The sequence below is a fragment of the Anolis sagrei genome, chromosome 1, assembly GCF_037176765.1.
Source record: "Anolis sagrei isolate rAnoSag1 chromosome 1, rAnoSag1.mat, whole genome shotgun sequence".
Taxonomy (NCBI): domain Eukaryota; kingdom Metazoa; phylum Chordata; class Lepidosauria; order Squamata; family Dactyloidae; genus Anolis; species Anolis sagrei.
In genome coordinates this window covers 20475571-20597466 of record NC_090021.1, presented here as the reverse complement: position 1 = coordinate 20597466, position 121896 = coordinate 20475571, and the positions used below count along the sequence as shown (strand labels likewise).

General features: G+C 42.2%; 1 protein-coding gene across 1 annotated transcript; it reads left to right on the top strand.

Moving 5' to 3' along the window:
• The first annotated feature begins 18739 nt into the window (after nt 1–18739).
• GTF2A1L (general transcription factor IIA subunit 1 like) lies at nt 18740–53411 on the top strand. The gene is made up of 9 exons (XM_067463237.1): nt 18740–18799; nt 23684–23785; nt 27638–27755; nt 30397–30488; nt 32529–32625; nt 43351–43892; nt 47275–47556; nt 49913–50002; nt 53111–53411. Exons 1-9 carry the CDS (start codon nt 18740–18742, stop codon nt 53216–53218), a joined length of 1491 nt encoding a protein of 496 aa, XP_067319338.1. The 3' UTR covers nt 53219–53411.
• The last annotated feature ends 68485 nt before the right edge of the window (nt 53412–121896 follow it).

Here is a 121896-nt window from a genome sequence, read left to right as displayed (position 1 = left end):
GTTGTAGGCCAAAACACCTGGGGACCCACAGGTTGAGAACCACTGCTCTAGCAGAAAATTAAAAGGACCTCACCAAATTATAGATCTCATGATGTAGGATGGAGCCATAACAGCTAGAATGGTAACAGCATTATAACTATTCTGTAGATATATGCTAAGAGAGAGGGGACGGTCCAAGCGGGATTATACACTGACCATCCTCCTGTATCATCACTTTTGGATCAAGCCAGAAATGTGGAACTTTCTTCATCTTTCATCTGAAATGTATAGACTTGTGTTTCCCGAAGTTGGCTTTCCTTCAGTCTGAGTTTATCAAAACCTCATCCACCATTATTTGTTGACGCAGTGATTGCTCACCACTTACTGTCTGCTGATTGACAAAGCTGGCACAACGAATGCCTGTCATTGACATCTGTGATTGCATGATTGCATGTTTTCATTCAGACTTATTTAAAGACTATAATCTTTCTGTTCCGGTTTATTGTTGCACAGTATGCTGTATGATACTGACAGGCGTCAGTATTTAAATTCAGGATTATGAGTAGACAATATACTGTAGATACAGATAAATAGCCTGAGTGATTGATACACACAACATGATTTTAAAAAAACAAAACAAAACAGCTCCATGAACCTTCCAAGAGAAACATGCAGATGTGGGATTGAGGCACTTAACACTGGATTAATGGCAATCCTTGCGATTATTCCAGGTGGTCCGAAGAAGCAGCAGAGATCGATGTGTGCATCAGCAGTGCATATCATATGAGAGGAAAATGACCTAAGGTCTAGTCACTGTCATTCATGCTCAACTAGTATCTAGACAGGATTACTGTAATGTACTGTATACAGATAAATCATGCAGGCAGTGATTCCCAACTTGTGACTTCCAGGCTTTCAGAATCCTATCTTGAGAATCTCTTCTGCCCAACATGCCGAATATTATTGGCCAGCTGACTGACTCGTGGGAGTTGAAAATCCAACATTTGAGAACCCAAGTTTGGGAAGTAGTGTATTTATGTATATTTCCGGATTTTTTCCCCATCTCCTAGTTTTCAATAATAGTACTGTATCTACATAGGGGCTACGGTGATGCAGCGAGTTAAATTGCTGAGCTGTGGAACTTGCTAGCCAAAAGGCTGGCAGTTCAAATTTGTGGAGCAGGGTGAGCTTCCACTGTTAGCCTTAGCTTCTGCCAACCTAGCAGTTTGAAAACATGAAAATGTGAGTAAATCAATAGGTACCACTCTGGCAGGAAGGTATCAGCACTCCATGTAATCAAGCTGCCACATGACGTTGGAGGTGTCTATGAACAACGCCGGCTCTTCAGCTTAGAAATGGAGATGAGCACCACCTCCCAGAGTCAGACTTGACTAGACTTCATAGAATCATAGAATCAATCAAAGAGTTGGAAGAGACCTTAATGTCAAGGGAAACCTTTACCTTTACTGTATGTACTTATGTATAAGTTGACCCCATGTGTACGTCAAAGGCAGGTTTTAAGGCCAAAATTATGAATTTTGATATGATCCATAATTCCACCGAGAGTTTTCCTACCCAGGCATTCAAAAAAGACTATTTACACTCTACTCAAGAGATAGGGATGGTACCTTTTTTGATAAAAGGTAAGCAACAATATTTATATTGATCCATGGATAAGGTGGATAAGGTGACCCAGATTTTTAGGTTAATATTTTGCAGTAGAGCCCTTATTTAATTTTTGTGTACCCTGCCTTTCTCCCAGAATTGAATTCAAGGCAGCTAATCATGTTCCCATATTCATCCTCTGTACCACTCTTTTGCTCCTCTACATTGGTTTTTCTGGAGTCATTCTAGGATCTAAATGTGATCAATTTTATAAAATATCCAGACATTTTGATGTATGTTCTTCAACTGGACTAACTTGGCTGGGACTGTCCTTATTAATCATTGGTCTTCTAGTTGTTTCTGCTATTTTTAAGTTTTTCTCTGCTCCTCCCATTCTCAATGCACCACTACATTGATTCCTAGATTTCTTGCTTAACAAAAATGCAGATCTCTTATTAAAATATATACATTGATCTGTCTACAAGGTTTACAATGCTATATTGGATTAAATTAGCTTTTCCCACTCTTCCATTTTTCCTAAAGCAATACTTGCTTAAAACAGAAGAGGGCATTAGTTATCTATAATGAACAGTTTTTGAAAAGGGATTGTAACTATCACCAAAAAAAGTCAAGTTTATGTTATTTTGGTGAAACCCAACATGAAATATAAATCATAATTAACTATCAGGCACAGTGAAGATTATTAATATGGTTCAAAAATAGCAACACGGCACTGTTATAGTTTGTCTAAATTATCACCATTATTTAAAACACTAGTGGGAATCATGACACTTCTAGCTATTGGTGGACACCAAGTCCCATCAGTCCTAACCAGGGTGAAGAATGCTGGGAATCGCAGTCCAATAATATTCAGACAGATATATGATACTGGATCTCAATCTCTGGTTTTCTAGGGAAATCTCCAGGCATTCTGACATTTGAGTGCCTTCAGCTCTGGGCAAGATGAAAGGGCTGTTTATAAATCTCCAATTCATTTAGTTGAATAGGTAAAGCCTACAATCTTCAAGGCAGTAGTAGTTTGATGCTGCAACTTGAAAAGACTTCACAGGGAGTCTATATATTTTCTCTTTCCCTCCCAGTCACTGTGGTGCCTGGACTTACTCTCCACTCTGCTCTGCATCTGTCTTCTGGTTAGATCAAATGTTCCTTAATCTGTCTCCCCAAGTATGTAAGAAGAAACAATCCCCATATCTAATCTTGAGGTTATTTTTTTTTGTCATGTCAGGAGCAACTTGAGAAACTGCAAGTCGCTTCTGGTGTGAGAGAATTGGCCGTCTGCAAGGATGTTGCCCAGGGGACGCCCGGATGATTTGATATTTTATCATCCTTGTGGGAGGCTTCTCTCATGTCCCCGGATGAGGAGCTGGAGCTGATAGAGGGAGCTCATCTTGAGGTGAGATGCGCCCTTCTGGCTGAGGTTTCTCCCTTAATTTTGAAACAGGAAAAAATATGGCATTTTTCTTCCCATTTATATCTCTCTTTGTTTGTTTGAATGATAGGTTGTGAACAATTGTGTTTGGTATGAAGTCCATAACTTCTGATGACATCACTGATGTTGTGGAAGGCGAAATCCTTCTACTTGTCAAATAGGCAGATTGAGAGCCTGGTACCCAGCACACCCTGCTACTTTGAACTAGAGATGGGAAAGCCTGAAAAAAACACAGAAAATTTGGGGAAAACATAGTTTTTTGTCCATTTTGTTTCCAAAGCCATTTTTTTCCTGGAAAAATGGAAAGTGTGTAGAATATGTTCTTTTCCAATAGTAAATTATGTGTGTGTGTGTGTGAATGACATGGTATTCAAACTATATAACACGAAGACCTTAATTAAAGATTTCAGAGAATTTTTGTCTATATAGTTTTCCATTTTTTTTCTTGGAAGAAAATGGCTTTGGAAAAAACGAAGAAAAAACTTGTTTTGAACCAGATCAACATGCTCTCACATTTTTGCCTGGAACGTTTAGAAACCAACCACATTTTGTTCACATTTTGTTCAATTGGTTGCATCTTTGGCCAAGACTTCTAGATTTCAGAGTCTGGACCCTCTTTGATGGACCTCAGGAAAAAGGATCAGAATCTCAGGTCAAGAGTATGTGTACTCCTTTTTTAGACTCTTGCCATAGTCTATTCAACTGTGGTTGGTGCTTAAGGACTTATGCTTGATGGCATCACAAAGGAGTCATCCCTAGCTCTGACTTTGGTTCCCATTATATATAAGGGAAACCATTCTACAATTGACCCTCCATATTTGCAAGTTTGACATTTGCAAATCTGATTATTGATGGAGTTGATTAAAATGTTTTCTGTATGATCTCTAGTTCATTCAGTAAGAATCTATAATCAATTTATGTTCGAAGTTGACCATGGAGTAATGCTAGAAGATCTAGAGATTTCTAGAGAGAATGAATCTCTAGGTCCTCCAGTGTGTTTCTACCAGATGTTGACAATGGAGCTATGCTGGAGGACCTAGAGCAGGCATGGGCAAACTTGGGCCCTCGAGGTGTTTTGGACTTCAACTTCTATAATTACTAATAACTAAAACACACGGAGGGCTGAAGTCTTCCCATGACTAACCTAGAAATTTCTAGAAAGATTAAAAAAGCAGGTTTTTCACTTGTGTTTCATGAAAGTCCTGTTCCCCTACTAATCCAGCGTTTCTCAACTTGAGGGTCAAGAGCCTGGGGGGGGGGGAGGGTTGCGAGGAGGTGTCAGAGGGATTGCCAATGGCCATTGGAAAACACAGTATTTTCACCAGAAAATGGAAAATGCAAGAAACAAGAACAATAGAGGAGTGGCTAAACAAAATCTGGAACTTGAAAGATATGGATAAATTAACTTACTATTTGAGAGACTACACAGGAATACCTTTAAGAAGAACGGATTGGAAACAGTATGAAGACTTTATGAGGACTTTCAGAAAACACTGATGAAACAATGTCCTACTGAAATATTAAAAAGGGACAAAATTAAAAAAAAATACTCTAACAAACAGAGTGGAAGAAAAAGTTATTAGGTAGGTGAGCTGCAAGTAGAACAATTAGATAAACAAAAAGAAGGAAAAGATTAGAACGTCGAGAAGAAGACTGGGAAGCCAACCTACCCCTGCCCCATCCTACCCTTATCTTCCCCAACGCCGGACCCTGATCCCTTCCCGGTTCCCAATTTTTGCTATCCTTTCTTTTTCTTTCTCTCTCTCCCCCCCCCCCCCATTTTTAATGTATACCATGAAAAACCTTAATAAAAATTTAATTAAAAAAGAAAGAAAAGAAAACACAGTATTTTCTGTTGGTCATGGGGGGTTCTGTGTGGGAAGTTTGGCCCAATTGTATCATTGGTGGAGTTCAAAATGCTCTTTGACTGCAGATGACCTATACATCCCACCAACTACAACTCCCAAATGTCAAGGTCTATTTCCCCCCAAATCCACCAAAGTTCACATTTGGGCATACTGAGTATTCATGCCAGATCCATCATTGTTTGAGTCTACAGCGCTCTCTGGATGTACTACAACTCCAAAACTCAAAGTCAATGCCCACCAAACCCTTCCAGTATTTTCTGTTGGTCATGGGAGTTCTGTGTGCCAAGTTTGGTTCAATTCCATTGTTGGTGGAATTCAGAATGCTCTGATTGTAGGCTAACTATAAATCTCAGCAACTACAACTCCCAAATGACAAAATCAATCCCTCCCAATCTCACCAGTATTCAAATTTGGGCATATCGGGTATTTGTGCCAAATTTGGTCCAGTGAATGAAAATACATCCTGCATATCAGATATTTACATTACGGTTCTTAACAGTGGCAAAAGTACAGGTATGAAGTAATACCAAAAATAATTTTATGGTTGGGGGTCACAACATGAGGAATTGTATTAAGAAGGTTGAGAACAACTGCCCTAATTCCAGCAAACATGAGGAACTCATTCTTCTTTGCCATTGTATATAATTTTGGTATCCACAGCGGGTTCAAGAACCAAACCCCAGCAGATGCCAATGGCCCACTGTTTTACATTTTCAGAATGCAGAGTTTAGAAGGAAATGTGGGCATCTTTCTTGCTCACCCCAATTGGCACCCATAGAATGAATCCTAGGGATCTGCAAGCGTTTCAGAGGAGATTCATCTATTGATATAAAGTGTGCATAAGATGAATAAGCCAGTGCTATGGAATTCGGCTTGTTGACAGTGTCATTAAGCAAATGTGGTTGAAACGCAGAAATGCTTTAGAAGAAAATTACCTTTCCTCTTTGTCTCATTTGTGAGATTTCGGCTCCCTATGTGATTATGGATGCCGTTGCCTTGCAGTACGAGAAGGTGTTAGCCTGAGTGACTATAAAATTATAGGACTGTCAGGAGGGTTGTTGTTTTTTTTTTGGACCCCCATTAAATTTTCTTCTTTTTAAAGGCTGTGTGATTCAGTTTACGTCAACAACTGAATGCAAGCTTTAGATGGGAGATGTGTGTTTCCTATTGCAACGGGCAGATGGTGCTATTGCACCGACAGTTGCCGCAATGACTTTAGCAGCTTCACACAGCCCCAGCATGGGGGAAATGCTATGGTGAGGTGCCAGATGAAGTAATGGCAATATTCTTTTTTTAAAAAAAGCAAAAAACAAAACAAAAATAATGGCTGATTGCTTCTTGCTAATGAGCCCCGGTAGTGCAGGAGTTTAGTGCAAACATTTCCATTCCTACTCAGACTGTAACAACAGCCCTGCTGCTACAGATCAAAATGCTGTTCCGTTCCCCAGAATAAGGGAATTGCAGAATTAGAACGGATAGATGGGTCCTAGAGCAGTGTTTCTCAACCTTCCTAATACCGCGACACCTTAATACAGTTCCTCACATTGTGGTGACCCCCAACCATAACATTACTTTCGTTGCTACTTCATAAATTCAATTTTGCTACTGTTATGAATCGTAATAATATCTGATATGCAGGATGTATTTTCATTCCCTGGACCAAATTTGGCACAAATATCCAATATGCCCAAATCTGAATACTGGTGGGGTTTGGAGGGGATTGATTTTGTCATTTGGGAGTTGTAGTTGCTGGGATTTATAGTTCATCTACAATCAAAGAGCATTCTGAACTCAACCAACAATGGAATTGAAACAAACTTGGCACACAGAACTCCCATGGCCAACAGAAAATACTGTAAGGGCTTGGTGGGCATTGACCTTGAGTTTTGGAGTTGTAGTTCACCTAAATCCAGAGAGCACTGAAGACTCAAACAATGATGGATCGGGGCCAAACTTGGCATGGATACTCAATACGCCCAATTGTGAACAGTGATAGAGTTTGGGGAAATTAGACTTTGACATTGGGGAGTTGTAGTTGCTGGGATTTATAGTTCACCTACAAAGAGCATTCTGAACCCCACCAATGATAGAATTGGGCCAAACTTCCCAAACAGAACCCACATGTCCAACAGAAAATACTGTGCTTTTTTATGGTTTTTGGTGACCCCTCTGACACCCCTTCACGACCCCCAGGGGTCCCAACCCCCAGGTTGAGAAACACTGTCCTAGAGCAAGTCAAGCCTGAATTCTCCCTAGAAATCAAGTAACTAACTCACTGAGACTCCTGTATTTTGGACATACCACCAAAAGACAGGACTCATCAGAAAATACTGTAATGCTTAGCAAGAAAGAAGTCAATAGGGGAAAAAAACACATTCCAGATGGATAGACTCAACCAACGGAAGCACAACTCCACACTCAGAAGCAGCCTATTCCACTGTTGAAGTGCACTAGCAGCCAAGAATTTCTCCCGAATGTTTAGATGAAATCTCTTTTCCTGCAGTTTGAATGCATTGCTCCGTTTGCGATCTCTTAGGTAGGTAGTAGTAAAGGTTTTCCCCTGACATTAAGTCCACTCGTGTCCGACTCTGTGGGTTGGTGCTCATCTCCATTTCTAAGACGAAGAGCCGGTGTTGTCCATAGACGCCTCCAAGGTCATGTGGTCAGCATGACTGCATGGAGCACCATTACCTTCCCGCCAGAGCGGTACCTATTGATCTAGTCACATTTGCATGTTTTTGATCTGCTAGGTTGGCAGAAGCTGGGCCTAACAGAGGGAGCTCACGCTGCTCCCTGGATTCGAACCTGCAACTTTTTGATCAGCAAGTTCAGCAGCTCCGCGGTTTAACCCACTGCGCCACCGGGGGCTCCTTTGTGATCTCTTGTTGTTGTTCATTCGTTCAGTCGTCTCCGACTCTTCGTGACCTCATGGACCAGCCTACGCCAGAGTTCCCTGTCGGCCGTTACCACCCCCAGCTCCCTCAAGGTCAGTCCAGTCACTTCAAGGATGCCATCCATCCATCTTGCCCTTGGTCGGCCCCTCTTCCTTTTGCCTTCCACTTTCCCCAGCATAATTGTCTTCTCTAGGCTTTCCTGTCTCCTCATGATGTGGCCAAAGTACTTCAACTTTGTCTCTAGTATCTTTCCCTCCAGTGAACAGCCGGGCTTTATTTCCTGGAGGATGGACTGGTTGGATCTTCTCGCAGTCCAAGGCACTCTCAGCACTTTCCTCCAACACCACAGCTCAAAAGCATCGATCTTCCTTCGCTCAGCCTTCCCTAAGGTCCAGCTCTCACATCCGTAGGTTACTACAGGGAATACCATGGCTTTGACTAGGCGGATCTTTGTTGCCAGTCTGATGTCTCTACTCTTCACTATTTTATCGAGACTGGACATTGCTCTCCTCCCAAGAAGTAAGCGTCTTCTGATTTCCTGGCCACAGTCTGCATCTGCAGTAATCTTTGCACCTAGAAATACAAAGTCTGTCACGGCCTCCACGGTTTCTCCCTCTATTTTCCAGTTGTCAATCATTCTTGTTGCCATAATCTTGGTTTTTTTGACGTTTAGCTGCAACCCGGCTTTTGCGCTTTCTTCTTTCACCTTGATTAGAAGGCTCCTCAGCTCCTCCTCGCTTTCGGCCATCAGAGTGGTGTCATCTGCATATCTGAGGTTGTTAATGTTTCTTCCAGCAATTTTCACCCCAGCTTTGCATTCATCCAGCCCCACACATCACATGATGTGTTCTGCATACAAGTTAAAAAGGTTGGGTGAGAGTATGCAGCCTTGCCGTACGCCTTTCCCAATCTTGAACCAGTCTGTTGTTCCGTGGTCAGTTCTGACTGTTGCTACTTGGTCCTTGTACAGATTCCTCAGGAGAGAGACAAGGTGGCTTGGTATGCCCATCCCACCAAGAACTTGCCACAATTTATTATGATCCACACAGTCAAAGGCTTTAGAATAGTCAATGAAGCAGAAGTAGATGTTTTTCTGAAACTCCCTGCCTTTCTCCATTATCCGGCGGATATTGGCAATCTGGTCTCTCGTTCCTCTGCCTTTTCTAAACCCAGCTTGAACATCTGGCAACTCTCGCTCCATGTATTGCTGGAGTCTTCCTTGCAGGATCTTGAGCATTACCTTACTGGCATGAGAAATAAGGGCCACTGTACGGAAGTTGGAGCAGTCTTTCACATTTCCCTTTTTTGGTATGGGGATATAAGTTGATTTTTTCCAGTCTGATGGCCATTCTTGTGTTTTCCATATTTGCTGGCATATGGCATGCATCACCTTGACAGCATCCTCTTTTAAGATTTTAAACAGTTCAGCTGGGATCCCATCATCTCCTGCTGCCTTGTTGTTAGCAATGCTTCTTAAGGCCCATTCAACCTCACTCCTCAGGATGTCTGATCTCTTAGGTCAGGAAAAACAAGCCTGTTCCACCTTCAATGATATCCCTTCTAAACTTAAACATGTCTGTCATGTCTATTGATGATTGGCGAGGCAATAAAACTGTCCCAGCACATAGCCATAAAGTAATCAAACAATTAGTTTTATTTACAGCTATATACAGCAGAGTTGCATAGCAGAGTCTGTCTCTGGCAAAAGAGGAATCACTAATGGCTACGCCGAGCCTTCTTCACAAGCAATAGATACGCCTCCTTCACATTCCACTGAAAACATCTGACCTCAACACGCAGACACAGGCAAACATTCAATGTGTTGATACAAATGACATACAATGAGACAAATATACAGACAAAGGCAAAGACTTCTCCTTTCATTTCCGGCTCGGGGCAGTGCTCATCTCTGGCGGAGGTGTTCTTTCTCCATTTCCAAGCTGAGGAGCCTGCATTCATAAACACCTTCTGGTTTTGTGGCCGGCATGACTGCTTGGAATGAATTTTTGCCTTTACCCACCGAAATGGTACCTATTGATCTACTCACATTTACACGTTTTTGAACTGCTAAGTTGGCAGGAGCTAGGGCTAACAGTTGGATCTCATCCCATCCTGCAGATTTGAACTGCCAACCTTCAGGTCAGCAGTTCAGCAGCACAAGGGTTTAACCCATTGCACCACAGCAGGCCAACTCTCTAAGCCACTTCTCATATGGTATAGATTCCTCGTTGCGGGACATCTTATTTATTTATTTATTTATTTTGGGCACTTCTACCCCGCCCTTCTCAACCCCCAAGGGGGGACTCAGGGAGGCTTACAACCGGCACAATTCGATGCCAACAATTCAACAGATAAAATACATAACAGCAAATAGCCACAATAGTTAAAAACAATCAATTAATACAATAACAACTAAAAAGCCAATCTAGTGGCCAACGTTCGCCGAGTTCTAAAATCCGTAAGTCCATTCAGCATTACCATAGTCCTTTCCAAATTCTGGTCGTCATTACCTTATCAGTCTGCCAGATTACCCAAAGGCCTGGTCCCATATCCATGTTTTCAGCTTCCTTCTGAAGGAGAGGAGGGATGTTGATGACCTAATTTCCCCTGTGAATTCCACAGGCGAGCGGCCACCACTGAGAAGGCCCTGTCTCTCGTCCCCACCAGCCTCACTTGTGATAGAGGCGGGGCCAAGAGCAGGGCTTCCCCAGATCTTAAACTCCAAGGTGGGACATCATCTCCCATTAGTCCTCTAGTGAACAAGCTGAACAGGAATTGTATTTCAGCAAATCTGGAAGGAAACTTCAGCTCTTTTGTATCAGCTCTGCAGAAGAATTTCCAGATGTTGTTGGATTGCAAATCCCAGAAGATCTATACAACATAGCTATTAGCATGAAATGCTGGCATCTGCAATTCAACAGTATCTGGAGAATGACATGATTCATATCCTTGAACCATACAGATCCCATTCCTGCTAGCATTATTATTGTGGGCTGGCCAACTATGCGAGGAGCTCCTATCTCCAGGTAATTCAGCCCTGTAAAGTTTCTTCATTGGCGTCTTCAAGAGCCTGGATTCACATCACTGCCACCCACTAAAGCCAATTTATGAAACAGTTCCAAATTGCGGTCTGCAGCAATTAATGTGTTTTCTTTGGAACCAGATGAAGACTTTAAAAACTGTCCCCAGACATTTAACTTTCTCTCTCTTTTTTAGATTTCTGCAATATTCTGACCTTTTAAGCTACTGTTTTAACTCTCCTTTATTTATTTAGTATTGATTGACTGGGCTTTATCAGTCCTGTGTTTATTGTTTTCCCCCTCAAACGGATTAATGCTATCAATGTTTCATGTCTTGCTGGCTGCATCAGGGAGATTCCATGCCAAAGGTGCAAAATAGGCATTTTGAGAAGGCCTGCATGTCTTTGGAGGGACCCAGGCCCTGATTAAAATGCTGGCAAGTTGCTACCACTCAGTGTAAGTAAACCTGGACGGAGCAATGTTCTAACTTGATTTTAAGCTGTTTCAAAATAAAATGGAAGAAATTGATATCAAACAGACCCCAAGTTACGAACAAGATAGGCTCTGTAGGTTTGTTCTTAAGTTGAATTTGTTTGTAAGTCAGCACATGAACATTTTTTAAAGTGTAACTACACACATACACACACTAGCCGTCCCCTGCCACACGTTGCTGTGGCCCAGTCTGTGTAGATGTTTTTAGTGTGTGTGCATATATTTGTGTATATGTGTACATATGTGTGTTTGCGTATATATACCCGTACAGGCCCGTAGCCAGGATTTCGTTTCGGGGGGGGGCTAAAAAATTTTCAGGGGGGGTTTCGCGGGAGGGGGGCTGAATTTCGGGGGGGGGGGCTGAGTCTGAGTGAAAGAGGGTCTAGCCTAGCAAACCTTTTGTATCATTACCCCAATACCCCCATACATATGGGATATATTGAGAATGGTGATCAAATCATGATATTAATAAACATAACAGTTTAAATAATGCACCAGTAAGGCCTTTTCGCGAACCACCATGAGAATTTCGGGGGGGGGGGGCTGAAGCCCCCCGAGCCCCCCCCCTGGCTACATGCCTGTACCCGTATATACTCGAGTATAAGCCGACCCAAATATAAGCCGAGGCACCCAATTTTACCACAAAAAACTGGGAAAACATATTTATTTTTTATTTATTTTGGGTACTTTTACCCCGCCCTTCTCAACCCCTGAGGGGGGACTCAGGGCGGCTTACAAAAGGCACAATTTGATGCCTATACAAATTTACACATAATGTACAAAACCATAGTTAAAAACAATTATCACAGTTAAAACAATCAATATACTTCACATCATATAAAAACTATTCACATGCTCAGCGTTCGTCTATCAGAGTTCCAAATTCCATTCCATTAGTCATTTCCTGGCCATTCTCAAGGTCCTTTCTTTATCTGCCCGATTGTCCGAATGCCTGGTCCCAAATCCATGTTTTCATTTTTTTTTCTGAAGGAAAGGAGTGATGTCGCTGATCTAATTTCCCCGGGGAGAGAATTCCACAGGCAGGGGGCCACCACCGAGAAGGCCCTGCTCCTCGTCCCCGCCAACCTCACTTGTGATAGAGGCGGGGTCGAGAGCAGGGCCTCCCCAGAAGATCTTAGACTCCGGGGTGGGACGTAAAGGGAGATCCATTCGGACAGAGTATATTGATTTGAGTATAAGCCGAGAGTGGGAAATGCTTACACTGCTACAGGTACGCATCTCCTCCTATGAACCAACTAGGACATTAAGATCATCTGGGAGGTCCTGCTCTCAGTCCTGCCTGCATCACAGGCACGCCTGGTGGGAACAGGAAAGAGGGCCTTCTCAGTGGTGGCCCCTCGGCTGTGGAACGCCCTTCCTATAGATATCAGATTGGCCCCATCCCTATTGGAGTTTCGGAGGAAAGTGAAGACCTGGCTGTTCGATTAAGCAGTGTAATGAATATAGGAACACGGATTAATGGATGATGAGATTGGATTCTGATTTTACTGATGAGACGCTAATGATTGTTATATTGATGTTTAATTGTTGATGATGCTATTGTTTTAACTGTCCCATAATCGTTTTATGATATTTTGCACTGAATGTTGCTGTTGTTAACTGCTTTGAGCCGCCTGAGGGCTGAGAAAAGCGGTATATAAATGAAGTAAGTAAATAAATAATACAGGTAAATTTCAAAATAAAAATAGATACCAATAAAATTACATTAATTGAGGCACCAGGAGGTGAAATGTTTTTGAATATTTACATAAAACTGTAATTTGAGATAAGACTGCCCAACTCTGATTATATCATTATTCTAACCTTCTTTGATGTAAATATACTTACACATCCTTCCAACAATAATAAAGAGAATAAAATAATAAATGTAATAATAATAATAACAATAAAGTAAAATAATGGAAATGCAATAATAACAGTAATAATAGAGCAAAATAATAATTGCAATAATAATTAAGTATATAACAAATGTAATAATAATAATAATAATAATAATAATAGGGTAAAATACTGTAAATGTAATAATAATAAAGAAAGTAAAGTAATACATGAAATAAAAATAACACTAATAGCAGAATAAAATGATAAATAACCTTGACTTGCGTATAAGCTGAAGGGAGCTTTTTCAGCCTAAAAAGGGGGCTGAAAAACTAGTCTTATACTCGAGTATATACAGTATGTGGTTTTGTATATGCATTGTGATGTATTTTTTTGTTTTCTGGTTTTTTAAGTCTCTTCCGCTGTGTTTTTCAGTGCTTTTATGAGTGATGGTTACTCATTGGCCTGATAGGTGTATTGCATCCAAATTTGGTGTCAGTTCGCCCAGGGGTTTTTGGGTTATGTGCATCCCACAAACAAACATTACATTTTTATTTATATAGACTAGCTGTTCCCAGCCACGCTTTGCTGTGGCCTCAGTCTGGTTCTTTCCTTCTCTACCTCTTTCCTTCCTCTCCCCTTTTTCTGTTCCTTCTTCCTTCTCTACCTCTTACTTTCCTTCCTTCCTTCTGTCCCTCCTTCCTTCCCTATTTCCCTCCTTCTACCCTTCTCTCCAGCCTTCCCTATGTCTGTCTTTCCTTCCTTCCTTCCATGGCAGTCACTTTTGTGCATGTGCTATAACATCTTTTTGCTTTTTTGTGTTTTGAAGTCCTTACCACTTCATTTTTTGGTGTGTGTGTGTGTTTTTTTTTTGAGTGATGGTCATTTGTTGGCCTGATAGGTGTACTGTGTCCAAATTTGGTGTCAATTCGTCCAGTGGTCTTTGAGTTCTGTTAATCCCACAAACAAACATGACATTTTTATTTATATAGATTACTAGCCGTCTCCTGCCACGCGTTGCTGTGGCCCACTCTGGTGGTCATGGGGGATTCTGTGTGGGAGGTTTCGCCCAATTCTATCATTGAAGGGGTTCAGAATGCTCGGTGATAATAGGTGAACTACAAATCCCAGGAACTACAACTCCCAAATGTCAAGATTCTATTTTCCCCAAACTCCACCAGTGTTCACATTTGGGCATATGGAATATTCATGCCAAGTTTGGTCCAGATCTATCATGCTGTGCTCTCTGGATGTAGGTGAACTACAACTCCAAAACCAAAGGACACTGCCCACCAAACCCTTTCAGTATTTTCTGTTGGTCATGGGAGGTCTGTGTGCCAAGTTTGGTTCAATTCCATCGTTGCTGGAGTTCAGAATGCTCTTTGATTGTAGGTGATCTATAAATCCCAGCAACTACAACTCCCAAATGACAAAATCAATTTTTTGAGTGAAGAACATACATGGGGTTGTTAGCTGTCTTGTGTCCAAATTTGGTGTCAATTTTTGAGTTCTGTTAATCCCACAAACGAACATTACATTTTTATTTATATAGATTTCATTTGTACTCCTTTGGGTGCCCTGTGTCTTTCTTTAGGTCCCTTCCACACACCTGTATATGATCCACATTGAACTAGGTTGTATGACAGTCTGGACTCAGATAACCCAGTTCAAAGCAGACATTTGATCCAGATCCATCATTGTTTGAGTCCACAGAGCTCTCTAGATGTAGGCGAACTACAACTCCCAAACCCAAGGTCAATGCCCACCAAACCCTTCCAGTATTTTCTGTTGGTCATGGGAAAACTGTGTGCCAAGTTTGGTTCAATTCCATCATTGGTGGGTCTCAGAATGCTCTTTGATTGTAGGTGAACTATAAATCCCAGCAACTACAACTCTCAAATGACAAAATCGATTTTTTGGAGTGAAGGACATACATTGGGTTGTTAGGTGCCATGTATCCAAATTTGGTATCAATTCGTCCAGTGGTCTTTGCGTTCTGTTAATCCCACAAACGAACATTACATTTTTATTTATATAGATTTGGCCATGCAGACTCATATAATCCACTTTAAAGCAGAAAATCTGGGATCAGATCCTGGGATATAGGGCCTGTCTGGAAGGGCCGACAGACGAAATAACATGCCATGTGATGAAATAACATTACCCTTCCAAGGGCAGAGGTTCACTTTCTTTGACAACAGGTCACAACCTTGCCATGAGTACTTTTTTAAAATCCCCCATTCTTTTAATTTAATCCCCAATTTAAAATGTCATGCTCACTGGAGGTGAGAGATAAGGGTTTGGCTGGATTTGTTCATAGGGTAATTGTGGACTCTTTAGTGATGCTCCTACTGTGCCTTTAATATTAAGAAGACGCGCGAGGAGCTTAGCAGGTGAGGCTTGGGTTGATAGGATCGAAAGAAGTCAACGACACACAGCTTCACCTGCATAACTCCTGGGTGAGGAGTTTTAAAAGGTGTACAAGAACTAGCACCAGAGACAGGTTAAAGAAAGCAAGAAAGTTGGCGATCTTAGGCAGGGCTGGCCCTATTTCAAGTATAAGCAAACAGTATTTTGGTGCCCCCCTACCCAAACCAATTATTGAAAAATAAAAGGTAGAAGGTAGAGGTGAATAAAAGAATTCCCTTACAAACCAGAAGTTTACATACAACATTATGTTCATATAGTTACATTACATAGAATTCACACAAATGAGAATCCTGGGGGAGTTTTGGGAGGGTTGACCCAAGATTTTTGGGAATTGTAGTTATCCGGCATCTATCAATCCCAATGGGTGTTAGGTAACTGGCAGCCTACGGTAACAACAACAACAACAACAACTTCTTTAAGTATTGTCAGCCACTTTGAGTTTTTTCTAAAGAGAATTGGGATATGAATACTACTACTACTAATAATTTATATTTATATTTTATATAAATTTAATAATATTGATAATTATTTATAAATATATATAATTATAAGTATTGTTTATTTTTTTGATTGTTATATAAATATATTAATAATTATTTCTATCTCGTTTTCCTCTCTTAAGAGACTCAAATTGGCTTGCGATTCTAAAAATAATGTACAATTTCAAACCTATAATTGTAATTATCTATATAAATAAAATTGTAATGTTCGTTTGTGGGATTAACAAAATTCAAAAAACACTGGGGGAATTGACACCAAATTTGGACACAACACACCTAACAGGCCAATTTTTGTCCTTCACTCATAAATACACTGAAAAACACAGCAGAAGGGACTTAAAAAGCCCTCAAAAGCTAAATGACAAAAAGCTAAATGACAATACTGAAAAAAGGGAAGAAAGAGGGAGGGAAGGGGAGAAAAGAAATAAAAGAAAGAGAGAGGGAAAGAAAGAAGAAAAGGAAGAAGGAAGCATGGAAGCAAAGAGAGAAGGAAGGAAGGAAAGAGGTAGAGAAGGAAGGAAGGAGAGAAAGAGGGAGGGAAAGAAAAAGGGGGAAGGAAGGAAAGTTAGAGAAGGAAGGAAGGAGGAAAAGAGGGAGGGAAAGAAAAAGGGGGAAGGAAGGAAAGTTAGAGAAGGAAGGAGAGAAGGAAAGAAAAAAGGGAAAGAAGGAAGGAAAGAGAGAGAGAAGGAAGGGGGGAAGATGTAGAGAAAGAGGGAGGGAAGGAAAGAAGGAAAGAGAGAAGGAAGAAAAGAGAGACAGCAGAAGAGCAGAAGAGAAAGAAAAAGGGGAAAGGAAGGAAAAAGGAAGAAGAGAAGAAAAAACAGATGTACTCTGTGCCTTTCCAGCAGTTGATAACAATGCTACAAACACAATGTGCAATTTTCAAGCCTACACTTTGTAAAAATTGAATTCAGCATGAAACTATTAAAAGAAGGCAGTTAAAAACACACAATAACAACAACAACAACAAAGTGGTGCACAACCTGCATAAAAGTCTACAGTGTAGATGCACCCTGTCCCTTTCCAGCAGTGGTTAACAATGATTTATTTAGGTTCTTGTGGGTTTTTTCGGGCTATAGAGCCATGTTCTAGAGGCATTTCTCCTGACGTTTCGCCTGCATCTATGGCAAGCATCCTCAGAGGTAGTGAGGTCAGACCTCATTACCTCTGAGGATGCTTGCCATAGATGCAGGCGAAACGTCAGGAGAAATGCCTCTAGAACATGGCTCTATAGCCCGAAAAAACCCACAAGAACCTAGTGATTCCAGCCATGAAAGCCTTCGACAATACAATGATTTATTTATTTATTGTGTCAGGAGCAAACCAAGCAGTAGTATTGCAATTTTAACAAACAAACAAACATAGAAAACACAAAGTTTGCAAGCTTGGTAGTTGATTAAATGTCCTTTGACCAGTATCTGGCCACTTGGAGTGCCTCTGGTGTTGCTGTGAGAAGGTCCTCCATTGTGCATGCGGCAGGGCTCAGGTTGCATTGCAATGCTAACAATGATACAAACAACACAATGTGCAATTTCAAGCCTACACTTTGTTAAAAAAAATGGAATTCAGCATGAAACTATTAAAATCAAGCAGTTAAAAACACGTCATAACAATAATAATTATTATTATAAGGTGGTGCTCAACCTGCATTAAAGCCTACAGTGTGGATGCACCTGTGCCTTTCCAGCAGTGCCTAACAATGATACAAACAACACAATGTGCAATTTCAAGCCTACACTTTGTAAAAAATGGAATTCAACATGAAACTATTAAAAGCATGCAAATTAAAACAGTAATAATAATAATAATAATAATAAAGTGGTGCCCAACCTGTATTAAAGCCTACAGTGTAGATGCACCCTGTCCCTTTCCAGCAGTGGCGAACAATGATTTATTTATTTATCGTGTCAGGAGCAAACCAAGCAGTTGTATTGCATTTTTTAACAACCAAACAAACATACAAAACAAAAAGTTTGCAAGCTTGGTAGTTGATTAAATGTCCTTAGTAGCTGGCCACTTGGAGTGCTTCTGGTGTTGCTGTGAGAAGGTCCTCCATTGTGCATGTAGCAGGGCTCAGGTTGCATTGCAATGCTAACAATGATACAAACAACACAATGTACAATTTCAAGCCTACACTTTGTAAAAAAATGGAATTCAGCATGAAACTATTAAAAACAAGCAATTAAAAACACATCATAACAATAATAATGATAATAATAATTATTATAATAAAATGGTGCTCAACCTGTATTAAAGCCTACAGTGTGGATGCACCTGTGCCTTTCCAGCAGTGCCTAACAATGATACAAACAACACAATGTGCAATTTCAGGCCTACACTTTGTAAAAAATGGATTTCAGCATGAAACTATTAAAAACAAGCAGTTAAAAACACATCATAACAATAATAATGATAATAATAATAATAATAATAAAGTGGTGCTCAACCTGCATTAAATGTGGATGCACACTCTGCTTTTCTAACAGCTGCAACTGAGCAGCAACTGGGAGTATTTTCTACCTACTCTGCCTAGTAGTCTGCCTGCATTATCCTCTTCCTTTGGGGATTGGAATGAAGGGGTTGGAAGCAGTTGCGGCGCCGGCCTGCAGGGGGCGCGCGAGAACAGGCGGGCGTTAGGCAGCCGCGGAGGCGCAAGCCCTCGATGGAGCCAGAAGCGGACAAGCGGGGCAGAGAAGAAGCCATGGCTCATGTCAACCCCATGGTAAGGCTGGGAAACCAAGGGGACCAAGCCATGGGGAGGAAGGGCAGGGGGTGTCTCAGCCTATTTGAGGTCACCTAGGGGCCCCAGCAGCCCTCCCTGGAGGAGTAAACTCATTTAAGGGTGCATCTACACTGTAGAGTTAGTGCAGTTTGATACCACTTGAACTGCCATGGCTCAAGGCTATGGAAGGGTAGGGTTTGGAGAGGCCCCAGCACTCTTTGGCAGAGAGGGATATAGTATATACCAGCCCTGGGCAAACTTTGGCCCTCCAGGTGTTTTGGACTCCAACTCCCATCATTCCTAACAGCCGGTAGGCTGTTAGGAATGATGGGAGTTGGAGTCCAAAACACCTGGAGGGCCAAAGTTTGCCCATGCTTGGTATAGAATATCCCCTCTAGGTGTTTTGGACTCCAATTCCCACCATTCCTAACAGCCTACCGCCAAACTTTGGCCCTCCAGGTGTTTTGGACTCCAACTCCCACCGTTCTTAACAGCCTACAGGCAAACTTTGGCCCTCCAGGTGTTTTGGACTCCCAACTCCCACCATTCCTAACAGTCTACCGCCAAACTTTGGCCCTCCAGGTGTTTTGGACTCCAACTCACCATTCCTAACAGCCTACTAGCAAACTTCGGCCCTCTAGGTGTCTGGACTCCAATTCCCACAATTCCTAACAGCCTAGTAGCAAACTTTGGCCCTCCAGGTGTTTTGGACTCCAACTACCACAATTCCTAACAGCCTACCGCCAAACTTTGGCCCTCTAAGTGTTTTGGACTCCAACTCCCACCATTCCTAACAGCCTACTAGCAAAGTTCGGCCCTCCAGGTGTCTGGACTCCAACTCCCACCAGTCTTAACAGCTTATCGGCAAACTTTGGCCCTCCAGGTGTTTTGGACTCCAACTCCCACCATTCCTAACAGTCTACTGCCAAACTTTGGCCCTCCAGGTGTTTTGGACTCCAACTCCCACAATTCCTAACAGCCGGTAGGGCTTTCCATAGATGCAGGCGAAACGTCAGGAGAGAATGCCTCTAGAACATGGCCATATAGCCCGAAAAAACCTGCAACAACCCAGTCTTTTGCCTTCTCTGCCAAAGAGTGCAAACTACAGCTCCCAGATTATCATAGCGACAAACCATTGAAGTTAATGTGTTGTCAATCTGCAATAATTCTGCAGTGTAGATGCATCCCAGGAGGGATCTGGTGATTTTAGGGTATTTAACGTTTATGGAGTAACCTAGAGATAAATAATTAAAAATCATTTCCTCTAGTATTTTCTCTTATGGGATTTACCCTAAACGCAATCACACACTTACAATTTGTTGGACTGCCTTGGCAGATGGAGCGGTGGTGGAATTTGATAGGCTTTTAATTTGCGTTGCATTGATACAGATGGGAGAGGTCTCCGCTGATTGTCTTTAATTAACGAAACAACCTTTGATTAAGGCATGGTGTGGCGAGGAGGAACTAACTAGCTCTCGCTTTCTCTGAATGACGAGGTTTTGTGGCCAATTTTATTCCTTTACTAATTTAATCTGTGAAGTTGCTTTGGCACATTTTTAACTCATCCAAACACGTAAACAAACTAAGTACTTAGAGCAGTATTTCTCAACTTTCCCAATGCTGCGACCCCTTAATACAGTTCCTCATGTTGTGGTGACCCCCAACCATAAAATTATTTTCTTTGCTACTTCATATTGTAATTTTGCTCCTGTTATGAATCATAATATAAATATCTGATATACAGGGTGTATTGTCATATACTGGACCAAATTTGGCACAGATACCTGATACAACCAAATATGAGTACTGGTGGGATTGGGGGGGATTGATTTTGTCATTTGGGAGTTGTAGTTGTTGGGATTTATAGTTCACCTACAATCAAAGAGCATTCTGAACTCCACCAGCGATGGAACTGAACCCAACTTCGCACACAGAACTCCCACGACCAACAGAAAATACTGGAAGGGTTTGGTGGGCATTGACCTTGAGTTTTGGAGTTGTAGTTCACCTACATCCAGAGAGCACTATGGATTTAAACTAATGATGGATCTGGACCAAACTTGGCACAAATACTCAATATGCCGAAATGTGAACACTGGTGGAATTTTGGGAAAATAGATCATGACATGTGGGAGTTGTAGTTGCTGGAATTTATAGTTCACCTACAAATCACAGAACATTCTTAACCCCACCAACGATAGAATTGGGCCAACACAGAACCCCCATGTGGGCCACAGCAACGCGTGGCAGGGGACGGCTAGTCTATATAAATAAAAATGTAATGTTCGTTTGTGGGATTAACATATCTCAAAAACCACTGGATGAATTGCCACCAATTTTGGACACAATACACCTAGTACCCCAAGGAGTGACCATCACTCAAAACATATGGATTTCATCATTTGGGAGTTGTAGTTGCTGGGTTTTACTCAATATGCCGAAATGTGAACACTAATGATGTTTGAGGAAAGTAGACCTTGAATTTGGGAGCTGTAGTTGCTTGGATTTATAGTTCACCTACAACCAAAGAGCGTTCTGAAACCCACCAATGATAGAATTGGGCCAACAGAAAATACTGGAAGGGTTTGGTGGCATTGACCTTGAGTTCTGGAGTTGTAGTTCACCTACATCCAGAGAGCACTGTGAACTCAAACAATGATGGATCTGGACCAAACTTGGCACAAATACTCAATATGCCGAAATGTGAACACTAATGATGTTTCAGGAAAATAGACCTTGAATTTGGGAGTTGTAGTTGCTGGGATTTATAGTTCACGTACAACCAAAGAGAATTCTGAAACCCACCAATGATAGAATTGAGCCATACTTCCCACACAGAACCGCCAGAATCAACAGAAAATACTGTGTTTTCTGATGGTCTTTGGTGACCTCTTCATGACCCCCCAGGGGCCCCAACCCCCAGGTTGAGAAACACTTTGATAGATAATAGTTTGTATAAGCACAGCTATTGGAAATAGGGTTCAGATGTTGTATTCTGTGTGTATGTGTGTGTGGACTATACTGCCTATGATCTTTCCGCTGACTTGGAGTTCTGGGAGTTGTAGTCAAAAAAGTCACATTTCCTAGCATGGCAAGAATTTGGGGTGGTCCAAATGCAGCTTTCTTAAATGCATGCTCTCCAAATTTTGCAGGGACAGTCCTGATTAATCCTCCGTTATCCAACTTTTCTCAGCATTCCTCCCAGTTGCTGATGATGGGAGTTGCAAACTGACCATATTCCATTTGAAAACAACCTGAAAAGAAAATGCATAAGGCTTTTTGTTCCAGAGGTTCCCTGTTTCAGCCTGCTAGCTTGGTGTATTTGTGTTGTTTAATTTAGTGCATCCTTTTAATTAGTTGGTGTTATCAAATATGCAAATAGGCTTTGCTTAACACCCAGACCTGGGGATTTGTTGGAATGTTTCCATTATTTATATGGAACTAGTCGTCCCCTGACATGTGTTGCTGTGGCCCAGTCTGGTGATCTGGAAAATAAAGTAATGAGAGAGTGTTGGTTAATAATATCTGTTATTTCTTTATGCTTTGTGGGTAAACAGTATTTCTTTCTGTTTCTTTCTCAGTGTTGGTGTGGAGGTTGTCTGGTTTGCCTGCTCTGGAACAGGGAACATATAATTGTCCTTTAGGTATACCTTTCAAATCTATGATACTATACCTTTTATATACATATATATGTATATGTGAATCATATCTATCTATCTATATCTATGGCTGGATGGATCTTTGTCAGGGGGGCTTTGATTATGTTTTCTTGTCCTGTTAATCATGGGGTTCTGTGTGGGAAGTTTGGTCCAATTCTATTGTTGGTGGGGTTGAGAATGCACTTTGATTGTTGGTGAACTATAAACTCCCAAATGTCAAGATCTATTTCCCCTAAACTCCATCTGTGTTCATATTTGGGCATATGGGGTATTTGTGCCAAGTTTGGTCTAGATCTTTCATTGTTTGAGTCCACAGAGCTCTCTGTATGTAGGAGAACTATAACTCCCAAACTCAAAGTCAATGCCCACCAAACCCTTCTAGTGTTTTCTTTTGGTCATGGGAGTCCAGTGTGCCAAGTTTGGCTCAATTCCATCATTGGTGGAGTTCAGAATGCTCTTTGATTGTAGGTGAACTATAAATCCCAGTAACTACAACTCCCAAATGTCAAGGTCTATTTCCCCTAAACTCCATCTGTGTTCATATTTGGGCATATTGGGTATTTGTGCCAAGTTTGGTCTAGATCCTTCATTGTCTGAGTCCACAGTGCACTCTGGATGTAGGTGAACTATAACTCCCAAACTCAAAATCAATTCCCACCAAACCCTTCTAGTGTTTTCTTTTGGTCATGGGAGTCCTGTGTGCCACCAATTCCACCATTGGTGGGGTTCAGAATGTTCTTTGATTGTAGGTGAACTATGAATCCCAGCAACTACAACTCCCAAATGACAAAATCAATTTTTTGAGTGATTGTCACTCCTTGGGTTAGTAGGTGTTTTGTGGACAAATTTGGTGGCAATCCGTCCAGCAGATTTTGAGTTGTGATGTCACTCAAAATGAACAGAGCATTTATATATATATATATATATATATATATATATAGATAGATAGATAGATAGATAGATGTTTTGTGGGTCACTTGTCTTAAATAGTGTCAATTTGGCCCCATGGTGGAATTAATTTTCCTGTACCAGATGTTGCAAATGCACAATGATCTTAACCAGGCCTGAGCAAACTTGAGCCCTCCAGGTGTTTTGGACTTCAACTCCCACAATTCCTAACAGCCGGTAGGCTGTTAGGAATTGTGGGAGTTGAAGTCCAAAACACCTGGAGGGCCCAAGTTTGCCAAGGTCTGGTCTTAACCTTTTCTCTTCAATTGATATGTAGCCTAAATTCTACAAATCGGTTATGGATGACGTGATCGAAGGAGTCCGGGATGTCTTCATGGAAGAAGGGGTCGACGAACAGGTCCTGAAAGAGCTGCAGCGGGTTTGTTGACTGGTTCTTACTTTGTAGGGGTCCTTTTTTGCTTCTTCTCTCTTTCTCTTGGTCTCTCTCGTTGTGTTTCCTTGTTCCTATTCTGGAATTTAATATAGATCGTCATAAGATGGGTCTATGTCAGGCATGGGCAAACTTCGTCCCTCCAAATGTTTTGGATTTCAACTCCTACAATTCCTAACAGCTACTGGCTGCTAGGAATTGTGGGAGTTGAAGTCCAACACACCTGGTGGGCCCAAGTTTGCCCATGCCTGACATAGACCCATCTTATGACGATCTCCGACTAGGCCAGTGGATTGACTCAACCTTCCTAATACTGTGACCTCTTAATACTTGTATGTTGTGGTGACCCCCCAACCATAACATTATTTTTATTGCTACTTCACAACTGCAAGTTTGCTACTATTATGAATTGTAATGTAAATATCTGATATGCAGGATGTATTTTCATTCACTGGACCAAATTTGGCACAAATACCCGATACGTCCAAATTTGAATACTGGTGGGGTTTGGGGAGTGGGAATTGATTTTGTTGAACTTGCTGGGATTTATAGTTAATCTACAATCAAAGAGCATTCTGAACTCCACTAATGATGGAATTGAACCAAACTCCCATTACCATCAGAAAATTCTGGAAGAGTTTGGTAGACATTGACCTTGATGGATCTGCACCAAACTTGGCATGAATACTCAATATGCCCAAATATGAACACTGGTGGAGCTTGGGGGAAAATAGATCTTGACATTTGGTAGTTGTAGCTGTTGGGATTTATAGTTCACCTATAATCAAAGAGTATTCTGAACCCCACCAACGATGGAATTGAACCAAACTTGGCACACAGAACTTCCATGACCAACGGAAAATACTGGAAGGGTTTGGTAGACGTTGACCTTGAGTTGTAGTTCACCTACATCCAGAGAGCACTGTGGACTCAAACAATGATGGATCTGGACCAAACTTGGCACAAATACTCAATATGCCCAAATGTGAACACTGGTGGAGTTTGGGGGAAAATAGACCATGACATTTGGTAGTTGCAGCTGCTGGGATTTATAGTTCACTTGCAATCAAAGAGTATTTTGAACCTCACCAATGATAGAATTGGGCCAAACCTCCCACACAGAACTCCCATGACCAACAGAAAGTACTGTGTTTTCTGATGGTCTTTGGTGACCCCTCTGACACCCCCTTGCGACCCCCCCTGGGGTCCTGACCCCAGGTTGGAAAACACTTCACTAGGCTTACTCTTCCATCGTTGATTAAGAGTGAAGTCCTAGCTAAGCTACTACTCTGTGTCACTGGGTGAGTTTTGAATTGGGAACCATCCAGAAATCACTCCGTCAAAAGAATCCATTGCAAAATATCCCTGATATTATTTTATCTATAGTAGATGAGAAATATCCCCCACCCCCCAAAATGCAAATTTGGGTTCCCTTATTTTGCATAATCATTTCAGTCTGCATTGTGTATAACATTCCTGTGCTATTGCCCTGCCAAAACTAACCTACATACAGTTCATCCATCCACCCACTCATATCTAAAATGACATCTCAAAGTAGTGTTTATGACCTTTTTAAAAAAATCAAATTTCCTTCCAGAAGTATATGGTTATTACAGGTTGAGCATCCCTTATCTGGAATACTCTGAAATTCAGAATTGTCCATGCGAGTGGCTAAGATAGTGACACCTGTTTTTATTTTCATGTATTTTTATTTATTTATCATGTCAGAAGCAAATTGCAGGTACAGTTATAATGTATTTTTTTACACTTCAGCAGGAGTTCACCTTGCTCACAGCACTCACCAAGAAACCAGATAAAACACATATCAATCGACACCTTAAGCAAATAGGATAAAAATCCAAGAGTTAATAAAGGAAGCAAGTCCCAAAGACAATAGGTAAATCCAGAAAACAATGGTTAAAACATGAACATTGATCCAGGAAACAAGGAGCACAACATGGGCATGAATCCAAAGGTAAATCCATAAAACAAGGAGCAAAACTTGATCATAAATCTTGTGTTTTGAACAAAGGCATGAACCAGGAACGAGGCAGGAGTTCCTCACTCCAGTAGCGACGTTGCTTGATCTAAAATCCTAACAGTTCTCTCCCTAATTTAAGGACTGCAAAACATGAACACATTCCTTTGACCTTGAGAGGTCTGTTTCTGCCTCTCTTTCTCATGGGCTTTCCTGCACCAGAATCTCTGCCCACTCAGAAGCAGCCTGGTATCTCTGTCTAAGCCAGCTGCTTCCTCGGATGAGCTAATATTATCCTCCCTTCCCTGCCTGTTGGCTCCCAAAACAGTTTCACCTTCACACTTTGTCTCAGCAAGAGCATCTTGCTCCAAAACCCCCTCCATTCATTCCCTCATCTACAGAAACATCTTGCTCTAAAACCCCCTCTGTTTTCTCACCTACAGAACCATCAGGCCCTGAACCCCCAAACTCCTCATTTTCATCTGGCTGAACCACAACACTTTGTTAGTTTTGCCTTCAGCTGCAGAACCATCTTGCTCTAAAACTCCCTCTGCTTGCTCACCTACAGAACCATCAGACCCTGAACCCCCAAACCCCTCAGGTTCATCTGGGTGAACCACAACAAAAACACAGAGTTAAAAACTTGGAGTTATACTAGATTTCCTTTGACCAGAAGCTGGCCACTTAGAGTGCCTCTGGTGTTGCTGTGAGATCCTCCATTGTGCTTTTTTCATATAAATAATTATTAAATACTAGCCGTACCCTGCCACGCATTGCTGTGGCCCAGTCTGGTGATCTAGAAAATAAAGTAATGAGAAAGTGTTGGTTTCTAATATATGTATTTTTTCTATGCTTGTGGGTAAACAGTTCAGAATGCTCTCTGTTTGTAGGTGAACTGTAAATCCCTGTAACTACAATGCCCGAATGTCAAGGTTTATTTCTCCTAAACTCTATCTGTGTTCATATTTGGGTATATTGAGTATTCCTGCCAAGTTTGGTCCAGATCCAACATGGTTTGAATCCACAGTGCTCTCTGGATATAGCTGAACTACAACTCCCAAAGTCAAGGTCAATGCCCACCAAACCCTTCTAGTGTTTTCTTTTGGTCATGGGAGTCCTGTGTGCCACGTTTAGTTCAATTCCATCATTGGTGGAGTTCAGAATGCTCTTTGATTGTAGGTGAACTATGAATCCCAACAACTACAACTCCCAAATGACAAAATCATTTTTTTAATTGATGGTCACTCCTTAGGTTAGTAGGTGTCTTCTTATAGATCAGAGGATGGTCCAGAGTGACTCCCAGGTATTTGGGTGTGCTGCAATGCTCCAGTGGGATTCCTTCCCAGGTAATCCTCAGAGCTCAGGATGCTTGTCTGTTCTTAAGGTGAAAGGCACATGTCTGTGTTTTAGATGGATTAGGGATTAGTTACTGCCTATTTCCCTGTAAGGCATTTCACCCACAGATGCGGGCGAAATGTCAAGAGAGAATGCTTCTGGAGCATGGCCGTACAGCCCAGAAAACTTGCAGTAACCCATGCAGAGAATGTATTGTCAAAGCCTTTCATGGCCGGAATCACTGGGTTGTTGTGAGTTTTTTGGGCTGTATGGCCACGTTCCAGAAGCATTATCTCCTGACATTTCGCCCACATCTTTGACAGGCATCCTCAGAGGTTGTGAGGTCAGAGAATGTTTTGTAGGTATCTGTAATGAATGGTTTGTAAATAAATTTAGCTACAGCTTCCCATTTCCCCTGTGTATGGCAACTTTTGGGATGCCCTGTATCATTGGAGAGAAGGATATTCATCTTGTTTACAGCAGATTCTCATGTTTTTATTTAATGTACTTTGTCCTTTTTCTTGCAGCGCTGGGAAAGTAAACTGATGCAGTCGAAAGCGATGGAAGGCTTCTTCCGGCATAGCAGGCACGTTGTGCCCCAGTTCACCTTGCACCTGCCCCACAATTTCCACCAGACGCCAACAGGTTGGTGATTGGTTCCTATCTTGGGATGTTGTACTAAGGGGAGGGACTACAGCTCAGACACAGAGCTTACATTTGCTGTCCCCATTTCATACAAAATTTTGACCAATCAACTATTACCATATATACTCGAGTATAAGCCGACCTGAATATAAGCCAAAGCACAATTTTACCACAAAAACTGGCTCGAGTATAAGCCAAGGGTGGGAAATGCAGCAGCTATTGGTAAATTTCAAAATAAAAAGATACCAATAAAATTACAGTAATTGAAGCGTCAGTAGATTAAATGTTTTTGAATAGTTACATAAAACTGTAATTTAAGATAAGACTGCCCAACTCTGATTAAACCCATTAGTCTAATCTTCTTCAATGTAAATGTGCTTACCTATCCCTCGAATAATAATAAATACAGCAAAATAATAAATGTAATAAAAAGAATAATAAATAGAGTAAAATAATGGAACTGTAATAATAACAGTAATAATATAGTAAAATAATTAAGGTAATATTAATAATAATGGAGCAAAAATAAATGTAATAAAAAGAATAATAGAGTAAAATAATGTAAATGTAATAATAATAATAATTCTGTAAAATAATAAATGTAATAATAATAATAATAATAATAATAACAACAACAACAGAGTAAAATAATAAATAACCTTGACTCGAGTATAAGCCGAGGGGGTCTTTTTAAGCCTCCCTTCTCCCTTTCCCCTTTCTCCTTTCCCATTCCTCTTTCCCCCTTTCCTTTCTGTTTCCCCTTCCTTTCCCCTCCACTTTCCCTTCTCTTCCCCTCTACATCCTGGTGCAGTACGGAAGAATTTGGAGATGGATGATGGGACTTGCAGTAACTTCACTCGCTTCCTGAGATCACTGAGACCCTCGCCAATGACTGATCAAGACCAAACTTGGCACACAGGGCCCCCATGAGCTACTCTACATCCTGGTGCACTTTCGAGGAGAACAGACCATGGATGATGGGACTTCAAGTACCTCCATTCACTTCCCAAGACTGCTGCAATCCTCATCTAATGACCGATCAAGACCAAACTTGGCACACAGATCTCCCATGAGCCACTCTACATCCCGTTGCTGTTTGGAGGAGGACAGACGATGGATGATGGCACTTGCAGTACCTTCACTCACTTTCTGAGACCACTACGACCCTCATCCAATGACTGATCAAGACCAAACTTGGCACACAGAGCCCCCATGACCCACTCTACATCCAGGTGCTGTTTGGAGGAGGATGGACCATTCACAATGGGATTCGCAGTACCTTCGCTAACTGATAATTGATAAAGAATACCTTTACCACACAATGCCTTTCTCTAATAACCTGGGCAGCACCGGGGCCCCAAGCTAGTAACAACAACAAGAACAAGAACAACAACAACAGAGTAAAATAATAAATAACCTTGACTCGAGTATAAGCTGAGGGGGACTTTTCCAGCCTCCCTTCTCCCTTTCCCCTTTCTCCTTTCCCATTCCTCTTTCCCCCTTTCCTTTCCGTTTTCCTTTCCTCTTCCTTTTCCCTCCACTTTCCCTTCTCTTCCCCTTCACTTTCTCTTCCCCTTTCCCTTCCCTTTTCTCATCCTTTTCCTTTTTCCTCTCCCTTTTTTTCTTACTTCCTCCCTCCTTTCTTTTCCTTTCCTCCTTTTTTCCTTTCTTCCCTCCCTCCCTCTGATACACGTCACCTTCCTTTCCCAGTAATATCACAGAGGGCCACTTCATCTAGTAACAACCATTGTGGTGCACACAGACAAACATAAATACATAATACTTTGACTTTTCTATATGAGTAAAGTTAAAGGTTTCCCCTTGACATTAAGTCTTGTCATGGCCGCCTCTGGCGGGTGGTGCTCATCTCCATTTCCAAGCTGCAAAGCCGGTGTTGTCCGTAGATGCCTCCAAGGTCATGTGGCCAGCATGACTGCATGGAGTGCCGTTACCTTCCCACAGAAGCGGTACCTATTGATCTGCTCACGTTTACATGTTTTCAAATTGCTAGGTTGGCAGAATCTGGGCCTAACAGCGGGAGCTCACCGCGCTCTCCAAATTCGAACCACCGACTTTTTGGTCAGCAAGTTCAGCAGCTCAGCGGTTTGACCCGCTGTGCCATCGGGGCTCCTAATCTATTCATTCTATATATGAATGAATAAATTATGATCTTAAGTAACTGAAAAGGAAGGATATTCCCCTTTACCCTGTCCGAGAACACGCTCTTAAGCTGAGATTTCTGCCTTCATTTGCAAGCAGGAAAATATATTTTGCATTTGTGTGTTTGAATGAGAAAGCTGTAAGCAATTGTTGTTGTCACTTCATGAAAGATGTTTAACGACAAAACCTGGGGCCGTCCCTAGGTTTCAGGTTTTGGTCTGAAAAGCTCAGGGCCCGAGGCAGTCCTGAATTGGCAACCCCAGCCTTTCTAGCTCGATGAATATTAAATAATGTTGGAAATTTTCCTTGGGTCGCCCTTATTTAATGCAAAGCACATGCCTATGGCACAAGCCCATCTTGCTTATTGATGTTTGTGCCAAGCATTCATGCATTTGTATAATAGCAGAACCTGCGCCTAAGAAAATCTAAAAATTCTCAAAAGTTTTCCCCTTGACCTTCTCTTTCGATGCCATCCCTTCAGGTGTTGCGGCTGTTCGAGGGATTCGGCAGTTTGCTACTTCAGCGGCAGCGACAACAGGGGCAGGAGCAGCTGTGGAGCCTGCAGCAGAGCGAGTGGGTAGCTTTGATCTCATTGTGCCGTTTTGCGTCTTTTATGCACGGCAAAAATCTAAAACCTCCCTTAATATGAAATGTCATTTGCTCAATAGTCGTCAACAATTAAAAAAATACCTTGGCAAAACACCAATTACAATTGAAAAGCCAATATTCGTGATAGTAAACCCAAAAATTATAGCAACGGGTCGTCAGTTGGGAACAGTTATGTGTTAATTTGGAGTTGGGAGAGCCATTGCTTTCCCAGGGTTGCAATCTTAAATAGAATGACTGAGATCCTACATTGTGCTGCTGGCATAGTGTTGCACTGACACAACGACAACACCCTTTTTGCTGAATACCATCATTGTGTATCTGACTGCATATATCTCTCAATATGCCTGTTCATTGTCAAGTTATGCAACAGTGAGATTGTTTCTGCAATCTCAATGAATCGAGCCGCGGTAGAACAGCGGGTTAAACCACTAGCTGTAGGGAATCTGCCAACCAGAAGCCGCGAGTCGGAGTGAGCTCCCGACTGTCAGCTCTAGCTTCTGCCAGCCTAGCAGTTCGAAAGCATGCAATGTTAGTAGATCAATAGGTACCACCTCGGCGGGAAGGCGCCCCAAGCAGATATGCAGACATGCCGGCAACACAGTCGGAGATGGTCTATGGATAACAGGCTCCTCGGCATGGAAAAATGGAGCAAGAGAACCACCCCATGGCCGGAGTTGAGCATCACCTCCAGATGCCAGAGTTGGAAAAAGGGAAAGGCCTTTACCTTTGTCTGTGTTGCATGTCTGTGTATAAAAGGCATTGAATGTTTGCCTCAAATGTGTATTGTAATCTCCTCTGAATCCCTCTAGCAAGATAAAGTGGAATATAAATAAAGTATATTGTTATTATTGAACCATTAATAATAATAATAATAATACTTAATTTATATTCTGCCCTATCTCCCCAAGGGGACTCAGGGTGGATCACAGTACACGTACACGGCAAACATTCAATGCTGTTTTGCGTAGACGGGACAGAACAGAAAGGAGGTATGTTGTGTCAACGTCCAGGGTTTTTTTTTTTTTGATGCCTTGGAGGTTGTGCTGAAATCCAGCCATGGGGGGAACTTTCGCTCCATCCTCCATGACGAAGATCCATCAGGAGTTCTTCAATTTGGTCACTGGGTATTTTCTGATCGTTTTCATTATGGTGTCATAAATTACCTCCCCTGCTTGTTTAGGGATACCTAATTTCTCTGCTTACAGCTCAAGCTGTTTTCAAACTGTTTAGGTAAACAGTAAGCTGGGCTGACAGTTAGGAGCTCATGCCGACCCGGTGATTCAAACTGGCTACCTTTCGGTTGGTAGATCTTATTGCTGTTGATTTACAAGCTGTTTTAAAGCCTGGCCCGGCATTGGTCAATAGTTTTGTATCATCCAAAATATGTGCCATATTTCCATGCCATATGGTTATGGAATTCAACTTAAATCTTCATGAAGTGAATGCATCCATTGGGTAGTGGCCAAAAACAGTAGCATTGAGTTTGTAAGGGACTGGGAAGCGAAATTAATCGAACTCAGTTGAATTGGTTCTTGTGAAAACATTTCTGAAAGTGAAAATGCTTAAATCTCAGAGTATTGTAAAACTATGTCTGCAAAAGCTTATGCTACCATCTTTGTCCTCTTGGGGTGCATCTCTACGTAATGTGGTTTGATACCTTTTTAACTGCCATGGTTCAGTACTATGGGGTTCTGGGAGTTATAGTTTTACAAGGTCTTTCGCCTCCTCTGCCAAAGATTGTTGGGGCCTGAGGCTGTTACGAATGGTGGGAGTTGAAGTCCAAACCACCTGGAGGGACAAAGTTTGTCCATGCCTGCTGTAGATTCATCCTCAGTTAGTTGCTAATGTGCTACAAAATCTCTTTGCATGTTATTATCACTTTATATGTGTGTGTTCTGCAGAATCCCAGTTTTAATGTTGCAGGACTTGGACTGCTTTATGAAAACTAAAAATAATTATGTGCATGCAAGTGGAGTTATTTTTCCCCCTCCTTTTTTTTTCTAGGGCTCTTCCAGGACCAGCAGTGCATTTCTTACTTTGCCTTCAGGCCTTGCCTATCCTATTCAGATACCTGCTGGGGTGACTCTTCAAACTGCTTCTGGTAAGAGTTTTACAGATAGATAAACCGACTTCGTTAAAAGTAACATATCTGGTTTACTCACAACCTTTATGTAATCAGCATACAGGTACATAATTTGTCAATCGAGTTACAGATGGATTTGAAGTGGTTTCTCTGTGCAGGTAACACAGGGCACCTTCCTTACAATCAACAGCAACGTGAGTTTGCTCTTAACAGTCCAAAGTCTAATGGCGACTGTCCTCTAGAATTATATTATAATTGTGCTATGCTACTAATTATAATATATTGTATACACATATAATATTGGTCATAATATTGTGAAACAATATAATACTAATAACAATACAATATAATAATGAAATGATTATATATTTTACATTACATGTAATATTATTAGTAATATTGCAATATAGTGGTATAGTACAATATAGCAATATATAATACTAATATTGTGCTATGCTAATAATATACTATATTGTATGTACATATAACTTTTAGGCCGCTTTGAGTCCTCTTTGGAGTGAGAAGGGCGGGATATAAATGTTGTAAATAAATAAATAAATAAAATGTAAGCTCTGAGCAGTCCCAGATATGATCATGTGGTCTGCAGCGCCTCCCACAACCTCAAGAAACATAGAGTAAAGGGACAGCTGCATATCAAAACATACATATACAATACAGTAAGCAAACAGTATCATATACAAAACAAATAACTATTGGAGGCTTGAAGAAGGTTGCTATTTCCAACAGTATATAGTCAAAAGACTGTTTGAGAAATTACTGTGAAACCTTGTCATACAAAGGGAGTCTGTTTGAGGGTAATCCATACCAGTTTTGAAGCAGATAGAGTTTGACAGGTAATTTCCAGCAGTTTAACAAGTGTCATTTTTCTTACACCCACAACTCACAGACTTTGTTGGGCTGGAGGTTTATCAGGTATTCTCTCCATTTGTATTGTGTTGTTTGAAGAAAAAAATTGTATTAGGCCATTGGAAAGCTCTAGTACAAAGGATTTTTCAGCTCAGCAGCCATATTCATTCAAAGAATATCCTGTGGGTTATGTCAAGTGCTCGGAAGTGCTGAAGGCCAAAGAATGGTATGAAGAGATACATGAATATGTGTAGCTAAAAGCTCCCACTGCCTGGACTTAAACTTCAGGACAATCTTTCCAACTTTTTTGAAATGTATTTATTTATTTATTGTGTCAAGCGAATTGGGTACAGTTATAATGTATTTATTTATTTATTTATAACATTTATATGTCGCCCTTCTCGCCCCGAAGGGGACTCAGAGCAGCTTACAAGATATATATGCATACAATATATTAAATTAAATTATTAGCATAGTACAATATCAGTATTATATATTACTATATTGTACTACATCATTATGTTGTAATATTATTAGTAATATTACAGGTAATATAAAATAATATATAATTATAATATTGTATTATTATTAGTTTTATTTTCTATTGTATTATGATTTTATAAATATGATATGTATATACAACTAGCTGTCCCCTGCCACGTGTTGCTGTCACCCAGTCTTTTGATCTGGAAAATAAAATAATGAGAAAGTGTTGGTTTCTAATATATGTAATTTGCATGCGGGTAAACAGTATTTCTTGCTGTTTCTTTGTCAGTGTTGATGTGAAGAGTGTCTGGTTTGCCTACTCTGGAACCATGTAACATATCATTGTCCTTTTTTAAGGGTCCCTTTCAAATCTATGATACTATTTCTCACCGTGTGTGAATCATATCTATCTATCTGTCTATATCTATGGCTGGATGGCTCTTTGTCAGGAGGGCTTTGATTGGGTTTTCTTGCCCTGATGAAGGGAGTTGGACTGGATGGCCTTAAGTATTTTCTGTTGGTCATGGGGGTTCTGTGTGGGGAGTTTACCCCGATTCTGTTGTTCGTGGGGTTCAGAATGCTCTTTTATTGTAGGTGAACTATGAATCCCAGTGACTACAACTCCCAAATGTCAAGGTCTATTTCCCCCAAATTCCATCTGTGTTCATATTTGGGCGTATTGACTGCTTGTGCCTAGTTTGGTGCAGACCCATCATTGTTTGAGTCCACAGTGCTCTCTGGATGTAGGTGAACTACAGCTCCCAAACTCAAGATCAATGCCCACTAAACCCTTCCAATATTTTCTGTTGCTCATGGGGGTTCTGTGTGCCAACTTTGGTTCAATTCCATCGTTGATGGAGTTCAGAATTCTCTTTGATTGTAGGTGAACTATAAATCCCAGCAACTACAACTCCCAAATGACAAAATCATAATTTTTTGAATGATGGCCACTCTTTGTGTTGTGAGATGTTTTGTTGCCAAATTTGGTGTGATTTTGTTCATTGATTCTTTTGTTTTTAAGGTACTCATCATGTACTCATCATGTATTTATATATATATATATATATAGATGTTGTCAGCATCTTCTGATGCTTATGTGAGGCTGCTCTGCGTCTCCCTTGTGGGGAGAAGGGCAGGATAGAAATATACGAAATAAATAAATGAGTAACCTAAGGACTCCAGATCCTGTCTAATTATATAAACAGACTCAATTCTTGGATGGGAGATCAACAGGAAATGCCAGGTTCTATAGAAAACAACAGCAATAGAAAACACCTCTGGGTAATTCCTTGCCTGAGAAAACTGAAATTAATTAGACCACCGTAAGTCAACAGGCAACTTGCAGGCACATGATGGAATACTTTTAATGATGGGTATCATTAGCAAGAGGTGGACATGGCTCTTGTCTAATATACGTTTCATTCTTCTGATAGCATAAGTTATATTTGTACTTTGATCAATGAATTGATTTGTCAGCCCATTTTATCTGATGGGATTTTATTAGGCAGTAGGAATTTAGGTTGCTTATATATTGATGCTTATATGGGAGTGGACAGGTTAGGAGAGGTTGAATGGGACTTTGTCTGGCTAGCACTGCCGAGGCTGGAGCTCTCCCCAACATCCTTTCAGTCTGTTTTTGTCTGTGTATGTGTGTGTGTTATGTCTTCTGGTGTGAGAGAATTGGCCGCCTGCAAGGACATTGCCCAAGGAATGCCTGGATGTTTACCATCCTGTGGGAGGCTTCTCTCATGTCCCTGCATGAGAAGCTGCAGCTGACAGACAGGAGCTCACCCCGCTCCCCAGATTCGAACTGCTGATTTTTCAGTCATCAGTTCTGCCGGCACAAGGTTTTAACTCATTGCGCCACTGGGAGCTCCTTTCAGTCTATTTAGAGAGCTGAGTTATCAGCCTCTTGGTTCATGAATTTGGATGGGAGAGGCCTAGGGCCCATTCCAGAGTGTAATTGCCACAACTTGGCTTTAGATGTGGACACAGCCAGTTGACTCAAAATGTATAGTTATCACTCTACCAGTTCTTCTTAACTTTTGGAAGCCAAGCAGAGTTGACTTGATATTTTAATGAGAGGCCATTAGGTAATATCTGGAATTGCCATATAGCTATGAAAGAATTTATCCTGAAACTCTGAAAAGTTATTGCTGGCAACCAGAGCACAGAGTGAAAAACTAGATGGGGCCAATAGACTTAGTCAACATGAGATAGCTTTGTATTTATGGTATCTTTCAAGGTTTCTTCCCAATTTATCTTTCTATGTCAGTGGTTCCCAACCTTTTTTTGACCAGGGACCACTCTCCAACATTAGGACCAAAAGGGTTACAAATCAGTTTTTGTTCAACTTTCAATTCTGTTTGATTATTTGGGGTGTTGATTCAGAACTAGTTATATTTTACCTTGTTCACATCACCATATTTTCAATTTTAATCTATTACATTTGGCCCTGCCATTTTAAAAATTGTTTATGTCACTATTGATTGTTTTTTGTTTATGTGATTTATATGATTTGTATTTTATTGATTGTTTATTGATGTTGTGTTTGATGTACTTTGGACTTGGCCTCATGTTAGCCACACCAAGTCCCTTGGGGAGAAGGTAGCGGGGTACAAATAAAGTTATTATTATTATTATTATTATTATTATTATTAAACTTGCATTGGATAGACCACATCAGCTCTACTTTCTGATACAGAACATATGTCACCCAGTAGTCGCCAACTTCTTGCCCACAGAAAACCATATTTAATAAGTCTCGGCACTATAAGAGGATTACATGAGACCAGTCACTCTTGTTGCAATGGTGAGGCCATGGACCATAATTTTAGTTCTTGTGGACCACAGGTGGTTCACGGAACCCCAGGTTGGGAACTGTTCTATTTTAAGAGTATGGATTGCCCATTGGGTTCTGTCAAGGTATCTTCAACTTCATGTTGTCTCAATTCCATATGAACAGAGAATTTTGGAACATAGGTGTCCCATTTTGCAACTGAGTTTGACTCCATGTCCAAGGCAGTTTAGATGCTGAGACTAACCACAGTATAGGATGACATATCCATATTACCAAAGTAACATACCTAAGAAGCAAGGCCCTCATGAAATGCAATGTCCAGATGTCCAATGACCCTTGTATCCACAAGGGATATGTCCCCAGGCCTTGCATGGATATGCAGAACCGTGGATAATTGCGAACCCTATTGAAATGAAGAACTGACCCAAGAATGCCATAGCAATAGATTGAATGACCTAGAAAATGCTTAGAGAAGACATTACTTGTCAGATGTGTATATATGAAACTACAGATATCAGTTTATTGAATATGGGTGTCATAGGTAAAGGTAAAGGTTTCCCCCTGACATTAAGTCCAGTTGTGTCCGACTCTGGGGTGTGGTGCTCATCTCCATTTCTTGCCTCCAGTGTCATCAGTTGGGAGCCCCCCCCCCCCCCCAGCACCAATCAGAGTGAAGAGAGGGGCCAGGAAGGCAGTTCCATCTTGTCTCCTGCACTGTGCTTATAATATAATATATATAATATAATATAATATAATGTATATACATATAATATTGATAATATTATGATGTAATACAATATACTACTACTACTAATAAAATGATATTATAATTGTATATTTTATATTAAATGTAATATTACTGATAATATTACAATATAATGTTATAGTACAATCTATATAAATAAAAATGTAATGTTTGTTTGTGGGATTAACAGAACTCAAAAACCACTGGACGAATTGACACCAAATTTGGACACAAGACACCGAACAACCCAATGTATGTCCTTCACTCAAAAAAACCCCTGATTTTGTCATTTGGGAGTTGTAATTGCTGGGATTTATAGTTCACCTACAATCAAAGAGCATTCTGAACCCCACCAACGATGGAATTGAACCAAACTTGGCACACAGTTCTTCCATGACCAACAGAAAATACTGGAAGGGTTTGGTGGGCAGTGTTCTTTGGTTTTGGAGTTGTAGTTCACCTACATCCAGAGATCACTGTAGACTCAAACAATGATGGATCTGGACCAAACTCTACATGAATACTCAATATGCCCAAAGGTGAACACTTGTGGAGTTAGGGGAAAATAGAATCTTGACATTTGGGAGTTGTAGTTGCTGGGATTTATAGTTCACCTACAATCACAGAGCATTCTGAACCCCACCAATGATAGAATTGGGCCAAACCTCCCACACAGAACCCCCACAGCAACGCGTGGCAGGGGACGGCTAGTGTAATATATAATATTAATATTGTGCTATGATAATAATAATAATATATTGTATTTACTTTTTACTTGTAAGCCGCTCTGAGTCCCCTTCGGGGTGAGAAGGGCAGCATATAAATGTCGCAAATAAATAAATAAATAAATAAATAAATAAGTAAATAAGTCGAAGAGCCAGCGTTGTCCATAGACACCTCCAAGGCCATGTGGCTGGCATGACTGCATGGAGTGCCGTTACCTTTCCACCGGGGCGGTACCTTTTGATCTACTCACATTTCCATGTTTTCAAACTGCTAGATTGGCAGAAGCTGGGGCTGACAGTGGAAGCTCACGCCGTTCCCCAGATTCAAACCTGTGACCTTTCGATCAACAATCTCAGCAGCACAGTGCTTTAACCCACTGCACCAATGGGGACTCCCTGGGTGTCATACTATATATTAATGCACGAGTAAACAAAACCCCTTAGCATGTTTAATAGAATAATGGGATTTTGATGACGACGACCAAAAGGCAGATCTGCACAACTAATTTGTATCAGCGTTTATACACAATTCGTTGTCACAGCTTCCACTTGAAACGGTTTTGGCAACTGCAATTGGTTGAGTACCTTCTTGCAGATCTTCCCTCCTGCATCTTGGGAACTGTGGTTCCCATGGCCCCGGTGAATGGTTCTGGAACGACAATTCAAGCTGTATTTTTGTTGCGCAGAGAGGTGCTGCAAGGGGAGAGAAGGAATTGGAAGCGGGGAAATTAATAATGATGGCAATGTAGCATTATGAGGCTCCTGGGATTTTAATTAAAGAAGCATGCATGCTGGAAGACAACTCTGACCTCATCAAGTTGAATGGCTTCAAACTGTCAGCTTCCAAATCCTCCTGCGGCCGCAGATCCAGCCGCGGAACACAAGGTAATAGATGAGAGACGACATCCAGGGAAGGGAAAGCATCCGCTCTGCAGCTGTCGGTGCCCTTCAAGGGCCTTTAAGAACACACCGAAATCATGTAAAATATAAAGAAGCCTAAACTGTGTTTAAGGGAGGAAACGTTCGATGGAGTGACAGGTGACTCGCACAGGCGTGCAGCAGGTTTGGGGAGTCTCTTGCTGCTTTAACAAGGCTCGAGCTACCTGAGGCGGCCACTAATAGTTATAAAAGAGCAGCAAATGAGTAGTTATTGGTCAATTGGTTAATATATTTTTACTGCCAAAGGTGAGAAGAGGTGCTTGAAGGATTTTCGGTCGTCCACACTGGTTACATCCTGAATAGATTACTGCAATGCACTCTACGTGGGGCTGCCTTTGAAGACGGTATGGAAACTCCAGCTAGTCCAACGGGCGGCAGCTAGATTACTAACTGGAGCGAAATACAGGGAACATACCACCCCTCTGTTATGTCAGCTCCACTGGCTACCGGTCCATCTCCGAGCTCAATTCAGAGTGCTGGTTTTGACCTCTAAAGCTCTATGTCGCACCTCAGAGTAGAGTCACCTTGCTTCAGACACCAAACAGCACACAAGCAATAGTCTTTATGGTTTATTAAAGTAAAAGATAAAAAGTTCAAAAAGGCAAAAGTATAGTTCCAAAGATCAATGTAAGGTAACACTGGAAAACAGGATCCACGAAGATATAAGCAAGGCAAAGTCCCATGAGAACGTGACAAAGTCCTGAAACCATGAACATGAAAACTGCAAGATAAATCCTATGTCAAGGTCAAGGTGTCCCAGCTGTATATTGTTGCAGCTCCTCATCTGAACTGGAGTCACCCCTAGTTTGGCCCAACCCATTCCCAGCTGTGCCTCTTCCACCACTCCTCCAAGTAGTCCATCTCTGGCCTAATCCTGAAGGTCCCCAAGTCCCATCCAAGTCTTCTCTATTCCAACCCTCAAATGTGTCACTGCTTGTGGGTTCAGCACAAATATCTTGAATCTCTCGCACCCTTGTCCAATCCATCCCATCAGACCCAGAATCCGATATCCCATCACCCAGTTCATTTGCCTCAAAACCCTTGAAAGAATCCTCATCTGTTGGCTCACTAAGTATCTCCCGGATTCTTTTCCTTTGTTGCTCTTCATCATAGTCTTGCTCGCGAGTAGTTTTCCTGCCTCTCCTACTACAACTAGTGTTACTATCACTGCCAGCAGACTCTATCACAACATCCTAAGTGTCTTGGCTGAGGCGAGAAGTTGCTCTGACACTGGGGTATTTTCAAACAGCCTGTTTAATACCCTTTGGAAAACATGGAAGTTGTTCCTCTGGCCCTTGGCCTCCCTCTCTCTCGTTAGCGATTCTCACACTTCTTCGAACCTTAAATTCCAAGCGATCAGCTTGATCTAAAGCTCTGGCCTCATCAAGGTCAATCTGTTCGTTAGTGCTTTCTTGCTCATTATCTGGCTGAGAACAACTGTCCTCCCTTCCTGAATCAAAATGCACCTGGCTTTCAGTAATTTCATTGTCAACAGCGTCATCCCTTGCCATGGGAAACAACTGAACTTCTGTACCCTGTTCTTCCTCGTCTATCACATCGTTTTGCACCTGACTGTAAATCTGAATCCCATCATCCTCATCAGACTCATTGACACACACTATCACTCTGTGACTCCAGCTGAGTCACAAGACTCTATATGGTTCTGGCCCTGCTTACTTGTCCGAACGCATCTGCCTGTACGTCCCACCTCGTAATCTAAGATCATCCGGGGAGGCCCTGCTCTCGCTCCCGTCAACATCGCAAATACGTTTGGCGGGGACGAGAGACAGGGCCTTCTTGGCTGTGGCTCCCCGCCAGTGGAACGAGCTCTCAAATGAAATATGATTGACTCCATCCCTCCTGACCTTCAGGAAGAAATTAAAATCGTGGTTTTGGGACCAGGCTTTTGGTCAGCAGACATAATTAGCAGTTGGACATTGACTGGAATGGCAACACTGCTGATGATACTGTTTTACTGTTTTTCATTAATGTTGTATGTACTGTTTTAATGATTGCTTTGTATTTCATGGTGGTTATATTATATTATTGTAATTGTTACGTAGCAGCACTGTACCGTTACTAAATGTAAGACGTCCTGAGTCCCCCTTCGCGGGTAGAGAAGTGATGGGGTCAAAATACCAGAAATAAATAAATAAAAATAATAAATTTTCTGTATTGTCGAAGGCTTTTATGGCCGGAATCACTGGGTTGTTGTAGGTTTTTTCAGGCTATATGGCCATGTTCTAGAGGCATTCTCTCTTGACGTTTCTCCTGCATCTATGGCAAGCATCCTCAGAGGTAGTGAGGTCTGTTGGAACTTAAAAAAAGGGTTTATATATCTGTGGTATGACTAGGGTGGGACAAAGGACTCTTGTCTGTTGGAGCTAGGTGTGAATGTTTCAACTGACCACCTTGATTAGCGTTTGATGGCCTGGCTGTTGTTTGGTGTGGCTTGTTAGTGCCTGGAGCAATCTTTTGTTGTGAGGTGATTAGATGTCCCAGATTGTTTCCCTTCTGTTGTTTTGCTGTTGTAATTTTAGAGTTTTTTAAATACTGGTAGCCAGATTTAGTTCATTTTCATGGTTTCCTCCTTTCTATTGAAATTGTCCACATTCTTGTGTATTTCAATGGCTTCTCTGTGTAGTCTGACATGGTGGTTGTGAGAGTGGTCCAGCATTTCTGGGTTCTCAGATAATATGTTGTGTCCAGGTTGGTTCATCAGGTGCTCTGCTTGGCTGACTTCTCTGGTTGAAGTAGTCTGCAGTGCCTTTCATGTTCCTTGATTCGTGTTTGGGCAATGCTGCGTTTGGTGGTCCCTATGTAGACTTGTCCACAGCTGCATGGTATAACATGGCCATATAGCCCGAAAAAACCTACAACAACCCAATACATTTTCTATCCCATGGGGCAAAATGACTAGCCTAGATCTAATGCACCTTAGTTACGGTGAGGGTTTGGAGAGAGTGCCTTAGCAAAATGCTTTGAGAATTTCCATTTCCTTGAAAGAATTGTGATATTCTCTTTATCTAAAAATAGGCCTCTACTGTCTTCTGTCAGTAAAGAAAATATATGTACAGCACAACCCCCATATCCACAGGAATAATACCAGAAGTTCCATTTACCCATGCCCGACAAAATATGTCATCCCTGGGCCTTTTCCAGGTCCTTCAGGTGATTCTATGGTGACAAATGCAAGATACTCCACTTTGGCAGGAAAAACAAAATGCAAAGATACAGAATGGGGGACGCCTGGCTCGAGAGCAGTACATGTGAAAAAGATCTTGGAGTCCTCGTGGACAACAAGTTAAACATGAGCCAACAATGTCATGTGGCGGCAAAAAAAAGCCAATGGGATTTTGGCCTGCATCAATAGGAGCATAGTGTCTAGATCTAGGGAAGTAATGCTACCCCTCTATCCTGCTTTGGTTAGACCACACCTGGAATATTGTGTCCAATTCTGGGCACCACAATTGAAGAGAGATATTGACAAGCTGGAATATGTCCAGAGGAAGGTGACTAAAATGATCAAGGGCCTGGAGAACAAGCCCTATGAAGAGTGGCTTAAAGAGCTGGGCATGTTTAGCTTGAAGAGAAGGCTGAGAGGAGACATGATAGCCATGTATAAATATGTGAGAGGAAGCCACAGGGAGGAGGGAGCAAGCTTGTTTTCTGCTGCTCTGGAGACTAGGACATGGAACAACAGCTTCAAACTACAAGAGGAGATTCCATCTGAACATTAGGAAGAACTTTCTGACTGTGAGAGCCGTTCAGCAGTGGAACTCTCTGCCCTGGAGTGTAGTGGAGGCTCCTTCTTTGGAAGCTTTGAAACAGAGGCTGGAGGGCCATCTGTCAAGGGTGCTTTGAATGCAATATTCCTGTTTCTTGGCAGGGGGTTGGACTGGATGGCCCATGAGGTCTCTTCCAACTCTATGATTCTATGATTCTATGGCATGCTTCCTCCAGAAGTTGACCATTGAATCACGATGGAATCACAATGGACCATTGAATTACATTTCCAATGATTTTTTTTCTTGATCAGCTTCCTTCACCATCCAGCTTTCATAAACAAGTATAGAAATTGGAAACACAATGGCATGGACAACACAGGCTTTGGTTTCAATGCTGTATCTTTATAGAAATGTAGGAATACTCATAATTTTGTTTTATTTGCTTTCTATTAGGGCACTTCTATAAAGTCAGCATGCCTGTGGTGGTGACCCAGGCCACCGGGAATGGCAGTGCTGCCCAGAGTCCGGCTCCACAGACATTCCATCAGCCTGGGAAGGATCCATTGGCATCTCAGTCTATCGCTGAGTCTCCAGTTGAAGGAAACACAGCCAGCAAAGAAGACTCACAAGCCATGAAGTCTACTGGAGCCAAGGAAACAGGAATGGAAGAGGAGAAAACCTTGGAGGAGGCTCTTGAGAGTCAGGAAGAAAGGCCAGTGGGGGCACCAGTAAGCCCACAGCCATGTAGCTCCCTCGAGACTCCCCTCAAAAACGAGATGCCCAGAGCTGCTCCCACCTTGAAGCTGCTGGAATCGGATGGTGCCACAACGTCCAAGGAAGTGATGGGAGGCAACCCTTCTGTCAAGAGAGAATTGCCTACGAATCTTGAGCAGGCTCTGGGTCCTGACGACATCATTGAGCTAATAATCATGGGTAATGAGCTAGATGGCAGTGCCCTCCTGGCCAATGAAGCTAACCTGGCTTTGGCCGAAGAGGTAACTATATTTTTTATAACATCTTTATTGAAAGATTTTTGGTTACATGTGGGCTTTAGGAGTGTTCTGGGATTTTTTTTCTGTGTCAGGAGCCACTTGAGAAACTGCAAGTCGCTTCTGGTGTGAGGGATTTGGCCATCTGCAAAAATGTTGCCCAGGGGATGCCCAGATGTTTGGATGTTTTACCATCCTTGTGGGAGGCTTCTGTCATGTCTCTGCATGGGGAGCTGGAGCTGACAGAGGGAGCTCATCCGCGCTATTACCGGATTCGAACCTCCGACCTGTTGGTTTTCAGTCCTGCTGGCACAAGATTTGGAAACCGATTTTTACGAGTGACTATCACTCATAAAAATACTGAAAAACACAGCAGAAGGGACTTAAAAAGCTAAAAAAAAAAAAAACCCACATGCGCAAAACTACATATAGAAATGCAAACTCATATATATACACATATACACAAATATATAAACATACAAAGCACATATACACATACTGGGCCACAGCAACATGTGGCAGGGGACGGCTAGTATAATATAATATATTGTATATACATATAATATTTATAATATTATAATGTAATACAATATAATACTACTACTAATAATAATATGCTATTATAATTATATATTTTATATTACATGTAATATTATACATAATATTACAATATAATTGTATACTACAATATAGTGATGTATAGCACAGATATTGTACTGTGCTCATGGTATAATATGTAATATATATATATGTATATATCTTGTAAGCCTCTTTGAGTCCCCTTCGGGGTGAGAAGGGCAGCATATTAATGTCGCAAATAAATAAATAAATAAATAAATAAATTGTGTTTTGAAAAATGCAATGAAATGTATGACATATTTAGAATTACGGAAATAAGCATAGCCTTGGGGATTAAAATCAATAATAGGCCACGTGTTTGTTTTAATTAGGTTAGACTGCAATTGTGATTTTTGTAAGAATTTCTTGATATCTCTCGATCTAAGCAGCTGAGAAATACTTCTAAGGAAATAAGTGAGAAATGTCTCCTGGCAAGTTCATGCTTCTTCTATAATGCTCGCAGTCCCGTTTATTTTATCTTTGTAAACTCTTCATGATTGCAATCTGGGAGCGGGATCTTGAATTCCTGTTAGGCACTGCCGCTTGGGTTGGCTCTGGCAAGTTTTCTTGAAGAAGAATTGTAATCTATTTTCCTTGCATGTGAACCTAATACATGATTTTCTCAGTAGCTGCCAGGTAAGACTAGTCTGTCTGCCCTCTTTCCATTTTAATATTTAGCTTTTGTATGGTTGTATGGAGATTGCACCTGAACATGAGGAAGAACTTCCTAACTGTGAGAGCTGTTCAACAGTGGAACTCTCTGCCCCAAAGTGTGGTGGAGGCTCTTTTCTTTGGAGGCTTTTAAACAGAGGCTGGATGGCCATCTATCAAGGGTGCTTTGAAAGCGATTTTCCTGCTTCTTGGCAGGGGGTTGGACTGGATAGCACATGAGGTCTCTTCCAACTCTAGGATTCTATTATTCTAAGGTCCTCTGGTGGCACAGCAGGTTAAATTGCTGAGCTGCTGAACTTGCGGACCAAGGTATATATGCAAGATATATCTATTACAAGATATGTCTATTACAAGATATATACATATATTACAAGATATATGTGTGTGTGTGTGTGTGTGTGTGTGTACACACACACACACACACACACACACTTACTTAGGCGATCCCTTGTAGTCTGAGGATGATGGTTCTCCAAGTTCAGTGTCCTGGCGGTGGGTTCGAAGGTGACTGTGGAGCCCTATTCTTGATCTGTGTCTTCTTCCGCAGTGAGGGCATTCGTTTCCAGGTGGAAGGCAGTCTCGGACGGGGTTGGCTTGACGCACCTTCCTCTTGGCACATTTCTCTCTTTCACCCTCCATTTGTGCCTCTCCAAATTCTACAGCACTGCTGGTCACAGCTGACCTCCAGCTGGAGCGCTCAAGGGCCAGGGCATCCCAGTTCTCAGTGTCTATGCCGGAGTTTTTAAATTTGGCTTTGAGCCCATCTTTAAATCTCTTTTCCTGTCCACCAACATTGCGTTTTCCATTCTTGAGTTTGGAGTAGAGCAACTGCTTTGGGAGACGGTGGTTGGGCATCCGGACAACATGGCCTGTCCAGCGTAGTTGATGGCGGAGGACCATCGCTTCAATGCTGGTGGTCTTTGCTTCTTCCAGCACGCTGACGTTTGTCTGCCTGTCTTCCCAAGAGATTTGCAGGATTTTCCAGAGGCAATGCTGATGGAATCGTTCCAGGAGTTGCATGTGACGTCTGTAGACAGTCCACACTTCGCAGGCGTAGAGCAGGGTTGGGAGGACAATAGCTTTATAGACAAGCACCTTGGTCTCCCTACGGGTGTCCCGGTCCTCAAACACTCTCTGCTTCATTTGAAAAAATGCTGCACTCGCAGAGCTCAGGCGGTGTTGTATTTCGGTGTTGATGTTGACTTTGGTGGAGAGGTGGCTGCCAAGGTAGCGGAAATGATCAACATTTTCTAATGTTACACCATTAACCTGTATCGCTGGCATTGGAGAGAGGTTGGCTGGTGACTGCTGGAACAGCACTTTGGTTTTCTTGATGTTCAATGACAGGCTGAGCTTCTCGTATGCTTCTGCGAAGGTGTTTAGAGTGGCTTGTAGATCTTCTTCTGAATGCGCACAGGCGATGTTGTCATCAGCATACTGGAGTTCTATAACAGATGTTGTAACCTTGGTTTTGGCTTTCAGTCTGCTGAGGTTATACAGGGTTAGTCAAAATGCATAGGCCAATAAGCCATTCAATTGAATGGCTTATTGGCCTATGCATTTTGACTAACCCTGTATATAGTTAGCATAGTACAATACCAGTATTATATATTACTATATTGTACTATACCATTATATTGTAATATTATTAGTAATATTACATGTAATATAAAATATATAATGATAATATCATTATTATTAGTATTATATTGTATTACATTATAATATTATAAATATTATATGTATATACAATATACTATATTACATTATATTATACTATTAGAATAGCACAGGAAACAAGGTGGAACTGTCCCATGCCCGCCCCCCCCCCCCCCTTCACTCTGGTCCAGAGCAGCAGTTGGTGCTGGGAGGAGGGGTCCCCAACTGATGACTTTTGAGTCCTTTCTGACTTAGGGTGACCCTAAGGCAGACCCTATCATGAGTTTTTCTGGGGCGGAGAGTGTGTGATTTGTCCAAGGTGGGTTTTTGTGGCTGAGCAGGGAATCGAACCCTACTTTCCACAGTCATAGTCCAGTGCTCAAACCACTGCATCGTGTTGACTGTCTCATATTTACCCACATTTATTCCTTCCTTCCAGCTAAATCCGAGTGTCCAGATGGACCCTGATATGCAGGCCCCAAAGGATATAGCCACCGACCTTAAAACCATCATTCAGTTAGACGGGACAGGTGATGCTTGCCCCAGGGCAGAAGTAGAAAGCCCACCTGTTGTGGGGGAGGATGAGGAGCTTGTTGGCATCATTGACGCCGATGATCTCAAAGTCCTGGATGAAGAAGAGGATGAAAATAGCACTTCAGACAATCAGTCTCTCAGCAGCGCCAGTGACGCCGATGACCCCTCGGTTGACATCACTGAGGAGGTAAATGCTTTTGATTCCCTTGAACGCCGTGTTCCTGTGTCTAGCAGAGGGTCAGATCAGACATGATAACACAGAGCTGGAAGAAATGTGGAGGTCACCTTGTCCGGTGCTGCTCAAAGTGATGGTCTTGCCTGCAAGCTTATCAGCTACTGAATTTCCAAGAAACGATGAGGATAGAATAATGTGGCACAACTGTGTCCTTGAGAGGCAATGATCTAATCCCTGAACCCATGCTGGCATTTTGTTGCGTCACTGAGATACGGCCATGCGTCCTCTGCTCTTGTTGCCTCAGCCAACGAAATGGTAGACTTTTCTTTGACTTGAGGTGATTAAGCAGAGAAGGATTAACTATCTGGAATATTATTTTGGATAGTAGCTCATGCATTGAGCAACAGGTTCAGGCTAAATGAAGTCTGAGGGTGCATCTACACTGTAGAATTAATGCAGTTTGGCACCACTTTAGCTGCCATGGCTTAGTGCTATGGAATCATGAGATATTTAGTCTTCTCTGCCAAAGAGCGCTAGTGCCTCACCAAACTACAATACCTAGGATTGCCATAGCATTGAGCCATGGTAGTAAAAGTGGTGTCAGATTGCATTCATTCTGCTGTATAGATGCACACAGAGATCCAAGAAGGAATGAAGGAAGAAGCTAAATGACGATACAGTAAAAAAGGGAAGGAAGGGGAGAAAGAAAGAAAGAAAGAAAGAAAGAAAGAGGGAAAGAAAGAAGGAAGCATGGAAGCAAAGAGCAAAGAAAGTAAGGAGAGAAAAAAGAAGGAAAAAAAAAGGGGAAGGAAGGAAAGATGTAGAGAAGGAAGGAAGGAGAGAAGGAAAGAAAATAAGGGACGGAAGTAAAGAGGGAGTGAAGGAAGGAGGGAAAAGAGAGAAAGAGGACGGGAAGGAAAGAGAAGGAAGGATGGAAGCAAAAAACCAAGGAAGGAAGGAAAGAGGTAGAGAAGGATGAAAGGAGAGAAAGGGAGGGAAGGAAAGAAGGAAATGATAAAGAAGGATGGAAGCTAAAAGTAAAGGAAGGAAGGGAAGAGGTAGAAAAGGGAAAAAGGAGAGAAAGGAGAAGGAAAAGAAAAATGGGAGAAGGAAATAAAGAGGTAGAGAAGGAACGAAGGAAAGAAGAAAAGGGAAGGAAGGTAGGAAAGGGAGCAAAGGAAGGAGAAAAAGGAGAGAAAGAGGGAGGGAAGCTTGGCCACAGCAAGGAGGAAGTTGTTTTAAATTGCTTTTAAATTTTGTTAGATTTTAGCTATTCTTGTAAGCCGCTCCGAGCCCCAGGGGAGTGGCGGCATATAAGTTTAAATAATAAATAAATAAATAAGTTGAACAAGGTGGTCCTTGCATTCCCTCCAGTTGTAACGTTCTACGAAATCTGCCCCCGGTGGTGCAGTGGGTTAAACCGCTGAGCTGCTGAACTTGCTGACCGAAAGGTTGCTGGTTCGAATCTGGGGAGCGGGGTGAACTCCTGCTGTTAGTCCCAGCTTCTGCCAACCTAGCAGTTCAAAAACATGCAAATGTGAGTAGATCAATAGGTACCTCTCCAGTGGGAAGGTGACAGCGCTCCATTCAGTCATGCCAGCCACATGACCTTGGAGGTGTCTATGGACAATGCTGGCTCTTTGGCTTAGAAATGGAAATGATCACCAACCCCCAGAGTCAGACACGACTAGACTCAATGTCAGTGGAAAATCTTTAACTTTACCTTTTACGAAATCTGCAGCCACAATGGCCCCTATGCTGGTTAGAGGATTTGAGGAATTGTTATCTTAAAAATGGGCCGGGCTTTAGCACAGTAGGTTAATCACCAAGCTGCAATAAAAATTGTCAACTGGAAGGCTGACATTTTGAAGCCCAAGTCATGGTGAGCACCTGACGTTTAGCCCAGCTTCTGCCTACTTTGCAGTTCAAAAACAAATGTGAGTGGATAAATAGGAACCATGTTAAAGCGGGAAGGTATTTAGGCATGGCATTTTGATCAGAAAAAAGAGGACTTTTATGAACAAAGAAAGCTCTTCAGCAAGATGGCCAGAACCAAGCACAGCCTCCAAGGATACTGAAAGATGGGGCAACCTATATTATTGTATATGCCTCTATCTGTTGTTTATCTTGTCATTATTGTATATGCCTCTATCTGTTGTCTATCTTGTCATTGTATAATTGGCATTGAAAGTTTGCCGTGTATGTGTTCTTTGATCCACCCTGAGACCCCTTTAGGGTGAAAAGGGTGGAATATAAATCCTGTAAATAAAATAAAATAAAAATGTACCCTACTCCCAAATTTTGATTCACACAAATACAGACATTTTTCATTTTCTGTTTTTGAAGCTTTGTGATTCTTCTCTTTCAGGACCCTTTAAATTCCGGTGATGATGTGAGTGAGCAGGAAACTCCAGATGTCTTTGACACCGATAATATAATTGTGTGTCAATACGATAAGGTACACACAGAACATTTTCTCTGTTCTTTTGTTGAAACATGAATTGTCGGGCAGTGTTTGGTCCATTAAACAATCACTGAAAATACATAAACAAAAACACAATCTTAATTCTTGAATTCTACACAAATTAAAATGCTGTGGGTGAACAAAGCTGGTTGTAGCCAGGCTCTGAAACTAATTCCATGTGAGTGGCCTTATCCCTATTCCCAGTAGCATTGGAACTGGAAGTGGCATCACTTTGCTTCTGATTCTAATATTAATTTGAAGAGCTGTGTGGGATACTACTGGTGAAAAGGACTTATATTGCCATGTTTTTATGGAAGTTTTGGGGCAGATTTGTGTATGTTTTGACAGAAGCTTCAGCGGATACTCTAGGTGCTATTAGGAGTGATTTGAAAACACTAAGAACACAAAATAGGGTCTTGGGGCCATACTCCCCCCCCCCCTTTCCCAGCCTTATAATTTATATGCTCAATCACTATAGTATTCTGGCAGGAAAGCAGAATGCAGAAGGAAGAATTATATACTTTTACAGGTTTGACTTTTGTGGATTTGATCATTCACAGATTTGTTGTTTCTAGGAACCTCTAGGTCAGTGTTTCTCAACCTGGGGGTCGGGACCCCTGAGGGGGTCGCGAAGGGGTGTCAGCGGGGTCGCCAAAGACCATCAGAAAACAGTATTTTGTGGGAAGTTTGAGCCAATTTTATTGTTGGTGGAGTTCAGAATGTTCTTTGATTTTAATGAACTATAAATCCCAGCAACTACAACTCCTAAAAGTTAAGGTCTATTTTCCCCAGGCTCCACCAGTGTTCACATTTGCGCATGTTGAGTATTTGTGCCAAGTTTGGTCCAGATCCACCATTCCAGTGTTTACTGTTGGTCATGGGAGTTCTGTATGGCAAATTAGGTTCAAATCCATTGTTGGTGGAGTTCAAAATGCTCTTTGATTATAGGTGAATTATAAATCCCAGCAACTACAACTCCCAAATTACAAAATCAATCCTCCCCCAACCCCACTAGCATTTACATGTTGGGTGCATTGGGTATTTGCGCTCAGTTTGGTCCAGTGAATGAAAATACATCTTGCATATCTGATATTTACATTATGATTTATAACAGTAGTAAAATGACTGTTATGAAGTCTCAACAAAAACAATGTTATGGTTGGGGGTCACCACAACATGAGGGACTGTATTCAGGGGTCACGGCATTAGGAAGGTTGAGAACCACTGCTCTAGGTCCTCTAATGTGACTCTTTGACAGAAATTTGGTAGATGTTGATCACAGAGGCATGCTGAAGAAACTAGAGATGCCTAGAAATAACTTCTCTTTCATCCTTCGGTGCTATGAACAGCTTCTGGTGGACACTGAGTTTAGAGTTGTGCTGGAAGACCTAGTGTTTTTAAATTATGGTTTTCCCACTTTCACCCAATCCCTGCAAATGTGGAGGGTATATGCAAGGATTGGGATGGGCTTTAGCACAGCAGGTTAATCACCAAGCTGCAATAAATCTTGCTAACCGGAAGGTTGATAGTTTGAAGCCCGGGTCAGGGTAAACGCCTGACCTTCTGCTCAGCTTCTGCCAGCCTAGCAGTTCAAAACAAATATCAGTAGATAAATAGGAACTGCATTAAAGCGGGAAGGTATTTTAGGCAAGGAGGAAGTATACGAACAAAGAAAAGCTCTTTGGCAAGGAAATGGAGCAACAGCACCCTCCTGTGGCCAGAACTAAGCATAGCCTCCAAAGATGCAGAAAGATGGGAAAGGCTATATATATACCTCTATGCGTTGTTGGTCTTGTCATTGTATCATTGGCATTGAATGTTTGCCATGTATATTTTCTGTGATCCGCTGTGAGTCCCCTTTGGGGTGAGAAGGGCAGAATATGCATAGGTAAAGGTTTTCCGCTGACATTAAGTCTAGTCAGTCGTTTCTGACTCTGGGGGTTGGTGCTCATCTCTATTTCTAAGCCAAAGAGCCAGCATTGCCCATAGACACCCCCAAGGTGTGGCCGGCATGACTGCATGGAGCGCGGTTACCTTCTCGCTAGAGCAGTACCTATTGATCTACTCACATTTGTATGTTTTTGAACTGCTAGGTTAGCAGAAGCTGGGCCTAACAACGGGAGCTCACTTCCCTCCCCGGATTTGAAGTGCTGACCTTTTGGTCAGCAAGTTCAGCAGCTCAGCGGCTTAAGAGGCTCTGCTCGCGCTGTCACCTCCATCGCAGGCACGATTGGTGAGGACGAGGGAGAGGGCCTTCTCGGTAGTGGCCCCTCGACTCTGGAACTCACTGCCCAAGGACATCCGACATGCCCCAACTTTGGCAGTCTTTAGGAGGAGCCTGAAAACATGGTTGTTCCAGTGTACCTTCCCAGAATAAGGAAATACTCTCAGCAATAGGTCCTCTAAATGCACTTTATCATTGATTTAGGATTGTTTGCTTGCCCCTCTCTTGCCGAAAATTCTATCCCAGTATATGACGTTGTTCATGCCCAGCATTATTTTTTTTATTTTTAATTATCACATTTGGCCCAGCCATAGGTTTTTAAATGCTTGTTGTTACTGTTACTGTTTATTGTTTATTTTTATTTATGAGATTTATTTTGATTGTTTTGTATTGATGTTTTGTTATTGCTTTTAAGCCGCACTGAGTCCCTTGGGGAGATGGTAGCTGGGTATAAATAAAGTTTTATTATTATTTATTATTAAGCCACTGCACCACTGCTCCCAGGAATATAAATACTGTAAATAAATAAGTAAATAAATAAATATTTCCAAATCTGTAAAAAAATCCAAGATCCGAAACACTACAAGTCTCCAGCATTTTGGATAAACAATACCCAACCTATACTCTTAAATGATGAACAGTACTACATTATTTTAAAATCTCATCTGAACTTCCAATATGTGCGGTACTGGTATGGCTTCATGTTTTGTTTTTTTTTTGGTCTTTGGGTTTACGTTCTTCTTCAAACAGCTGTTTGTATTCCATCCTTTACAAAGGAAACCAGGTTTGCTCTGAGTAGGTTTTCTAATCAGCAGGAATTAAAGGTTCTATTAAACAGTTTCTGAGAGCCCCTACTGTTTGCTTTTTTTAAAACTCAGGTTCAGCGAAGCAAGAACAGATGGAAGTTCTATCTGAAAGACGGCGTGATGTGCTTTGAGGGAAAGGACTATGTTTTTTCCAAAGCTGTCGGCGATGCAGAATGGTGAGGCATCCGAAAATACTGCAGTGCCGCTATTATTATTGTTATTATTTAACTAATTAAAGGATGTGCTGTAACATTCATTGGGTAAATGGGCACATTGAAAGTCTTCTGTTCTGAAACACTGGCTGTGAAAAGAAACTTCACGTGCAATGCCTGTGACTATATAAAAGAAATAAATATATCCTGCATTAATTGCACATTGATCAGCTGCTTCTTGGACCGTATTTTGTATATGTGCTTTTGGCTTTGATAAAGTTGCACATCTGTTTATGAAGAGCCTCTAGAGGCAAGATAAAACTTCATAGACTATTCATGTTTGGCAGAGATTCTTGGCTTCCAGTTAGAAGAGGAAGTCTATCTGTATGAACAGCTTCACCCAACCTGATGAGTAAACAACTACCCATTAAATGGGTTATACCAGGCATGGGCAAACTTCGGCTCTCCAGGTGTTTTGGACTTCAACTCCCACAATTCCTAACAGCCGGTATACTTACAAATACATATATCAACAAAACACAAAGCTGCCACATTCACATTAAGCAGAAACAATTGGTTCCTCTCTTGAAGTATGAAACAAAACCTTCATGTGAGTAAGAATAGTCCTTGAATGTCAATAAATGTCCTATTCCTTATTGCATACGAGTAGACTCCAGTAATCACAATAGGTGTCCTATTTCCTTCGTTTCCTATTTCCTATTTCCAACAGGAGCGGTTGCTCCTGACACGACCAAAAAAAAATTTTTTTTCTTTGTTGGGATATTTTGCCCATAGGATGGTTGTTAGGGGAGAAAATCCCACCACATTTGCCCAGCACATCTTAAATACATACCTATCTGATCTCTTTTAATCTGATCTCTTTTTTCAATAGAGTTACAGGCTGGATAGATGCAGGGAATGCTGTGGATGCAGCGTATCTGGACTTCAGTAAGTCCTTCGACAAGGTCCCCCATGAACTTCTGGTAAACAAACTTGTTCAATGTGAGCTAGGCAAAACTATGATTAGGTGGATCTGTAAGTGGTTAAGCGAACTAACCCAGAGGGTGATTCTCCCAATGTGATTCTCTCGGAGTTTCGGGGTACGGTGTCATCTGTACGCAGATGATGTTCAACTCTGTCACTCCTTCCCACCTGCTACTAAGGTCCAAGTCCTGAACCGGTGCCTGGCCGCTGTGACGGTCTGGATGAGGGCGAACAAATTGAAATTGAATCCAGACAAGACAGAGGTCCTCCTGGTCAGTCGCAAGGCCGAACAGGGCATAGGGTTACAGCCTGTGTTGGATGGGGTCGCACTCCCCCTGAAGACGCAGGTTCGCAGCTTGGGTGTGACCCTGGACTCATCGCTGAGCCTGGAACCCCAGGTTTCGGCAGTGACCAGGGGAGCATTTGCACAGCTAAAGCTTGTGCGCCAGCTGCGCCCGTACCTTGGGAAGTCTGACTTGGCCACGGTAGTCCACGCTCTGGTTTAGACTACTGCAACGCTCTCTACGTGGGGTTGCCTTTGAAGACCGCTCGGAAGCTTCAACTGGTTCAATGCTCGGCAGCCATGATACTAACAGGAGCGGCACACAGGGAGCATACAACTCCTCTGTTGTGCCAGCCCCACTGGCTGCCAATTTGCTACCGGGCACAATTCAAAGTGCTGGCGTTGGCCTATAAAGCCCTAAACGGTTCTGGCCCAAGTTACCTATCTGAACACATCTCCGCCTATGAGCCCACTAGGACTTTAAGATCTTCTGGGGAGGCCCTGCTCTCAATCCTGCCTGCAACTCAGGCACGGTTGGCGGGGACGAGGGACAGGGCCTTCTCAGTGGTGGCCCCTCGGCTGTGGAACGCCCTTCCCACAGACATCAGATCGGCTCCCTCATTAATGACATTTCGGAAGAAAGTGAAAACCTGGTTATTTGAACAGGCGTTTGAATAGGCAGTGCAATGAATTACAATGAATTATAGGAAATCGGAACAACGGATGACGAGCTTGGATTACGATTTTAGTTATGAGACGCTAGTGAGTTGTTTATTGATGTTTATTGATGGTTATTGATGTTAATTGCTTAATGTTAATTGCTTAATGTATTATTGTGTTAATTGTTTTTTGAATGGTTTGTATGATGTTTGCATTTAATTTTTGCCGCTGTTTGTTGTGAACCGCTCTGAGTCGCCTAATGGCTGAGAAGAGCGGTATACAAATAAAGTAAATAAATAAATAATAAATAAATGCTTCCTCTTCATCCTGGAAAGAAGTGATGAGCAGAGTGCCATAAGCAGGGTTCTGTCCTGGTCCTGGTCCTGTTCAGATCTTTATTAATGAGTAAGATGAAGGGTTAGAAGGCATGATCATCAAGTTTGCAGATGACACCAAATTGGAAGGATAGCCAAAACCCAGAATACAGACAGGAGCACAATTCAAAACAATCTTAATAGATTAGAGAGATGGGCCAAAACTAACAGAATGAAGTTCAGCAGGAACAAATGCAAGATACACCACTTAGGCAGAAAAAAATGAAATGCGTACAGAATGGGGGACACCTTACTTGACAGCAGTACGTGTGAAAAAGATCTTGGATTCCTCGTGGACAAGAAGTTAATCATAAGCCAACAATGTTATGCAGCGACAAAAAAAAAAGCCAATGGGATTTTGGCCTGAATAAATACGAGTATAATGTCTAGATCCAGGGAAGTCATGCTACCCCTCTATTCTGCCTTGGTTAGACTACATCTGGAATACTGTGTCCAATTCTGGGCACCACAATTGAAGGGAGATGTTTGACAAGCTGGAATGTGTCCAGAGGAGGGCGACTTAAATGATCAAGGGTCTGGAGAACAAGCCCTATGAGGAGCGGCTTAAAGAACTGGGCATATTTAGCCTAAAGAGAAGGCTGAGATCAAGGAATCATAGAGTTGGAAGAGACCTCATAGGCCATCCAGTCCACCCCCCCCCCCCCCCGCCAAGAAGCAGGAATATTGCATTCAAATCACCCCTGACAGATGGCCATGTATAAATATGTGAGGGGAAGTCATAGGGAGGAGGGAGCAAGCTTGTTTTCTGCTGTCCTGGAGATTAGGACACAATGGAACAATGGCTTCAAACTCCAGGAAAGAAGATTCCACCTGAACATGAGGAAGAACTTCCTGATTGTGAGACCTGTTCAGCAGTGGAACTCTCTGCCTGGGAGTGTGGTGGAGGCTTCTTCTTTGGAAGCTTTTAAACAGAGACTGGATGGCCATCTGTTGGGGGGTGCTTTGAATGCTATTTTCCTGCTTCTTGGCACGGGGTTGGACTAGATCAGTGGTTCTCAACCTGTGGGTCCCCAGATGTTTTGGCTTTCAACTCCCAGAAATCCTAACAGCTGGTAAACTGGCTGGGATTTCTGGGAGTTGTAGGCCAAAAACATCTGGGGACCCCAGGTTGAGAACCACTGGACTAGATGGTCCATGAGGTCTTTTCCAACTCTATGATTCTATATATGTAAAAAAAAAACCACTTCCCTTGTATTGGGCAAGGTAAGTTAGGGTGAATTGAAAATGCAGTTGTGCCTTTCAGACGTTCGTGGAAAGCAAATGTTTTCCCCTCTTCTTTTATTTTAATGACTTGAAGAAATGTATACTCAGAATCGGAGTCAGGTTGGTCCCAGCAGATGCGTGACTGTGAATATCTTCCAAATCCCCTTTCATGCCATTTTACTGAAGGGCATTCTGTGTGAGGCAGGAAGTAACCTCTCTCATCTACTTATTACAATGCAGATCTCTGCTTTCAAGGCCAGATCCACTACAACAATTAAGAATATGCTCCAGAATTAATGGATTTGTCTTTTGCATTAGATATTTTGTGCATAATTGCCTCTGGAGCGGTGCACATTTTAAACCTGACCCACTTTCCATTTTCCTCTAATCATATTTATGCTTTTCTGTTTGGAGTAGAAATTGGTAATTAATTATGTTCTTTCCTAGTTCACCGCTGGAAAAGAAAAAGCCCAGTGCTTTACAGACCTTGAATTTTGCATGTTTTTTTTTCCTGTCTCATCAGGATGTCTTTCTGAAAAGATAAAAACCTAATAGTTTCACCTGCATATAGTGCACAAACAGGCAGGAAAGGAGTACAATACAACCTTCTGTATCTTTGGGACTGGTATCCCCAGTTTAATTTATTGAAAACTAGCTGTTCCCGGCCAAGCGTTGCTGTGGCCCAGTCTAGTTAAATGGAAACGAAAGAAAAGAGAAAGAGTACGTTTTTAATATATTTAATTTCACAATGCTTGTGGGTATACAATACTTGTGGTTGTTCCATTGTCTGTGCAGATAGAGAGATTGTTTGATTTTCCGACTCTAGAACACGCAACATATCATTGTCCATACGAGAAGCGATCCGTGTCTAGATCTGAACTGCACACTTTTAAAGATTTGAAATTTGTTGTTGGTGATTACAAATGCCGATCGAATTGGGAAGTGCAATCTCTTAAATTGAAATGGCATATCCGTTGGAGTCATAGCAATGTGAGGAATGATCTTCAACCCAAAATATCAAGGCAGGTAATTCACAATTTTCCCATCGTGGTCAACTGTGAATTGCACATATGGTAGTTTCTGCGTCTGAGCCGACAGCTTCGGAACCTTCTAGATCAGTGGTTCTCAACCTGTGGGTCCCCAGGTGTTTTGGCCTACAACTCCCAGAAATCCCAGCCGGTTCACCAGCTGTTAGGATTTCTGGGAGTTGAAGGCCAAAACATCTGAGGAGCCACAGGTTGAGAACCACTGTTCTAGATAGATCTGAAAACATTTCTGGCAGTTAGCCCCACCCACTCTCTGCTTGTGAGTATAAGTAGCCAGTGGACGGGGTAACTGTCTCAGTTCTCTTCATCCGCCGCTCTGCCCTTGCGCTGTGCTACTCTGCTGCTGAGTATGCATGCCCAGTGTGGAACACATCTCACCACACTAAAACAGTGGATGTGGCTTTCAATGAGACATGCCGCATTATCATGGGGTGTTTGCGCCCTACACCACTGGAGAAATTACACTGCTTAGCCGGTATTGCACCACCTGACATCCGCCGGGAAGTAGCAGCCAATAGTGAAAGGACCAAGGCAGAGACATCTCCAGCTCATCCCCTGTTTGGGTATCAGCCAGCATGCCAACGACTTAAATCTAGACATAGTTTTCTAAGATCTACAGAGACACTCGCTGAAACACCTCAGCAAGCGAGAGTCCAAAAGTGGCAGGCTCAAACCCAGCAATGGCTGATACCAAATGAGAGACTCCCTCCTGGGCACACAGAAGACTGGGCGACTTGGAAGGCATTGAACAGACTGCGCTCTGGCACCACGAGATGCAGAGCCAACCTTCAGAAATGGGGCTACGAAGTAGAATCCTCGACATGCGAGTGTGGAGAAGAGCAAACCACTGACCACCTGCTGCAATGCAACCTGAGCCCTGCCACATGCACAATGGAGGACCTTCTTGCAGCAACAACGGAAGCACTCCAAGTGGCCAGATAATGGTCAAAGGACATTTAACCAGCTACCAAACTCACAAGTTGTGTATTTTTCTGTTTGTTTGCTTTGTTCTGTTAGAAATGTAATATGATGGACTGGCTGCTCTGACACGACAAAAAATAAATAAATCCGCCGCTCTGTCAGCAGCTGAGAACCTTTGTAAGACTAGCTTTTTTGGACTGTCTGACTAACTAAACCAGACTGTCTTTCGCTATCTGACTTTCTCCACTCTGACTTGGTCTGTTTCCTGGACTTCTGACTTTAAGTATTCTCCTTTCAACTGTCATTATTATTATTATTATTATTATTATTATTATTATTATCTTTATTTGTACCCCGCTAGCATCTCCCGAAGGACTCGATGCGGCTTACATAGGCCAAGGCCTCAAAACACAACATAACAATACAACACCTAAAGCAAATTAAAAACAATTAAAGCAATATTAAACAACAAGCAATAAACAATACACCAAGACACTATAAAACTGGGCCGGGCCAGAGTAATGGGTACAGGATTAAAAGTACTGATATGACAGGTGATATGTAAGGATTATAGGGTAAGTGCAGTGTGCGGTGTGCAGCAATCTTAGTTCTAATAAAGTGCTTCTGGGACTTGTTATTGCAGATTCCTATTCTGGAAAGGCACATTGGAACAGCCAGGTCTTCAAGTTCTTTCTAAAGACTGCCAACGTAGGGGCCTGTCTAAGATCTTTTGGGAGGGTGTTCCAGAGTCGGGGGGCCACCACAGAAAAGGCCCTGTCTCGCGTCCCCACCAAACGCGCCTGCTACACTGGTGGAATCACGAGCAAGGCCTCTCCGGATGACCGAAGTGAGCGCGTGGGTTCATAAACGGAGATACGGTTAAGCAGGTATCTCATGGCGGCCGCTTTGGCCTTTAAGTGCTGTGCCTCATGCTTAGCGAGCTATTCAGACAACGTTGGCCTTTCGTTATGTTTGTTGTGCCTGGGGGACAGACAAACAAGGAAAAATCTGATACTTTGTCTGAATTCCGCGCTTTATGGGGGGACTTCCCTCCCCCCCGGGCTGTTCCCTCAAGGGGAAAAAGAATTGCTGACTACAGTGACCGGCACCGAGGCGCCTTTGGCACGTAAAAAGAAGTCAAAGAAAAATAAGCCTCAGAATCACCTGTCCAGCGGCAACGCCGCTTTGGAGCCACCTGAGAAGGCTGGAATTCCTGCTACTTTGGGGCAGCTAGCAGCAGCCCCCTCTGTGGGGCAGGTAATAAACATACAGGACCAGGTCCCAGATCCCAGAGAGCCACTGCTGGTCAGACTGGAATTATGAACAATATGGACCAAGATGAATCAATGTTTTGTGAATCAGGGCCCTTGTACAGTACAGGACTATAGCACTATGATTCTACGTTATCAGCCATGGCTCCATCGTAGTAAATCCTGGGATTTGCTGTTTTTGGGGAGGCACTGTGGAAACCCATTGGGTGACTTTGGATAAGGCGTATCCTCTCAGCCTCAAAGGGAGGCAAATGCAAACCACTCTTGAACAAACCACTCTTGAACAGAAAACCCTGCAATAGATTCACCTTAGTAGGTAAAGGTTTCCCCTTGACATTAAGTCTAGTCATGTCTGACTGCAGGGTGATGCTCATCTCCATTTCTAAACCGAAGAAACGGCGTTGTCCGTAGATGCCTCCAAGGTCATGTGGCCGGCATGTCTACATGGAGCGCTGTTATCTTCCCGCTGAAGTGGTACCTATTGATCTACTCACATTTGCATGTTTCAAACTGCTAAGTTGGCAGAAGCTGGGGCTGACAGCGGAAACTCACGTCGCTCCCCGGATTTGAACCTTTCGGTCAACAAGTTCAACAGCTCAGCAGTTTAACCCACTGCACCACTGGGGGCTCCCAGGGTATTTTTACCATCAGCCAAACACTTAGCAGCCGAACTGCTAGGTTGGCAGAAGCTGGGGCTAACAGTAGGAGCTCACCCTGCTCCCCAGATTCAAACTGCTGACCTTTTGGTCAGCAAGTTCAGCAATTCAACCCACTGCACCACCGAGGGCTCAGGTTCATCTTAGGGTTTCCATAAATCAAAAAGGACTTGAATGTACAAAACAAACTACAACAAACCTAGTGTTTTCTAACACATAGCTCTTGTGCATCTCTAAACTACAAACTCTTAAGATTCCATAGGATCCATCAGTAGCAGTTAAACTGGAACTATAAGTTTCTTTGTGCAATAGCAGCGTCTGATTGCAGAATTTTTGTCCTTGCTGCAGAATTTTTGGAAGGTTGTGGCACAGCCGGGGGCCCAGTGTTGTGTGTGCTCTGAAGCTGCAAAACACTCCAATGGATCATTTATTCTGCCGTTGTGGCAGGTTTATCACAGAAAAAGGAAACAGATCTTATCGACAGTTTCTTAACTGTGGAACTAAAACTTTTTAAGTTCCCAGTTGAGAAATCAATGTCGGCATAATTAACTCTGATTTACGTTCCAAAGGCATTTGTATTCCTGCATTAAGGACGTGTTTTGTTATCTACAGAAGTGTCGATTCATTCTGTGCCGCGCTCCCGCAAAACGTCTTGCTAATTTCCCCCTTTTCTATAGTCATAAACAGCGATCGTATCAGCGCTATGCATCATCGTGGATTTGAACGAAATTGCTTGCTAATTTCTCCTGCCAGCGTGTTTGCAGGCTTCTGGGCTGATTTAGCTGGGAAATTATAATCAAAACTGAAAGTGTAATAACATTGTAATGAGATTAGAGGTGTATTTTGCAAATAAGGGCTGGAGGCTCAGCAACGAGGCTTGGCGATGAACAAAATCCACATTTGGTTTTAAATGACAGAATGAAATCTATATTTTCATTAGGGCTGCAACGAGAGGCAGAATTGATATCTTGTTATAGGCTCCCTCCACTTGACAAGTGATCGGGTGGTTTCATTTCCGTGGCATCAGAACATGGCGAAGTCGTGTTTCTATTAATTTATTTCATGGTTTATGCAACAATGTGATGTAACAGGGAATATCTGGATTCTCCTGTGCCACTTGCCCTACTCAGGGTGAATCTGCACTGTAGAATTAATGCACCTTGACCCCACTTTAACTGCCATGGCTTAATGCTGTGGAATGCTATGAGAGCCGTTCAGCAGTGGAACTCTCTGCCCTGGAGTGTGGTGGAGGCTCCTTTGGAAGCTTTTAAACGGAGGCTGGATGGCCATCTGTCAAGAGTGCTTTGAATGCAATATTCCTGCTTCTTGGCAGGGGGTTGGACTGGATGACCCATGAGGTCTCTTCCAACTCTATGATTCTATGAATTATGAGAATTGTTGTTTGGTGAGGCACCAGCATGCTTGGGCAGAGAAAGCAAAAGACGTAAGACTATATAATTCCCATGGTTTCATAGCATTAACCTATGGCAGTTAAAGTGGGGTTAAGCTGCAATCTACCAGTAAGGTTGGAAGATTCTCCAGCTGGAGTTCTTTGGTCTTTAGGGCTGTTTCCCTGGAAATCTTTGGCGACTCTTAAGACCTCCCCCGGAAGGTCTTAAGGGTTGAAGCTTTTGTACAGGGGAAGCTTTCCTTGCTGAGACTAACTAAAAATGGCTCCCTTCCCTTCCCAATTGCCCTGAGCAACCAAAACTTAATGATGATGGACAGGTGACTTGCCCTATGACTGCAACCAAAGGACAGGTGACTTGCCCTATGACTGCAACCTATCTGCAGAATTCCTGGAACCTTGGACTGCAAGCAAACATTTAATGCAAAGCAAATAAAATTGGAGCTCCTGGTACAGCCGTACCAGAACACTGGCCTTAAGTTTCCTTTCCCACCTTGCCAAAAGAACCGGAGAAGCGGATCCAGGACCAGAGATCAGGTTGGATTAGTACGTCTGACTCAGCTCTGTATATTTGAAAGTTTTTGGTAGCTATAGTTACATTATGTTTCCTAAGAGAGGAAAAAGAAAATGTTCTTTTTGAACAAAAGCGGTTGATTAGCCATTGTAAAGGTCACACAACAAGAACTTGATGGGGGTTGTACGTACCTGCAAAATAAAATTAGCTTCTTGAGGACAAGATTTTATTTTATATTTTCTATTTCAGTAATGTCTGGAAATTCTCTTAAACCCATGTTACAAATGCTTCTGGTGGGAAGCAATGCTACTAAGAGAAAATAAAGGAGATTAAGACAGAGTGCACTCTTTGTCCTGAATCGAGGGAGGATTTTTAAGACTTAAATTTTAAGGCAAGCTAAATTAAAGGCATACATTTAGCTGCTGCAGAGATTTTAAGCCGAGGGAGAGAAGTGAATGGTGTGGCTCCCCTCCATTGTAGAAGATATGAGGGATGTGCAATCCATTAAAACATGGTTCAAAAGTCACTACAAAACTGGGGGCGCTGGCGCTTCATTTCTAAAGTGTTTCTAAAGTATAGTACGTGAAAAATGTGTTACTATAACAAGAGTGATAACATTTTATTATTATTTCATTATAGTAATTGCATGTAATAACTATAATTGGGGAAACTTCAGGGGCTTCTTTCTCTCCCATTTTTACAGCTATTGGGGCAAAACTTGCTACAATGATAGAACACATTGGCCACTCTTAGCCCACCAAATTTCAGAATGTTTCACGTATTCACAGATTTTTGGAGAATTTTCAAAGTTTTTATCATCATGTTTATATAATAAAGAAAATATGTTCCTAGTTTGAAAGTATTATTTCCTATTTAATTGTGTTTAATTTTGAAAGCAGTGGTTCTACACCGGGAACTTTGTTTTTGCACAAAACCGAAATTGGTGGATGACGATGTTAAAAGACTAGCAAAATATGCAATAACACGATGTCTCTCGTGCAAAGACAAATTTTTTGCAGTTTAATAAACTTTCACCATGTTTTTATGATAGAACCAATTAGGAAATTATATTTCTAACCCAGGAACAAAAATAATAGTGTAGAATATTAAATTTATTGGCTGTCTATGGAGGGGCAAATGTCTCCGCTGCTGTGGCAGTGCGCTGCATTCTGGGAAATGTAGTTTAGGGCAGGGTCTTTTGAAATCTCTGGTATAGGGCTCCTTCCTTCCCAAACTACATTCCCCAGAGTTCTCTGCTGTTCCCAGAAAACACTGTTTCCTCCTACTGCTAATGCGAAGACTCCAATAATTTACATCGGAAAGGCAAGATACTAGGGCAGTGGTTCTCAACCTTTCTAATGCTGCGACCCCTTAATACAGTTCCTCATGTTGTGGTGACCCCCAACCATAATATTATTTTTGCAACTGTTATGAATCATAATATAAATATCTGATATGCAGGATGTATTTTCATTCACTGGACCAAATTTATCACAAATACGTGATATGCCCCAATTTGAATACTGGTGGGGTTGGCAGGGGATTGATGTTGTCATTTGGGAGTTGTAGTTGCTGGGATTTATAGTTTACCTACAATCAAATAGCATTATGAACTCCAACAATGGAATTGAACCAATCTTGCCACACAGAACTCCCTTGACCAACAGAAAATACTGGAAGGGTTTGGTGGGCATTGACCTTGAGGTTTGGAGTTGTAGTCCACCTACATCCAGAGAGCACTATGGACTCACACAATGATGGATCTGGACTAAACTTGCGATGGACACTCAACATGCCCAATGTGAATGAACACTGGTGGAGTTTGGGGAAAATAGACCTAGGCATTTGAGAGTTTTAGTTGCTGGGATTAGTAGTTCACCTACATTAAAAGATCATTCTGATCCTCACCAATGATAGAATTGGGCAAACTTCCCACATGGAACCCCTATGACCAACAGAAAATACTATGTTTTTGGATGGTCTTTGACGAACCCTCTGGAACCCCCTCGTGACCCCCCCCCAGGGGTCCCGACCCCCAGGTTGAGAACCACTGCCCTAGGGCATCCTTTGGCTTTGCTTTCAGCTTTGCTTCCTTGCACTGAATATGAAACTGACTATGAAAAAGTATGGGGTAAGCTTAAATTCTTAATTTTGTTTTACACGGGCCATGCCCACGTATCAGATACTGTCTTGTAGGTACGAATTTATATAATATAATCATAATAATTTTATTTTTATACCCTGCCACCATCTCCTCAAAGGGGACTTGGGGCGGCCTACATGAGGACTAGCCCAATCAAAGATAAAAACAACTGCATAAAATCAATCAATAAAAACATAAACAGACTCAAGCAATGACATCATAAAAACAATAACATGGCTGAAAACAGAAACAGAGCTGGGAACCGGGCTCAAGTAAGTGCAATAAATTCCTTAGTAGAGCCGAGGGAAAGTGGAAAAGTGTCAATCAAAGGAACTGGACTGGAAGACATTGTTTTTTTTTTTATAGATTGTTATAGTTTTTATAGCTTTTATGGTTTTTATATGGATTTTATGATGTGATTTAATTGCTTTTAACTGTTATATGTATGTATATGTGGCATCTAATTGTTGCCGGTCTATACGCCGCTCTGAGTTGCCTTTGGGCTGAAAAGGGTGGGATAAAAGTGCCGTAAATAAATAATAAATAAATCTAGAGGGAATTCCTCAGGCCATAAAGTGTTGAGATTAGTGGGGGTAGGCAAAACTAAAGTGCAGGTACATAGGTAAGATCATGCCAGTTCTCTGGTGAACTGCCTAATCAAAGGCACAAAGGAACACCCAAGTTTTCAAGTCCTTACAAAAGGTGGACAAAGTGGGTGCTTGTCTGATCTCCTTAGTGAGGAAGTTCCAGAGCCTGGGAGCCACCACCGAGAAGGCCCTCTCTCTCATCCCCACCAACTGCTTGAGACAGTAGCAGAAGGAAGAGAAGTTCCTCTCCTGATGATCTTAGGGTGTGAGTTGGTTCGTAGGGGATGATTCTGTCACAAATTGATCCAAATTACGAGGACTAACAAAAAATGCACACCTCTAGTAGATATGTTAGTTACATTTACCAGTTCATAGGCTCTAGTTCTGTGGATTCAACTGTGGGAGGTAGTAGGTGGGATGAGGAGGATTGGGCTTATGTATGCATGTGCTGCTGTTACCATAGGGATCAGTGAGAGAGTTATGGGGTGGGAGGGACTGTGTGGTGCTCAAGCCGCCTTCTCATCTCTTAATTGAAGGTCTTGGTCAGCCACATTTTTTGGTATCAGTCCAGGGTTCTGGACCCAGTCCTTTCTAGAAATGGAGGGCAGATTGCATGTCCACTCTCACCTATAGATTGTGATAGGTAATACAGAGCCTATAGATTGCATGATCCCTCCTTTATTTTGGCTGCCTCCCTCTCCCCCATTGGTTAGTGTCATCAATATGAGCTGCCAAACGAAGTATCTCACCAAAATCTGGAATTGCCATTTAAAACAAGACATCCCCCTTCTTCCCATGCCTTTTGGAAATGAAGAACACACTCTGCCCTACTAGCCTACAGGGCTTTACGTTAAGGAGGGTACCCTGACTTCATTCTGCACAATGCAATTTGGGCCCAGTGTGAAATAGTTGTGCTTTTGAAACTCTACTTGTGTAACTATGAACTGAATGCAGAATGGCCAAAACGATAAGATTTTTCTTAGACCTTGAATTGAGACAAAAAGAAAAGTAGAAGCTTGTGCCATTTACTTTACATGACTCTACCTCTTTTACAAAGGCACGCTGAAAATTCAGAAGAGTTCTTGCATTTTTTTAAATAGTCCAATTAGAGTTCCAAGCATTTCATGTTCAACAGGCATATTCTTCTAACTACGTGAAGAATAAAACAATCACAGATTTAATCAGTGCATGGTACCCAACAGTCTGATTAGATTTCTAAATTTTCAGCAGAGGCATAATAACAGTATGCGATAACAAGAGCACGCATTAATGGTATTTTCATGAGTTCTTATATTAGAAGCCATGGCACTCAGCCACTTATAATTATTACAAGTGATTATTTTTTCTAATTACTAGCAGCATTTCCACACTGATGCTAAGAATACATTTTTTTAAAAGTCTGGAATATGTCATCAAACTACCCGTTTATAACATTAGAATACTTTCCAGACACGAGACTTGATGCTATGCCAAAGGTATGGCTGCTTCTTAAAATGACTTCTTTTTGGTAATTAATTTTGGAGGCAACTCAATTCCTTTATCCAAGCCAGGTTTGTGAGAAGGCTTTGGAGTAAATGTAGAGAGTCCAGTAAAGGATCTGGTAAGGTAGGGAAACAAGAAAAGACCTGGGGGAGAGTAAAAGTTATATCTTGTTGGCTTAGGTGTGAGACTGCGCTGCAAAAAGCCTATATCGCACATCTCTAGTTAGAAAAAAGGTCGACCACCATTTTTAATTGGTTAAAACTGTAAATAGAGTTGTTACCTGTATTGGTCTGAATCAGAGCATTGGCCAATCCACTTACCAATTTATTAGCCCAACCATCTAGTCCAATGCCAGAGCCCTTAGGGATAACAGGAGAGGACTATTTGGGCAGTTGCTACCCATTGTTGCACTCCAGGTTAGGAAACACCTCTGTACTTACCACTCCAATTTAAATCAGCAAAGAAGTTTATTAAAGATATTTAAAAAGCACTGTAGCAAAATAGTAAAAACTTCAAAGTCTATATGTATAAAATAGTCTACAAGGTTCAAGCTACAAGAGTAATCCCAAAGCAACAGGACATCCAGTACAGGAATACAAGAAAACTAGGAAGTACAAGGCAGTATAGAATCCAATACAAAAATCCAGGAACAATCCTTCAAACTTGGAAGCATGAAACAGGAGCAAAGACATGGAACTAGAATTTTCTCAGAAAGCTAGACTAGGACTTGGCAAGAGCTGTTGCCTCAATTACCAACATTGACCAGACTATAGCCCGAAAAACCTACAACAACCCAGTTGACCAGACTGGCTGGAAAATCCCCCCAGCCTCTTTAATATACACATGAAATCATGTCTCCTCCCATGACTTCCTGATATGGGTCTCTTCTCTAATAAGCACTGTGACCTTTGGAGATTCTCTTAAGTAGTATGAAGTTTACAAAAACTGAGTCTCCTATCAACCCGCTCATTATCTTGCAACTCACTATTCTCTCTACCTGGGATTTCTCATCGCATGTTAGCTCTCAGGCCCAGATTTCCCATGATCTACTTCCCTATTTACATTGATACCAGCCACAACCATGGGTTGAACTGTAACACCCATATGGTCCCTTTGTCATCATGGGGTAGTGGAAACGGTTTCAACACCGTTCTGGGCAAGATCTGTTCTGCTCCAGAGCTCACAAGTCCTTTGGAAAGGACCCCCAACCAATATATGAGATGCCTTGGAAATGTACCACCCGGATCCACGACCCATGCCAAACTACCTCCACATAACCTGATGGCTGCAAAAACCTCGCTCACATTTCCAAATCATAATTAGAGGATGGAGGGTGTCTTAAACAGCGGCAAGTGCTGGAGATAGAACACTCTCCCCTCTACCTGATTGGGGTGGAAACAGCATCCAGATATGGCAGCTATGCCCAACGAACCAATGAGTTTAAACTTGTGATTTGGATTCATTGGTTGCCCCCCTTACCCCGTACCACTCAGTTGCAGAAAGGCGTTAGGAAGGGGCTGCATGTCTTACCATTTGGCAATGTTGCAGATCAGTGTGCGATAACAAAGGGCTGCAGTCTGCAAATAATGGAAGGAGACACACTGCTTCTGCTATTTGCTGCCCACACTGATCTGCAACATTACCAAATGGTAAGACATGCAGCCCCTTCCTAACACCTTTATGTGAATCTTACTTTTTTAATTCAGAGATTCCTAGTTCATTAAATGCACAATTTTTCAGGCACTTGTGTCCATTGACAAGTGCTGTGGTTCAGTGGATATCCTGAAGTTATGTCAGCCAGAGAAGCTAAGAAGGGGGAAAATGAGGAACTGCCTCATTGTTTCGCCTGACATTATTCCAAGTGGCTGACACTTAGTCATGTCATGCCCGCTGGCCACCATGACAATAAAAATAGAGGGGAAGAAAAGTGTCATCAAATGTCCCTGGGCCACCCAAGCCTGGGGAATATGGGATAGCCACATAAACAATTGTGACCAGTACTGTCTTGGATTCAGCCCAACTGCTTATATGGGTCTAAAGTCACACTTTGCTCTGAATTTTTGGCATGAATTCAAAGCAACCTACAACTTAGATCAATGCAGTTCACGATCACTTTAAGACAAATCTGCTAAGTGCTTCATGTAGCCACTATGAAGCTGATTTGCCTGCGGGTTACACGGATCTGTGTAGATGCCATCAACTCCACTGGACCGGTCATGTTGTCCGGATGCCCGACCACTGTCTCCCAAAGCAGTTGCTCTACTCCGAACTCAAGAATGGAAAATGAAAAGAGATTTAAAGATGGGCTCAAAGCCAACTCTGGCATAGACACCAAGAACTGGGAAGCCCTGGCCCTCAAGCTCTTCAGCTGGAGGTCAGCTGTGACCAGCAGTGCTGTAGAATTTGAAGAGGCACGAATGGAGGGTGAAAGAGAGAAACGTGCCAAGAGGAAGGCGCGTCAAGCCAACCTCGACCGGGACCAGCTTTCACCTGGAAAGCAATGCCCTCACTGCGGGAGAAGATGTAGATCAAGAATAGACTCCGCAGTCACCTATGGACCCACCGCTAGTACACCGAGCTTGGAAGACAATCCTACTTGGACAATGAGGGATCACCTAAGTAAGTAACTAAGTAAAGTACTAAGTAGATGTGTCCAAGGTTACTGATATGAATTTTATCAATCACCACGGCAACCATATGTAGAAGATTTTTTTTTCTCCTCTGGCTTGTGGATCATTGGAGAGGAATGCTTTCATGCATAGGTTTTAAGCAATCTGTTACAACTCTGATTGGTGGGTTGTTGTAGGTTTTTCGGGCTATATATCCATGTTCTAGAAGCATTCTCTCCTGATGTTTCACCTGTATCTATGACAAGCATCCCCAGAGGTTGTGAGGTCAGACCATAGAAGGGGATGCTTGCCATAGATGCAGGTGAAATGTCAGGAGAGAATGCTTCTAGAACATGGCCATATAGCCCCAAAACCCTACACCAGCCCAGTAATTCCGGCCATGAAAACCTTCGACAATACAACTCTGATTGGCTCTTATATCTGACATAAGAAAAAGTCAAAATTGATTGGATGCCAAAGCTGTTACATGTGTTGCCATGTTAAAGTTTGTGTCACTATTTTGGAGCTGCTCATTCAGAGCAAATAACAGCAGCAGCCTTCTCATTGAAATTTGCTTTTGAGCAGAAATAAACTTTACTTTTTGTGATATTTACACAATTTATTTTACCCTTCACCTCAGGAAGCGGCTTTTAATTCCTGAATAAAAGAATAACCCAAAAGATTTGGAGAGACATAATCTTATGTAAAGATTTTTTGTGTATGTTTTATATTCTGTCTCAGTGAAAGAAATTGATTTCCAATGTAGTAAAATAAACTGTGTGCAAGAGTTCGGCTGAGATTGGCCACTGTGGGATAAGAGTTCAGGAGACAGAACTTCATGCTGAAACGCTCAGGACTCAATGGCTATTCCATCATGAATGGAGAATGGAGGCAAGATTAGTCAACTGATGATGTCATCAGGAGATGGTGGATCTGGCTGCGTGACATAGACTTCTCCTTTCCATTGCAATCACATTCAACCGCAGAATGGCTATCTTGCAAAAACTGTATTTTATTTCTTTATCGTGTCAGAAGTGAATTGAGGGTGCAATTAAAATGTATTTAACACACAAAATTAAGCATTACACTAAATGTAATGGCCACTCGGAGTGCCTCTGGTGTCGCTGTGAGAAGGTCCTCCATTGTGTATGTGGCAGGACTCAGACCGCATTGTAGTAAGTGGTCTGTGGTTTGCTCTTCTCCACACTCGCATGTCGTGGACTCCATTTTGTAGCCCCGTTTCTTAAGGTTGGCTCTGCATCTCGTGGTGACAGAGCGCTGTCCGTTCAGCACCTTCCAAGTCACCGAGTTTTCTGTGTGCCAAGGAGGGAGTCTCTCATCTGATATCAGCTGCTGATTGAGGTTTCAGGTTTTAGCCTGCCACTTTTGGACTCTTGCTTGCTGAGGTGTTCCTGCAAGTATCTGTGTAGCTCTTATAAAACTATTTCTTGATTTAAGGCATTGGCGTGCCTGCTGATATCCGAACAGGGAATGGGCTGGAGTTGTCACTGTCTTGGTCTTTTCACCTGTTACAACTCCCTCATTTCTCTCCGAAAAATCCTATCCTAGTTATACTTTACCTTGTTCACGTCAGCATATTTTCAATTTTAATCTATTACATTTGGCCCGGTCATTTTTAAAATTGTTTATGTCACTATTGATTGTTTTTTGTTTATGTGATTTATATGATTTGTATTTTATTGATTGTTTATTGATGTTGTGTTTATTGATGTTTTGTTTGATGTACTTTGGGCTTGACCTCATGTAAGCTTCACCAAGTCCTTTGAGGTGATGGTAGCAGGGTACAAATAAAGATTATTATTATTATTATTATTATTATTATTATTCACCTGATATTTCATTATCAGGTGGTGCAATACCAGCTAAACAGTACAATTTCTCCAGCAGTGGAGGGCGTAGACATCCTTTGTTAATGCATCATCTCTCAACAAAAACCACATCCACTGTTTTAGCGTGGTGAGATGTATTCCACACTGGGCATGCATATTTAGCAGCAGAGTAGCAAAGCGCCAGGGCAGATGTCTTCACTGTGTCTGGTTGTGATCCCCAGGTTGTGCCAGTCAGCTTTTGTATGATATTATTTCTAGCACCCACGTTTTGCTTGATATTCAAACAGTGCTTCTTATAAGTCAGAGCAGGGTCCAGAGTGACTCCCAGGTATTTTGGTGTACTGCAATGCTCCAGTGAGGTTTCTTCCCAGGTAATCCTCAGAGATGCTTGTTCAACAGTGAAATGAAGTTCAACAGTGACAAATGCAAGATATTCCACTAAGGCAGAAAAAATGAAACACAAAGCTACAAAATAGGGAGTGCCTGGCTCGAGAGCAGTACATGTGAAAAAGATCTTGGACAAAGTCCTCATGGACAAGTTAAACTTGAGCCAGCAATGTGATGGTGCAGCTAAAAAAGCCAATGGGATTTTGGCCTGCATCAACAGGAGTATAGTGTCTAGACCCAGGGAAGTCATGCTAACCCTCTATTCTGCCTTGGTTAGACCACACTTGGAATATTGTGTCCAATTCTGGGCACCACAATTGAAGAAAGATATTGACAAGCTGGCATGTGTCCAGAGGAGGGCGACTAAAATGATCAAGGGTCTGGAGAACAAGCCCTATGAGGAGCGGCTTAAAGAGCTGGGCATGTTTAGCCTGAAGAAGAGAAGGCTGAGAGGAGACATGAATAAATATGTGAGAGGAAGTCATAGGGAGGAGGGAGCAAGCTTGTTTTCTGCTTCCCTGGAGACTAGGACACGGAACAGTGGCTTCAAACTACAAGAAAGGAGATTCCATCTGAACATTAGGAAGAACCTGACTGTGAGAGCTGTTCAGCAGTGGCACTCTCTGCCCGGCATGTGGTGGAGGCTCCTTCTTTGGAAGTTTTTAAACCGAGGCTGGATGGCTATCTGTTGGGAGTGATTTGAATGCATTTTTTCTGCTTCTTGTCAGGGCGTTGGACTGGATGGCCCATGAGGTCTCTTCCAACTCTTTGATTCTATGATTCTTAAGATTAAAAGCACACTTTTGCATTTTAGATGGATTAGGAATCAGCTGTTTTTTTTTCTGTAATAGGCAGTAAGAGACCTTCTGATCAATCATTTCAAAACTTCCTGCTTGAGCAGTGATTGCATGATCATCAGCATAGATGAAACTCTCTGTCTCTTATGGCTTAAGCGACTGAGGGGGAAAAGGAAAGGGCCCGAGACTGTTAGAACTTGTGGGAATTGAAGTCCAAAACACCTGGAGGGCCAAATTTTGCCCATGTCTGATCTAGTGAGTTTCCTAGTTTAGTGTGGAATTGAACCTGGCTTTCCTGAGTTCCATTTCAAGACTCTAACAAATCTAAATGCCTGCAAAGATCAGATCGGCATGCAAAAACCAGTTAAATAATGCTTAAATGGGCACAAAGTGGCAATCACAAATCAACCATATCCTGTTCCTTCAGGAGCTATCCATTTCCTCCCCAGATGCCCTGCCCTTTTGCACAAAATAAAAAAGGATTTAGAGATGCTGGCATTTTCGACAAATCAGGAAGATGCAAAAGTACCTTTTCTCGAGATTCACTTTGGCAGATTTCACTGTGACATACGGAGGGAGAGGCAAAAATTCTCCATATGCTTTCTGCACCGTTAGCCTGTTATTATTTTCTGCCGAACATCACCCGTGTTATCGCTTCTGATAATTAATGACACTTAATGGGTGGGAAAAGATGCCGTCTACTTATATTATCAAGGTCTTTTTAAAAGCATGTGGTTGGAGTAACTGTGAGAGGTGTGTGTTTGCAGAAAGGGATGTATATTAGCACAAGATGCTGCTGCGCATATTAAGCAATGCATGGTGCATTCTCGCAACTGTCTTGTTGTAAAAGCAACACACACACACACACACAAAGATGAAAATGAAAATAGTGCTATAGCCATTATATATTATATAGATTGGAAGCCGCCCTGAGTCCTCCCCCCGCCAAGGGTTGAGAAGGATGGGGTACAAAAATAAATAAATAAATAAATAAATAAATAAATAAATAAATATTGTGTGAGTGAGTGGGTTTGCAGGCCTGGGGGGCTCTAAAGCTCTATGGGAAATGGTGGAAGATATTGACTGGCATCCCCTTGATGTGTTACAACAAGCATTGGCTGCACTTTGTTGGCTGATGCATTTTTTATTGTGCCAGAAGAGAATTGGAGTCATTTCTGGTGTGAGAGAATTGGCTGTCTGCAAGGACGTTGCCCAGGGGACGCCTGGGTGTGTTACCATCTTGTCAGAGACTTCTCTAATGTCTCCACATGGGAAACTAGGGTGGACAGACGGGAGCTCACTCCATCTTGCAGATTTGAACTGCCGACCTTCAGGTCTTCTTGTCAACAGTTCAGCCAGCACAAGGGTTTAGCTTCTAGCTGATGCATTACATCCATATTTGGTTGAAGGTTACTCAATGGGAGCCATTCCACAATATTTGGGCATTGTGTGCTATGTCTTGTTTTCTACTGTACTTATATACCCCTGTCTAGACAATTTAGTCCAAATATTGAATCCAAAGACCTGGGTTAACTTATTCATGGGTCAATTTGGGGGGGGGGGGATGCAATGGGGTCCCTTGAGTAAGTGCTTGCGCTTCTCCCTTCCCAAAGAAAGATCCTTGAATTATTCATGAGTCATATCAAAATCCATAATTTTGGGCCCCAATTCTTTCCTTGAATTACATATGAGCTTGACTTTTACATAAGTAATAATAGAATCATAGAATGAAAGAGTTGGAAGAGACCTTAATATGTGGTACAAAGTTGCACATGGTTGCACAACGCACACTTGGTTGTGAAACATGTCAGTTCTGCAATGGGGTCATAGTGTTGTGTTACTTAGCATTAAGTGGAAAGTTATGTATGTATCTGTAATACTATGGTTCAATGCTGTGGTATCATAGGAATTGCAGTTTTACAAGGTGCAAACTACAAGAAAAGAGATTCCATCTGAACATGAGGAAGAACTTCCTGACTGTGAGAGCCGTTCAGCAGTGGAACTCTCTGCCCTGGAGTGTGGTGGAGGCTTCTTTTTTTGGAAGCTTTTAAACAGAGGCTGGGTGGCCATCTGTCGGGGGTGCATTGAATGCAATATTCTTGCTTCTTGGCAGGGGGTTGGACTGGATGGCCCAGGAGGTCTCTTCCAACCAATTCTATGATTGTCTTCTTTGCAGAGAGGGCTAACAAAGGAAAGCTGACTGTTCAACATCTTTAATAACGACTTAGATGAAGGGTTAGAAGGCATGATAATCAAGTTTGCAGACGACACCAAATTGGGAGGGATAGCCAATACTCCAGAGGACAGGAGCAGGATTCAAAACGATCTTGACAGATTAGAGAGATGGGCCAAAACTAACAAAATGAAGTTCAACAGGGACAAATGCAAGATACTCCACATAGGCAGAAAAAATGAAATGCAAAGATACAGAATGGGGGACGTTGCCTGGCTCTAGAGCAGGACTTGTGAAAATGATCTTGGAGTCCTTGTGGACAACAAGTTAAACATGAGCCAACAATGTGATGCAGCAGCAAAAAAAGCCAATGGGATTTTGGTCTGCATCAATAGGAGTATAGTGTCTAGACCCAGGGAAGTCATGTTATCCCTCTATTCTGCCTTGGTGAGGCCACACCTGGAATACTGTGTCCAGTTCTGGGCACCACTACTGAAGGACGATATTGACAAGCTGGAATGTGTCCAGAGGAGGGCGACTAAAATGATCAAGGGTCTGGAGAACAAGCCCTATGAGGAGTGGCTTAAAGAGCTGGGCATGTTTAGCCTGCAGAAGAGAAGGCTGAAAGGAGACATGATAGCCATGTATCAAGATGTCATAGGGAGGAGGGAGCAAGCTTGTTTTCTGCTTCCCTGGAGACTAGGACGCAGAACAATGGCTTCAAACAAGCAGGAAAGGAGATTCCATCTGAACATTAGGAAGAACTTCCTGACTGTGAGACCTGTTCGGCAGTGGACCTCTCTGCTCCAGAGTGTGGTGGAGGCTCCTTTGGAGGCTTTTAAACAAAGGCTGGATGGCCATCTGTTGGGGGTGCTTTGAATGCAATATTCCTGCTTCTTGGCAGAATGGGGTTGGACTGGATGGCCCATGAGGTCTCTTCCAACTCTGCTTCTATAATATGATTCTATGAAAGGCCCCTTCTATACTGCCCTATATCTCAGGATCTGATCCCAGATTATCTGCTTAACCCCAGTGGAGACTCATAATCCAGTTTAAACCAGATAACCAGATAATCAGATCCAGGGATATATGGACAGTGTAGAAGGTGCCTAAATTACATCTCCCACGATTCCATAGCATTGAGCCATGATAGTTAAAGTGCTGTCAAACTTCATTAATTCTATAATATAGATGCACCTCCAGACACATTAAACTCAATTCTACACATTTATACATTCTAGACATATTTAATGTGCTAAAACACATTTTCCTCCAACAGTGTCTAAAATGTTTTTATTACTCACCACTGAAAGCACTATGTGCGGCTTTCGCAGTAATGGAGTTTCTCAATTGTTTGTGTGACATCTAAATTAATATCCTGGCTTGAAGACAGAGACGAGAAGGCCCGTCATCAGTTCAGATCTGTATAAACGGGATTGTTCTTGATGAACCCGAAGTCTAATCATTGCGAAAACTCTCCCAGCAATAATACAACCCAGCAAGAGTGACTTGAGTAAATAAAAATTGTGGGAATTTCCCTAAGGGAAACACTTCAGCAGCAGGAAGTTCTGGAAAATATGCTTTTTGGATGAGTGTGAATGGTTTTGAGTTGATGGGCTGGCAGGCATTATTTCTTTTCATTAAAAATAGAAAATACTACCAGTAACTTGGAAACTACCTCATACTGAATCACATCAGGTTCATTTACAACTGCCAGCTAGCCAGAAACAAAACAAAACATGAAAATCAACCCAGCCAGTTTCGCCCTTTTCAGGAAAGGATTAGGTTTCTCTGAGTCTTCCGATGCTGTTGAACTCCACCAGCAGAGATGGTCTGTGATCGGGGATGATGGAATTTGGAGACCAGTGATTTTTGGATACCATAAATATCCCCACCTCTGGTTAAAGTGACTCACGATATGCTGAAATCAGAAAGTGACATTTCTCAGGTCATAGATATTTTTTGAAGGAAGATTCCTTATATTAAGTCTGTATCCTATCTAGCTTTGATAGAGATGGCTAAAAGACCTTGTAAAATTACAACCCCCATGATTCCATAGTATTAAGCTACCCATCCCACAGGTTCTCAACTTTTATTTGTTTGTTTGTTTGTTTGTTTACTATATTTATATACTATCCCTCTGTGCCCACAATCAGTGGCTGATATCAGATGAGCGACTCCCTCCTGGGCACACAGAAGACTGGGAGACTTGGAAGGCACTGAGCATACTGTGCTCTGGCACCAAGAGATGCAGAGACAATCTTAAGAAATGGGGCTACAAAGTGGAGTGCATAACATGTAAGTGTGGAGAAGAGCAAACCGCAGACCACTTACTACAATGCGGCCTGAGCCCTGCCACATGCACAATGGAGGATCTTCTTACAGTCATAGAATCATAGAATCATAGAATCAAAGAGTTGGAAGAGACCTCATGGGCCATCCAGTCCAACCCCCTGCCAAGAAGCAGGAATATTGCATTCAAATCACCCCTGACAGATGGCCATCCAGCCTCTGCTTAAAAGCTTCCAATGAAGGAGCCTCCACCACACTCCGGGGCAGAGAGTTCCACTGCTGAACGGCTCTCACAGTCAGGAAGTTCTTCCTAATGTTCAGATGGAATCTCCTCTCTTGTAGTTTGAAGCCATTGTTCCGCGTCCTAGTCTCCAAGAAAGCAGAAAACAAGCTTGCTCCCTCCTCCCTGTGGCTTCCTCTCACATATTTATACATGGCTATCATATCTCCTCTCAGCCTTCTCTTCTTCAGGCTAAACATGCCCAGCTCCTTAAGCCGCTCCTCATAGGGCTTGTTCTCCAGACCCTTGATCACTTTAGTCGCCCTCCTCTGGACACATTCCAGCTTGTCAATATCTCTCTTGAATTGTGGTGCCCAGAATTGGACACAGTGACACAAGAGGCTTTCCAGGTGACCAGCCTCTGGTCAAAGGAAATTTAGCATAATGTCAAGTTTTTAATTTTGATTGTGTCTCCCCCCCCTATATATACACATTATAACTGTTCTCAATCTGCTTCTGACACGATAAATAAATATTGCTCTGTTTTCCAGTCCTCTTTATCTTCAGAAGGCAGAAAATAAGTTTGCTCCTTCTTCTATACAATATCCTTCCAAATATTTATTTATTTATTTATTTATTTATTTATTTATTTATTTCCTATATTTATATCCTGCCCTTCTCACCCCCGGGAGGGGGGAGGGTCTCAGGGTGGCCCCACAGAAGCATTATACGATGCCAGCATCACAAAACATAAATAGTCATTGTTGTAGTAGAGTCTGTTGGCAACTGGTAGTAGGAGTGGTAGAGGAGGGAAACGAGGCACCCAGATGTTAGATGAGGAGCAGCAAAGGAAGAGAATTTGGGAGATACTTATGTCACCCACTTACGAAGAATCCTTTGAAGGTTTCTCCGAGAGTGAAATGAGTGAGGAGGAGGAAGGAGATGCAGATGGGAACAGAGGCATTAAGATGATTACTTGAGAGCAAGAGTCAGATGAGGAGCGCCAGAGAAAGAAGATCCAGGACATACTTACTGCTCCCACTGAAGAAGAGGATTTCATGGGCTTTACTGGAAACTATGGGTCTGGGAGTAGTGGGGAGGAAGAGGAACCACTGGATTGGACCAAGGTTCAAGAGATTAGGAATGTGTGTATGCAACCAATGTCCAGTGACGCTTTTGAAGGGTTTTCTGGTGGTGGGGATTGGCAATCTGGTGATACCATGGATTTGTGGGGAGACCTAAGTCTTGAAAAAAGGTGAAAGAGTTGGAGGGATGGGTGTTCATTCAGCTGTAGAGGCTAAGCCAGCTGATAGTGATGAGGACGGGGTGGAGGGCAACTCATCATCGGATGATGAGTTGTAAGAGAAATGAAGGCACTGGAGTGATAGAACTTTGCAGTAGGCAAAGTGTTGATTTCGTGCCTTGGGTCTTGTCACTGCCTCTTTTCTTGTTGGGCTTGGGTCCTGGATCTGCAGGTTGCTGTTTTCTTCATGTACCGATCGGCTTGGCTTCTCGTAAGTACGGATTTCCCCTCTCCTTGACTTCGGACTGTTTTTGACACCGCCACTGTCTTTTGGACTTTGGAACTTTCAACTGGGATTTCTTCGACTTTGGACTGCTTCTGGATGATGGCTTCTCCTCATGGCTCATTGTTTGCTTATTATCTTTGAACTGTGTGATTTTGGTGTGTTTTGGAAGAACTCTTGTTTAATCTGGATTTTTTGCCAGTTTAATCCAGTTTATTTTCCAAGTTTGTTTTTCAAGCTGCAAATTGCTGCAAATTTTGAGTTTTGACCAGAGGCACTGAAGTAAGTGTCTCTGAGTCCTGTTTACTTTGCTTTAATAAACTATTGTTTTGGATATACCCCTGTGTCTGGCTCTTTAAGGCATCTGGATTCCGACAGTCATGGCTATCATGCCCCCTCTTAACTTTCTCTTATTTATTTATTTATTTATTTATTTGCAATATTTCTATACCGCCCTTCTCAACCCTGAAGGGGACTCAGGGTGGTTCACAGTGTGGACTCAGGGCTGTTCACAGTGGTTCTCCAAGCCAAACCTACCTAGCTTCCTAAGCCATTCCTCATAGAGATTTGTGATTTGCCGGCCTTTTAGCGTTTTGGTCACTTTCCTCTGGACCTGATCCGGCTTGAATTAGATTATTCATTCCAATGTTGAGTTATAGTTTTATATCTAGCCCCAAACTTCTTTGTCTGCTGTTCCAGCAATGAAGTTTTGAAAATGTCGGGAAAGTGGCGAAATAGCAATGTGTCACAGTTACAAGCTGTGCCAAGCAGAATTAGGAATTGCAGGGTTGCGGGCAGAGAAATATAGCTGTATGTTGACCTAAACAAGATAAATGAGACCCCAAACTTCATCTTGAAGGATTTAATAGGCTGTTTTGCAGAGGTTCTACAAGTCACCAGTTGGTGAGACATTTATAAATACATCTTAGCATTCTCAAGAATCATCATCATCATATTAATTCTCATTATACTCATCTATCTGAATAACCATCATGGGATCCATGCACAAAGTATAATTTACCATCTGCAAACAATAAGAGGAATATTACACTGAAAAAGTTGTTGAAAAATCCTATGGGATTTTGTGATTTAAAATGATAAGCAATTAGAATACAATATGCCAGATATAAGCATGATAGAGATAAGGAAAATTTGGGTTATGGATATGGAAATCACTAGTGACAACAGAACTGAACTCAAGGAAAAGGAAAAGATTACAAAATCTTGAGAACAAGTAATGGAGATTCAGTGCCTCTGAGGAAAGAATGCTGCAGTGGTTCCAGCCCTGATGTGTGTTGAGGGAGCAATTGCAAACAAGCTGACACAAACATCTGAATGGAATTGCCATCGATGTGACACTCCTTGGAAGTGCACCAATGATACTTCACTGATTCCAAGATTCCTGGACAAACTCTGAATGACTGATGGACTAAAACTCCAACCTGGAGCATCTGGTATAATTGTGGATCCACCACCAACCATTCTTCCCACATTTTTGTATTCTCATATGTCTCAGCAGCACATACTGGCTGAGAGCCAAATAGTTTTGGCTCAGCTCCAAGCTATCTGACAGACCTGATCTTAGTGAAAATTCTGTAAGTTGAGCTCCATGAAGAGCAGCTTAGGGAGAAAAGAAGGTTAAATGGGAGCATCATAGCCATGTTTAAACATTTGAAAAGATGTCATGTTGAAGAAGTGCAAGCTTGTTTTCTGCTGCCCTAGAGACTAGGGGCCTATCCAGATAGTATCTTTATCCCAGGAACTCCTGCAACAATCAGGAGGGTGGCCAGATGCTGTTCTCTGTAAACCTGGAAGTAATTGCAACGAAAGGCAAAAAACACGAGATTTTCAGGTGTGGGAATATCACGGTTTTTTAGCCGAATATCTGGCTGAGTCTTCACATGCAGGGGTGGCTCAACCCATTATGCAAAGAAAGCATTTGCAGTATAGTTGATTTTGCCCAGGGGCGCTCTTGAGGCGCTCTTGGGGGAAAATAGACCTTGACATATGCAAGTTGTAGTTACTGAGATGTATAGTTCACCTACAATCAAAGAGCATTCTGAACTCCACCAATGATGGAATTGAACCAAATATGGCACACAGAACTCCCACGACAAACAGAAAATATATATCAATGATTGGTTGGGGGGGGGGGGGGCACCAAAATACTGTTTGCTTACCATTGAAAATTACCTAGGCCACCTCTGTTCACATGTTTGTATGTCTCTGCAATCGGAAATCACAGGAGTTTTTGATCTTGGTTTGTTCCTGGGTTTTTGATACTTGTTCCTGATTAGTCAGTTCTTCAAAAGAAGGTGACACTTGAGTAGAAGGCAAAAACTTTGTCCTGGAAAGAGGAACTTCATCCTTCACCTGTTTAACAAAGTTTGTGGCAGAAAATGAAGTTCCTAGAGTGCAACAAGTGCTTTCACAGTATTTAGCACACAACGAAACAGGAACAGACACTTTCAAACCAGGAACACAATGTCATCATTACTATAATTACTCAGATCTTGTTATGTGGCCATCTGTGCAGACAGGTCTCTATTGGTAAATCTGGCCTCAGAGCAACTGCTAGGAGGCACAGAATAAAACAAATTATGCAACTTCAAAGCCTTGAAGTGGTATGTTTATTTAGTTACATTCTAACAGCTACAAAAACAACAAACATAACTATGTACAGGAGAAATCACACACATGTCTTGCTCTTTCCCTGGCATGGCTGGAAGAGAATGCTCAGCAGTCCGTTATCTCAAATCCACATCATTGGAATGTGTGATGTATACAGGAAATGTTTACAGTTCACACTCTAGGCATTAAATCACTCTATGCCTTTAACTCTTGCCTGACATTACATAGCATTACGTCCTACACCGGACACACAGAGTCTAAATCTATAAGCGATATTTCACCCCAGTAAAACCACAGTACTGACAGTCCAGTGGTTTACTTGTGCCAGGGAACAATAGGATGATGTTGCCTAGTTATACATGTTGGCTCCCCATTGGGTGTATGCTGATAACATGTGTACAGTTTATGGCAAAAACTTACTACTGGCTGTTGGGACATGGATGTGCTAGAGAGGAATGTAAATACTGAGAGCCAAGGTCATGCAGGTGGCTAATAGGAAAAGCCATGTGTAACCCAGGAATAGCTCCAGGTTGTTTGATGCTACAAGTAGACAACCAAATCTGTCTGGACAGCCTGTAAAAAGTGACAACAATGTCAAAGTTCTGTCCCTAGCTTGAAAGTGTGTGTTTCTGTTTCATTGTTTAGTGCTGACTTGAATAGAAGTAGTACTACTCCAAAAACTTTGTTTGTGTGCCAGAAACTTGATGAAACATGTGGAGGACACAGTTTTTTTGGTCTGCACATAAATTGGAACTTTCCAGCAGAAGTCCTGGCTCCGGCAGCCATCTTGGGAGCCTCTAAATCTTGGAACAAAGCATGATGTCTGGACAACCAAGGCAGGAATCCCAAAACTAACAGATGTATATGTGGACATTTCCTGAAGTCAGGGGATTTTTTTGCCCCTCACTAAAGCCCATGATTAAGTGCTGTCTGGAAGCACCCTATGACACAAAGCGATGGATTCAAACTATAGGGAAAAAAATTGTGACGGTGCGTCTGGCACCACTTGTATGTAAATATATAGTTGAATTGTTTGGTTATCTACAGCTTTCTATCAATGTTGTTTTGCATCTGTTGAATTGCTCCCGCAGCTCAATTGTTTGGCTCCATCACTTCCTAGGGAGGAAGGCAGTGCTTTCTTTTTCATTCCACCATCAAACAACTCAATAGATGGACGTGAGAAAGGCTTGACTCTAAGCCCTCAGTCAAATCATCTCTTACCACCAATTCTTAAGTTTATACTCTTAAGATTCATACTTCATGCCCAGCTCATCTGAACGACGTTGAGGAATCTTAAGTGCCTTCAAACCAGTCCTTTGGCATCAAGAGGAAGGGTTTGTGCCTTCAATATAGGTCATTGGACTGGGGTTGTGAATGTTCCGACTTCATAGCCATTGCGAAAGAGGGAACTTGGAAAGCTACTTAGCTGGAAAACTCCTTGGACCCAAGACAACCAAAGACAGTAATGTATATTTTCTTTACCCCCTTTTCGTACATAAGTTTAACTGCCTCAGAAAGATAACTCCTTGTGAACAATAAAGCCTATTTCGAGTTATCTATAGTGTCTTGATCCTTGAGAGTTCCAGTTCTCTAAAGGAAGGCAAGAAGCAATCCCCTGGGAAAAAGATGTCACGTCCATGTTTCTTTCACTAAGGACTATAGCCACCAGGCAGCGACGGCATAGAAATGCCACCTAATCCTATTGGGAGAATCCCATTAGGAGAAATTTCGATAATGGAATATACTGCCTTGGAAGGTGGTGGAGTCTCCTTCTCTGGAGATACTTATTTCTTTCCTAAATTCTGAGCATATATCTAGAGCTTTGTTTGTTCTCACCTTACATTTACAGTGAGTTTTACTATAGTTCCAATCTTCTGCCTCAACTTCTCTTTTTGAATCCACATCCTTATGTTTTGAGAGCTTGCCTTTGGACAGGACCACCACAAAAGTGAAAAATAAGAAAAGACTCCTAGAGAGAGCATTTAAATCAAATCCACGAATACTCAAATATTCGCAAGTCAAAACCACAAAGTGAACAGCTGACTGCACACCAACTGTTTCAGAGATAACTGTTTTAGTCCCCTATACATATACTTGGGAATGTGTCTCATCCAACTCAGTGGACTGCAATGTAATTAGTTTGTAAGATTGCTTTCTTTTAAGAATGCGTATGAAGTAATTTATATTTTAATGTTCTTAATTAATAACTTAGAGCTGTTTATCAAATTTTTGCAATTCATTGAAAGGAGGCTTTGGGCAGTGTTAATCTGCTTTATTATTTTAGGCTATACAATATGTTCTGTTTACTATGAAGCTTTATAAGCATATGTTATTCCATTAAAATATCTATAATTATCTGTACTTTGACTCATTTATTTTGTATTCTATCAACATTCCTGCATGAGCTTGTCAGCAGCTGAATACATGTTGGCCTTTTCAGTATTTTACAAGGACAATATAATGTAATAAAGTGAGATATTTTTAGCACCACTTGAGACCTTGCTGCTTGCTTTGTGTCTCTTGAGCTCTGGTGCCCTCTCTTTTCTTCTTTCTTGAAGCACAGATGAAGACAACAGTGTTTCTAAACAAGTACATAAGAAAATAAGAACATAAAGATAGTTTTACCGGATTAGGTTAAAGATCTACAGAATCTGCTCATACAAGGGCCAGCCAACTGTCTATGGGAAGCATATCAGCAGGATAATCAATGCACACAAACTCTTGCTTCAAGCACCAAGTTATTAAAAATATTGTGTATAAAATTGCCTTCAGGCTATTGTATAAGGTGCAAATGAAACATAAATGGATTTCATGTTCAAACTTGGGTGCCATCCACAAGATATCTCATTATAAATGCATATGCAATACCATATTCCAAAACAAAAAAAGCAAAAACAAATTCCCCCTCCCAAATGAAAACACCTTTTGTTTCAAGCATTTCAGATAAGGTAGCATTTCTCAACCTGGGGGTCAGGACCCCGGGGGGGGGGGGGTTCGCAAGGGTGTGTGTGTCAGAGGGGTCACCAATGACCATGAGAAAACACAGTATGGTGAGGTTCAGAATGCTCTTTGATTGTAGGCGAACTATAAATCCCAGCAACTACAACTCCCAAATGTCAAGATCTATTTTCCCCAAACTCAATCACATTTGGGCATATTGAGTATTCATGCCAAGTTTGGTCCAGGTCCATCATTGTTTCAGTCCACAGTACTCTCTGGATGTAGGTAAACTACCACTCCAAAACTCAAGGCCAATGACCACCAAATTCTTCCAGTATTTTCTGTTGGTCATGGGAGTTCTGTGTGCCAAGTTTGGTTCAATTCCATCGATGGTGGAGTTCAGAATGCTCTTTGATTGTAGGTGAACTATAAATCCCAGCAACTACAACTCCCAAATGACAAAATCATTTTTTTGAGTGAAGAACATACATTGGGTTGTTAGCTGTCTTGTGTCCAAATCCCAACTGACAATATCAACACTCTCCCCCACCAACCTCACCAGTATTCAAATTTGGGCATATTAGGTATTTGTGCCAAATTTTGTCCAGTGAATTAAAATACACCCTGCATATCAGATATTTACATGACAATTCATAACAAAAATAATTTTAGCAACAAGAATAATTTTATGTATTGTCGAAGGCTTTCATGGCCGGAATCACTCAGTTCTTGTGGGTTTTTTCGGGCTATATGGCCATGTTCTAGAGGCATTTCTCCTGACGTTTCGCCTGCATCTATGGCAAGCATCCTCAGAGGGTCTGGTTGCAATTAGTACAATGGGTTTATATATCTGTGGGATGGTTGGGGTGGGGCAAGGAGCTCTTCCCTGCTGCAGTTAGGTGTGAATGTTAGCTAATCACCTTCATTAGCATTTGAAGGCCTGCCTGAGTCTGGGAAAATCTGTTGCTGGGAGTTGTTAATCTGTGCCTGGTTTCTTCCTCTCTGATGTTTAGCTGTTAAAATTTTAGAGTTTTTTAAAACTGGTAGCCAGATTTTGTTCATTTTCATGGTCTCTTCCTTTCTGTTGAAATTGTCCACATGCTTGTGGATTTCAATGGCTTCTCTGTGTAGTCTGACATGGTGGTTGTTGGTGTGGTCCAGCATTTCTGTGTTCTCAAATAATATGCTGTGTCCAGGCTGGTTCATCAGGTGCTCTGCTATGGCTGACTTCTCTGGTTGAAGTAGTCTGCAGTGCCTTTCATGTTCCTTGATGCGTGTCTGGGCGCTGCGTTTGGTGGTCCCTATGTAGACTTGTCCACAGCTGCATGGTATACGGTAGACTCCTGCAGAGGTGAGAGGATCCCTCTTGTCCTTTGCTGAACGTAGCATTTGTTGGATTTTCTTGGTGGGTTTGTAGATTGTTTGTATGTTGTGTTTCCTCATCAGCTTCCCTATGCGGTCAGTGGTTCCCTTGATGTATGGCAGGAACACTTTTCCTCGGGGTGGATCTTCATCTTTACTCTCGTGGTTTGTTCTTGGTCTTGTAGCTCTTCTGATGTCTGAGGTGGAGTATCCATTGGCCTGGAGAGCCCAGTTGAGGTGGTTCAGTTCATCTTGGAGGAGGTGGGGTTCGCAGATTCTTTTTGCACGGTCTGCCAAGGCTTTGATGGTGCTTCTTTTTTGACTTGGGTGATGGTTGGAGTTTTTATGTAGATATCTATCTGTGTGTGTGGGTTTTCTGTAGACGGTGTGACCCAATTGTTGATCTGGTTTGCGGATGACTAGGACATCTAGAAAAGGCAGTCTTCCTTCATTTTCTTTTTCCATGGTGAACTGGATGTTTGGATGGATGCTGTTAAGATGGTCCAGGAACCTGTTGAGTTCTTCATCTCCATGGCTCCAAATGGTGAAGGTGTCATCCACATATCTGAACCATATCGTGGGCTTTTTCGTTGCTGTCTCCAGGGCTTGTTCTTCAAAGTGTTCCATGTAGAAGTTAGCTATGACTGGGCTGAGAGGGCTCCCCATAGCTACTCCATCTTTCTGTTCGTAGAATTCATTGTCCCACTGAAAGTAACTGGTGGTGAGGCAATGGTGAAACAGAGCCGTGATGTCTTCTGGGAACCTCTGGTTGATGAGTGCCATGGTGTCTGCTACCGGGACCATGGTAAATAGAGATACCACATCGAAGCTGATCAGTTTGTCGTTTGTATTTAGCTTGAGATTGCTGATTTTTTCTATGAAGTGGGCTGAGTCCTTGATGTAGTGTGTAGTGAGCCCAATATGGCTTTGTAACTGTGCAGCAAGAAATTTTGCTAGGTCGTATGTGGGGGATCCAATGGCACTCACGATGGGTCTGAGTGGGGTGGAGTCCTTATGGATTCTTTGCTGTAACCGCCACCAGGATCCCAGTAGAAAACATCATTGCCAATGTCGAATCAGCAATTTACCGCCTACCAGAGGAAGAAGCAGAAGAAGTACGAGCGGAAGCAGCAAGGATCCTGAAAAAGGCAAAACTCCCCTGCTGTCGTATGTCAAAGTTTATTGAGGAGTTCTTAATCAGGGTGTTGGTTTTCCTGGTTATTTTGGCAGTTGGGTCTTGCTTGAGTTTTTTGTATGTAGTAGGGTCCAGGAGTTTTCTGATCTTCTCCTTGTATTGCTCCGTATGCATGATGACTGTGGCATTCCCCTTGTCTGCTGGCAGAATGAGGATATCAGGATCTGAATTTAGGTCTCGAATGGCTTCTCTTTCCTTCCTAGTAATGTTACTGGAGGGGAGTTTTGCCTTTTTCAGGATCCTTGCTGCTTCCGCTCGTACTTCTTCTGCTTCTTCCTCTGGTAGGCGGTAAATTGCTGATTCGACATTGGCAATGATGTTTTCTACTGGGATCCTGGTGGCGGTTACAGCAAAGAATCCATAAGGACTCCACCCCACTCAGACCCATCGTGAGTGCCATTGGATCCCCCACATACGACCTAGCAAAATTTCTTGCTGCACAGTTACAAAGCCATATTGGGCTCACTACACACTACATCAAGGACTCAGCCCACTTCATAGAAAAAATCAGCAATCTCAAGCTAAATACAAACGACAAACTGATCAGCTTCGATGTGGTATCTCTATTTACCATGGTCCCGGTAGCAGACACCATGGCACTCATCAACCAGAGGTTCCCAGAAGACATCACGGCTCTGTTTCACCATTGCCTCACCACCAGTTACTTTCAGTGGGACAATGAATTCTACGAACAGAAAGATGGAGTAGCTATGGGGAGCCCTCTCAGCCCAGTCATAGCTAACTTCTACATGGAACACTTTGAAGAACAAGCCCTGGAGACAGCAACGAAAAAGCCCACGATATGGTTCAGATATGTGGATGACACCTTCACCATTTGGAGCCATGGAGATGAAGAACTCAACAGGTTCCTGGACCATCTTAACAGCATCCATCCAAACATCCAGTTCACCATGGAAAAAGAAAATGAAGGAAGACTGCCTTTTCTAGATGTCCTAGTCATCCGCAAACCAGATCAACAATTGGGTCACACCGTCTACAGAAAACCCACACACACAGATAGATATCTACATAAAAACTCCAACCATCACCCAAGTCAAAAAAGAAGCACCATCAAAGCCTTGGCAGACCGTGCAAAAAGAATCTGCGAACCCCACCTCCTCCAAGATGAACTGAACCACCTCAACTGGGCTCTCCAGGCCAATGGATACTCCACCTCAGACATCAGAAGAGCTACAAGACCAAGAACAAACCACGAGAGTAAAGATGAAGATCCACCCCGAGGAAAAGTGTTCCTGCCATACATCAAGGGAACCACTGACCGCATAGGGAAGCTGATGAGGAAACACAACATACAAACAATCTACAAACCCACCAAGAAAATCCAACAAATGCTACGTTCAGCAAAGGACAAGAGGGATCCTCTCACCTCTGCAGGAGTCTACCGTATACCATGCAGCTGTGGACAAGTCTACATAGGGACCACCAAACGCAGCGCCCAGACACGCATCAAGGAACATGAAAGGCACTGCAGACTACTTCAACCAGAGAAGTCAGCCATAGCAGAGCACCTGATGAACCAGCCTGGACACAGCATATTATTTGAGAACACAGAAATGCTGGACCACACCAACAACCACCATGTCAGACTACACAGAGAAGCCATTGAAATCCACAAGCATGTGGACAATTTCAACAGAAAGGAAGAGACCATGAAAATGAACAAAATCTGGCTACCAGTTTTAAAAAACTCTAAAATTTTAACAGCTAAACATCAGAGAGGAAGAAACCAGGCACAGATTAACAACTCCCAGCAACAGATTTTCCCAGACTCAGGCAGGCCTTCAAATGCTAATGAAGGTGATTAGCTAACATTCACACCTAACTGCAGCAGGGAAGAGCTCCTTGCCCCACCCCAACCATCCCACAGATATATAAACCCATTGTACTAATTGCAACCAGACCCTCTGAGGATGCTTGCCATAGATGCAGGCGAAACGTCAGGAGAAATGCCTCTAGAACATGGCCATATAGCCCGAAAAAACCCACAAGAACTGAATAATTTTATGGTTGGAGGTCATCACAACATGGGGAACTGTATTAAGGGGTTGCAACATTAGGAAGCCTTGATATTGTTTTGCCCAGGTATTTTTCTCATCTGCCTTTGGGGAAAATATAACTTCTCTGATTTCAGGTCATAGTATAGTCTGGGTAGAGAAGCCAACAAGGAATTCCTACTCAAACTGTCGAAGATCTTAAACTTTTAAGGGAATTAACCAGTGTTCCCAACCGCATAATAACATAATTTACTTGGACATCTGCAAGACCTCAGTAGACCTCAATGCATGAAATAATCATTTTGCACCTATCAATAGAGATATAACCATACATTTCTCTGATTTCTAATTATGCATGGGATGGCCTGCTTTACAGTACGGCCTTACAAGTTCTATAGTAAGTCTGTGGGTCAGTTAATGGACAATTGTTGCATTGTTCTGCGTATTTAACTACTATATTACACTTATGCTGGATACTGGCCATAATGATCTCTGCTTAGGAAGGCCACAATGTTGTGAGCTGCTTTGTGTCTCATTCACAGAGATAAAAGAGGGATATCATAAACAAATAAGCGTAGTGATGTCGACAGACTTTACCTGCCCAGAAAATCAGGAGGCAGAGGGCTTCTGCTGTCACCTGGGATAGCAACACGGCTGATTTTTTACATTTAGAAGTAATGATGTTCTAGCTAAACTGAAAGAAATGTTCAAGAGTAGCTGTCTTTGGAGGTGGCTCCCCTTTGGTGGACCCTCCTTTGGAAAATTTTAAGCAGAGATTGGATTGCTATCTCTATAGAGCACTCTAGTTATGCCGTCCTGTATACCCAAGTGTTGGAATGGATGGCTTATGTAGTCTCTTCCAACTCTGTGACTTCCTTGTATGCCTCAAAGTTACATGTAGTTGTTAACGTATTTCCTGAAAGATTCATTTTTAGTGCTGGCCAGATTCCCAGACATCACGTCAGTTGAGTAAACATTTGCTACATGCTCTGTTCTACAAGCTTCAAATTAACGAGCTTCAATATTAGCAAATATTAGCAAAATTCATATCACTGCTCTAGTCTGCAACATTGCGTTCCCTAGCAACTGATATGTAGAGAGGTACATGGCCTTTGAATTGGAAGATGATGTATAGCCTCTGTGAAATTTTCTAATCCTCTTAGAAAGCCAAGTTGGCAGCCATCAGGAGATTTGGTGGCAGTAAATGTGCTGTCTGAAACGTGGCTTCCTTTTTATCATTCTTGAATCTCTCATCATGTGGTTCAGTGAATTCTCTCTTTCTACTGTTTTCAAAGCATGGCTAATTTTATAGACTTCTATCATGCCTCCAGAGAGCCAGGGTAATGGTTTGAGAGATGAATGAGGGCTCCAAGAAATCTGTGTTGAAATCCCCACTCACAGACACATGAAACCCCACAGAAAAACCTTGGGTAAGTCATACTTTCTCTGTGTTGACGAAGGATTTCATGGCTGAAATCGCTGGGTTGCTGTGTATTTTCTGGGCTGTATGGCCATGTTCCAGAAGCATTCTCTCCTGTTGTTTCACCCACATCTTTGGTAGGCATTCCCATAGGTTGTGAGATCTGTTGGAAACTAGGCAAGTGGGGTTTATATATTTGTGGAATCTCTGTTTGAGGCAAGTGTGAATGTTGCAACTGGCCTCCTTGATGAGCATTGAATGGCCTTGAATTTTACCTGGCTCTGATTGAATGAATCAGGGCCAGCGAACACCTCCCAACAAAGGATTCCCCCAGGCAGGAAGCAGTCAGGCTTTGAAGCTGCAAGGTCATTCAATGCTAATCAAGGTGGCCAATTGCAACATTCACCCTTGCCTCAAACAGGCAAGAGTTATTTTTCCCACCCTGGACATATACAGATATATAAACCCCACTTGCCTAGTTTCCAGAAGACCTCTGAGGATGCCTGGCATAGATGTGAGTGAAATCTCAGGAGAGAATGCTTCTGGAACATGGTCATACAGCCCGGAAAGCTAGGCAAGTGGGCTTCCCAATTCTTGGTGTTTATATCACATTTTTAAGGTTAGCTTTCAGCCTATCTTTAAATCTCTTTTGTTGTTCACCGACATTCCATTTTCTGTTCTTGAACTGAAATTACAGCAATTGCTTTGGAGACAGTGATCAGAAATTTGGGCAATGTGGCCAGTCCACTGAAGTTGCTGGTTGAGAATCATCGCTTCAATGCTGGTGGTCTTTGTTTCTTCCATAACTTCTCAAGAGTCTTAGCCCTGCGCCCAAACCACTACACCATGGTGGCATCTCAGTAGGGCGTACCATAAATCTCCCAATGAATCCATGTTTGGTCCGAAGGCTCACAAATTGCATGAAAAAGTCAGAAGTAATCCAACAAGTACTTTATGAGCAAAGCTTTACACTATTCCAAATCTTGCAAGTACAATTACCTGTTCTGTACCTCACCATATCTCTACTATTTTTTAAAAAATAATCCACTCTGTTTTCACGAGCGGTGGAATTAACTTTATTCTGACCTTGCAATGGGTGTGAACTGCAGAGCTTTCACTTTGTTCCGTTCTGCTTGAAATCATTTTCTTGCTGTCCAAGTCTCCCATTACTGCTGGGCTAATCTGATGGATGTCCTGCATAATTCCACTTAGCATGTGCTTTCGGTCTTCATTCCCTTTCCCCTTTGAAATCCAAGGCATTTTAGTGAATATGAAAATGCTGCTATCTGTAGGGCAAAGCAGTGCCGGCTCTAAGTTCTGTCAATGAAAGTGAGGTTTCTTCCCAAAGTCTTTGCAAGAGGAGAAAGGCATTACACTAATTCTCTACCATGGTTCCAGAGAGGAACATACTGTCTTTGACTTTCATTTAGCAACTAATTTTTACAGGATTAGCAAGGAACTGGAGTAATTTTAAATTATAAGTTTAATGGTTATATCATTAGGCACTGGAAAAAATGAAAGGAGGGGGACTTTTCAGGTAGAACCATAGAGGTGGAAGGAATCCAAGAATTCTAGTCTAATCCAATCTAATTGTCATTAAACTAAAGGACTCCTGAGAGGTGACGATCACTTACCCCAAGCTTCAAATATATTTCCTCTAGGAAGTGCTTACAGCCCTTTCTAGGACCTCTAGTGCTATTCTATGGTTTGCTTTAAGTCAAAGTATAGTCAGCTATAAGCACTGAGCTGCTGAGCTTGTTGATTGAAAGGTCACAGGTTTGATTCTGGGGAGCGGCGTGAGCTTCCGCTGTCAGCCCTAGTTTCTGCCAACCTAGCAGTTTGAAAACATGCAAAATGTGAGTAGATCAATAGGTACCGCTCCAGCGGGAAGGTAACGGCGCGCCATGCAGTCATGCCGGCCACATGACCTTGGAGGTGTCTATGGACAATGCCGGCTCTTCGGCTTAGAAATGGAGATGAGCACCACACCCCAGAGTCAGACATGACTGGACTTAATGTCAGGGGACAACCTTTACCTTAGGGTCTTCCATTAGCTATGGTTTCTGGTATTCATGGAAAGGCTTGAAATGTATTCCAGCAGACATTTGGATTATATTGTAGTATCAAGGCTTGCTGAATTTGCATCTCCTCATGTTTTATTCTCCTGAATGGGATATTTGATTTCTGGGTTGTTGTAGGTTTTTTCGGGCTATATGGCCATGGTCTAGAGGCATTTTCTCCTGACGTTTCGCCTGCATCTATGTTTGCCATAGATGCAGGCGAAACGTCAGGAGAGAATGCCTCTAGACCATGGCCATATAGCCCGAAAAAACCTACAACAACCCAGTGATTCTGGCCATGAAAGCCTTCGACAATATTTGATTTCTGTCCAAATATTGTATGCTCACCACTGACTAGAGGCCATATACTGAAGGTTGAAATCCTGCTGAGTTAGAATACGTTAAGAGCAGGGCTTCTTAAAGTTTTCCACTCATGACTTCTCCAGGTGATTTGGCGTACAATTTCCAGAAATCCCAGCCAGTTTACCAGCTGTTACGATTTCTGGGAGTTGAGGGCCAAAACATCTGGGAACCCACAGCTTGAGAACCATTGTCCTAAATAAACCTAGTACTTTCCAAAATCAAATGTATCTTTACTTACCTCTGTGTTTGTACTACAGTAGAGTCTCGCTTATCCAACATAGATGGGTTGGCAGAACGTTAGATAAGTGAAAATGTTGGATAATAAGGAGGGATAATGGAAAAGCCTATTAAATGTCAAATTATGTTATGATTTTACAAATTAAGCACCAAAACATCATGTTTTACAAAAAATCAACAGAAAAAGCAGTTCAATCCCCTGAAATGTGTCCAGAGGAGGGCAACTAAAATGATCAAGGGTCTGGAGAACAAGCCCTATGAGGAGCAGCTTAAGGAGCTGGGCATGTTTAGCCTGAAGAAGAGAAGGCTGAGAGGAGATATGATAGCCACGTATAAATATGTGAGCGGAAGCTACAGGGAGGAGGGAGAAAGCTTGTTTTCTGCTTCCTTGGAGACTAGGACGCGGAACAATGGCTTCAAAGTACAAGAAAGGAGATTCCATCTGAACATGAGGAAGAACTTCCTGATTGTGAGAGCCGTTCAGCAGTGAAACTCTCTGCCCCGGAGTGTGGTGGAGGCTTCTTCTTTGGAAGCTTTTAAACAGAGGCTGGATGGCCATCTGTCAGGGGTGATTTGAATGCAATATTCCTGCTTCTTGGCAGGGGGTTGGACTGGATGGCCCATGAGGTCTCTTCCAACTCTTTGATTCTATAATGTAATGTAGTAATTACTGTATTAATGAATTTAACACCAAAATATTGCAATGTATTGAAACAGCTGTGGATCCGGGCAGGAAACAGACTGTGCTGAATAATACAGCACATTGGATGAATGACAGTTGGATAAATGAGACTCTACTGTATTTCAATGTTTTGAACGCAATTTGCCTGCTTCTTGGCAGGGGGTTGGAGTGGATGGCCCACGAGGTCTCTTCCAACTCTATGATTCTATGAAAAGTAGGAGAAGTGGATCCTGCCAGTAAACACAGCTATTGGTTCCAGTGCACAGATTTAGTGGAGATCAAGTGAGGAAAAAAAGGAATGTTTGTGCTAGGGGAAAAAAAAAAGATCCTGATGCATAACTACTTGGGTGATATTGCTAAAGCAGTCTAGCACTTTGACTATAACTCCTAAATAACAATGTTAAAAGTCTTAGTGGAAATGGGTGAAAATCAGTTTCTGAAATGCTGCACAAGACTCGATGTGATTCATGATCAGTGGAAGTGGGAAGGAAATGAGGAAAGAAGAAAGGATGGAAAATAGCATGCTGAATGCAAAAAAGACTGGATGCGAACATGTGAATATGTAGGCACAGTGAAAATGAAAAAGATGAGAACCTTTCCAGATACTTTCCATTTCATTATAGACACACCATACATATTGTTTCAGTCCTCTTCTCCTGCAAAGAGCATAAATAAGGAGGGTGCATGGGACGTCTTTAGGGATTAGAGCAGTGGTTCTCAACCTTCCTAATATCGCGACCCTTTAATACAGTTCCTCATGTTGTGGTGACCCCCAACCATAAAATTATTTTTGTTGTTACTTCATAGCTGCAGTTTTGCTACTATTATAAATCGTAATGAAAATATCTGATATGCAGGGTATATTTTCATTTACTGGACCAAATTTGGCAGAAATACCTGACACGCCCAAATTTGAATACTGGTGGAGTTGGAGGGGGATTGATTTCGTCATTTGAGAGTTGTAGTTGCTGGGATTTATAGTTAACCTACAATCAAAGAGCACTCAATCAATGATGGAATTTAACCAAACTTGGCACACAGAACTTCCACGACCAACAGAAAATATTGGAAGGTTTGGGTGGACATTGTAGTTTGGTGGACATTGTAGTTTTGGAGTTGTAGTTTATCTACATCCAGAGAGCACTGTGGACTCAAACAATGATAGATCTGGACCAAACTTGGCACAAATACTCAATATGCCCAAATGTGAACACTGATGGAGATTGGAGAAAATAGTCCTTGACATTTGGGAGTTGGAGTTGCTGGGATTTATAGTTCACCTACAACCAAAGAGCATTCTGAACCTCACCAATGACAGAATTGGGTTAAACTTTCCACGCATAACCCCCCATGCCTTGAAGGGACTCGCTGGCGCAAGCCCCCCTCCAGCCTCTTATGCTCTCCCTCACCCGCACATGTGCACAATGCTGCCATGTGCAGAGCATGCCTGCTCTCCCCACCCCGCTTGGAGTCTCAGAAACAGCCTTTCCCTTGGCTGAGAGGCCGGCTGAGAGGTTGGCCAATCACAGCGGAGGAGGGCTTTTGGTGGGAAGATTCGCTGTCTGTTTCCAAACAGGAAGAGAAGGACAGGCAGAGAGATCTTCAAGCTCTTCTGCTAAAGGGGTTCCTAAGACCATCAGAAATATATGTTTTCTGATGGTCTTTGGCAACCCCTCTGAAACCCCCTTGTGACCCCCAGGGGTCCTGACCCCCCAGGTTGAGAAATGCTGGTTTAGACTGAAAGTCAAAACTTCCAGTTGCCCTTGCCACCAATATACTCAAGCATTAGCTTGGCCTTCCAAAAAAATCTCATCCTCTTTCTAGACAGCGTGGTTTGCATTTGTTTTTAACAGGGAATTGCTCTGTGCCTGATTGCCAAGTGAGTTGTAAGTCTCTCGTATTTTTGCTGGCCTGCTCATTTGCTTAGCGAAAAGCAAAAGTAGGCTTCCAGTTTCCAATATGCATAGCGAGGCATTAAGATGATTGACATTCACTGGCCTGGAATTTGCAGGGAGATTCTGCAGCCACGGGCCAAATATGCCTTGAGCTGGTTTCAGCCGCACTCCTCAGCACACTTCATTCAGAAACCAATTTGAAGGAAGTCAATGGGGCTTACTTCCAAGGGTTCTGGATTTAATTCCACTGGCAGTCAAAGATGAATTACTTCAGCCACTCAAGAACTAGGACGAGCCCCTGGAAAGGCAGTGCCTGTTGCCACAAGGAGATGCAAGTTATTTTTCTAAATATCCTACCCGCTCCCATTGTTGCTGTTTCTGTCATGTGCACTCATTTTATTCATAATTCAGACAAAGAGGGAAACGAAACACCCTTCAGAGAGCTTTATCTGGATGTGTTCCATTCATTATACATTTGAAGCATTTACTTAAGATACTTGAACACACAGCCGCTGAACATATTGGGTTTGTGAAGAAATGTAACGGGGAGCTGATTAAATGAATTATTTCTCTCCAGCACCGTAGCAATTCCTGAAACAGATCCAGTGCTTCCAATCACTCCTTTCAAATAAGTTTTACATGAATCTGGGCTCAATAAACTCGTCTTGTTTATTGTACAACTAAATGGAATCACAGGGTCATAGAGGTGGAAGGGATTCAAAGGCCCATCTTGTTCAATCGTCTGCCATGAAGGAATACACAATGAAAGAAATCCTGAGAGATGGCCATCCAACCTTTGCTTAAACCAGTGGTTCTCAGTCTTCCTAATGCCACGACTCCTTAATACAAGGAACATGAAAGGTACTGCAGATTACTCCAACCAGAGAAGTCAGCCATAGCAGAGCACCTGATGAACCAACCTGGACACAGCATTTTATTTGAGAACACAGAAATGCTGGACCACTCTCACAAAGACCATGTCAGACTACACAGAGAAGCCATTGAAATACACAAGCATGTGGACAATTTCAACAGAAAGGTGGAAACCATGAAAATGAACAAAATCTGGCTACCAGTATTTAAAAACTTTAAAATTACAACAGGACAACAACAGAGAAGAAACAAACAAGGACATCTCTCAACAAAAGTTTGCTCGAGGCACTGTCAGGCCATTATATGCTAATCAAGGTGGTCAGTTGAAACATTCATACCTACCTCCAGCAGACAAGAGTCCTTTGTCCCACCCTGGTCATTCCATAGATATATAAACCCTTTTTCCTATTTCCAACAGACCTCACTACCTCTGAGGATGCTTGCCATAGATGCAGGCGAAACGTCAGGAGGGAATGCCTCTAGACCATATAGCCCGAAAAAACCTACAACAACCCAGTGATTCCGGCCATGAAAGCCTTCGACAATACAAAGAAAAATATGCCATGCAGATGAACAATAAAGATTAAATAGTTTACTTTTCGTAGTTCAGAACAACATATTTATAATCATGTGATCAGTTACATCGACTCACATAATGTCCTTCTATGAGAGATTTAAAATGATTTTTCTTTGTCCATGTGGAGAAACTCCATGTGGAGCCTGAAAAATGTAACAGTATCCAAAAGTCCCAGGCTCAGCCATCTCCCTGGGTGTAGCCCGACCAATCCGCTTCGTGCATCTTATTTTATAGTTGACACACACACATCAAATAATTTCTCAAATGATTACTCCAGCAGATTTTCCATGAGATGTTCATATATTCAAATAGGTAGGGTCAAAGTGCATGGTAACAGGGAGGAACAAGTTACATTAGCTACCAATTTAACTGAGAAAAAATAATTTAAGCTGACTACAAGTTTATTGATCAAGTTAACAGATTAAAAGAGGTTTGAAAGCAATAAAAACAATCAAGGCTAATGTGAAATCGCTTAGACGCTTTCCAGATTGGTGCCAGATTAATGTCGGTGTTGGTGACAATTAGTCCCTTCCACAATTGGAGTCTACAGCCAGATAAGGCCCTCTCTCACCTGCACTGCATTGCCTTTGATGGTGGGTGAGAGATGAGAGTCTCTCGGGTAGATATGAGTCCGCAGAAAGGTATATATATTAATTTTTTTCTAATGTCTTCCTTCTCTCTTTCACACGATACAAAACCTGTTTTCCCACACAATGAATTTTCCAACTCTTACCCCATCCTTCTGCATATCTCTAAGCTGGCTGGATTCATGGTGACCTAATTCTATCCATCAAGTCCTTGTCTTGTCTTGAGTTTTGAGAACTCTGCAGCTTGTGATCCTATCTTTGCAGTCTGACTGGCAAGAGCCAGTGACAGCCTCATAGGGGGTGATGGGGCATCTCTTTCTGTCTGTCTCTTGCTGTGTAAATTTAATTCTGTTTCCTTACTGTGATGCACCGCCATCCCCTAAAACACCCCTCCCAACCCCAGAATAACATCACCATTTATGCACAATTCTGTTCATTTCCATACAGCCTATAAGCTTGGCCACACAACCAATTGCTTGTCTTGATATGACAGTAATTTTATGCAATTCAGTCTTCAAAGTTTCCTCTAACAATCTCACAGATCCCTTCCCCATCACTTAGACATGTCCCCGCTTGCTGTATTATTCTCCAGTGGTGACACTGTTATCTTTCTAGCAGATGTTAATACCTACATGGGAAGCTTTAGGAATATCCTATTATTTACAGTAATTTTCTTCCTTCGCTTCTTCTTCCTTTAATACAAACACACACGCACACTTATATACACCAGCTGGAGAAAAATGAGGAAAATAAGGCTCTAGTTTGTATACTGTACTAGGTTAGGAAAGAAATGAGACAAAAGCGGGATAGTACTATGCATTTGAATCAGGAACAGTGACATCAAATGGCCATGAAACTCTCTGGGCAGTGTTTGAGAGGATGCATGGAGGGTGAAAAATGTAAGAAAAGAGGTAAAAGCAGATTGCACTGGTTTTCTAAAAATAAAATAAAATTAATAATCTCTCTCTCTCTCTCTCTTTATATGTATATATATGTTCTGTTTGTTTTGAGTGACACCATAACTCAAAATCCTCAGGACAAATAGCCACCAGATTTGGCCACAAGACACCTACTAACCCAAGGAGTGATCATCACTAAAAAAATTGATTTTACCATTTGGGAGTTCTAGTTGCTGGGATTTATAAACCTACAATCAAAGAGCATTCTGAACTCTACCAATGATGGAACTGAACCAAACTTGGCACACAGTTCTCCTATGACCAATAGAAAACACTAGAAGGGTTTGGTGGGCATTGACCTTGAGTTTTGGAGTTGTAGTTCACCTATATCCAGAGTGCACTGTGGACTCAAACAATGATGGATCTAGACCAAACTTGGCACAAATACTCCATATGCCCAAATATGAACATAGATGGAGTTTGGGGAAAATAGACTTTGACATTTGGGAGTTGTAGTTACTGCGATTTATAGTTCACATACAATCAAAGAGCATTCTGAACCCCACCATATGTTAGAAACCAATACTTTCTCATTATTTTGTTTTCCAGATCCCCAGACTGGGCCACAGCAACACATGACAGGGGACAGCTAGTATTCTATTGAAATTCAAAGGTTAACAGTGCATGTGCATTAATTTTTGTGTAGGCTTCACATCGTTTCCCTATACATATCTGTGTTTTCCCGCTCACTTCCACCCATTAAGGGTGCCTTATTGAAAGCTGTCTAAGTCTCCTTCTACACTGTCATATAAAATCCAGATTATCTGCTTTGAACTGGATTATAGGGCAGTGCAGACTCGGTGCTCGGCTGCAAGCCCTGGCAGTCACGGGCATTTTGGGCTTGCAGGCCACACACACTCTTTCTTAAAGAGACTCTCTTTCCAAGTTACTGTGTGTTGGGTGCTTACCTACAAAGCCCTAAACAATTTGGGACCCGTCTACCTGCGTGACCGCATCTCTGTGTACAAACCCACACGATCTCTTAATCTGGAGAGGCCCTACTCACGATCCCACCTCCATCACAAGCGCGATTGGTGGGGACGGGGGATAGGGCCTTCTCGGTGGTGGCCCCTCGATTCTGAAACTCACTCCCCAAGGACATTAGGCATGCCCCAACTTTGGCAGTCTTTAAGAGGAGCTTGGTTGTTCCAGTGTGCCTTCCCAGAATAAGGAAACCCTAAGCAACATGTCCCTAATAGCACTTTACTAATGATCTAGGATTGTCTGCTGGCTCCATCTCTCTCCAAATACACATCCTAGTTATATGTCACCTTGTCATGCCCAGCATTTTAAAAAATTTTAGTTATTACAATTGGCCCGCTATAGGTTTTTAATGCGTCGTGGTGTTATTGTTACTGTTTATTGCTTTGTTTATGAGTTTATTTATTGTCTGTATTGTTGTTGTTGCTTTTTTACTGATGTATTTCGGCTCGGCCTCTTGTAAGCCGCACTGAGTCTTTCGGGAGATGGTAGCGGGGTATAAATAAAGGTTTATTATTATTATTTATTATTGTGGTGCATAGTGTAAGAGTTTTGCCTGTGGAGCTATGTTACAACTTCCCATCACTGCCCAGGATTCACTCTCTGATGAGACATTCCATCTCCAACTGTTCCATTATAGTGGAGAGCAGGGAGCACCAAAAAGGTTTCTATGTCTCCTCCCAATCAAGTTCTGCTAAAACTCTTCCCAGAAATTAATTACTTGGGGACATGACTGCTAGTCAACGAATCAGAAAAGTAGAGACAGACATTGCTTTATGCATTATTTATTTATTATAATATATAATAATAATAAATCTACCTGTCATTTGGACAGGTAGATTGGGTTGGGGCCATTTAGGGCTTTATAAGCCAAAGTCGGTACGTTGAATTGTGCTTGATAGCAAACTGGCAACCAGTGGAATCGACACAACATGGGAGTTGTGTGCTCCCTGTAGGCCGCCCCAGTTATTAACCTGGCTGCTTCTCGTTGGACTATTTCAAGCTTCCGAACAGTCTTCAAAGACAACCCCATGTAGAACGCCTTGCAGTAGTCTATCCTAGATGTAATGAGAGCATGGGCCACCATGGCCAAATCTTGCTTCCCAAGGTACTGGCGCAACTGGCACACAAGTTTTAATTGTGCAAAAGCCACCCTATCCACCGCCGAAACCTGAGGTTCCAGGCTCAGCTATGAATCCAGGAGGACTCCCAAGCTGTGAACTTGTGCCTTCAAGGGGAGTGTAACCCCATCCAGCACAGGCTGTAACCATATACCCTGTTCGGCCTTGCGACTGACCAAGAGTACCTCTGTCTTGTCTGGATTCAACTTCAAATTGTTTGCGTTCATCTAAACCATCACAGTGGCCAGGCTCCAGTTCAAAATCTGGAAAGCTTCCTTAGCATCTGCATGGCCCGTTAATTGGCACAGCCAAGGCATTTCTTGTATTATTGTTTATAGGATCAATGAGCAGTCTTGAACCACCTTGGGCAGAGTATAATAACTGAAAACAATGAGTTTATGTTGAGTGAAAAATTATGTTGTGGAAAAAAGTAGGCTCAAGATCATACCCAGCTGAGGAGGGGCATCTGGCTTCTTAAATCTTTTATAAGACAAAACTCTGCCTTGGTATGACATTGCCATTCTCTAGAATAAAACCAAAGGGCTGATAAATGTCCTAAGTTGCACCTTATATGGTTTTGCTTTTTATTTTTGCAATTTAGCAGAATTTTCATATCTATAATCTCATTTCCTTGGTCAGCATCTGCTTGTTTTTTTGCAGCATTTGTTCTTTACAGCCCCAAATCTTCAGTTCATAACAGGCAATTTATGATCCCATAGCCTGCATCGTAAGTGCTGGTAAACAGGTTCTGGGGGAAGATTTAAGCTGGGAGGACAGCTCCTATAAAGAGGAACAAGAATTCATTACAGTTTGCAGATGGAGCAGATAAAAATAATCCATATCTTTGGGTTGCTCAGAAATCCTTCACAATGCAATGCAGTTCTGCTGCAAAGGTTTATTCATGAGCTGTTTAAATCAACATTTTAATGGAATTGGGGGGGGGGGGGGAGCAAAGGAGGATGCTTAATGGCACAGGTCTGGGCTACTTTAGCTTAGTGCCCTCCTGGTACTTGAGAACCTTTTGTATAGAGGATATCTTTTCACATAGGACATTTTCACTTGTCTTTTGAATGGTCTGAGGTGCAAAATTGGAACCAAGCTCTCATAGTTTCTTGGAAGAGTGTAAATCTTCACCAGCATCATTATGTTGGACTTCCCTGTCTTGACCTCAGCACAGCACAACTTTATGGTAAAGGTATGATCTCCAATGGCCAAACAGTAGAGAAGGGAAGGTTAGCATCTGCATCTGTGAAAACAGGATAAAAGAACTGTCAAAGCCTTGACCTCCAAATACCAGCAGAGCATACATTAACAGTCCAAGGTCAAGCTGATATTCCAACAGAGATGCAAGCATTAACAGAATAACATGAGAGAGAATCCAAATGTCTGTTCCAGGGTTGTGAGCCAATTATTACCAGAGTGTTCAGAATCCAAGGTTGAATCAGAGTTCATAAGTTGAGGTCCAAGGCAAGTCCAGAGTTCAGGAAACCTGAGAGATCAAGACTCCAGAGTTGTAGCATCTAGAACTGATGTTGCAGCAGGCAACCAGGTACCAGTCTTCATTTCCTTAAATCCTAATTTCACAAGTGGCTGTCTTCTCAACTAATCTCAGTAACTGCACAGTTGAGACCTCTTTTTACACAAGTCCATGAAAACTGAAACTGTTTACTCTTCTTCAGCTTGTTCAGAGGAATTTGCTTGGACTTGTTCAGCAGACTGAGTAGTAGCAACTTCCATGGATGTTGCTTCAGAGATTGCTTGAGGGAACTGCTGCTCACTGCTGTGCTCCAGCTCTACTGCTGGACCTTCCACCAGCATCTCTCCATCCATGCTTTCCAACTGTCCATGACAAGAGCAGCCATTTTTTCTCCTGGTCAGGGTTGGATTATTAATGATTATGTTGGTATAATTTCTCCAGGCTTCTAACTGGCTGAGGGCTCAGGAGGAAGCAGGAATATAAGAGAGTACTGCCACACAACCAGATGAGACAGCATTAAATCTGAGAAATAACTGCTGGGACATTGATATTCAGCTCCTTCAAGGCCACCTGTGTTTAATTAGGTCAGTGTCTAGGACGTAACTAGCACTGGGCTTGGGGTTTCTCTCTCTGTTGTTCTTTGAAGGATGTGGGGGCGGGGGGATATCATTTTGGCATTTACCAGTTCTGCCAATTCCTGCTGCTACTCTCCTCAGCTGAAGAAAGAGTTCAATTTTCAAGACCTGCAGCTTCTTAGGAATTTGTCTCCTCCTTCTAATCTGAGTTACCCAGTGGTTATGAAAGTCACAACTCTTCATTGTAGCATCCCTTGCTGGTGACACATCATTGTGCAGTGCCTCAGTTTGGCAGAAGCAGGCAATTTTATCAGGTGGCTGATAGACTTTTAAGGTAGGTTTTGCAAGGACTGAATGGTGAATGAATGCATAGTTCTGACATCGTGGCTATGTGCATGCATCTATATGTGTTGGTACCATGGGCACCACCTGGGATTGAGTGTGGACACCCTGTATCAGAGCAAAATGTCCAATTGCTCCCAGTGATACATGCTGAAGGCACCAACAAAATTTCGGCCTAGATGTGGACTTGTGGACATTTCCAGGGGTCCTTCTGTTGCTGTTTTGCTTTTGGGAGCATTTTTGTTAATCCATGTGACCCCCCCCCCCCCCCAACTCATGATTCTAGGTCAGTGGTTCTCAACCTGTGGGTCCCCAGGTGTTTTGGCCTACAACTCCCAGAAATCCCAGCTAGTTTACCAGCTGTTAGGATTTCTGGGAGTTGAAGGCCAAAAACATCTGGGGACCCCAGGTTGAGAACCACTGCTCTATGGGCATGATTACATGACACATTGCCCATTTTATCTGCAACCTGTAAGGACTTCTGTGCAAAGAGTATGCAGCCAGTCGCTTTTGAAATATTGATTCTATATTGCCTTCTCCTGTAGCTTTTTCTCAGTGCACATCAGAAGCGCATGATCTTACCCCCGTCAGCTGTGCCAGTGACGTGTCCCTCGGGGTGTATTTTAGGGGTGATGTTTTCCTACAGATCGATTCCTACAGATCGATTGGTGTAAATTGCTCTACCAGTCTCACTGCAGTTAGCCATTCATGGTTAGATGCTTCAAGGAAACTTCAATTTCAGTTATTACAAGTAAAGGGCATTTATACAATGACCAAGCCATGTGCCTGTCCTTGGGACTTTGTGTGAACTGGTGGAGAGCTGGTGAGGAATCCAAACTGCAAGTTTGATTCCGTCTAGCCTGATACTGAGGAGCATGCAGCAATTATTTAGTCTTAAATAAGTAATTACCTTTTCCTGCTTTCATTTTCAGAAAATAATTATATTACTTATGGTTCATTAACTGCTTCCAGCAGAATACCTGATTTTATTTAATTAAGTAGACAGTGCTCTTTAGTTACTTTCTTTTACATTGTTGATTAAGCATTACTTTCAGAAGATTAGCAACTCCTTAAAAAGAGAACATTGTGAGCTTTGTTTTAATAAATCCCCATGCTTTCTTTTTTACAAAGGCAGGAAAAAGGCAATATCAGATGAGCTATCAAAAGAACCATCCTTTACACTGACGCGGCCCATTGGTGGCAGATGACAGTGCCTTTATCAGGGTGGAGTGAAAACCAAGGGAGGTGAATCCACCCTCAACTTTAAAGGACCTATTCAAACAGCTGGGCGACATTCCCCAGAAATAGTTTCAGAACCTTGGATAGCTCCCTGAAATTTTAGACTTGGGGCTAACTCTGCACTGCATTTGCAAGGAAGCCACCAGCCATAATGGTTGTTCTCTATTGTATACTTTAATGGGAAGCAGCTTTGTGGGGTTCAAGGCCAATGATCTTTTTTTTCATGTCAGGAGTGACTTGAGAAATTCCAAGTCACTTTTGGTGTGAGAGAATTGGCCGTCTGCAAGGATGTTGCCCAGGGGACGTCCGGATGTTTTGATGTTTCACCATCCTTGTGGGAGGCTTCTCTCAGAGAGAGCTCAACCCACTCTCCCTGGATTTGAACCACTGACCTGTTGGTCAGGTGTCCTGCTGGCATAAGGGTTTAACCCATTGTGCCGCCGAGGGCTCAAGGCCAATTATGTCAATCCGATGTTGCATGCTTAATCTCCTTATTTTTATTTTGAAGAAAAAGATTGAGATAATGAGTGAGAAAGCATCTCACAGCAGAATTTCAATCTGCTTTTTGGAAGAAATTCCAGCTTTCCCCATCACCATTTAGTCCTTTCTGGGAATGATGTACAAACTTGCACATCTGCCAAACCATTCTACCATTTCCTTATTGGAACCAACAGATGATGGTCCTGCTTACCTTGCTGTATGGAAAGGTACAATATCCTGTTTGATCCTGGAAACGAAGTAGGATCAGCCCTGGTTGGTACATAAATGAGCCCTTGGTGGCAAAATGGGCTAAACCCTTGTGTCAGCAGGACTGCTGATCGAAAGGTTGGCAGTTCGAATTCGTTGTCAGCTCCAGCTTCTCATGCAGGGACATGAGAGAAGCCTCCCACAGGATGGTAAAACATCAGTGCATCCCCTGGGCAACGTCCTTGCAGACAGCCAATTCTCTCACACCAGGATTGACTTGCAGTTTCTCAAGTTGCTCCTCACATGGAAAAAAAAAGCATGTAGCTGGAAAACCACAACTCTGGCAGTCTTTAGGAGGAGCCTGAAAACGTGGTGGTTTCAGCGTGCCTTCCCAGAATAAGGAAACTCCCAGCAATATGTCCCTAAATGCACTTTATTAATGATCTAGGATTGTCTGCACATTTCATCCCTCTCCAAAATTTCTATCCTAGTTATATGTCACCTGGTCATGCCCAGCATTATTTTTTAAAAATTTATTATTACATTTGGCCCAGCCATAGGTTTTTAAAGGTCTTCGTGTTATTGTTAATGTTTATTGCTTATTTTCTGCTTATGAGTTTATTTATTGTTTTGTATTACTGTTGCTATTGTTTATTGTTGTATTGTGGGCTTGGCCTCATGTAAGTCGCACCGAGTCCCTTGGGGAGATGGTAGCGGGGTACAAATAAAGATTATTATTATTATTATTATTATTATTATTAAAACAAGTAATGAACTGGAAAACCACATCTGAGTATTTCTTGCCTAAGAAAACCCTATGAAATTCATGAGGTCACCAAAGATTTACAAGTGGCTTGAAAAGCCATTATATCCCTTGGAAAGCCATCATACTTGGACAACGAAGGATCACCTAAGTTGAAGTTGACAAGTGGCTTGATGGCACATAGACATATCCATGAAGTGCTGTTTCCTGATATTATGCAGAACAGAACGTAGGAGGAGAAAGTGTAGTTCCTGCAACACAACACATGTCTGAATCAGACCACAAAGGCAAAAGAGATACTGCTGGCTTCTCCAGCCTGAAGGCCTCCAGTTGTTTTGGACTACATGGAACATCAAACCCATCTAGCATAGCCAATGACCAGCCTGTCTCTCTCTTATTCAGTTTTCCTGTTCTTTCTCTTGTGTACCTCTCCTTGTTATTATTTATTGCTATGTGCCTTCACGTAGTTTCTGACATATGATGGCCCTAAAGCAAACCTATCACTGTGTTTTCTTGGCGGGTTTGCCTTTCCCTCCCTGTAAGCACAAGAGCATGAAAGTGATGGATGATCAAGGATAATTATTGCCTGCAAGCCAAATATATAGGACTGGTTTTGACTTCCATATTAAAAAGTCACCCCATCTATGAACAAAGCCACTGTCGGAACCTAAACGCCTTAAAGAGCCAGACTCAAGTGTATTTCCAAAAGTAGAGTTTATTTAAACAAAGCAAAAGGGACTCAGTATTGGACACAGTATTCCAGATGTGGTCTAACCAAAGCAGAATAGAGGGGTAGCATTACTTCCCTAGATCTAGTGTCTCTGGTCTAAACCCAAAAGTAGCAACCAGTTCTAGTTCAAAAGGTAAACTGAAGCAATAATCCGGATTATCCGGAGAAAAGATCCAGATTAAAACAAAGCGCTCCAAAAGTCACACAGAATTGCACATCAAGAAAAGGGTTAACAAACAAAGAGCTGCAAGGAAGAAGACGTAGTCAAACAAAGTCCGAGGTCGTAGCAAGCCAAGTCCAAAGTTGCGAGGTTCCAAAATCCACATAGGCAGCGTCGTAGTCAGAACCGGTCTGAAGTCAAAGAAGGGGAAATCTACACTCACGAGAATCCAAACCAAGTCGAAACACAATGAACAGAAGCAGCAACCTGTAGATCCAGGACCCAATACCGACACGAAATAGGCAGCGACAAAACCCAATGCATGAAACCAACATTTTGCCTTCTGCAAAGATTCTCTATTTCAGAGCCTACTTTTATCTTACACCTCATTATCCGAAGATGAGCTGAACTCCGCCCCGTCATCATCTCTTACAGCTGGTCTTGACTCCACACATGAACTCCGATGCCCATCCCTCCAACTCCTCCATCTTCTGTCAAGACTTAGATCTCCCCAAGACTCAGAAGTATTTCCTGACTGCCAATCCCCATTACCAGAAAATCCCACAAATGTGTCACTAGACATTGGCTCTGCACATACATCTTTTACCTCTTGTACCTTAGTCCAGTCCAATGCATCATCCTCACTTTCATCACTCTCTAACCCATCACTCCCAGAGAAACCTGCAAATGACTCTTCATCTGTGGGAGCAGTAAGTGTATCCTGGATCTTCTTCCTTTGTCGCTCCTCATCTGATTATTGCTCCTGAGTAACCCTCTTAGTTCCCCTATTCCCATCCACTGTAGCTCCTTCCTCTCCCTCACTCATTGACCCTTCATTATCAGAGAACCCTTCAAATGAGTCTTCATCGGTAGGTGCCATAAATATATCCTGGATCCTTTTCCTTTGTTGTTCCTCATCTAACTCCTGCTCACGAGCACTCCTTTCTCCCCTTCTGACACCCATACTACCACTTGCAACGTTACTTACAGGCTCTATTACAACAGCCACTGTTAGAAGCTTCAGTCCTCCATTTTCTCTCATCCCTCAATATATATGATATGGGAGTAATACTGGGCTATATGTTATCCCAATAGAATTTCTGCACGCCTCCTAATTTGGGCACATTCTTCTTTTGAATGGCCTTGTGAATCGTGTGAATTTAACTGCGGCAAAGTAGAGGGCAGAAGGAAAGCAAAGGGACTTCTGCTTCCCACCGTCTAATAAATAGAGATAATAACTCAATTTTGTTTTTAATATCTCAAACGGAAAGGTCAAGAAAAGCGAATGCAGAAAGTCCCACGTAACATTATCCCCCAGCAAAAGCCATTTCCCAATGGCAGAAATGTAGCATTTTTAAAATCAGCACAAAATCAAATTAGTGAGCTTTTAGCTGGTATTAAACGTGGCGGAAAGAAAGCAATATTAATATCTGTATTTTTGGCTGGTTCCCGAGGCAGTGAATCCAGAACTTCGAGCCAAGGCAGGGAGCGAAATAGCACAACTCATAAAACGGCAAAAGACTCTTTGATTGTAGGTAAACTACAAGCGGAACAATGGCTTCAAACTACAAGAGAGGAGATTCCATCTGAACATTAGGAAGAACTTCCTGACTGTGAGAGCCGTTCAGCAGTGGAACTCTCTGCCCCGGAGTGTGGTGGAGGCTCCTTCTTTGGAAGCTTTTAAGCAGAGGCTGGATGGCCATTTGTCAGGGGTGATTTGAATGCAATATTCCTGCTTCTTGGCAGGGGGTTGGACTGGATGGCCCATGAGGTCTCTTCCAACTCTTTGATTCTATGATTCTATGATTCTATGATTCTTGTCTTAAACACTTAAAACAGCAATCTTCCTCGGCAAATAGTGTATTATAATGAAACTTTCCTGGATTCCTCTGATTAAGGTACATTTTCAGCAAATCACCAGAGAGCATGTTTAACGGTTTTAGCAGACTTCCTATTTAAGCTGATTTCTGGCCCAGTTATATGTTCCCGTTCGCTTAAATGACAGTTGTCTGTTGGAGTACCTGACGTAAGAAATGAAATAGCTTTGATCGTGTCTGTCTCAGAGCTTGGAAAAAATGAGGTTTTTTTTGCACCATCTCTCTTCAAATCCCACTCAGTTTGCATTGGTCAGTGTCTCTCAACCTGGGGGTTGGGACCCTGCTTTGGGGGGGGGGGTTGCAAGGGGGTGGCAGAGGGGTCGCTAAAAACCATTTTCTGTTGGTCATGGGGGTTTTGTGTGGGAAGTTTGGCCCAATTCTCTCATTGGAGGGGTTCGGAATGCTCTTTGGTTGTAGGTGAACTATAAATCCCAGCAACTGCAACTCCCAAAAGTCAAGGTCTCTTTTCTACAAACTCCACCAGTGTTACATTTGGACATATTGAGTATTTGTGCCAAGTTTGGTCCAGATCCATCATTGTTTGAGTTCATAGTGCTCTCTGGATGTAGGTGAACTACAACTCAAAAACTGAATATCTACCAAATTCTTACAATATTTTACATTGGTCATGGGAGTTCTGTGTGCTAAGTTTGGTTCAATTCCATCATTGGTGTAGTTCAGAATGCTCTTTGATTGTAGGTAAACTATAAATCTCAGCAACGACAACTCCCAGCAACTTCCAAACTCAAGGTCAATGCCCACCAAACCCTTCCAGTGGAGTTCAGAATGCTCTTTGAGTTTAGGTTAACTATAAATCCCAGCAACTACAGCTCCCAAATGACAAATCAATCCCCCCCCCCCCCCCACAACCTCACCAGTATTCAGATTTGGGTGTTATTGGGTATTTGTGCCAAATTCGGTCCAGTGAATGAAAATATATCCTGCATATCGGATATTTACGTTACAATTCATAACAGTAGCAAAATTACAGTTATGATGTAGCAACGAAAATAATTTTATGGTTAGGGGTCACCACCAAATGAGGCACTGTATTAAAGGGTCACGGCATTAGGAAGACTGAGAAACACTGGCACAGGTGGAGATTTTGGGAACTGACATCCCAAAATTAACATTGATAAGTTCTGGGTTGGTGCCAGTAGTACATGGCTGGGGGTGAATAGGGAGAAGTCAAGTAATGCCAAGATCCACGGGCCTGTTTGGACTCAATGTTCTCTTTTATGTAACATGATACTAATAAAATTATAGTCCAGAACTGTGCTGGTGGAAGCAGATGCAGCCAGAACTGTCTTTGTTATCACAAATGTCATTACTCCCAAATCATTCTCTGGCCTTGGTTCAATGGAGCCAGGCCTTTCAGGGTTGAAAGCACGGGGACTTTTGGATAAGCAAGAACAATAATGCCATCTGTCACATATCTTTTCTATTCCCGCTTTATAGTCACTCCAGCCCTTGGCCGATAAATTAAATTATACATTGGTCAGCATCCTATTAGTAACACACACAAGTGTAATTCCACCTTACACTTCTGCATACCTTCCAATGCAGTTGGGACAGTCCCAATTAATCATCTGCTGTCCCATTATTCCAGTTGTATTAAAAATGTCCCACATCCCCAAACACCAGGCAGTTGACATGTTCTATGTGTAACAGAACAATTTTATTGGATTTTAGCCTTGGCTCACAATTGCATAGACATTCATTTACATAGGGTTGCTCTGAGTTTTCCGGGCTGTATGGCCATGTTCCAGAAGCACTCTCTCCTGACGTTTCGCCCACATCTATGGCAGGCACCCTCAGAGACTGAGGGGTCTGTTGGAAACTAAGTAAGTGAGGTTTATATATCTGTGGAATAATGTCCAGGGTCAGGGAAAGAACTCTTATCTGTCTGAACATATTCTCCCCTATGAACCATCAAGGACGTTAAGATCTTTCGGAGAGGCCCTGCTCTCGGTCCCACCACCTTCGCAAGCCAGTTTGGTGGGAACAAAAGACAGGGCCTTCTCTGTGGTGGGCCCTCAGCTTTGGAACTCTCTCCTGAGTGAGATTAGATCTGCCCCCTCCCTCTTTTCCTTCAAGAGACTCGTGAAATCCTGGTTATGGAATGAAGCATTCCCAGAATAATGGCTGAGACTGGTTACAGACCAAAGTGAGTGACCACATATGTGGACTGAGTTGAACATGATTTTACCTTGGCGATTTGGTATATATGTATCTTATCTATTTGTATTTTAATCTTGTATTGTTGTATGATGCTTTAACTTGTATTAGTAGCATTGAATCCTTGCTGTAAGCCGGTCTGAGTCCCTCTACGAAGGTGAGAAGATCGGGATATAAAAGTTTAAAATAAATAATAAATAAATATCTTCTAGAAGTACATGTGAATGTTGCAATTTGCTGCCTTGATTAGCATTTAGTGCCCTGCAGTTTCAAGGCCTGGCTGGTTGCTGTCTAAGGGAATCCTGGCTGCCAATTAGCTTCCGAGCACAATTTAAAGTGCTGGTGTTAACCTATAAAGCCCTAAACGACTCTGGCCCTGTTTACCTCTCCGAACGTATTCTCCCCTATGAACCATCAAGATTATTAAGATCGTCTGGAGAGGCCCTGCTCTCAGTCCCACCAGCCTCGCAAGCGTGTCTGGTGGGGATGAGGGACAGGGCCTTCTTGGTGGTGGCCCCTCGACTCTGGAACTCTCTCCCACTGGAGATCAGAACCGCCCCGTCTATCCTGACATTTAGGTAACAGGTGAAGACTTGGTTATGGAGACAGGCATTCGACGAGTGAGCCAACACCCTGAGATATGGATGGAGGATGATGAACAACGATTTTAGTGTGACGACTGACCATTATAGTTATTGATTGTAATTGCTGTTTTAATGTTTTACTGTAATATGTATTATGATGTTTTATTGATTGTATGTGATATTATGGTTGGAAACCGGTCTGAGTCCCTCAAGAGAGGTGAGAAGGCCGGTATACAAAACTTTTAAATAAATAAATAAATAATAAATAAATAAATCCTTTGTTGGGATCCTTTGTTGGGAGGTGTTAGCTGGCTTTATTGTTTCTTGTCTGGAATTCCCCTGCTTTTTGAGTGTTGTTCTTTATTTATTGTCTTGTTTTTAGAGATTTTTTAAATACTTGTAGCCAGATTTTGTTTGTCTTGCTGTCTGTGATAGAGTCTCCATTGGCCAGTTTAGATGGTTTAGATGGTTCACCTTGGAGGAGGTAGGGTTATCTTACATAATTTACATATTATTGTGGCCAATAGGATGTTAATCTGGGGCCTAAGTGTCCTGAAGGCTCCATCTTTTGTCTGATCTTGGAAGCTAAGCAGGACCTATCCTGGTTGGTACTGGATGGGGGAGTGTCAATGAATCCTAAGTGCTTTAGGCTACATTTCAGAGGAAGGAACTGGCAATACGACCTCTTGAATATTCCTTGCTTAAGAAAACCCTATGTAATTCACGGGGTCACCATAAGTCAACAGATGACTTAAAGGCACATAGACACACTCATGAATTTAAATTAACACCTCTGGTGGTTTCTCACCAAGCACTGATGTTGCAATATCTCTTCAGTTCTGCACAACATTTGTACAGAGACAGAAGCCATGATTCAGGCTGACACCCCGGAGTTGATGAATATCCTATAAAATTAAATGTATTTGGAGGTACTGTGACTCTTTTCATACTAATTCCTCATTGCTGGTTGGGAACAGAAACTAATGTGTCCTAAAATGTTAACAGCTGTTAACACTACCTGTTATAAATAAAAATGTATCCACATTCATTATTGTATTAAATACACTGGCTTTAAATGAATACATTACATTCATTTGTGTCAAAGGCAATGATGTTGAGAGATTTTTCATTTTGTACAATAAATGTAATTTTAGCTTTACAATTTTTTTTAGCAATATTTGATTGATTTTCAGGAAAAAATACACCACCATAAGATGGGAGCCCTCGCTGGCGCAGAGGATTAAACCACTGAGCTGCTGAACTTATTGACTTAAAGGTTGCAGGTTCAAATGTGGGGAGCGGTGTGAGCTTCCTCTGTCAGCCCCAGCTTCAGCCAACCTACAGTTCGAAAACATGCAAATGTGAATAGATCAATAGGTGGGGAGGTAATGGCGCTCCATGCAGTCATGCTGGCCACATGACCTAGGAGGTGTCTACGGACAATGCCGGCTCTTTGGCTTAGAAATGGAGATGAGCACCAATCCCCAGAGTCAGACATGACTGGACTTAATGTCAGGGGAAAACCTTTATCTTTAAGATACAAAGAAAACTCACACACGAACTAAGCAAACATAACAGAATCCAATGAAACAATAAATAGGTTGCTGTGAGTTTTCCGGGCTGTATGGCCATGTTCCAGAAGCATTCTTTCCTGACTTTTCAACTCGATCTATGGCAGGCATTTTCAGAGGTTGTGAGGTCTGTTGGAAACTAGGCAAGTGAGGTTTATATATCTGTGGAACATCCAAGGTGGGAGAAAGAACTGTTGTGTGCTTGTGGCAAGTGTGTACGTTGCAATTTGCCATTATTATTATTATTATTATTATTATTATTATTATTATTAGCCTCGTAGATTCAAAGCCTGGCTGGTTGCTGCTTGGGAATCCTTTGTTTGGAGGTGTTACCTGACCCTGATTGAGTCTTGTCTGGAATTCTGCTGCTTTTTGAGTCTTGCTCTTTATTTACTGTCCTGATTATACAATTATTTTTTTAATGATAGCCATGTAAAATATGTGAGAGGAAGCCACAGGGAGGAGGGAGCAAGCTTGCTTTCTGCTTCCCTGGAGACTAGGACACGGAACAATGGCTTCAAACTACAAGAGAGGAGATTCCATCTGAACATGAGGAAGAACTTCCTGACTGTGAGAGCCGTTCAGCAGTGGAACTCTCTGCTCCCCGGAGTGTGGTGGAGGCTCCTTCTTCGGAAGCTTTTAAACAGAGGCTGGATGGCCATCTGTCAGGGGTGATTTGAATGCAATATTCCTGCTTCTTGGCAGGGGGTTGGACTGGATGGCCCATGAGGTCCCTTCCAACTCTTTGAATACTCGTATCCAGATTTTGTTCATTTTCATGGTTTTCTCCTTGGTGTTGAAATTGCCCACATGTTTGTAGATTTCAATGGCTTCTCTGTGTGGTCTGAACAGATATATAAACCTCACTTTCCTAGTTTCCAACAGACCTCACAACCTCTGAGGATGCCCGCCATAGATGTGGGCGAAACGTCAGGAGAGAATGCTTCTGGAACATGGCCATACAGCCCGGAAAACTCACAGCAACCCAGCGATTCTGGCCATGAAAGCTTTCGACAACACATCAAACAATAAATACAAATACACTACTTCCTTCCTCCCTTTGGGGTGGAGGTTCTTCCAAAGTCTTCTAATGTTCCATTTGGTAGAATGAGAAGCTTGCTTATTTATGCCTTAACACATTTCTCCACTTTCTCCCACTTTTCCTGCACCTTGCTTATAAAGAAAGAGCTCCCTTTCTTTATTCTAGTTAATTCGTCCATTTCCATGGCTTCTCTTAATTTCAGTAGCAATCATTGAGGGAAGGTACTTCGGCTATTTTCCATTTTTTTGCTAATACTATCCTTGCTGTTGAAATCTTATACATTGTTATTCTCCTTGTAGGTTTATTGATTTGGACACCTATTGTGTCGAGAAGGTACAGCGACGGCGTAAATTCTAATTGTAAAATACTATTGTTATGTATCTTCTTCCAAAAGTTCTTAACTCTTTTAAAGTTCTGTATCATACGATAGAGCGTTCCTTTCTCTTTCTTACATTTCTAGCTTTACAATTATATTGACAAAATTACAATGCTACTTTTGTACTGTGTAGTCTTCTAACATGGTATAGAACATGGAGGGTATACAATCCTAGCTTTCATTAAGTGACCCTTATTTTTTTTTAAATGCAGCAAAGTTCTCCTTGATGACACCGGAGGTAGAAATAAAACTGTGTGGGCAGAACAGAGTCGGAGCTCCAGGCAGCAAGATCTAAAGGGAAAGGGAAAGCGGACCGAATAAGAGAGCCCCAAACAGCTGGTTAGCAACTCTATCTATATCTATCTCACATTAAGGTACAAGGGTCCTTTAGAGATGAAAAATTTAGAGAAGCTTTGCAGCCAATCAAAAGTCTAGCAGGAGAGCCAATTTGAGAAAGTTGAAATAACTTTCCACCCAGTGTTTGTGTTTTATCACTTTTTTCATGTCAGGAGTGATTTGAGAAGCTGGTGTGACCTGTGGTGTTCCTCAGGGCTCCATACTGTCCCCCATGCTGTTTAACATCTACATGAAGCCGCTGGGTGAGATCATCCGGAGTTTCGGAGTGCGGTGTCACCTGTACGCAGATGACGTCCAACTCTGTCACTCCTTCCCACCTGCTACTAAGGAGGCTGTCGAAGTCCTGAACCGGTGCCTGGCCGCTGTAACGGTCTGGATGAGGGCGAACAAACTGAAATTAAATCCAGACAAGACAGAGGTACTCCTGGTCAGTCGCAAGGCCGAGCAGGGTATAGGGTTACAGCCTGTGCTGGACGGGGTCGCACTCCCCTTGAAGACGCAGGTTCGCAGCTTGGGTGTGACCCTGGACTCATCGCTGAGCCTGGATCCCCAGGTTTCAGCGGTGACCAGGGGAGCATTTGCACAGCTTCGGCTCGTGCGCCAGCTGCGCCCGTATGTTGGGAAGTCTGACTTGGCCACCGTGGTACATGCTTTGGTCACATCCCGCCTCGACTACTGCAACGCTCTCTACGTGGGGCTGCCCTTGAAGACGGCCCGGAAGCTCCAGCTAGTCCAGCGCGCGGCAGCCATGTTGTTAACCGGAGCGGGACGCAGGGAGCACACAACGCCCCTGCTGTCCCAGCTCCACTGGCTGCCGATTTGCTACCGGGCCCAATTTAAGGTGCTGGTGTTATCCTACAAAGCCCTAAATGGTTCCGGCCCAAAATACCTTGTGAACCGCATCTCGGCCTACGAGCCCACGAGGACCTTGAGATCATCTGGGGAGGCCCTTCTCTCGGTCCCGCCTGCCTCACAGGCACGCTTGGCGGGGACGAGAGAGCGGGCCTTCTCGGTGGTGGCCCCCCGGCTATGGAACTCCCTCCCTGCTGAAATCAGACAGGCGCCTTCCCTCATGGCCTTCCGCAAGGGCCTGAAAACCTGGCTCTTCGAAAAGGCCTTCAACTAAGTGCTCTGTTTTTTGGAATGACCACCGGAATGGACTATGACTATGAGATTGACTACGACCCCAAACTAGACGAAGCGGATTTTTAGATGTTGTGTTATGGTCTTGATCTAATGTAAATTGTTGTCTTTTCTATGTTCTGTACACCGCCACGAGTCGCCCTCGGGCTGAGAGTGGCGGTTAACAAGTGCAAATAATAAATAAATAATAAATAAATAAATTGGCCCTCTGCAAGGACATTGCCCAGGGGATGCCCGGATGTTTTGATCTTTTTACCATCCTTGTGGGAGGCTTCTTTCATGTCCCCACATGGGGAGCTGGAGCTGATGGAAGGAGCTCAATCCACTCTCCCTGGATTCAAACCACTGACCTATTGGTCAGCAGTCTTGCTGGCACAAGGATTTAACCCATTGTGTGACCGGGGGCTCCTGTTTTATCGCATAATGCCAATAAATTGCACTTAATGTGAATAGCCATGTATAGGTCTAGAAATATTAGTCAAATAGGTAAAGGTAAAGGTTTCCCCTGACGTTAGTTGTGTCTGACTCTGGGGAGTGGTGCTCATCTCCATTTTTAAAACGAACAGCTGGCATTGTCTGTAGACACCTCCTAGGTCATGTGACCAGCATAATTGCATGGAGCGCTGTTACCTTCCTGCCATGGAGGTACCTATTGATCTGCTCACATTTGCATGTTTTCGAACTGCTAGGTTGGCGGAAGCTGGGCCTAACAGCGGGAGCTCACCCTGCTCCCTGGATTAGAACTGCCAACCTTTAAGTCAACAAGTTCAGCTGTTCAGCGGCTTAACCCGCTGCACCACCAGGGGCCCCATATTAGTCAAATAATCGACTCCAAAAACCTGAATGGAATAATCCATGGGTTGATATAAGGTCTGCATCTGTAACAAAAAGGAACCCAATTCCTTCTCGGAATGAGGTAAGGATACTGATCCTTCTCATACTTTATAACAAAATAAGCATTTCATCTTAGGCTGTTTCCACACATGGTATACTGTGACACCCCATTTTCAGACAAAAGTAACACTTCCCCCTTAGCCCCCAAACACCTTTTAGATATTACACATTCCTTTCATCTTAAGACAGTTAACTCTGTACCTTATCACACTCAAAGCGGGAAATGGCTTTCTCGTAGGCAACCCATGGCTTTTGAGGACTAGATACATGCTGGATAAAGATGAACCAGATCACTGTGATAGCACATCTGAGCCTTTGGGAAAACTATATTGTCTGGCTTTACTCGGCGGCTATCTGATACCTTCTGTGAAGATTAAGACCCTTAGCAGACAGAGGCGCTTTAGTCAAGGTGAAAAGATAACCAAATGAGTTTACTGAAACAAGATGAATAAAGGGTTAACTCCACCTGGGACTATCATAAGGTAACTTAAAACAATACATTACAAAAGGAGATTTTACTGGAATCTTTGAAAATCTCTTGCCTCTGGTGCAAAGTGATGGTTATAAACTGTCTCAATCTTCTTCCTTGTGAAGCTTAGACTGGCCAAAAGCTTCTGTTGTTCTTTGGACTGTGGTATAAAATACTGTAAATGGAGGTGCTAAGAATGCCTGTTTGTGGATTGCTTGGCCTAGGATTACCAAACAATGCCCCAAGCCTCTAGGGATGGTAGAAAAAGGAGAGAACTCTATACAGGGAAATGGAATAGACCAACTAAGTGTGGCCTCTGGGGGGTGTTATGCTCCACCCAAAAACTAATATAAAAGAAGGTATTTACATTACTAGAAAAAATCTATGAACGAGGGAACTAAAGCAGAGGAGAGGAGAAGGCAGAGCCAAGATTTTACAGTTACACTTGTAGCTCTTTCCTTCCTGTATCTATTCAAATACGATGCTAATCTCACAGCGGATGAATGACTCTTCCTAATCCGTCTGATGTTTCCTTGTGTCACAGCTTCTGGGTTGAGACTACAAATGGATTAATTGTCCCCCGACCCCACACCTCCTTTCCCAGACACACACCTGTCTCCCTGCCTTCCCTTAAAAATCTAATATATAAAAAATGTCACAAGTCAAGTAACCTAATAATAATAATAATAATAATAATAACAACAACAACAACAACAATAATCTTTATTTATACCCCGCTACCATCTCCCTGAAGGGACTCGAGGCGGCTCACATGAGACCAAGCCCAATCAAAATTACAATAAAGCAAAAACATATAACATCACATAAAATACTTAATAATAACATAGTAAAATAAAAATAATAAAATCATAATAAAACAAATGATAAAATGGTAATAAAATTAGACAAGGAGAGTGAGGCTCATGATTAAAAGTGAATAGAAATTGATAAAACGCATAGGTGAGATAGGTAGAGTGCTATGACAGGATAACAGTGGAATACAACTTCAATTGAGAGATAAGGTGAAGAACATCAGGAAGACAAGTTGGACTTGGGAAACTTAAGAAGACCTGCCCCGAATTACATTTTTTTTCTGGGGCAAATATTGCTCAAACTGCACAAGTTTATAACCTCCATCCCAAAGGGAAAACAGAAAAACATCTTTCTGTTCTTACGGAGCTGAGCAATTCTGACATTTGAACAATTTTTTTTCATGGGAAAGTGGAAAGGCTTTACTCGGGTGATATTATCACAAAGGGAGAGTCTTTCTCTGACTACCAGTGGAAGTATATTGCCAGCTAATTCAATAAAAGGGGAATTGATCTGTAGGAAAACATCACCCCTAAAATACACCCTGAGGGACACATCACTGGCACAGCTGATGGGGGTAAGATCATGCGCTTCTGATGTGCACTGAGAAAAAGCTACAGGAGAAGGCAATATAGAATCAATATTTCAAAAGCGACTGGCTGCATACTCTTTGCACAGAAGTCCTTACAGGTTGCAGATAAAATGGGCAATGTGTCATGTAATCATGCCCATAGAGCAGTGGTTCTCAACCTGGGGTCCCCAGATGTTTTTGGCCTAGAAATCCCAATCAGTTAACCAGATGTTAGAATTTCTGGGAGTTGAAGACCAAAAACATCTGGGGACCCCAGGTTGAGAACCACTGCCATAGAGACGTGTAAGCAAAGGTGTTGGAAATGGGTTATTTCTCTTTGTGATAAGGTTCTCTATATAGGACCGGCCCCAACTAACACTTTTCCTAACCAGCCTCTAAGAGTGCATCTTACACTGTAGAATTAATACAGGTTGACTTCACTTACTCAATGCTGTGGAATCTTGAGAGTTGCAGTTTTGCAATGTCTTTAAAAGAGCCCCCAGGTGCGCAATGGGTTGCGCCACCCTTGTGCCGACAGGACTGAAGACTGACAGGTCGGAGGTTCAAATCCGGAGAGAGTGCGGATGAGCTCCCTCTGTCAGCTCCAGCTCCCCATGTGTGGGATATGAGAGAAGCCTCTCACAAGGATGGTAAAACATCAAAACATCCGGACGTCCCTGGGCAATGTCCTTGCAGACGGCCAATTCTCTCACACCAGAAGCGACTTGCAGTTTTTCTAGTCACTCCTGACACGACAAAAAATGTCTTTAAACTTCACTGTCAAAGAGTGCTGGTGCCTAACAAAACTACACCCCCCACAAGATTCCATAGCACTGAGCCATCAAAGTTAAAGTGGTGTCAAACTGCATTAATCGTTCAATGTAGCTGCGCCCTCTGTTATCCCCTTTCACCACTAGCTCCATCTGCCACAACATTTCATGGGTTGTGGTTGGCTGGTTCTACCAAAGTTTACCCAGCTTCTCTCTTCGGGGATGTTTATTGGGAAACAGATGAAATGGCACTTTGGAAAAAGAACAAAGATGGAACAGGACTTGGAAGTACAGCAGACAGAAATGGAGAAATGAAATAGATTATGTTGTTTTAGAACTTTAGTTTCATTTGCTGTGTGCTCAGCTCGTGACTCAGAAAAGACTTAATGCCCACATTGGAGGGAAACAAGTTTGTAAAGCTGATTAGCTTCGAAGGAACAGCAAATGACACTCCGATGACAGTGTTTCAGAGAAATGAAGAAGGGGAGAGGAGGAATTTGGTGGGTAGGAGAGAATGAACTGTCGCTTGTTTTTATTTCATATCAAAAGAAGACAAGTCAATTTCGATCTAATGAAATAGGATTGTGAATGGCTGAAGGTTACTGATTAGGATGTGTGATTATTTGGAACTCAAGATGTGATTATTACAGAGTCCCATTTTCTTAGTATTCAAGATGAAAGTGGAGCGTACCTATAATTATTGCAGCCTAACCGGAGGGAATGAGCCGAGTAGTGTGAGGTCAATTTGACCTACAAGAGAAAAGTTGTTTAGCACTTTTTAAAGGAACTCAATAAGAGAACTTCCTTCCCCTTCTTTTTGGTTTTTTCTTGTTAGAATGAAACAATTAAACTAGACCTCTGATAGTCAGGGTCATTCTGTAATTTTACTATATCCCCCCTCTTTTTCTCTCTGTCTTGTTGGTGATACAATCTATTTACATGTGATTTATTCTCATTGGAAAGGTGTCTTAATTACCTAAAACAGACAATACCTCCTTGTACGATGTCCATTACCTTAGCAGCAGGGCATACTGTGTGGCGTAATGCAAAATAAACCACGTGTAGTTCACGTTTGATCAGACCACACACTGCCTTGCCAGAGAAAGAAAATATGTCATGCAGATGTACAGTAAAGAACAAGTAGTTTATTCTTCATAGTTCAGAACAACATATGTGCAATATGATCAGTTGCATCAACTCACTAAATGTCATTTTATGAGAGATTTAAAATGGTCCTTTCTGTGTCCATATGAGAGACCTTTCTTCAGCAGCCAAGAAATAAATAAGTTGGTCCCTTTCTGCTTCTCTCTTGATCTCTGTGCCTGCTTTATATCTGTATAGCTCAAGCCTGAACAAAAATGTAACAGTAACCAAAAGTCCCAGGCTCAGCCATCACCCCATGGATTGTCTGACCAATCAGCATCATGCATCTTATTTTGCAGTTGACACACACACACTCACTGATTCCTTGCATGCTCCAACACACTGTGGTGCATCTACACTTTAAAATTAATGTAGTCTGACACTACTTTAACTGCCATGGTTCAATGGTATGGAATCATAGGAGTTGTTTTATGGTGAGGCACTAGCCCTATTTGTCAGTTAAGGCTAAAAACCTGGTAAAACTTTAGTTCATGTGATTCCATAGCATTAAGCCATGGCAGTTAAAGTGCTGACAAAATTCATTAGTTCTACAATTTAGATGCATCCTGTGACAGCTATCTATTGTCTAGGGAGGCATAGGAAAAGGTGCCTAGGATTGCAGTTCTGCAGCTAGGAGAAGCATGCTTGCATCTCCAACCACTCACTGGAGAGCTGGAAAGGTAACATTAAGTGATAAATAGGCATCACAATTTGTTCTGATGCATAGAAATTGCCTGAAATGGTGGAGGAAAGGATTTAGAAATGAACAGGTGGAACATTACAGTCCACCGACATGATACAATATTTTAGCCATTTTGCTATGATGGGGATTCATCTATATAAATAAAAATGTAATGTTCGTTTGACACCAAGTTTGGACACAAGACACCTATCAGGCCAATGACCATCACTCATAAAAACACTGAAAAACACAGCAGAAGGGACTTAAAAAGCAAAAAAGAAAAAATACATGACAACGCATGTGCAAAACCAGATATATACACAAACACACATATATACACAAATATATATACACATATATACACACACAACACATATACTGGGCCACAGCAACACGTGGCAGGGGACAGCTAGTAGAATTAATTAGAATTAGTAGTATAATCCTAGAGCTGGAAGAGACATCAAGGATCATCCAGTCCAATCCTTTCCATGCAGGAACACAGAATCAAAACACTCCTGACAGATAGCCATCTAGCCTCAGCTTAAAAAACCCCAGAGAAAGAGACTCCACCATGCTCTGAGGCAGCATATTCCACTGCCGAGGCGAGCAGCTTCTACAATCAGGATATTCTTCTTAATGTTTAGGTGGAATCCCGTTCCTTTCAGTTTGATCCATCGCTCTGCATCCTATTTTCTGGACCAGCAGACAACTAGCTGTCCACATCTTCAATATTTTTTTCAAATATTTTAACATGGCTGTCATGACACTTCTTTACCATGTGGCATGTCCTGAACATGTCCTGGAAACGAGAAAACTTGAGATTTATTCATAGACTCATGTGGACAAAAGCCATTGTGGCTGCACTTTTCAATCACAAATTGCTTTGAGTCTTCCATTGTCTAGTCATTATATCAGTTGAGCAGGTGGAACAGCTCTTCACTCCCACCCTAAGGACTCATTA

Coding starts and splice junctions, on each gene's coding strand:
- GTF2A1L (XM_067463237.1), top strand. CDS start 18,740: ATGGAGCCAGAAGCGGACAAGCGGGGCAGAGAAGAAGCCATGGCTCAT. Junction 27,756..30,396: donor TTTCCACCAGACGCCAACAG/GTTGGTGATTGG, acceptor CCATCCCTTCAG/GTGTTGCGGCTGTTCGAGGG. Junction 32,626..43,350: donor GACTCTTCAAACTGCTTCTG/GTAAGAGTTTTA, acceptor GCTTTCTATTAG/GGCACTTCTATAAAGTCAGC.